We start from the raw sequence: 144,179 nt of genomic DNA on the forward strand, positions 1-144,179 counted from the left end.
ATTCTCAAATACAGGACAGGCTATATGATGATGTAAGGGAAGGAAAAGGTTGTATTTGCCTATATTAATTATTGTAGCAATGATCATTTATAAATTCTTAGACACTGGATTAAATATTTGAAAACTAAAGCTTCTTTCTCGTCCCCTCTGAATGCTCGATGTGGTCTTTTGACACGTGCCACAAGACTAAATTTTAAATCACTGAACTCTGCTGTCATAAATGTGCAAAAACTCGATCATTTAAACTCCAAGACCCAATCTACACCTTTCCAAGTTAAGATATTTAATAAAAGAATGTGTGTAGATTTTATAAACTTGACTGAAATAATTTTGACTTGCACTTTCATATACTATTTGCATCTTAATTAATCACTCCTCCCAAATGTCCATTTGTGGCTAAAATAACTTTAAAATAATAAATTGTTTTTATTAATATTTATCTCAAGGCTTTAACATCACTAACCATCAAATAATCCATATGAGGGGTAGAGACAGAAGATGGTTTCTTGTGTTTGTGTAATATTTAAGCATTTTTAACATCCTTCTTTCTGGAAAATGAGCAGATATTCCATGGGTAGGGATAAAATAGAATCCCATTAGAACACAGTATGTATGCCAATAAAAACCTTTGGATGCATGAGCATTTAAGTATATTGGCTTTTTTTTCTCCCTGTGGATGTTCAAGGAACTCTTTCATCTAAAGGAATACTTTCCTTCAGTTTTCTCTGCACAAAAGCAAAAGTATTTATACAATCTAAAAATTAAATACTAGAAACTGTTTTCTGCAACTAACAAATGTACCAAGGAGGCCTCTGGGAAAAGCTGACCACACAGATCCTATAAATGCCCCAGCATATTTAAATTGTACTCATGGTACAGAGGCCAACATTAAATTGGCTTCTAAAAAAAAAAAATTAATTAACCAGCACAAAGGATACAATGTTTTTTTAAAACATTCTAAAACATTATTTAAAATGATACTTTCTAATTCTTTGTAGAGCCTCAAAAAGGAACCCAAATTTATCAGCATTGTCTATCTTAATATTTGCTGTGTAAGAGGAAAAATACGTTATTAACACGATCTTTGAACATCTATTTTGCAATTTTCAGCTGCATATAATTGTTATTTTAAAAGGCTCTTTCAGGGCAAATTTAATCTATTGGCTTTAAGGCTGTAGAATTTTTTTAAGTCTAGTGAAAGCTCCAATGCCATTTTCAGTGATCAAAGTAAAAATTGTAAATAGTCCCCCCCCCCACACACACTTTCAGAACGTGTTCATATATAGTTTTTCTAATAATATAGAATATACTGATTTTATTGCCACAATGAAGAGAGCCTACATCTATGTAATCATGCCTTTTAATGATTATACTTCAATGTATTTCAATGGCTTCCTTGTTAAAGATACACATGTATGATCTACGAACAAATACTTCATCCTGTGCCTCCTTCAAAGGGAGTTGAAATAAATGTACCTATAGGAGAAAAATTCAGTTTTTCTAGTATCAGAAAACATTATGGTGAAAGTTTTGGTGTGAGCTGGAAATGGACCCATCACTTAGGCCTAACACAGAAATACATATAGGCAGAAGAGGACAAATGCCTTGTAAAAAAGAAAGGGCTTACATAGATACAAGAGAGTAACGTGACAGTTATTACAGAAACAATTCTTGTGAATTTCCTAATTTTTATGCTCAGAAACTCACATTTAATTGTATTTACTTTCCTCTTTTAAAATAGTATTTAAAAAAAATCTATGCTCAGCATTACTGCCTTCTTTTTTGACATCAAATTATGATTACAGTTATCAACTCAAATTCTTTTAGAGTATTAACAATCAATGTTATGCAAGGTTATAAAGTATATGTGTAACAAACATAATGAGCTTGGGTGTTGTTAATACTGTTTAACTTTTACCCAACTCTGCCCTGTAAAATATTCCTTATGCAAATCATTTACATATCTTGACATTTTTCAACTGATGTTTTACTACTGATGAGAAACAGGGAGTTTAGAAAGAAAAGAGAGATGGGAAGGAAAGATGAACATGATTAATAGGTGTTTGTTTCATAAAGACTCAAGGGAGACTTTTAAATTCTTCACTGTTCCTATAGGCTGACCAAAGTGGAAAGCTAGTTCACATGCCTTTCAATGCTTTCAAAGGAGAACTGAGTAGTTACTCAATCTTTACTGATGCTAAATTATTCTATTTGCGTTCTGTTCTGAAATCAGGTGCTTTTTATCCATTGGTGCAAGGTTAAATGTCGACTGTATTCATTAGGAACTTGTTTTTCAAATAAGCACCTAAATTATGCCTTTAAAAGTGTTTCATCCTAAGTCTGTTTCAAATTATGCCTCCTGTAGACTAAAACATCTTCCTCCTTCCTTATCCCTCCTCTCCACCCAAAAGAATTTTAAATTCTTTTTATCAAAAAAACTCATAACCTACTTTGTTGTGTGTGTGTGTGTGTGTGTGTGTGTGTGTGTGTTTAAAGAATCATTCTTGTTCTTCAACTTCGTGTAACTATTAAGGGGGAAGTTATTTTATACAATATTTGAAGTTTCAAAATTATGGGCATTCACTTCTAATAAAGATTTTGCCATTCTTAACTGTATTGTAGTAAGATAACTATCTGATATAAATATTTGAGGACTGCTTGACTAATTAAAACAGGACCCATAAATGTTGTGAGCACAGTAGCACAAAATTTGTATCAGTTTCTTTTGGAAAGGTGTTTATTTGCAGCTGCATCTTACTATTTTTTATCATTTTGTCCAATGTGTTCGTAAATAAGGTACTATTCTCTCAGTTGTCGAAATACAGAACTTAAACGCGCGCACTATATGAATGTATACGTGTGTTTACACCCCCCCACGCAGAAAAGAATCAATTGCCGTATTCCAGAAATGACAATGAAAAAGGAGAAATAAGCAAGAATTATAATTAGACGTCTACAGTCTCATTCACATAAGGGCAGTGCTAGGGGGTTAAGCAGTTGAGTTAAAAAACAAAAAAGCTCAAAACCAAAAACCAACCAGTTGCCTTAGATTGGAGCTTCCCGCAGCTTTCGCGCTGAGCGGGGCGCGGGGAAGGAGTAGTTCTCGGGGCCGGTGGGGACCGGGATACCGACACCGTCACCACCACCCGCGGGGTCTTTCGGGAGCGCTCCCGCGGGCCCCGCAGGAGCCGGTGACAGTCCTAGGTGAGCGCCGAGCGCGTCCACAAAGCTCCCGGGCCGACCCTCGCGCTGAGGCGCGGCGGTGGCGGGAGCAGAAGGAAGGACTAGACGGAAGCGGCGGCTGCTGGCGGGCGGCCGGGGACGCGGGCCGGGACACGGGCGGGGAGGCCGCCGGGGAGGCCCCGGGCGGGGAGGCCCGCAGCCCGCGCCGCCGCCGCCGCCGCCGCCGCCCTAGCCGCGTGCGCGCGCGGCCGCATCAGCTGAGCGCGCGGCGCGTGTCACGTGGTGCGCGTGTCGAAGGTCACAGCGCGCTCACAATGGAGCTTTCGGAGTATGTGCAGAAAGGCTTCCAGATGCTGGCCGATCCCGGCTCCTTCGACTCCAACACCTTCACGCTTCTCCTCCGGGCGGCTTTCCAGAGTCTGCTGGACGCCCAGGCGGACGAGGCCGTGTTAGGTAAGCCGCTCGGCTCTGAGCTGGATCGGCCTGGGTGGAGGGGCGCTCAGAGAAGAGGAGCTAGACCGAGCGAGAAGGGGAAAGCCCCGGGAAGAGGAAGTCTTCGGGCTTTGCCCTTCGCTCCGGACGGAGTGTGGGATGTGGTTCTGCCAGAACCCACAGCGGACCCAGATCATTGTTCTCTCCCCACTTGGCACCTGCACACCGCCAGCTACACTTTCCTGGTCTGATTTTCCCTCTCAGGCTCTTTGTTCTTTTGTAAAGCCGGTATTCAAGTCTTGTTTGTGGCCTAAACATCTAAGGTTTTCACCCTGGTCTGGGGCAGAGACTGTTTGACACTTGGACTTCATCAGGGCAGCTCCCTGCGATTCAAGCTTTCAGTACTAGGCTGGCGAAGGTTTTAAAGGGTCTGCTTCCAGAGTAATTACTCGGTCAAATAGTGTTGACATTTTCCATCTTAGAGAATACCTCAAGTTCCTCTCATCATTCCAACACTCTAGTTCAACATGTTTTGCACAGGTTCCACGCCCAGACTCTTAAAATGTGGTGTATAATATTTTGTTCCGCATCAGTTATTAGGAAGCAAGTCTGTTTTAAATGGTCCGGTCACTGCGGAGTGCGGTGTCAGTATGGATGGAGGCATATTTAAAGATAGATCGCTTTTAAATGATTTTCTTAATTATAAATATCTCAACAATTCAAATTTTTGTGTTTTTTTCCCCTATAGTTTCACGAGCTAAACATGTGTACCAAAAGTATGAAAGTGGAAGTTCTTTAAACGAAAATAGTAACCACCACCTGGGTTAATCTCCAAAAAAAAAAAAAAAGACTGTCGAAACTTGAAAATATTTTGAACCCTTTTCTTCTCCTCCACCTCCATGTATTAAAGTCCGTGGAGCCAGTTACCTACCCTAAAATTAATCTTTAGAAGGAAAGTTTATTCATTCTTAAATTTACACCATGTAAAATATTTATCTTATTTTCCTCTCAACTTACTCCATCCAGCTCTAGAATGACCACTGTATATTTTACAATAGGACATTTTTTTTAGGTATTAAGGTAAAATAAAATGAAGGTAATTTGACCAGGTAACAGCAGGATTATTGATGTGTGCTCTTCATTGTTTTGCCATTGACCATATTGCTCATCTCATTTACCTAAAATTTCTAGTCCTTATAATTGAATTCTTCTTATCTTGTTAGAGTTCTTCACCAAATGAAAATACCTTTTTAGAAACAGGACTATAAAGAATTTATTATCACAGGCATCATTGGCAATTACTTTTATTATAGATCACCCAGACTTGAAACATATCGACCCAGTGGTTTTAAAACATTGTCATGCAGCAGCTGCAACTTACATACTGGAGGCTGGAAAGCAAAGAGCTGACAAATCAACTCTAAGGTACAGGATTTATTTAAATATCCATTTGTTTTAAAATAGTGCCTTTATGATTCAAATTTCAGTTTTTAAAATGGAGACTAAACTTTGGCTTTTTTTTTTTTTTTTTTTTTAGCACTTATCTAGAAGACTGTAAATTTGACAGCGAGAGAATAGAATTGTTTTGGACGGAATATCAGGTTACTTAAATTTTTAAAACTTAACAATTACTATTTTTCTTCTACTCTGTTTGCAAAGACATGTTTTCTTTTTCTTTTTTTCCTACCAGAATAATAGGAATTCCCTAGAAATCCTACTGGGAAGGTAGGTACTGTATAAGGTGTCAAGCTGAGCCACTTTTCACTTGCAGGTATGAATGGAGAGTGCTGGTGTGAAACAAAACAGGACAAAAAACGGGGATCTAGACCAAAAGAAACGGGGCCAAAGGGCAAGTGAAACAATTGAAGTTAAGCTAATGTTTTTAAAGATAAAGTTTATTGAGAAATTTTTTAAATGCTCTTTTACTATTCAGGACATGAAATAAAGTTTAACAGTGTTTTAATTTCAGAATGGATTAAAATTGTGTGTGTGTGGTGTAGGAGGTGGTAAAGAACAAATACTGAAAGTTTTTCTGTAGCTATTATGTACAAAATTATCATTATATCTTTCAGTATAGGCAGATCTCTCCCACATATAACTGATGTTTCTTGGCGTTTGGAATATCAGATAAAGGTAAAGTTTAACAAATGTTCTGTAGGGCAATTTAGGGAACTTTTTAAAAAAAAAAAAGCTAAAGAATGAAATCTCTGTGTTGTGTTGTTTTAGACCAATCAACTTGATAAGATGTACAGGCCTGCATATTTGGTGACCTTAAATGTAGAGGTATTTATACAGAAGCCCTGTCTAAAAATTTATGTATAATGAAATTTTCAATTTCCTTGATTTAAATAAACAGCACTTTTTTCTTCCCTAGAACACTGACTCCCGATCCCACCCAGAGATTAGTTTTAGTTGCAACATGGAACAATTACAGGTACAGTATTAGGATCTGTGAATGTGCCTATCTTCTTACAGATTTTTAATTGCGAATTATGCCCATGGAAAGTTCAAAAGAAAATTAACCATCTGTCAGTAGATAATGAAGGTTGGTTAAGGAATTATTGGGAAGGGGGCTTCAAAAGCAATATTTTAAAATAGGCTTTTGAAATTAAGATGTTAATAGAGAACTGGTCTGGTTTGCTGTTCCCTTCAATTAAAATAAACTTGTAGTGTTGAGTGTAAATTCTATTTGTGATGTGTTTGAGCCAGTAAGACAAAGGAAAAGAAAGCTTGGCTTTGAAAAATGTTCTCTTTGCTTTCAGAAATTTAGTTAAACTTTCAAAACATGATTTTTAAACAGTGGTTTTAAATGACTTTTTATAAAGGAGCAAGTTACAAAAATTCTGAAACTGTTTATATTGCCTGTGTAAGTCACTGGGGAAATTCAAAATTACATTGATTAATGGAGATGACAACGAATTTATTTCTTAGCACTTAAAAAAAATGAAGAACATCTCTTGAAATTTTGATGAAATTGATTTTTTCCAAAGGAATCTCCAGCAGAGTCGTTGTAATGTAACCATTAATTGAACTTTAAACTTTCAAAAGATGTGAATATAGCATTATCCTTGTTAGATAACTTGAGAAATTTAATTTTGGTAAAACCTGCATGTTCAAAAGATTTAGTTAGAAACTGTATTTCACATCTGAGGGCAAGCATTTTGAAGATGAGATATTTTAGAGGAAGACTTTACTTTGATAGTGGTTTGTCAAAGGTTTAAAATCTTGAATTTTAAATTGTTTAGAAAGTGTCTCCCGACTTTTTTCTTGCATCTTTCTCAAGCTTGGATACTTCTTTCTTGCGTTTTATCCTAAAAACGAGCTATGATATACATCTTTCAGGACTTAGTAGGAAAACTTAAAGATGCTTCGAAAAGCCTGGAAAGAGCAACTCAGTTGTAACTTGGGAAAGTTAACGATCTGCCCGGATCTAGAGGAAGACCAGGAACGTCTTGCCGTCCGCTGAACCATCATTTCTGCGAGCTGGGTGTCTTCCTTTTCAGAGCAGATTTTTTTCTTTTGGATTTCTGTCACTCATAAGTTTTGACACTTTTTTACACCTGTGGAAGGGTTAAGAGGGAATTTCTGCCTAAATATTTAAATCTTTAGTATTATCCGTACATTTGATCCCATTTGATCTTTTCCACGTCTTCCAAAAGGAAGCAGACAGTATTACATTCTGAATAAATAAGTTGTTCCCACAAAAAGAGTGGTGAGAGTTTGTCTGGATTTGAGTTTGTTAATTATTACTTTGAAGACATAGACAGGATTGGCGTTAACTTTTAACGATCTCCTCCTCTCAAGATTAAAGTTAAACACACTGGAAAGGATGCGATCTCCGGGGTTGCTTGAAGACCCCAGCTTCGGGACGTGGGGAGCGGGCGCGGTCGCCCAGCGGCGGGAGCCCGTCCGTTCCGTTAACTGCGCCCGAGGGCTCGCCCGCTGCCCGACCCTCGCCCGCGGGGCTGCAGAGGCCCGGCAGGGCCGGCCCCGCGCGGAGCCCCTGCCCGGAGCGAGCGGCTGCCCGCGCGCGCCCCGCCTCGGCCACTGGCGGGCGGGAAAGGGGGCCGGCGCGGCCGCGGGAAGACTGGGGCGGGCGCTGTTGTTTCCGCGAGCCCAACTCGGGCGCAGGTTCCGCGACGCGGCGCCGGAGTCTGGGCCGCAGCCCGTGGGGCCGAGCGGGGGCTGTCGGCCGGCGGTCTCCTCGCGGACATGTGTGCCGCGGGCGGAGACGGACCGCGGAAAGAAAGAAATAACGGGGGTTGGGGTGGGCTGAGCTGCGTGCGGGGCCGGAGCGATGCCCGCGCCGAGAGCAGGGTGGCGCATGTGGCGCTGTGGAGAAATGTCTCCGCAGCCGCGCCAGCGCCGCCGCCGCGCCGAGCGAGGAGGAGGAGGGGGCCGGGTCGCGCTGCTCTGAGGGGAGGGGGCGGCCGCGGGCCCGACTACACCGACACTAATTCCCAGGCCGCCCTTAAGGAATGAGGGGAGCACGTGACCCGGTGGGGGGGCTGTGGGGGGAGGGGGCGGGCGGACTCTGAGCCATTTTGGAGCCGGTGTCAGTTTCCACTCTGCCTTCAGCGGTGCATTTTTTTTTCCACCCTCCCCTCCCCCGTCCTCAGCCTTCCTCCCCTCCCCCCGCCTCTCCGCACGCACACACACGGCGCCCCCCACCCACCCTCCTCCCCCCCAACGGCAACTATGAAATAATAATCGTAGTATTAAAGGCAGAGATCGGGGCGAGACAATGGGGATGTTGGCGAGGGAGCCCCGATCCGGATTAGAAACACCTCCCAGCCCCGCAGAATAATACTGATCGCGCCCCCTCCGCGCGCTCCCTCCCCCGAGTGCGGAGCGGGAGGAGGCGGCGGCGGCGGCCGAGGAGGAGGAGGAGGCCCAGGAGGAGGAGGCGTTGGAGGCCAAGGAGGAGGAGGAGGAGGCCGCGGAGGAGGAGGAGGCCGAGGCGGAGGAGGAGGAGGAGGAGGCCGGGCTCGGGAGGCAGCATGAGCCGAGCGCGGCGGCCGCCGCTCCTCTCGGCTGCGCTCGTTGCCCATTGACAGCGGCGTCTGCAGCTCGCTTCAAGATGGCCGCTTGGCTCACATTCATTTTCTGCTGAACGACTTTTAACTTTCATTGTCTTTTCCGCCCGCTTCGATCGCCTCTCGCCGGCTGCTTTTTCCGGGTACGTAGGAGGCGAGGCGCCTCCGGGACGGGGCCTGGGGGCGGCGAGGGCCGCGCGGGACTCAGGCCGGCCGCGGGTGGACGGGGAACGGCCCCCCCCCACCGCGCCTCGCCCGCGCCGGCCGGGAGGGCGCTGACAGCGTGGGCGCCGAGCCCCGCGCCGCCGCCCGCCGCCGCCCGCCGGCCCCGCGCGCCGCCCGGCCCCGCGCGCCGCCCGCGCCCGCGAGCGCGCGCCCGCCGCCGCCCGCCGACTCCCGCGGCGCCGGGACCGACCCGCAGCCCGCGCCGCGCCGCCGCCGCCAGCCGGCCTCGGCGCCGCTCCAGCCGCCGCCCGCTCCAGCCCGGACGCGCCGCGCGCGGCCCCACGTTTTAGTTCCTTTCTCCCCCGAGCGCCCCTCTACACCCTCGCGACGCACATGGCCCCCGAGAAGAATACTTCTATTTGCAGCCTCTGCGGCTCTCCCGGCCACGGCGCCCTTTGTTGAGAGGTAGATTTTGATGAAACGGGGACGGGTGCCTGAAATCGGGAGCTGCTTGGGTCAAGTGGCTTCCCTCCTCTCCCGAAGAAAGGGCTTTGGAGGGGTTTAAACAGCCAGAGAACGCCCCCATTTTATAGGGACGGGTTGCTTGGGGGGCCGCGATCCCGCCAAGGTGGATGTTAGGCTGAAAGGAGCCCGAACAAAATTGTTATTAACTTAAGTTGGAGGGACACTTGGGTGAATTTAGATGGCTTGTAAGATGGCGGTTCCCAGTTGTTTCCAAGGTCTCCTGCGTTTGTGTTTAAAATGGTTAAGTTTTCAAGGTGTTATTTGTTGAGAGTCTCGGATAAGTTCTTCAAATATTACTTGGGAGGTGCTCAATGGGAAGTGGGCATTTCAAATTTGGAGCTTTTTTTGGAGTGATGATGGTGAGTGGACGTTAGTCTTGCAAGAGGTTTCCTCTCTTTTTCCTTTTCCTTTTTTCCCCGTCTCAGAGACTACAGTTTTGTGTTGTTGTTGTTGTTTTTTTCTTCTTCTTTTTTCCACCTCTAGTATGGGATGCACTTAGAACCATGACTTAAGTCTACAACGTTTTATAGGTTTTACTAAATGTCAGCATAGGTCATGTGAAGAGATGCTTTGGAGAAAGGAGCACTAAAAAGTTGATGGCATATGTTTATGCAGTCTTTTGGGTTTGACAGCCATGTAGCACGATCTTTTTCCCAGAGATTTACAGTTAATAATTGGAAGTAAACAAGTATAGAGACTTTGATCATTCCCAATTGCAATAAAAGGATTTAGTGGGCTTAGTGGTCACGGTTCAGTATCTGAAATAGAAGCATGTATTAACCCCTTCCCAGAAAGTAGGCAAAATCCTGGGCATATTTATTCAAATCCAAATGTAGGTTGGTGATGCCTAGAATGTTATGTGTAGTTCAACTTATGTTTTATAGGAACCTTAACCCCCATGTTCTGGAAACATAAGCCACACTAAAGTCTAGAAACTTAAGGATGCCAATTATTAACAGCATATGCTAACTTAAGACTATATTAACATTTGAGTTTTATTTTAAGTAGAATTTCTTTGAGGTTGATTTTATGAGCAAATTTATAAATTTTTAAATAATTAAGTTCATTTCCATACATCTGCACCAAAGTGCAAGGGTGTTTGAAATAACCTACCTGTATAAACTTACGCCTAGTAACAGTATCTTTAAAGCCATTAAGCCACTGTGTATGCATGTATGTGTTTGTATACACACACACACACACACACACACGCTTCTGTAAGAAAATTGAGCATTTAGTTGTACTTAAGTCCATTAGTACTCTACCATTAAGTTCTTGGATGTGCATTCAGTGCCCCTAAAAGGTGAAATTCTCCCTAGGAGTCAAGTTAACCCCAACTTTACCCATACTTGTATTGGGCTGGGAGCCCCAACTGGGGTTATGGAGTTCATTTGCATTTCTTAGACTGCAGTAGTCAAGCTGATTGTTAACATAAGAACTTGCTTCTGTTTTCCTTCATTTTGACATGACTGGTGTTAGGCCTCCAACTAAACTGACTGCCCCAACTAAGTATGTTATAATGACAAGTTTTAACTATTGAGTATTTTTCCATAGTATGTTTGGTGCCTTTTTGCTTGCTTAACTGGCAGTTTCTGTGGTGGAACCTAGAAGGTTTTCCTTTCTAAGGTGCAAGAGATTGTTTCTGAAACTCTTATCAAACATGTCAGATGTTTTGGAAGTCTTTATTAGGCTGACAGTGCTTTCAAGTAGTATAAAAAGATAAAGAACTGATTCTTACACAAGTAACAAAGTGATACTTACTAGCACTATAAATGGTTATAGGGTTGTGGCCAAAGTCTTCTGAATTGAAGTAAAGGAGTTGTGTGAATTAAGATGAATTTGAAAGGGTTTTGGTCAAGTACATGAGATTTCAATCTGATTGTTTTCTCTCTCAATATTTGTGTTTGTCTGGTGTTGGTTTTATATAGAGGAGAAATTAAGGCAGCTGTTTTTATTAATGCCCCTTCCTGAACTTCAGGATCCCGTGACATTAGCATGATGTGCTTTCACATGGAGACAGAAGTATCACCTTGCTAACTATCTATCTAGGAAAGGTCCTGCTGTTTCACAAGGAGGGTTTTCTTTCAGAACCAAGAAGGCTTGTCTTTAATCACCAAGTACAATAGAATTAAATATTGCTACTCTTTAGGGAAACTGCTCCACCCACAACTCTTCTGTAACCCCACTTAGATTTATAGTAACAATATGTTGACAATATTCCTCTAAACAAATCTTCCAAAGATAACTGAGGAGTCATACATGACGTTTTCTGGTTGAAGTCACTGGTTGCCACTGTGGTCACTTTTCATAAAAGAGGCTTTGTTTTATTTTTACCATTCTCCCCGCCCCCCGCCCCCCCCCCCGCGCCCCTTAGTACTCCAAAGCTTTTAGTTTCAGCCATTGAGCTGTGTTGATTAGTATTTCCCTCTTCTGCATTGAAATTCCCTGAGAATTAAAACCTCAGATGCATCTTCAAGTTTCACCAGTTCCTAGATTTCTATTCAAGGCAGCTTTGAGAATGTGCTTCAGAGAAATCTGGAAGCTTGGTCTTATTTCAGATTCTGAAATGAATGAAGTAGGAGTCAGAAATGCATTTTTCGAGCATGCTGCACGAAGTAATTGACTTCCCTTATTGTCCACTGGTGTATTGTTGCTGACAGTTCCCCCTGCCGCCCCCTCCCCCGTGACTTTTCTGTAATATATGATATCTGTTGGGAATGTCATTTCATTGTGTGGAGGTTTGCTTGGAGGTTAGGCTGAGAAAATGACATTTGTTTTTCTCCTATGGATGCTCAGGGCTGACAAGGTGTTGATTTAGCGTTGGGAATGGGCTGGTCACATGGTTCTTTAACTTATTGTCACTATCGCCGATTCAAGTAGTTTTTCTTGTCTCCATCCAGCACAGTTCAGGTAAAACACAAGGCTTTGTACTCGCCTCCTCTGCGGTAAAACAGATTTCAGTTTTCAGCCTTTCCAAAACTTTGTATCGCTCATCTAATCTGCAGAGCTTCCTACTAGAGAAAAAAGCATTAAAGAGGTTCATTTCAATAAACATCTTTGCAATTTGAGCCCTGATAGTTTCGGGCTAAGTGCACAGTTGGCAATTCTCAAAAGATCCCTTCGTGAAAATTTTGACCTAGTGATTGCTAACTGAGAGACCGAGTCAAGATCTGAAAGAAGCTCTTCGCGCCGAGTCCACATGGAAACAGGCCCCCAAGAGTGTCCGAAATGGCCGAGAGTGCGGTTTGCATTTTCCTTTACCACTTCACGCTCCAGGGTCCCCCGGGCTGCCTACCGGGTCGCCCTGCTCGGGATCCTGCTCCCCAGCGTCAAGGGGCCTCGTGGGGCCGCCCCACCCCCGCGCCGCGCGCCCGCACCCCACCCCGCCCCCGCGCCGGCCCCGCCCCCGCGCCGTGCCGGCCCCTCCCCCGTGCCCGCCGCCGCCGCCGCCGCCCGGCAGCCCCGCACGCCCGCCGAAGCTCCGGGCTCGGCCCGGCTCCGCGCGCGGAGTTGCAGCGGTGGCCGGATGCCAAGTGTAAGTGTAAGTTGCTATGGAAACCCCGACAGAGGCAAGTTCCGAATCCGGAGCGAGACGGAGCCCCAGGCGCCGCCGGATCCGCCCCTCGCATCCCGGCCCCCGGGCGTCCGCGCGCTCAGGCCCCAGCCCGAGGCCGACTCGAGGTGCTTCTCCTGCGGCCCGAGCACCCAGCTCCGGAAATGCCAGGGATGCAGATAGAGCAGAATTTGCTTTCCCTTTGTATCACGTCAAAACGTGCCAGGTTCTGGTGGCTGGAACCGCCTAAAACAACCGGAACCCCTGGGAAGCGGGGGCATGCTCCTGGATTTTCGATCGAAGAGCCATAAGGAAGTTTTACGATAAATTTGGAATCCTGGAACAACCCTTCGCGGTTGGTAAATATCTGCGGGGAGTGTGTGGCGTCTGCAGCAGCCGTGGGGCTGCTGGGCTGGAGGACAAATGGAAGAAAGCGGCCCGAATACTCTCAGCTCCCAGCCCCCACCTCAGACCTTTTCTTCTCCCTCCTGGAATGACCTGAGGGACCAGATATTACTGTTTTTGGGTCCTTTTTCACTTTTTCAGTAGAATTGATCGAGGTCCGATCGGTGAATTCCTTATGTAGAAGATGTTGGGACAATCCTGCTGCAGTGTTAAAAATGCATTTTATGAACTCCTCCAACATTTCAGAGCGTATGGTTCCTGGGAGTTGGAGATAATCTCGATTCTCTTTCTGTGAATTATAGCCAGTATTACTTTGTCTTGCAGGATCTTTTATCAAGCAGAAATGCATCGAACAACCAGAATCAAGATCACTGAGCTAAATCCCCACCTAATGTGTGTTCTTTGTGGAGGGTACTTCATTGATGCCACAACCATAATAGAATGTCTACATTCCTGTGAGTACCAAGTTTTAGACCTTTTTATGTCGTGCATATTTAACATCTTGTCCTGAAATTTGAAAACTAACAATTTTGGCTATCCTTAAGAATGTTGGTGCAAAGTGAAGAAGTTGTTTTCTTCTCTTGTATTTAATGACTTTTTTGTTAATGCGTATAATAAAATACTATTGTGTAAGTATTCTCAGGCTATCAACTGAGTTTAATTATAAATACCTTTTGGCAATTACCATTTTGTTACTAGTTCCCTGTTTCTGACACTGATTTTATGGTTTAGCATCTAATTCCTGAACTGTAAAAAATTTATGTTTTTACTTCTAGTCTGTAAAACGTGTATTGTGCGTTACCTGGAGACCAGCAAGTATTGTCCTATCTGTGATGTCCAAGTTCACAAAACCAGACCACTACTGAATATAAGGTAAGAAAATGTTTAAAAATCATTGTTTGTAATCTTTATTGGAATTGTAGTACTTAATAAATTATAAATCTATACATAAATATCCAATAAATTGTTGAATTTATTGTTTATTTCTTCACACAAAATTTACCCTTCAGTCTCCATCTGATATGAATGTTTTGTAGAGGGTAGCCCCCTTCATTTCTTGGCCATTTTAATGATGGCTAAATAGATTTTGAGTTTTTTTAACCATCTTTTAGAAATTGAATTAGTTTTCCATTTTTGCGTTGCTTTTTTGACCTTGTGACAGACCAAGAGTGAATGTGTTTAAACTGCTTCCATTCTCTCTTCTTTGTTCTCTTTCATATTAGCTAGTTTGGTCATTTGAAAAGCACACTTCTCTTAGTGAAATGTGAAGAATTTATTAGTGAATAAAATGAAATATTCTTCTACTAATTTAAGACAGTGCTACCACATAAAGAACTTTGATCCCCATAATTATGTTGATGTAGTTATAGACAGTGTCACAATCAAGTTAAATACTATAACACAATGAAAACAAAGAATGTGTTGCAATGTATGAACATTATAGTTTTTGCTATACTGAAATTTTATTTTCTAATTTATTCTCTCAGGTCAGATAAAACTCTTCAAGATATTGTATACAAATTAGTTCCAGGGCTTTTCAAAAGTGAGTAACTTGCTTAAAAAAACATTTTTAAAGTATTTACCAGTTTTACCTGCTATACCAAATATTTGTCTTTTTATTCTCTTTAGATGAAATGAAGAGAAGAAGGGATTTTTATGCCGCTCATCCTTCAGCTGATGGTAAACTCTTTGGAATGGGAAAGACATTTTATTTGGAGGGAGAACTTATTCAGTAATTTATTAAAACTAAGTTTAAAGTACAGTTCCATGCTTCTATGTATGTAATATTTCATTTAAATGTTTATTAAAAATTGAATTTTAAAATGTCTTTATAGCTGCCAATGGCTCTAATGAAGATAGAGGAGAAGTGGCTGATGAAGATAAGAGAATTATAACTGATGATGAGATAATAAGTTTATCCATTGAATTCTTTGACCAGAACAGGTAAATTCTTTAGGAAATATGTTTTATGCTAATATATTTATTAGATACATTGTTTGCTTAATAAATTATTTTGCTTTTTAGATTGGATCGGAAAATAAACAAAGACAAAGAGAAATCTAAGGAGGAGGTATGTTCAATGGACAAAAACACATTGTTTAGATTCTCGACTTTATGAGAGTGTATGTTCCCCTTTGGAATATCCTAGGATTGGATGATGCTATCAAACAGAAGAAAATCATCATATTTGATGTTTTAGAGTTGATCTATATCTGATAGTTAATAGATGGAATTTATATGGTTATTATTCTTACAAAATATTGATATACTAAAGAAATCTGTTCATCTAGTATTTATAATAATAGCACAATTCAAAAGTAGTTGAGAACAGTCGAATCTCAGCTTTGGTGTTAGTACCTTTTATCATACTCAGACATCTATCTAATTGACTTAAAAAAAAAACCTTAAAGTTAGGAATTTAAAAAAATTAACTTTTCTTAAATATGCTTTTAGGTGAATGATAAAAGATATTTACGATGCCCAGCAGCAATGACTGTAATGCACCTAAGAAAGTTTCTCAGAAGTAAAATGGACATACCTAATACTTTCCAGGTATCTACTTTATGGTTTTCATGCATTTGATGTAAATGCTTTTTAAAAAAATTCAGTGACCTTTTTCTTTTTGCATTCTAAACCCAAAAAAGCAACATTTTTTTTTAAACTTGGTACTTTATTTGAAAATAGCTCTTTAAATGTTTGGTATGGATCCTGTTTTATGCTATGAAAGCAAATCCCTTAATGATTTCAAGAAGTTTTTCCTCATTTGAAGTTCCAAGAGGGATTCTTGCTTTGCCCAAATGTTTGGAGAAAGTGTTTTTTAAAAGCGTTTTTGTTTTTTTTAAAATCATTTTTGGATTATATTTAGATGATCAGAAAATCTATATTCACCGTAATTCTTCGTGATGCTTAATAATTGAAGTGTTGTTTATCAACAGATTGATGTCATGTATGAAGAGGAACCTTTAAAAGATTACTATACACTAATGGATATTGCCTACATTTATACCTGGAGAAGGGTAAGTAAGCATACCTGATGCTCATAGATTATTTTGGTAAGCTGTACTTAAAGATCTAAGACTGATTTGTTTCCCCCCCTCTTAACTTTGTAGAATGGCCCACTTCCTTTGAAATACAGAGTTCGACCTACTTGTAAAAGAATGAAGATCAGTCATCAGAGAGATGGACTGACTAACACTGGAGAACTGGAAAGTGACTCTGGGAGTGACAAGGCCAACAGCCCAGCAGGAGGCATCCCCTCCACCTCTTCCTGTTTGCCCAGTCCCAGCACTCCAGTCCAGTCTCCTCATCCTCAGTTTCCTCACATTTCCAGTACTATGAACGGAACCAGCAGCAGCCCCAGCGGTAACCACCAATCTTCCTTTGCCAATAGACCTCGAAAATCATCAGTAAATGGGTCGTCAGCAACTTCATCTGGTTGATACCTGAGACTGTTGAGGGAAAAAAAATTTTAAATCCTTGATTTATATAGATATCTTCATGCCATTACAGCTTTATAGATGCTAATACATGTGACTATCGTCCAATTTGCTTTCTTTTGTAGTGAAGTTAAATTTGACTATAAAAGATGGACTAGATGTGATATTCATATGGACGTTAATGGAAAAGAAAGATCATTTCTCGAAAGAATTAGTTTCAGAGAAAGCAGGCAAGATGTTTTTCTGTGTTAGGACCGATGTGAAATGGTTTCTGTCACCATTGTTTGGATTTGAAAATCTTCTGCAGTGGATATAAACATTGGGCCGTAGTTTGTTAATCTCAACTAACGAAACCTCCATTACATCCTCCTTGATTGTTCTTGTTATTATGCTGTTTTGTGAACCTGTAGAAAACAAGTGCTTTTTATCTTGAAATTCAACAAATGGAAAGAATATGCATAGAATAATGCATTCTATGTAGCCATGTCACTGTGAATAACAATTTCTCGCATATTTAGCCATTTTGATTCCTGTTCGATTTTTTACTTCTCTGTTGCTACGCAAAACCGATCAAAGGAAAGAAACTTCAGTTTTACAATCTGTATGCCTAAAAGCGGGTACTACCGTTTATTTTACTGACTTGTTTAAATGATTCGCTTTTGTAAGAATCAGATGGCATTATGCTTGTTGTACAATGCCATATTGGTATATGACATAACAGGAAACAGTATTGTATGATATATTTATAAATACTATAAAGAAAATATTGTGTTTCATGCATTCAGAGATGGTTGTTAAAATTCTCCCAACTGGTTCGACCTTTGCAGATAACCTATGTTTGAGCCTTATCAGCATAGAATATTTTTAACGTGGATATCTAATTCTAACTTCTGTTCCATTGGAAGCAATTGGCATTCTTGTCATACGGATTTTTCTCTAGTAATACCTTTTACTTTTAAAATTAATACTAAGGGATTTGGAAATGCTGTCGTCATTTCCTGTTGCTTACGATGGTAATTAATGTGTTTTTAAAATGCATATTGATCACTGTAATTCTAAGACCGATTTTGAAATAAGCCAGATTGCTGGAGAAAGAAAATTTTTATCTAAAATTATTTTAATATGTGGCATAGTGGAAATCTCAAATTTAAGAATTGCTTTTACAATTATAAACAGTGGAATATACCCTCTCTGTAAAGTCTGGAAATAGAAGCAATTTAATTGTGAGCTTCTACAGGTATTAGTTTTTAAATAGAGTGAGCATGTTGAATTTAAAATATGAATATGCCCCCCCAAATTTTCAGATTGTGTTTTGCTTTGGTCGGACTTGGTGTGTGTTCATCACCCATCAGTTATTTGTGAGGGTGTTTATTCTCTATGAATATTGTTTCATGTTTGTATGGGAAAATTGTAGCTAAACATTTCATTGTCCCCTGTCTGCAAAAGAAGCACAATTCTATTGCTCTGTCTTGCTTATAGTCATTAAATCATTACTTTTACATATATTGCTGTTACTTCTGCTTTCTTTAAAGATACAGTAAAGTTTTATGAAACCACAAAATACATATATTTTTATTTTGACCTAAATTTGTACAGTCCCATTGTAAGTGTTGTTTCTAATTATAGATGTAAATTTAAATTTCATTTGTAATTGGAAAAAATCCAATAAAAAGGATATTCATTTAGAAAATAGCTAAGGCTTTAATAAAAATTTGATATGAAAAGCACAATGTGCAGAAGTTTTGGAAACCCTGTTGTGGATTACACCAGGTAAAGGCTAAAGAACATCCATTGCTGTCTTAGTGATGTTGCTGAGAGTACATGCTTTGTTGTATAATTGCTTGAAAGCCCAATGGAAAGATGTATCTGTTTGTTTACTTTATAATCTTTGAAGTAAAAGTTACTCATGTTTGCCAATTTTGGTGAAGTTAACTTATTTTTCTAGGCTTTTCTTCTCAAGTGTTTCATGATGTTATCTAAGACCAAAAAAATTAATGAAAGTTTCAAGTGATGTTTTTACTTTGGATATGACCATGTATATAAAAAATGAAAAAATATTTTCAGAGTCTAAAAACTTCAAGTGCTAGTGGACTGTCATTTGACTTAACACAAAACCAAGTCGTAGGACCAAAACAGAACTCAAAGACTTTACGTCTCAACTTTTTATGGATTTATTTTTGAATTTACTTAGTAAAATATCAGATACTGCATTTATAGCTCACCTAACACTATTTTCCCATCCTTGAAACCATGTCCATTTATTTTGTTTGAAAGAGGAATTTTCCCCCAATCAATGTGAAAATTGCTTAAGCTTTAAAGGCTATTTCAGCTAAAATTTGTCTTTAAATAAAACAGAAGAAAGATTACAATGTTTTTTATTCTCTGTAACCAGCCATAACACTTGACAATTAGGCTTTAAAACTTTTGCTAAACTACCACTTAAAATTTCAACCTTACAAAAACCCATAGCTGCTAACTTTGTAACTCTTAGTAGTCAATGCAGGAAACAAGAAAAGTCGGCTGTAAATTTGGGTGTTGCTTCTGAAAAGTATTCTGGGATTCTATACCACAAAGTTAGAGCTAAAAATATTCCACAGAAAACACCTAAATTGATTTCACAGATTTTAGCTTAAATGCAAAAAAAAAGAATGAGGCTGGTTCCTGTTGTGTAAATAGTGATCTATCTTGCTTTACACGTGCATACCCCTTTACAAGTACTTTTTTGCCTTTAAAATTGCCGGCCGTTAATTGCTTTGAGTTGAAAAAAAAGTTGCCCTTCAGTTGACTTCACCTACCAACCCATAGTGCTTCGTTTCCATATTCTATGTGCAAATGTTAGGATCTCTGGAGGTACAATGCAACCGGCAGAGTAAACTATTAGGGCTTTTCCTTCATCCTTTCCTCTTATTCTTTTCCCGGGATTAGAGTTGCATTTCAACTTGTGGTCTTTTGGTACACTCACGGTATAGGCCTATGAAAAAGTTTTCGTATGAAAAATTAATAGGAACGTAAAAAGAACCCATGTGAAATCCTACTTGCACTGGCCAAGGAGAAATGAAAATGTTTGGTTTTTAAAAAGTAGCTTATGTTAACTAACCTTTAGAGGAGATAGGATTTTAATTTTAGAAACAATCTGCACATTGAATCTAGTCTCCCTTAGAATCCTGAGGTAAAGGAAGTGTTATTTTTGTCCATTTCTCTTTATACTATAAAAGTTTTAAAAATACACGTTTTTCTTCTGGGTATTCCATTGCCCTGAAATGACAGTTGGAAATTCTGATTTAGTTTAGTGCTCCATGTTATTTTGAAATACAATGATTGTTTCCTCCATACAATTTTACTCGCGTGTTATCCAAAACAAAAGGTCTTGATGAAATGACATTTTAAAGGGCCATTAAGAGAAAGAAAAAAAAAAGGTACATACCTTTAAGACTTGTAAGGTGTAAAGAGCACAGAACGCGGCTCCAAGGTAAGGCTCTTGGGTTAGATGAAGTCATTTCTTGAGGATGTTTCTTCAAGTATAAAATGAACAGTACAACAGGTGATTATTTCTAAGGTTGCTTTAAAAAAAAATCCTTATTCATCCATAATAAATTAAACTGGGACCACAGAATTCAGATAGATGGGTCCTTTACAATGAAGAGAAAGTATCACATAATAGAACCTCCCAGTAGATCAGACGTGGGAAATACCCGGCGAAGCCTTTCCATCGCCTTAAAAATCTCAAGATCGCCCAGTTTTGATTATGAAAGTCTCCGAAAATGTTTACACAGTCGAGTGTTTCCTGTTTCCGCAGTTAATTTTTTTTTAACGTTTTTTTCTTCTTTTGGTTCTTGAAACGGATTTCCTTTATTTGCACCAGTTTCTTTTTCTGAGTGTGCAATTTCTAGAGGTTTCACATGAAGACTTCACCACCAACTTTATGTCTTCATCAAGTCGACGACATCAAAAGTCATTTATCACTGGAAAGGCTATTCCAGGATCGTTGGGAGTTTTCTCAAGAAGTTCCAGAGCATGTGGAAAACTCACGCGAAGTCTCATTTAACCCTCTAGAGGAATAGTAAGCACTCAATTAAACTTCCAATGAACGAGTTAAATTACTTCCATTCTTCTGACTCTTGTCTTAAAATATCCTTTCCAGAGGCTATTAGAAGGGACTTCCCCAAAATAGCAACTGATGTTCCCTCAGACTCACCTACATTTCAATGTTTTAAAAGTTATTTCTTGCTCTGTTAGGTCGTCATAAACTCCAAACTTCAAAGTGAACCTGATTTCAAATTCGGTGCGGATTCTGCGCTCTCCAACCCTGTCCTTCTAAGTTAGCTGGAACCCAACTGACCCTCCGAAGGCTGCGGACCAGGGTACTCCCGAGACGCGTAGGGATGGGCGGAATGAGAAAATTACAGAGACGGATCAAGAGGTGATTGGAGTCGGCGATGTCGATCTAGGGGCTCCAGTCTTAGGTCTAAGTGCCCCCAAGAGTGGAAATATTCAAAGAAAGCCTAAGACAGGAGCGCACGGCGAGGCTTGGAACATAAAGCGGGGGCCAGGGTAATTAGGCTGGAAAGAGCAACTGTTTTAAAAAAGAAAGAAAAGGAAAGAAAAAAGGCTTCTTCTGTTCGGGTATCGGGTGGAAAGGGCACAGGACGCCCGCCTGGAGAAAATGACCTTCCTTTCCCGGTAAATGACCTGCCTTCCCAATTAGGGAGCATTCACCGAAAGGACGGGTTAAAGAGGAAACGACCCTTCTCCCCGCTTTATTTTTTAACTAGCAGCACCCCGAGGACTGCAAAGAGCTGCAGCCCAACCCTCCGCCAGGAATCACGCCGTGGGGTTCGGCCCGGCCCGGCTCGCGAGCCCAGGCCGCGGGGCACCGGGAGGCCATTTTGCGCGTGCGCCGCTCGCCTCACGCCGCCCGCAGCTCGGAGGACTCCGCTCCCGCCAATTTTGAAAGCTAGATTCTCAGGCCCTAGCAGGCTGGGGAGGAGGGGAAACGAAGTCCTTTCTCCAAGTCCGGACCCCGTGGAGAGCTGCGGCGACAGCCGGGTGCGTGCAACCTCACAAGGCGGCCCCCGCCCGCCGAAGCTTTTCCACCGAGAGGGACACCGAGGCGCGGCAACTGCCCCCCTGTCCTATGTCCCCGGGAGGCGGCGGCTTCGCGTGCAAAGCCCTCAGAAGCGCATCCTTACGGGGGTCATTCCAGATCATCGTCTCGCTTTGCCCTTCTCCCTGTGGCTGCTTCAATCCCTATCCTCTTGCCCCTTCAATAACAAGATGTCCTTGGAGTTTAGGGTTTTGTTGGGGAAAAAACTGTAAGCCAAATTATTAATCAATATAAAACTGCCATCCTGGGGGTTCCTAAAGGCTGAGCTTCGTGGACTGGAAAGGCCGAAGGGAGAGAGTCCTTAACCCTCTTAACAGGCTGAACTTGTCTAATAGGTGGAATGGACTCTAATACCCTGGGAAGGAAACTTGACCAGGCGATAGTGTCGAGGAAGTGAGTGGCCGCGCGACAGGAATGTCAAGATCTGGGCGAAGGACCACACTTCGGGACCCAAAGGCGACGCCTAGGTCTCCGGCCAGGGCAAAACTGGAAGGTCCGGCGGCCTGGAAACCCCAGCGGGGTAGAGGATAGGGCGGTCGGAGGTTGGGACGTCGCCTCTGACAGCCACCAGGACGCAGAGGTTTCCTGCAGAGTCCGCGCCTGCCTGATTCCCCGGGGGCAGAAGCGCTTTTCTGGCCCAGGACTCCCACGTGCGCCCAAAAACCGGGAGAGAGAGGGACGGCTTGGGGAGAGGGGTACGGGTAACTGCAGAGAAGTGAAAGCGGCCTAAAATGGGCGACACCCGGCGAGTCCTCTTTATCGGCGCAGACTGCAGGGGCCGCCATTTGGTGGCGGATTTCGGTATTTCTGTAGCACGTTGTGCTGAACTTCACAACTGGCTGGTCTACGTGGCACGGTTGTTTCGGAACCGCGGTTCTTAAAGATGCAAATTTCCCCATCCCACCTCCCGCCCCCCGCCAGTCTCCAGGGATCCGCTTCCCTCCCCTACCCCTGATGGAGGGCGCGGCGGCTCCGCTCTCCCTCGACCCGGGGCGGGGACCTTTCCTCCGGCTCCACTGGCCTCCACGAACGCCCAAGGGCTAGTGTGATGAGGGGTGGCGCCCAGCGTAGGACGAACGAGTGTTTTCCTCCCAGTTTTCCCGGAGATTGCGAACCCGAAGCTTTCTCCCCCGAGGAGAATCTCATTTCCTTGGCGGGGCGGTGATGGGCATTGTCTTTTTTGCAGGGACCGCATCCCAGCCCTGGGCTTTCAGCCTCACACCTCTCGGGAGCAAGGAAGAGAAAGGCGGGCCAGGCCTGGCGGGAAGGGACGCACCCGACGAGAGGCGGCTCCTCCCTAGGTGTCGGGTTAGCCTCCCGGACTCGCGATTCCAGCTCGGCCCGGCGCCCTCCGGAGACCCCGGGGGAGGTAAACACCTCTCGGGAGTCTCAGCACGTCGGCAGGCGTCACCCTGGGTCACCCTTTCTTCGAGGGTCACCATGAAAAGCCCCCGAAGCGCGAGGTGCCTATCGAGTAGAGAACAAAGGGCCGAGGGGAGAGCGCGAGGCGAGTCCGCGCGCGGTTGCCCTTGGCTGGGCCCAGCTCGAAGGCGGGGGGCACGGGCTGTGCGGACTCCGAGCCCGGAAGGGAGGCGGCGATAGCGCCGGGAAGTCCGCGGCCCCCGCCTACCCCGGCGGACTGGAAGAGCCCCCAGTCTTCGAGCCAGAGCTGCCATGTTGCATTCGCGGAGGACACCAGTGATTTGACGCTCCCGAGGCAGCGACACCCCCGACCCGAGAGCCTTTTGGGGGAGCCCTACGAGCGTCACAGCCCGAAGGGTTGGCGGGGCGCGGGAGGGAACCCGATCCCGGCGGGCTGCGGAGCCGGCACGGCCGCGGCGCCGCCGCTTCCCCTCGCTACCTTCCTTCCAGGGGCTGCGGGGCTGCGCGCTCGGCAGAGGCTCGGTTGCCAGTAGCAACCACACGACGGCGATTTGCAGCCAAGGCTGCAGCCGCCGGTACAGCCGCCGCCGCCTCGTACATCTCCGTGTCTAGCATTCAGAACCCTGGGGGTTGCCCTCGCTGACATCTCTCGCCCCCGCCCCGGGGTCCTCATGCTCCAGGACCCTCAGCTCCGCTCGAATGCAAGCTCCCCCGGCTCGGCCCTGCCCCCACGGCAGACAATAGACAAATAGGCTCGGAGCACACTGCAGCGCGGTGCTGAGCCGGCACCTGAGCCCCCGGGGTCCTGGTGCTCGGCTTCGTCCCAGCCCCAGGTGCCCTTGTCTCCAACTTGAGCCGAAATTCTTTGTCAGTGGCCAATCCATTAAGAAGCCTTTCTCGACATTAGCAGTAAGGATAGTGGTAAAGAAGGAAGTCAAGACAAGACGCCCACTCCCTTTTTAGTAACATCGACACAAAGAGCTTAGGGTTGTGTTTGGTCTTGGTAGCGATGGCTTCCCTCTGGGTTAGAGCCACATGCAAACCGTACCGTCTTCCCTCTTCTTTGTCTACCACGAATATTTTGCATGAAATTCATAATATAACTTTACAACATTACCTCCAGATACTTGTCTCTTACAGAAGTGGATGGAGCACTTTTTTTCTCCTTCATTTCATTTGATGAACCACACCAGCCTTGGTAATGAGGTCTGATGCTTAAAGAAAATAATTGACACTAACCCTTAGGAATCTTTCTGCCTTTTCTAATATCTGTGGCTCTGGGACATTGATTTAATTTTTTAGAGAACTCTTGTTAGTGTTTTAAAGACGTTTTTATTGAAGAAAAATCTTCAGAGTATCCAGCACAACCTCTTGATTAAGCTAGTAGGATAACCCAGGAAATAGGTGCGTTGCCAAACTTCATCGCTCTTACCAAATGTCCCAGTTTTAAAAAGCCATTAAGTTAGTGGAGTGTTCTTCCTAGATTGACATTTAATGTAAGTGACAGATGTGCTGAAATTAAGTTTAAAGCTCCTTGAGGACAAGCACCTATCCTGTTTATCTTTGCATGCTCCAGGGTCCTTTTAACATAACTCAACAAATATTTACTGAATTTCCAGAGGATTCCTGAAGTTCAACAACCCTTATGAGAAATAAAACTTATTAACAGCTACTATAAAGCTTGGATATCTTTCATGGACTCAATGAAAAGGTGAACATTTTCCAATGAAAAGGTAAACATTTTCCAAGCTAGTGGTACTAATCAGATATCCTCACTCATGCATATTTTTTACTTAACTATATTTCAAATGTGGTGATTGTATTAAAAAATATCTGACAGATGTTTCCAGAATTCTAAGAGTGACAAGAACTTGTAACTTTGCTATTTTCCCACCAAAGGTGTCTGGAAATTGGTTAAATAGGCATAAGAGGATATTTTAAAGTGACTTTCATGCGGGACAGGCATGGCATTAACTGTCTTCACAGTTCATCAGGAACTCTGAAGAGGCTAGTATTGGATACTGCAAATCTACTAAGACAATGCACAGTGAAATAGCCTGTTTAACTTAATCTTTAAAATGTACTGAAAATAGTTAATATGTCTTAATCATACCTAATGGTAAACTCAAATAAACATGTCTCCTAAAATGCCTCTTAGGTATGTTATCAGAGGTTCACCTTTAAGCTTCAGAAAATGTCAAGTTCATGATATCAGACAGTTTACTTCAAAGAAGAAAGTTAACACTACTTGATTCCTAGAGGCAACATAATGACCTGTAGCTTGCCCAAACACCCCCAACCACCACCTGAAAAATAGGAAAGCAAGGCTTTAGTGAAAAGTTCCTTTCTATGGTCTTTCAGGAAAGAAAAGCTCCAACAACATGCTTTGGACCAAGTTAAAGAGATTATCTCCCTTTTTCATTATGACTGTGTCTTTCAAAGAATTGAAGGATAAGATCAAAGTGCATTCATATTCATGTGAATTATCGCTATTGACTTGAATAATGATGGATTTCATTGTTTTATTTAAACTGAAACCAGAAATGCTGCTGCTTTTGAGTCTACACCCCCTAAGGCTGTAGAATTTCTTCTGAGGACTCAAAAGCCAAGCAATTAGGTCTGACAACCACGTCATTTCCATAATGTACTTCTGTACTGAGGACTTTTTATTGGAATTGGTTACATTTCTATAGAATCCTACCATGCAATTTTTGACTCCTCTTTAGCTTTCTGAACAAAACTCCTAAGTTCAATAAACACTCATTCAAAATACTTAAGTATAAATGGTACTGGGGAAATTGAGTGATGTTTAGAAAACATCTAGCTGTTCCTGAATCAGAAAATTAATGTTATCAGTAATTAACTCAGGAGAGTGCTTTCCCTTTGAACATGATTTATTACAGTTTGTTTTCTAGTGTAACTGAAGAAGTTAGAGTAAGCTTGGGAAAATGTGTTTTCCAGCTGTTTCTTTCCAAATATGCCTCATGACAGTTATCTTAAAATATTTTCATTTGGGTTCTCTTTAAACTATCCCATCATTTTCTAATGAGAAAGAGGCTACCAGATCCAAGGGACCTCACTCCCTTTTACCAAATAATCATTCTCCTTAAGTTAGTCACCAATTAAAATGATCACTTTGGAGAACACTTCTAAGGAAATTCATTAGAATAAAGTAAGTTTACAATAGAATAATACAGGCAACCTTTAAAATAGGCTTAAGGAAATGCTTTTTCATGAACTTTAATACACACAATTTGTATAGGCTCTCTAAACTTAAAGACAGACCTTAGTGCAACCAATTCTATTCTATTATGATGATCTGCAATGGGTTCTGAGAATACCCTTTCCAAGAAAGAAAACTGATATCTTAATTGGTATCACTGTTAAATGTTTGCCATACAGTTAAAGCAAATGCATAAGCACCACTTTTTTAAAAATCAGTGTTTTTTTATCCAGTTGTGATACAAGAAGTCTCCATCTTAATTTGTCTCCATTTGGTGTCCTTAGTATTGCAAAGCATTCTTTAAGGCAAAAGTGTCTTAGTAAATTTGATTCTTTGGAATTTGACCATAAATACACCGACATTACAAACTTTGTAAACTTCCAAGACCTTCACCCTTCACTTAAAATCAAAATGATAAGTAATTATTATTATTTCACGGGGGAGGGGGGATCACTTCTTGAATAAAAAGTGTTTCTTTACAATTCATTTCCTGTCCTACTAAGGGGAAAGGTATTAGCATTTTCTTTATATAGTCATTAATTTTTTCTTATGTTGTCTATATAAGAACCTTTATTCTTCGCTTTAAAAAATAAATAGGAGGTAACACTGAAATAGGAGGTAAAGTAATTTAGCTTTAGCCATATTCAGGTGTTTCCTCTGAAATGTATATCTTTTAAAAAGATGGCAGGAGTTGCATAGCTTGCTTGGACTAAGGACGATGCAAATCATAGCGCAAGTATTTCCACTTAAAGAATGGGAAGCTGTACCACTGACACGTCCAAGTCTAGCCTACATTTTAGCGGAGCTACCTCTCGGCTCTGATAATCTGTGGGGGGAACCGAAGAACAGGATGGATAGACAGCCTGTGCTATTTTTGCGAAAGCAAAAACCTTGAACACCTTCTCTTTGTACTTTTGCACTATTTCCTAGGAATCAGAGCATAGAGTTATTTTTCTGAGTAATCAATGAGCAAGAAATTTTGGCTTGGGATTTGATGTAGCGGAATGACGTCAAAAATTTTTTTAAAGGCTTGCACATGCGCAGTAAGACGCTCCCCCCCCCACCCAAAGTAAGCTTGCCTTCGGGATTCGACCCGCGCCGCGGGGTCTAGGAAGCTGGCCGATCTAAGGCGGTGTAGGATTCCCACACTCCACTCGGGGCAAAGAGAGTTGGATTCCCCCTCTCCAGCCAACCGGGCTCTCTTTTTTAAGTCCCGGCAGGAGAAAGTTAAGGGGAAGCAGGGCCGACCTGAGCGGCCGCCGCGAGCTTTTCTGGCTGCGCAGCGCTGCGGGGCCTCGGGTCCCGGGGTTCCAGCCTCCGCCCGCACCGGACTAGCCCCTGCGAGTTGGCCGAACCACTCCGGGGCCCACGGGTCAGCCGCGCCGTGGGGAGGCTCGAGCCGGGACCCCCTCCGCGAAAGCCCGCGCAGCGCTGCGGTGCTTGCTGGATGCCTGGCCCGGGGAAGCAAAGCGAAAGGACTCGGGCCTTCATCTTGCAACCCGCCCCCAGCAGACTCCGGCGGCGGCATCTACGGCCCTTCTCCCTCCGGATCCCTCCGCAGGCCAACGGCCTGCGGGGCCACGAGTCAGTCGGAACAGGGACCTGCCCGCTAGCTCGCCCCTGTAGGCCCCGCGGAAGGGGCGCCGCCGGTGCGGAGCCTGCGCGGCGTTTCCGCACTCGAGCCCTGGGGCCGCGCGCCCCCGCCCGTTCCACGCAACGGTTCTCCCGGCCCTGCCGCCCCCACACCCCCTTTTCGGCCCATCCCAGCAACCCACGGCAGGGGCCTCGTGGGTTCTGATTCAGACAACGGCCTGACCCCAACCGATTCACGCGCCCCTTCCCCGGTTTAGAATCGCGCGGAGTCCGCGGAGATGCCCGTTGGGGAGTTTGAGAAACTTTGGCCTAAAAGAAAAGCCGAGGACATCTGTGGAGCATCGCCGTCATCTCTTCCCCTGGGGCCCCGACACCCCACTGTCCACACTGAACGCAGTCGCCTGCCAGGGCCAGCGCCGTCGAGCCGGGCACCCCGCGCCCATTGCGCGCGGACACCCGCCAGCGCCCAGCCGTGCGGCGTCGGTGCAGAACCTTCCCCGTGCGGCGGGCCTGACAGGACCGCACCTGAGGGATGCATGAGCTGCGTCTCCCGGGTCTTGGCCCAGACGCGGGCTTGGTGAGGCTCCAGGGTGTTTTTTTTTTTTTTTCCTTTGTGGCATCTTCCATCTTTTGTCTCTGGCGTCCTGTACTAATAAAAAGATGGAAAAGGAATAGTACCGACCTTGCTTGAGTGAGTCCAACACGACCAAGATTTTAAAGGGGTGGGGGGTCTGGGGAATGCTGAGAAGGAGTGGCCGACAGACATATAAGGAAAGGCGCCTGGAGGGTATCTGGTGGTGCCCGGCTTGGGTACAGTCTTAAAGGAAAACCCACATAAGTCTTTTAAAAAAAGATATTCACATAACACACACGCACATCAAGCAGCAATGATTTGTCTTTTGTGCAGTGTCTCATTGTCTTTGAAAGTGTTATGCTGATTTCAGATATTAGAGTCATCAATTACATCACTTTGTGCTATATGGTGATTTTGGAGGTGAACTTATTCGTGTGTGGAATTTCCCCCTAATGATGGTTTACTTTGGTAGTGGAAAAGCTTGAGTTCCATCTCAGCATCCACTGAATTACTGAAAAAGGAAGCCATTACAGGCATATCTTTAGAACTTTGGGGCCAGCAAAATCTGTCAAAACATTTAAACATTTTATTGGCCTTAATACAAAGAAACGTGAAAACTTTAAAATATAAGGAGTTGCCTTTAAAAGGCTTGGAAAGCAAATGATAGGAAACAAGACACAAGCACAACACCTGCATAGAAATGTTAATCTTCCCATCTTGGATGGAAGTGTCCGAGCCTCTTTTGCTTTTGCTGACCAACTTGATGGCACAACTGATTGGTCTGCTGAAATCCAAACGTAAACTCCTAAGGTTTTTTTCTCAAAAGAGGAGCAGAGCAACATTTAAGATGTCATATGTTTGCTTTCATCATTACAGATAATAAGAAAACTAACTTGGTTATGGGGTATGTAATACCTTTATTTTTCATTCAAGTATGTATATATGGAGTTATTAATTTTAGATTTTATGTGGCAAAATGATTATTGTATTCTTATAACCTGGAAAATTACATGCAGTTGCCAAATGAATGCATATTAAGTACTGCCATTGTGTTTTTAATTTCTGGTGTGTAGGGAAGGAGGAAAGGAGATTTCATATCTAAAAGCTAATTTTTATTCAAAACAAGACACCTTTTATTAAAGTGATATTTTAGATATTCTCACCTCTTCCCCTATGTCACCCTAAATCCCTCTTCTTTGTTTCCAAAGCACTTACAGCACTGAGTGCAATTATAGTCCTTAAAACGGAGCAGGCTGCAGTATATGCTTGTTTAATGAATTAAACTTTCTTCAGACGTCTTTATCCCCCACTAGATTTCATGTCCTAGAAGACAGGTACATTCTGTTATCTGTAGTGTGTAGCACACACTGATATTTAATGTTTTTGGCTTGGGAGAGAAATATATATATACACTTGATTTATCTAGAAGCAGTTTACAAAATGTGGATATTATATCAAATTAACATCTAATTAGTATATATAAAGTTTAACTTTTAAAATTCATCTAGAAACTGAAAAAAGAAAATGTCTGTTAAAATTAGTAAAATTTCTTCTAGGCATGTGTAGAATATATTCCCATGATAATGGGTTTTTCTGAATTCTCAAAGCAGATTTTTAAAGAGAAACAACAGGATTTTTAAACTGGCTTTAGAATGTTGTCTTTTTTGAATCTCATTTTCATAAAAAGAGAAACTACATGCAAAAATGATTTTGAAATTACATGTGATTAGCTTTATACAAAAGGGGTCAAAGTTTTCCACACAAATCTTTCATGGAAACATTTTTGCAAGTTAATTCAGATAATATGTTTCATTCTCAATCAAACATATAGTTTACTGTGTCAAGTACATTGTAGATCTGTATTTAAAGTCACCTGGTACTTTTAGAAGAATAATCTTAATAGCACCTTTTCTTTTTTAAAAATCGAAATATCCGTTTGAATAGTTTTCTTTCTCACTACTTAACTATTAGAGGTGTGTATGTCATCTTGGGGCATACAATTAACATTGTAAAACATGATATTTTAAAGTTAGTAAGTTCAAAAGTGGGTCAGAAATTATACTTCTGGCAGTAAAAGTAATCTTCCACTTTTGCCATATTTTACATTTGAATTACTAACAATTCTTTTCTGTTTTATGATTAATCTATGTTACATTTCTCCATTTAATTTTAAAGACTTCTAAAAAGAAAGCTAGAATAAAGAGCAGTTCTAGCTTCTTTAGTTTGTCCAATTTCAGATATAAAGTAAGAATTCTATATTGTGTTTATCAGGAACAATACAGTTTTATCAGGAACAACACAGACACTGTTAATGACAAATACTCAGAATCTATAGTTAAAAATAATTTATATTCCATTTAACTTAAGCTTTCAAATTTTGAGGTGTTCCATAAGTAGACTGTCATGTTTACAGGTTTAGACTTTTTTTTTTTCCACTATTGGGCTCGTATCTCAATGCTTTTAAAGTGGAAAATACACAGTAAAAGCAATTACTAAAAATGGCAGCTGTAGTCGCTTAGGAGTTCGAATTGTTAAAGGACTGAAACCAAACATAGAACCTTTTAGTAAGGGGATTTTTTTTTCATAATGCAACAAGGAACTGAAAATAAAATTACAATGAAGGTTTATTTGCCATTTTAATTATTTGTCCAATCTGTCCCCCTCCCATCTCTAAATTAGTACACACCAAAACTTTAATTTTAAAAGACCTGTTTCCTTAGGGAAACATGAGAATCACTGTTAGACTTGATATCTCAGGGTTAAGTAAAGGGATTGTGGGTATTACTGGCTTCTGAACTTCGAAGCAAAAGACATGCACCTGTTCTGGGGGTAGCAGGGATCCCACTGAACATAGTTATTCTTCTGATTGCTGGTCCATCCCACAACTATTTGGGGCTTCAGAAAACACCAAGACTTCATCAGAGAGCTCAAGTCAGAGTGAGATTTCAAAGATTATTATATAGGACTTATCCCAAATATGAGAACCAGCTAAATTTGCATGTTTCCTTCTATTAAAGAAGAGACATCAAGAGGTTTCCTGTCTTGGCACTACTCAGCAGCAGCTGTGGCTATCCCCTTGACATCTGGCGAAATTGTAGTTTCTGATGGAGGAACATTTAAAGTTGACACCTGTCATTGAAACATTTGGTATACAGTTTTCAGACCAGCTAGAAACCGGTGATAGACTACCTAACTTTTGTTAAACTGGGTAAGAAAGTTATGTCAGCTAAGAGAAGTCTGATTATGATAGTTTGAATCAAGACTTTTCAGGTAAAGATTCTCTCTCTTTTTCTTTTGGAAACGTCCTTCAGCAACAAATGAAGTCTACATTTAAAAGACAAAAAACGTTTTTTAAAAATCTCATAAAAATAAAGAAGCAGCAAAGTTGATTGTAATTTGGAAAAGTCATGGAAGATAGGACGTTTATGATAGTTTCCTTGTCTGCTTTTCTCATTGAATCTTTAGGACTGCTAATTAAATGCTTTCAATACATTATAATTAGGTGTATGAACCGAGGTATCCTGACCCTCTAAGAATCCTCAAACCTGAAATGCCCAGTATATAAAAGCTGGACTAAAGGGGAAAATATTTGACTTGAAGGCAGCACTGACAGTAATGTATTTATCAGATAATACAGTGTTATATGTGAGATTTCTCTCGACTGTCGAATCCCAGGAGACTCCATCGCGGCAGTTTGCTTGTCTCGCCGCACTAGGATCGAGTTTCCTTGGCGCGTGAGGCTCCTTCCCGCCCCGCTGCAGTCAAGTCTGGGTTCGGTTTGTGAAGTTCTCTGACCTCCTGGCGGACGCCTCTGCCCAGAAGGTGTGACCCTCGACGGCGCACGGCTCCCGCGGCGGCCGGCAGAGCTCCGCGAGTCCGGGGAGCCGCGCAGGCGGAGTTCCCCACCTGAGGCCGCCGACCGCGACGGGCGCCCAGGCACCGCGCCGTGACGTCACGCTGGGGACTGCGGTTGCCGCGAGACGGCCGCGTTCCGGTTCCGGTCGGTTGCCCGGGAGACGCGGGTACACAGAGAGAGCCTCTGCCGTCGGAGGCCGAGCTGTAGCCGCGGTTCCCCGCTCCATAGACTCGCAGGTCCGGCTCTGTCGAGTCAGGCACTGAGGAGACGGTGACGCGCGCAGAGACGCGGGCGCCATGAGTCAGAGGCAGGTGCTGCAAGGTAGGCCCGGGCGCCCCGACGGGGGAGGGAGGACGGCGGAGCCCGCGGGCCGCGCGAGGCGCTCTGCAGCCTGTGTCTCTCCCTACAGTGTTCGAGCAGTACCAGAAAGCCCGGACCCAGTTCGTCCAGATGGTGGCGGAGCTGGCGACCAGACCCCAGAACATCGAGACGCTGCAGAACGCGGGTGAGCCCTCAGCCTGCACCCGCGTCGCTCCGCACCCCTGGCCTCGCCTCGCCCGTCGCGCGTCAACCGGGTCCTGTCTCTCTTGCAGCCCTGTCCTCTCCCCAAATCTTCATTCCTGGTTGCTCCCAGGTCCTCCTCTCAGCCTTGCCCCTCACCGCATATCCCCAGGCCCTTCGCCCAGTGTCCCCTGGCTTCGCCTCAAGTCCCCGTCTCCCCGCTCCCCTGCTGGCTGGGCTGTCAGGGAGCTGCGGGGTGGGGACGGAGGATGGCGTCCCTAAGTTCCCTCAATCCACCGCGGAGGCGGTAGAAGTGTTCGGTCTCTTTCGCGGCTCTTCGCGGGTCAAGTTTCCGGATGGATATGCGAGGGGCCAGGCATTCCTATTTCCATCTTTGTCGCAACTAGGAAAGTGTCAGATTGAAAGTCAAGACCGTACGAATTGCCTGGAAGTCATTTTATGTGAACGTGAACCTACCCTAATCAGCCCCATTCTTCCGGATGCCCTGCGTTTGATCACCTTAGACTTGACTTTCTCACACCAAAGGAATTCCAGAGCGGTTGATAACGTTATTTCTCGCTTTATGTTGGTGAAAGAGCAAAGATATGCTTGAATATTTTTCCAAGAGATTCCAAGTAGGCAGAGACCTAGCTTTGAGAAATCTCTAGTGGTGCTCTTATTCCACGTCTTGATCCGAACTTATGTAGATTCTATAGGCAGAGGAAGAATGCGTGTTATGTGTGTGTGATTTTCTCCTTCCCTTTTCACATAATGGTGGTCCCTTCTCTCTCTCTCTCAATCCTCTGTGTCTGATTAAGGATGATTCCACCACCACCTGAAGGTAGCATTTTATTGCTGCTGTATCATGAGAAACCTTCAATTTATGGATTATGATCTTTAAAACTCATTTAAATTAACATGGAATTAGAAGAGAATTAACATATTTCCAGGGCAAGAATTTTAGACACACTGTTTACTCTGGGTTTCTTTGAGGGGAATTAGTACTATGCTAGGTGGAAATTTCTCTTGCCACTGGGAGGGATTCTGTGCTTACTCATTGCATGCTTTTTTGGGGGGGTGGGAAGGAGTGTAGTTAGAATACGGAAAGTGTATTTTATAACCACTTTAAAAAGCTATTAATTTTGAGGTAAGTGTACATTCACATGCAGTGGTAAGAAATAATACAGAGAACTCAGGTGCCTCAAAACTATAGTGTGATCCAGGATATTGACATTGATAACAATCCATCAGGGTTTTTTTTTAAATTTTCCCTAGTTTTCCTTGTACTAGTGTGTGTATGTGTGTGTCTAGGTCTATATAATTTTAAACTGTGTGTATCCGTCACCATTATAGTCAGAGATTATCACCACAGGATCTCTTGTCATGCCTCTTTATAATCACACCTATCTCCCTCTTTTCCCTAACTTTGGGTAACCAACTCATCCCTTCTCCATTTGAAATTTTCAAAGCTGATAAGCTTTTGTTCTACAGTTGTTTCACATGGATTCATTTCCTTCCTTCTGCATGTGTATGTGTGTGCTTGTGTGCATGCACATATATTCTCAAAGTATCCAGCACAGTGCTGGACATACAGTGTTTCATCTACACTGACTATGTTAACTTTATTAGAGCATGTTACATTTTTTGAACGCACTTTTTTGAGGGATTTTTTCCTTCCAGTCCTACTCTTGCTATTTATGAATATTTGATTTTTTGGACAGTATGTATACAGCTAAACAAAAATGTGATTTCTTAAAAAGGGAAAATGATTGACATTATTTTAGAAATTTGATAGCTGAAATATAGATTGTATAGATAACTACTGAATATCATGTTTAATGTAAGAGTGACAGATTATCTCTTCCCATGAGTATACACTATAGACTATATAATGGAATTTAATCAATACAAACAGGCTAAGTCATCATCAAAGTATAAGTGACTTAGATATGACATTCTTTTTTTTTTTTTTTTCTTTTTGGCTGCACCCAGCAGTATGTGGGAACTTCATTCCCCAGCTAGGGATTGAACCCAGGCCCTTTGCAGTGGGAACATAGAGGCTTAACCACTAGGCTACGGGGGAAGTCCCAGATATGACATTCTTAAATAGCCACCTATTTCACTTACAGTCTGACTTAGAAAAGAATGGAATACAAAAGTAATATAGCTTAACAGTTTGAAATTATCTCCACTTGGTGAGAGCCTGAGATGGTTAATTTTATGTCAACTTGACTGGACCTTGAGATCTCCAGACAGTTGGCTAAACAGTATTTCTAGGAGTGGATGGAATGGTAAGATTTTTCTTTCCCTTGAGGAACTTATTCTAACATACTTCATGTTATCTAAATTCAACTTAAGCACACCTTTAATAACTTAAAATAGAGACAGATATTGGATATTCCAATAGATTTATCCTTTGAATATTAAAAAACCCTGTAAGCTTTGTTATGAAAACTGCTTTTATTAGTCAATTAAACATTTAAGTGGTTTCCTTTTCAAAAATCACTATGGATTTAAGATGCATCTGAATGAGCCACAGTATGTGTACATAAATTACATATTTTGATCAATTTTTTTCCAGTCAAGTGAATTCATTTTGGTAACATAAGATACTAGTACATTTTGTTCCTGACTTTGATATACTGTCTTTATACCTGGGAGAGTTTTGTTTTCTCACTTTTCTCCTTTAATAAACTGTTTAAATAAACATGTATCATGGGTCCAAAATAATGGGAAAAAAAGTTTCCATATAGACATCATGATAAATTAGTAGTTCACTTGTTAAGAATTTTTAAATCCATTGACTATGAAAGGAACCTTAAAGGCGAAAATTATTGATGAAGTTTTATTTCATTTAAAAAACTCTGATCTTTTTCATTGTGTTTTTGATGTGTCAATGAATTTGCTCTATTAATTATGTCCAAAGTAATTTTAAAACAGTGTTGCAAGATATCTTCTTCAGAGTATTTAGACAAAAATAGGTTTGACTTACTAGAAAAACTGTGTACAGTGTGTCTATAACCTGGATTTTTTTCCTCATTGATATTTTGTTCTTTCTAAATCAAAAGAACATACATGAAAACATGAAAAAGTTTGTTATAAAATCTCATTTTGCACCTTCAAACCCTATATGTCTGAGCCATTAAATCTTGCAGGTATTTAAAATGAATTTGAATACTTTCTGTCTTTGAATAATTAGTAACACTTGACTGCAGTGCTAGAGATAATACATAGTAACTTGTACCAATTGTAGAATTTCAGCATTTGGAAGTGGTTGTTTAATTATAAAATATAAGAAAGATGTTTTACGGTATACTGGAGTGCCAGGCCACTCTTTGGTTGTTTAGAAGGTCTTTTAGAATAAGCTAATAAAAGCCCCAAGAACTTGATTTTTAAACTGCTTAGCTACATTAAATAAACTTTTTCTGAAGCAGCTATTTATATAAGAAAAGTAGGGGTAAAGTTTAAAATAATACTTTGTAATATTTTGCTTATAACCTATACCCAGAAGGTAAACATGGCAAATCAAAAGTTATGCATATTTTCAAAAGAGTAGGAATAGAGAAGTTTGCCTAACACTTTAAATATGCACCTGTATGAAGCGAATTTACAAATTGAGGCAATTTATTTGGTTCATAATTCAAGAAAATAAGTAATGCATGTTGACATAAAATGCTTTTAAATTAAATGTGTCTGGCACAGGGTGAAAATCTTCAGATTAATGATCTAGCACTTCGGTTTCTATGAGAAGGAAAAGCCTGTAGCAAGCATTTATGATGTATTGAAAACACATCCTGGGAGGTACATGAAGCATGATTCTCCTACAAAAACTACTTTTCTAAAGGATTTTAGAACCAAAAAAATAATTAGTAAAGCAACTTCAAAAAACTTAATGAGTTATGCTCTTTAAATTTGATGTTTTTCCAATATAAAAGGAGTCTTATAGTTCTGAATGTATGATAATTACAGCACTTTTTTTTAGTGACGGGGAGTGTTTTTCTTTTTTTAAGGATAGAGATAGAGGTGTTTTTTTTTTAAGGATAGTGATAGAGGTGTTTTCTTTTTTCTTTTTACATATACGTAAGTGGAAAATATTCCAGGGAACTATAAAAATTCTGAACTTGTATGCACCTAGTATGTCCTATAAACAAGATTTTTCAGAGTTTTATTGTGTGTCCCAAATCATTGTTCCTGTGTGGACATTTCCTGTTTTGATATCTAAGCATTGGTACATAAGTAGAAAATACTACAACCAGGACTAGGATTTCACTGTTTTCCTAAGAAAAGCTGGATGATTAAAAAAAAAAAAATCCAAGCGGTACATGAACCTGAAAGAGTAGGTTCTTGAAATGGCAAATTGTGTGGGTTAAATTTTAATGTCACAGATTAAATGGCTTTGAAAAGTTATTTCAGTGTTTTCTAAAAACACTTTGCATTTGAATGTTTTTTCAAGGCCTTTGCTCCTCAGCCTAGCACCTTTTCCTACACTTTTTTGCCCAGTTAATTCCTACTCATTCTTTATAGCTGTATTTAGATGTTGATTCCTCAGGGAGATCTTCCTCGAGCCCTTCCAGTGAGTTGTCTCTTATGTTTCCCTGATTGTAACATTTCTCTTTCATAGTCCTTATCACAATTGTAATAGTTTAATTTCTCCTTTCTCTACTAACTGTAAGTTCTGTGCTTAACATAATGCTTAGCATAGAGCAGATATTCAACATGTTTAAAGAGGATGAAGGAAGGAGTAATTATTTTTCTAAGTGTTTTCATATCTCTTAGATTAGATTCTTATAACAGCTCAGGTAAATAGAGTAGGTATCGTCTTCAGTGTGGTTAAATCTCAAAGAAGGCTGGATAATTGCCATCATCTCTAAGTGAGTTAGTTGCTGAACTGGGACTAGGACCTGTTTCCGTATTGCTAGCTGACTTTGTGCTCTTCCTGTGTTACCTGAGGTATCAGGAAACCATTCATAGATGTTCTAGGAGTTTCAAATAAACCTCAGTGTTAACTTTTTTTTTTGGCTGAGCCACGTGGCTTGTGGGATCTTAATTCCCAGACCAGGGACTGAATCCCGGTCGTCAGCAGTGACTGTGTGGAGGCCTAACCACTGAGCCGCCGGGGAATTTCCACTCAGGGTTAACTTTTAAAATACGTCATCTGTTCAGGCCTTTGGGTACCAGTGACTGTTCAGTAATTGTGTGTAATGGCTTTTGAGGTCTCCTCGAAGACCACTGTGGGACCTTGAGTGGAGGCCCACATGCCAAAGACTAACTTTAATTGATAAATACCTGGAGATTTGAGGAAATGGAAGTTGTATTTAGCACTTAAACTGGCCTCAGAGTTCTAGAAGACCTTTTGGCTTCCTCTTAACTTCTAAGTAAAGCTTTATCAAACCAGAGGCTCTTTCAAATTACCCAGAGAAAGTGTCTAATCCCCTGGAAGTTGAGAACCAAGAGAGAGTACTTGAGAGAGTCGTTGGACTGACACCCGCTATCGTCAGGAAGAGCAGCCGGGAGACCTCGCCCAGAGAGGCCAGCTGCCCTCTGACTGACCGCCTGCCCTCCTGGGCTTTTTGAGAACATGGGAAGTAAAGCTCGGTGAAGAAGGAGGCCCTTGATATTTGTTGGTTGACTGATGTGAGCGAATACTTAGCACTTTCTTTTGTTCTTTATTTAATCATACTTTGTGTGAAGGACTTTTCTTCCACATTCACGGGAAGCAAAACTTTGGGATTTCTGTTAAGTAGATGTACTGGTCCTAGGAGAAATCCAGGGCCGTACCTTGAGAAAAAAATTGTCCTTGCTTTGTAGTTGGCCTATCTGAACACAAGTCAGACTTACCTAATTTTCAAAGTGAAGTATTGGTTTTGCCAGACACCCCAGGCTAATAAGGGAGGCTCAACTTAGAATTTATTTTTTAATCAAGTTCTGTTAAAAATCTAGGTGAAAACTAGTGATATTTATGCTTGAGTATGTGTGCCTATGTCTCCAAAGGAAATGATCTCTGTTCACTTTTCTATATAGTCTAAGTTCTATCTCACTGTTGATTTAGAATCACTATTTAATTGTGTACAAATGCTAGATTATATTAGCTTTCCATGGAACTGTCTTTGTAGATTTAGTCTAATAATATTCCCTCTTTTTTTTTGAGGGCTTGTTTAAAAATAGCTACTTAGACTTTCCCATGACTTTTAAAATCTATCATTGAAGACATTGTGCATTTTGCTGTTATTTTTAAAATATAAAATTATATTATTTTAAAAGATTTTTTTGATATGGGCCATTTTTAAAGTGTTTATTGAATTTATTACAATGTTGTTTCTGTTTTATGTTTTTTGGCCCCAAGGCGGGTGGGATCTTAGCTTCCAAGCCAGGGATCGAACCTCCATGACCTGCAGTGGACGGTGAAATCTTGACAGACTAGACCACCAAGGAAGTCCCCAAGTTATACTCTTTTATTCGATCAGTCTTTTACTATTTATCTAAATATTATGTTTCAATCTAGGCCTATGATTTCAGGAAAAAAATTGTTCCTGCTTCCTTTTATTTCACAGAATGGTTCTCTTTTTACTTTTGCTGCCACAAAACTCAAGTTTTATGCCCAGAGTTCAGTTGTAGAAAGTATTACCTAAACTATATTTCTGATTAAAAAAAAACAAAACATCCAGCCCCCCTCTCCACTCCATCGCTGTTAATTATTACCTTTGTATCCATATCTTTTAGAGTGAACTATCTCAAAACAATGTAGGCAGAGTATGAGTTAAAACCAAAAATTTCATCTGAAGATAGATTTTAAAAAATTAATTTATTTATTTTAATTACTTTACAATATTGTGGTGTTTTTTGCCATACATTGACAAGAATCAGCCATAGGTATACATGTGAAGATAGATTTTTGAACTGATTGCCTTTCAAAAGTTTCCTTTTCAGATATTACCAATGAAACCTCTGGGAGCAGGCAGTCCTTTTAGCAGTGTCTTCTCTTTTCTCTGTACTAGCCTCATTTCAACATTCCAGTCTTCTCCAGGCAGATGGGTGTAGTAGGTATATATGTAAAAGAGAAAACAACAGACTCATTATTTGCTCAGAAGAATTGAAAGCAGGGACTCAAATGGATACCTGAACATCAATGTTTACAGCAGCATTATTCACAAACCTGAAAGTGGAAACAACCCAAGTGTTCATTAACACATGAATAGACAAACAAAATGCATGTACACACAATGAATATTGTTGTTGTTTAGTCACTAAGTTGTTTCCTACTCTTGTACAACCCCATGGACTGTAGCCCACCAGGCTCCTTCTATCCATGGGATTTCCAGGGCAATAATACTGAAGTGGGTTACCATTTCCTTCTCCAGGGGATCTTCCTGATCCAGAGATCGAACCTGTGTTGATAGGGAGACAGGCAGATTTTTTTTTCTCCTGTTTTTTTGTTTTTTGGCAGGCAGATTTCTTTACCACTATTATTCAGTCTAAAAAGTAATGAAATTGTGATATGTGCTACAATATGGACAAACCTTAAAAACATTTTGCTAAGTGAAAGAAGCCAGACAAAAAAGGACAATATTGTATGATTCCATTTATATAAAGTATCTATAATAGGCAAAATCATGGATACAGAAAATAGAGTAGAAACTACCAGAGGCTGAGTGGCGGATATGGGGAGTTGTGGTTTAATTGGTATACAGTGTCTGTTAGGAATGATGAACAGGTTCTGGAAATGATAGTGGTGGTTGTGGCACAACATTACAACTGTACTTAATGCCACTGAATTGTGCACTTAAAGTGGTTAAAATTTAGGTATATTTTACTACAATTTAAAAAAGAAAAAACAAAGAAGATAAGTCACCAGGGCAGCCAGAAATCTTAACTGTGACTTCAGTGAACCCAAAGGCCTGGTTTGCAGAGACTTGCTTTCAATGAAACAAAGTTGAGCTGTTAAATATCTTTATAAAGCACCTCAAATTGAAGTGATATGTATAGAAATTATACACATGTAATATGAGACTGAGTTATTTCTTTTGTCTCTAAAAACATTTGACCTTTTCCCCCCCTGGCTTATATATCCAATTGGCCTGCAAAATTCAAGTGATAGGCCTATGTTGTATTAAAAGGAATTAAGGGAAAGCTTGGTTGATGCTATTCTATAATTTCTTCCAATACTTTTTTGAGAGCATGAGCTGCCTTTACTCATCTGTGAGGTCCCTATTTCTTGCCACTTGGTAAGCCTTGATCTATTTTTTGAATGAATAATTGTGGGCAGGATTCATGGGGTTTTTATTTTTGTAAAACTAGATAACAATGTAAGTATTATTAATAGAAGCAGTGTCTCCAGTATGGCACTGGAACAAGAAACACAGAAAAGACACTCAAAGCTATAAAGTTGGGGATGGGGAAGATTGTAAGATTTAGCCTATGGGTTAAATTTCATAAACATTGTCACACCATTTAATGAATTTATATAGGGAAGACAAAATTGTCTTACAGATATCAGAGTATAATATATGAATGACTTTTACTATTAGATATAACATTAGGTAGTACTTGCTGGTTCCTTCAGTGGAGACCCCGGTGAGTTCATTAGCTGCTCACTGAGGACCTTTTCTTATTAGATATTATAGCAGTTATTCAGACTGCTATAACCTATGGACTCTATATTTTCATGCATTCGCTCACCATGGATTCCTAATGGACAGACAGGTAAGGAAATTTCTTTTTTATGTTATATATGCTCCTCTCTTTCTTCCTCCCCTCACTCCCTCCCTCCCTTCCTTCTTTCCTCAATTCCTCTTGCAGCATTATCTGTATTTTTAGGACAAACCTGAAGTTAGAATAACAAAGTATGCTTAGCTTGTGTAGGAGATAAAAACATGTTCCTGGGGATTGAAGACTATGCAGCACTAAGAGGCAGTTCAAGGACTAGAAATTTGCACAATATTTTCTCTAGTAAAAATGACCTCATTCAGATATTTTAAATGGAAACTTTAGCTTTTACAAATTTTTCAAAAATCTCATTGTCTGAACAAGGGCATATGACAGAGCAGCTTCATGAAAGCCTTTGATATTGAATATAGGAATAGAAACGAAAGGAATCGTGTCATTTTATTGACCTGATTTTTGCTGGGCCAAATGAAGTAGAAAAAGGGAGGAGAAAATATATAAAGCAGTAAAATTCCTTTGAGTATGTGGACAAGTGAAATACATTTTTTGGGGTAGAACATCTTATTGCTAAAACGGCAAACTGAAGATACCCAACACTGGGAGACTTGTGGTATACTAGCTAAATATAGTAACTAATAATAAATAATAATGTAATTGTGCTTATTGTGCTTAGTCGCTCAGTGATGTACAACTCTTTGTGATCCCCATGGACTGTAGCCCGCCAGGCTTCTCTGTCCATGGGGATTTTCCAGGCAAGAATATGGGAGAGGGTTGCCATGCCCTCCTCCAGGGGATCTTCCCAATCCGGGGGTTGAACCAGGGTCTCATGCAATTGCAGATGGATACTTTCCCAGCTGAGCTACCTGGGAAGCATAAGAAGTATAAACTCAGATAGATAAATTCTGGTTCAACCCCCGGATTGGGAAGATACTACTTCATACCTACTAGGATGGGTCATTCTAAAAAAAATAAAATGCAAGCATTGGTGAGGATGGGGAGAAATTTAAACCCTTGTATTTTGTTGGTGGGAGTTTAAAATGATGTAGTGTCAGTGTAGTGGAAAGTGGTTTAACGGTTCCTAGATACTGGTGATGATTACACACCATTATAAATGTGTTTCATGCCACTGAATTATACACCAGAAAATGCTTAAAATGTTATGTATATTTTACCACTGTTAAAAACTTGAATCAAGTAATAAGCAACCACAAAGAAGAGATCAACAAATGGTTGGTTTTAGATCCAGCTTTCTAGAAGGAACCATGTTCACATTTGGTAGTCATTCTAATACCTTATTTTGCACATTGAACTGTTTGTTGTGAGATACTTCAGAAATTATCTCCATAAAAAGTGTAGAGAATAATATAAGCAACACTTATGCACATGGACATGCTGAATTGTTTAACATGAGCTGTGGCCTAGGCCTGAGAAGGCGGGCTGTGTGCCTGCAAAGTTAACCAGCCCGATCAGGATGCAAACTTGCAGCAGTGGCCTTCTGTAAAACGATCTAACCAAGTCAAATTAGACAGAAAAAGGATCACTGAAGAAAACTGGGAACCGAGAAAAGCCAGAGGTCACATCATTAAATGTTTCTGTGATAAGCATCCTTATTCTCTGTTTATGTTATTTGATAGTACTGTTTATCTTATTTTGGTCTAATTCTAAACGTTGTTGTGTTTTCCTTTTATTTCTATTTCACGTGTTTCTGGATATAACATTACAGAAGAATATTGGTAATATGTATCTGCTTTTATAGGTCAGAGTAGTATTTTTTAACAAAAGATGTAATAACGTGCAAGTTGAACAGCCCACTGTAAATTAAGTTTAAAAGTCAAGGGGCCCTTTGTTCTAGTTTGAACTCCGTTGTCACCTTTTTTCGTAGTATTAGACTAAAACACCTTTATTAAGGGGTTGCCTGCAAGGTGGCACAGTGGTAAAGAATTTGCCTGCCCATTCTAAAGAAGATCACCTGGAGTAGGAAATGGCAACCCACTCTGGTATTCTTGGCTGGAAAATTCCATGGACCGAGGAACCTGGAGGTCTACAGTCCATGGGGTCACAAAGAGTTGGACACAACTGAGCACACAGCACAGCAGAGTTAATATAGAGTTGGAATATTGAATAAAATGATCCAAATGAAATAATTTACCCCACCTCCTCAATTTTCCATATTATTTCCATCCAGTTTTACGTATTATTTATTAAGTATGAATAAAGAAGGTCTGAATTTCTAACCTTGCTTCTGCATTTTAGCTGTGTGCTTTCCCTAATTTTTCTCAGCCTTCATTTCCACATCTGTAAAATAGACATGATAATAGGACCTACTTCATAGGTTTGTTATGAGAATTCAGTGAATTGATATAGAAAAGTTCTTAACACAAAATAATATATAAGCTACTTTTATTATTGTGCTGTGATGATGGTATTCCTACTATGTATTCAACCCTAGAATGAATATTAATGAGAGCTAGTAATGTGACATACTTCCTTATCTTAAAGAATTTATTTATTCAGAGACGATGTCAGAAATCTGAATTTACAGCCCTTTATAAATGGGAAGCCCTAGTCGAATGGCCCTTCTAGCTCACCTGGCCCTGAAATAGATCCTCATAAAATTTCTGTAATAGACTCTAAGTTGGTTGGAATCAGAGAAAAAAAACACCAGATGACTTGAGAGGAAAGAACTGAACTGAGCCCTGAAAGAGATAGGGTTTGCAAAGGCTGTTTTTTTTTTTGGGGGGGGAGGCGCGTGGGGTTGAGGGGGGAGGAACACAGCTCCTTCCCCTCCACTCCCCACCCCCATAACCCTGCTAGGAAGGCTTTCAACTGTGTGCTTTATAGCCTCTCTCTGCATTCCTCATGACGTCACACAGCTAGAGTTTGCCAAATCAGGGATTTAAACTCTGGTTCTCCAAAGCCGTTCTTAGTTCCATGCTAGGCTGCTGCTTTGATAATTGCAGGTTATATTATTCTATACCTTGTCCAGTTGGCTGCTGCTTAATGTAGTATTAGGTTTTAGTGGATGGTTTTTGTTTGCTTGTTTTTAATGATATTTCCCTTTGCATTTTCCTATCTGCATATATGCTGAATGGTATGTTTGCTTTTTAATTTAAAATTTGCTGATTTCTTATTTCTTGTAACTTAGGTGTAATGGCTTTGCTGAGGCCTCTTCTTCTGGATGTGGTCCCAACAATTCAACAGACTGCTGCTTTGGCTCTGGGGAGACTGGCTAATTATAATGATGACCTGGCAGAAGCAGTCGTGAAGGGTGATATTCTTCCACAGCTTGTTTATTCACTGGCAGAACAGAATGTAAGAATTTTTTAAAACCAAAGTTACATGATTTTTGTTTTGGATTTTAAAAAAATTGATAGTTTGGGTACAATTGCAAGTGTGTAGGCATAGAATTATTAGGATATTAATACAACCTTCGATTCTTTGAACTACACATAATAATACCTTGAGGGTGTTTTACTTTGGGGCTAATAGACAGCTTTTCTGCATTACTGTTAGTATAGGAGAAAACATATTAAAGTTTTTAATGGCATTATACACACAGCAGTCCTTCTATATACGGTCTTATTCAAGTTACAGGATCAGTCTTCGAAAGATGTATGGCACCCTGGGCAAATGAGTTACATATAGTAGTGTTGTGATATTCGCTCAGTCCGACTCTTTGCGACCTTATGGACTGTAGCCCGCCAGGCTTCTCTGTCCATGGGATTCTCCAGGCAAGAATACTGGAGTGGGTTGCCATTTCCTCCTCTAGGGGATCTTCCCCACCCAGGGATCGAAACCAGGTGTCCTGGGTTGCAGGCAGATTCTTTACTGTCTCAATCTAGTTAATGGGCAGTGGAAGAGAGAGCTTTGAAGCAAGGAGGAAGAGAAGCATTTGAAAGCAAGGAGACTGCATGTAAGGGAAGGTTTGACAAAGCATTTTTGCCAAGCATGCAAGCATGTCAAGCCTTTTAAAGGTCATCTAAGAGTGCTTCCATTTTTTCCCCCATCCTGTCTGATTCCCTTTCTGTTCCTAACAATAGTTAAGGATCTTCCTCTAGGTAGGGTCTTTGCCTGTTTGTTCCATCCTGCTGATTTATCATAACCTAGGGATGTATCTTTCTTGACATGTCTTTAAGATTAAATTATCTTTCTTACATATGTATAACCAGAGGACAAACAATTCAATTAAAAAATGGGCAAAAGACTCACACAGACATTTATCCAAAGAAAATGTGCTAAGAGCCAAGATGAAAAAATAATGGCATTAGTCATTAGGAGATGAAAATCAAAACTGTGAAGAGCCAGCCATTCTACCTACCAGGATGGCCTTAACAAATGAAAGAGAAAAAAGGAAAATAGCAAGTGTTATTGAAGATGTGGAGAAGTTGTGTACAGTGGCACAGCTGCTATGGAAAACAATTTGGCAGTTCCTCAGTAAGTTAAACATAATTACTATATGACCCAGGAGTTCTCCTCCTGGTTATATTTCCAAAGGAATTGAAAACAGGTGTTCAAGCAAAACTTGAACACAAACGTTCATAGCAGCATTATTTGCAATAGCCAAAAGAATGACTAGATAAAGTAAATGTTATATATCCATACAATGGAGTATTATCAGTTATAAAAAGGGATGAAGTACTGGTACATTCTACAACATGGATGAACCTTGAAAAAGTTATATTAAGAGGAAGAAGCCAGACAAGGCTACATATTGTATGATTCCATTTATATGAAGTATCCAGAAAATGCATATCCACAGAGATGGACACAGATTAATGATTGCCAGGAGCTGGGGGAAGAGGGGAGAGAGAAGTGGCTACTTAATGTAGGGGATTTCTTGTTGGAGGAATGAAAATATTCTGGAACTGGATAGGTGTGGTTGCACAACATTGTGAATGCACTAAATGTCACTGAATTGTACACTTTAAAATGGCCAAAAGTTTTTTTTTAATGAAATAAAATTCTAATTGCTTTAAAATGTGCTTTTTTTTTTTTTTTTTTTAAAGATTGGAGAGTCATTTGCTAATGACTTTTATCTCTAGGAGGAGTTAAAGAAATTGTATTTTTCTTGTAGGCATTCTTTCTATCATCAAATGCTTGGACTCTTAGCTGCTTCTCTGAGGGCAAGGTCTGTGTTTGATATCTCACATAGAAGGTTCTCTAAGGTTTTCTAAGTGTGAATGAGTGCCCATTAGTTAAAGCAGCAGGGCACACGTGAGGAGAAAGTGAGACTGCGAAGCATCTTCACAGGCTTCTGTCTCCTTCCCCTTCCAGGCCTTTAACCCATTTCTCACGTGAGATGTAATCTCTTCTCTATGCGTACAAAGTCCTCTGGTTTGGTTTTTCCTCCCTTTTCCCTCCAGGTTTTCTTTCGTTCCTTCCTTCCATCCTTTCTTCTTTCTCTTCTCTTTTCTTTTCTGGCAGTTCTTTTGGTGAGGCATTCCAGGAGAGAAGAGAGTTACGGATTTGGAGAAGCAGAAGTTAAGAGGAAGGGGGAGTGAGACAGGAGAGTATGAATTCTAGGCACTGCAGTTAATGCTAAATGGTGCTCAGTAAAGTGTGAATTTGAAAATTCTGCAATATACATTCAAATCAGCTTATGGTAATGACAAGAAATGTATCACTATTATTTTTCCACAATCATGAGAAAATAATCTATGGAAAGCTACTTTAAAACTCTTCTAATTTTTGTAATGATTTAGTAGATATTTGGTTATGGACTTGTAAAATTAGACTTTGTAACAAATATTTTAATGTCTATGTTGACATTTAAGAAACTAAAGAAATATTTCAAATCAAAACATTGTTACTAACAGTAGATTCCTTATCTTTTCAACATATCCTAATTTTTAAAATATAATCTGTTAAAATATACCTTTTGTATTTTCTCTCACATAATTTTTTATTGATTTTTAATATTTTAGCCTATGTAAATAGAATGCTTTCAAAACAGTTGCTGTAGTCACCTAGTTGCTTTTTTTGTATACACTGTGAAGAAATAGAAACTTTATCTGATGATTGCTAAGTGCACCTCAGAGCATAGTTGTTATTTCAGGATAACATGGGACACCAGAAAGGTTAGTTGAGGTCATGCTTAGAGACTGAGGGCAAGTAAAGGAAATGAGTTTGTCAGGTGACAGTTTAGTTGCACGTGCTAACAATCTAGGAGTTCCCACAGGACAAACAGTACCTTTCACTGTAATGCACAAACATAAACTCCCATTATTTTATGAATCTGTAGGAAATACAATGCTTACATTTTATTTTATGCAGTTTCCAAATGCATGTTTCAGAGTAAAACATTTGAAATGAAATTAAAGATGTACACCATTTCAGTTCAGTTAATGAACAAAAGCAATGGGGAAGCCTCAAAAAATCAAAATGATTTTGCAGGATGTTTTTCATCTCTTGTATTTAAAAACTGCTGAGCTTTTTTTTTTTTTTTAAATATCAGTGTCATTTTTTTATGTTTGTTTTGGTCTATTTTAACTTTTAGCTTGATTCACATTGAGTTTTGTCTCTTTATCCTTGTAGCGTTTTTACAAGAAAGCAGCTGCCTTTGTGTTACGAGCGGTTGGTAAACATTCTCCCCAGCTAGCTCAGGCAATAGTTGATTGTGGAGCGCTGGACACACTGGTGATTTGCTTGGAAGATTTTGACCCTGGAGTCAAAGAGGCTGCAGCCTGGGCACTTGGCTATATTGCAAGACATAATGCAGGTAATGGTCCTTATTATAAAATAGGATTATTAAAGTTTACGTTAATTAGGTAAACCTAGTTTTGCTTACTAGTAAACCATAGATATGAGGTCTTAATGTTGTATTTATACATCATGGGACATAAGTTTTGAATGAAGGCCAAATTGTTTGGATCACAAATTCATAAAAACAAAACAAAACAAAACCCTATACATGTCAGTCTTTATCTTAGTTAGCAAAAGAGACATTTGAAGACAGAGTGTGAAGAAGGAGGACATGGGGAGAATGAGATATTGATTGATTCAAAGACCTTAGTAAATTGGTTCTGTTACAAAATTATTAGAGTTTGTTACTCCCCAGGGGACATTGGGTCTTAACTCTCACTTATGGTAGGGTGTTCCAAGGTAGCCAAGAGCCATGTTGTATGAGTGAATAATGTTGAAAAGATGTGGGCATGGTAGCTTTCTAGAATATATTTGTATTCAGCCCAAGATTGGCAGGAAGAAGGAGAAAGAGAAGGAGCACCTTTTCTTACAAACTGAGCTCAGTGAGGCCATCAAGAAGGGACCTGGGCTTCTTGTGTGAAGGTTGTGCCGATACACTTGATTGGTAAAAAGTACACAGTGAACAAAATTGCCCCCATCACTTTACAGAAGTTGCTAAATAATATGCAAATAACACAATAAGAGAATAACAGTTTTAAACATGTAAAAATGAAAACTTTGCTAGTAGTCAAAGAACTGCATAATAAAACATCAGTGAAAGTAAAGCAGAAAAAAAACTAAGTGGTTAAGAGCACTGTGGCCTTAGCTAGAATCTGAGTTTGAGTCCAAGTTCCAGTCTTTAGTTGCTGTGTGACCTTGGACATGGCTTTTAAACTGTCTGAAACTTAACTTCCTCATCTGTAAGAAAGGTTGTACTACTTCCACATTTGTTGTGAGATTGATGAGATAGGCCAGTACATGGTAAATATTCAATACATTTAATATTATTAAAACTGAAGATTTGAGAGGGCACAATGATGTTTCTATTGACAAAGGCACTAGAAATTGTATGAATTTGTAAATGCAAATTCATATCATGCAAGTCTAAGCCATAAAAGAGTTTATGGTTACTGTAGAAAGCCTACTTTGAGAATTCATCCTAAGGATAGAATCCCACAGAATGAAGAAGCTGCATTTATGCAAATGTTATTGTAGTGTTATGTGTAACATCAAAACCCCTCAAATATTTGGTAGAAATTTAGGGGTTAAATTATAGAAGTTTACTTAATGGAATCTCATTCAACAGTTATGAATCCTGCATGATAACATGAAAAAGTTATTATAATGTGAAAAATTAGAAAATTATATATTACAATTATGTGTACGTATGAAAGTCACTCAGTTGTGTCTGTACAGTCCATGGAATTCTCCAGGCCAGGATACTGGAGTGGCTAGCCTTTCCCTTCTCCAGAGGATCTTCCCACCCCAGGAATCAAAGCCAGGTCTCCTGCCTTGCAGACAGATTCTTTACCAGCTGAGCCATAATGATATAAAAATAAAATCTTATGTGGATATAATTTACAACTGAGTACATGTTTGTGTTACTAGGGTTATAGAATGAAGAATATTTTAAATTCATTTTCTAGATTTTTCAATGTGCATGCATGTATAAAATAATGACTACTGTTTATTGAGTAATTACTATGTGCCTGGCTCTGTGCAGTATGCATCAGGATATTATCTCATTTTGGCTGCAGATACACTTAGGGCAGGTATTACTCTCCCTGTTAAACAGAGGAAGAGAGTGGAATGTAGACGATGCCTGAAGTTACGTTAATGGTTGAGCCAAAATTGAATCTAAATCTGTCTGACTCCAAAGCCGTATGTAAACCCCGTACCATACAGTTTGACTGCGTACTTCTTGAAAGAGTATTGAAGAAGAAATTCAAAACAGAAACAGGAAGTGGCTGTCCCATAGTTATGTTTAATTTGGTTTTTAAATGATGACACTACTGGAGACAATAAAATGATGTAAAAATAAATCAAGAGAGAAAACTATTTGTCGTGCTTAGAATGATTCAGAATTGGTACAATAAAATTATTTCCTTAATATCTGAATTTTGGTTTTCCAAGTAGGTTCACCTTAGGACTACTGCTTAATACATGTTGATTGAGAAAACTAAGGCAGTGTTTTAAATTAGAAGCTGGTTATCATGGGGAAACTACATGAGTATATTTAGTCTTTTTTTTTTTTTTTTTAATGTCAGAGGACTTTACAGATCATAACATGAGTATTTTAAAGGGTGATGCAAAAGAACTTTGAGGACAACTGTGCAGATACTCTGTCAGGCGGGTGCCCATAGATAACCTTTCCATATCTCCCTTTTGTTGAATCTGAGGGTAAATGATTATAGTTTATAAATAGGCTCTGTCTAAGGGATTCCATTCCAATTTCTTGCTATAATCTGGCTCCCACATGGAATTCCCAGTGTAATTTCAATATTTCACAGTCATTAGGGGCTTGGGACCCAGAAGCTCCCAGAAGGGATTACCGAATAGATTTCTCAGAAGGAAAGGGAATTGTTATCTAGTAAATTGTAAGTCATAATTCACATCCTGAATATCAGTGAAAAGAGAAGATTTACCTTCAAATGACCTGATTTCTTTCTTGATGATCTCCTAAAAATGGAATATATTGAGATGGAAGGGATTCATTCAGCGTTTTCTTCTGGGAATTAGTGGTAAATTGTTTGATTAGGTAGTTTAAGAAATATAAACCTTAGAGGAGATACAAAAGAAATGACCTTTATGGGCAATAGAAGGAAAACGTTTGCGTGTAGGAAACAAAAATAAACACACAATTACTAGAAGAGGAAAGTCAGTGGGTATCATCCGATGTTTCCTTATTTGAAAAATACAATTTCTAGAAGCTACTTGTACATATAGATTTTAAGGCATTGTACAGATAACCAGAGGAAATTGGAGGCTAACCATCAGAAATGGTGGTCGTAGACTCTATCATGGAAATTTAATGAGACGATTTGCAACTCTGAGCAAACTGTCTCAGTAAATTTCCATGATAGAGTCACCAGTTACTGAACACACTTGATAATACACACCTCTTTGAAGATAAATAAACTACCTCTTTCTGTTTTGGGTTCCTTAAGAAAGGCTCAGACTGATTGTCTCTCCTCCTCTATGTGCTACAGTCTCCCCCTCAGCAGAATTATTCTGGCTGCATATTGACCTAACTAGTGTCCAGTCTCTCATTATTTTCAAGCACTAGTCTTGTTTTTGGAACTACAAGGGGTGAGGCCAGAGGAACGGTGGGCTCTGCTGCCTTAGTGCTCCCACCAGGAGGGCCCAGGCCTTCCCTCCCTCCCCACTCTGCCTGGCAGCCTGGCTCTAGCCTTGCACCTGTGACACAGAAGCTCCGTGGAGAAGTGCTGCTAGTGACCTGGGTGGAGTGTGTGGCAGCCGTCACAGCACTAAGGGACTGAGGTGGGAGCAGTGGCCTGGCGGCAGCCTGAGAAACAAAAAACCATGTAGGTGTTTTGGAGGAATGCTCTTCCATGTTTGGCCTAAAAAGAAATAAATTTTAAGTGTTTGTTTAGGAGCTTTAGCTAAAAACACTGTCTCTTGTAAACTTTGTTTCCTATAAACCTTTGCTGTCTCTCAGTAAACCTTGGCAAGTTCTCAGTCCTGGCAAAGTGGAATAGGTTGGATTAAGTGTCCTAAAACATTTTAATTATTAACACAATCACCCTATTACAGATGAGGAAACTGAAATAGAGAGGTTAAAGGATTTCTTCTGGTCAGACGGCAGTTTATGGCAGAGCTGTTTGGCCATTACTCAGAAGCCTTCAGAGATTCTTCCTTTTTATAATGTGAGAAAGGCAAGTGTATGAAAGCTCATCACTCTTCTTCTTAAGCTCCTTGCAGTATCTGCAAGTCTCGCCAGATACTTCTGTTCTTAATTCCCGATGACTGGTTCCACATGTGTGACTATGCTGTCTCCCAGGGACCTGATTTATCTCCTTAGGACCTAAATCAAAAGAGAGATGTCCCTCCCTGCTTGGTAGTGGTCAGGAGAGGGGATGGCTGCAGCCCCAGATGAGCAGTGCTTAGCGGGCTCAGCTGATTAGGATTCCACAGAAACAGAGAGTAGACTGTGTCTTGTTCACCAAGTAGATAACGTAAGGGAGGAATCCAGACAGAGCTGGCTGGCCTGATTCTTTTCTGTGTCATTTAGGACGATGAAATGATAAAAAGAAAAAATAATTCTAAAAATCAGAATTTTTGCATATATTCTTCTTGTGCCACTCAAGCCACCCATATATAAATACCAGTAGTCTACATTGTGTGGAACAGGCTTAGGTTGCAGTAATTAATTTTTTAAAAAATCTACATGTTAGTGACAAATATCTGAGATAATTAGGAATTCTGTACTGTAGGTCTTAGAGTAAGGAAGGAGGGGGAGCAGGGGACAAAAGGATGGTAATTCTGTGTTAAAAGCCTTAAAGACTTCAGTGATACCTGTAGATAATAAGTTGGTTTCTGTGCCATCTTTTTATAACTTATTTTATCTTGGAGGGGTTGAGGAACACATAAGCATAGAGGAAAATGATGTATATGAGATTATATGTATTATATATTATACCAATTTTGATCCTAACATTTATTTCTACCAATACTTTTCTCCCTATTTAGGTGTTGGTAAAAAAAGATGAAAGTGAAAATAAATGTCTCTTCTATGTTCTTTGGACATAGGCACCAAATGTGTTAATGTAAAATTTTTAAAAATAAATTTATTTATTTATTATTTACTTTATTTTTGGCTATGCTGGGTCTTTATTGTAGCACGGCTTTCCCCTAGTTGTGGAGAGAGAAGCTGTTCTCTAGCTGCAGTGTGTAGGTGTCTCATTGTGGTGGTTTCTCTTGTTGTGGAGCACAAGCTTCAGCAGTTGCAGGTCCTAGACTCCAGAGCACAGGCTCAGTAGTTGTGATGCACAAGCTTAGTTGCTTGGCAGCATATGGGATCTTCCTGTACCAGTGATTGAACCTGTGTCTCCTGCTTTGGCAAGTGGATTCTTCACCATTGAGCCAACAGGGAAGCCCTAAAATAACATTTTTAATTGTAACTTTTACTCAGTGGTTATCTAATTTGTTAGTCTTTTTTAGGGTTAGTTTGTATGCTGGTAAAAAATTATATGTGTGTATTTTTATTTCTTGTGATTTTTAAAGTACAGACTTTTGATTAATAAAATCTTCTAAGCTTTCTTTGCATTTTTTTGGAATTCAGAATTTGGAACAATAAAATATAATTCTGTAATCTCAGATCCCCAAGTCACTGAAAACTACAACTTTATATATAAAGCTAGCAAGCAATTTCTTTATCTCCACCATCATCATCATTGTAATTATCAAAAAGTGTTTGAGGCATTTATGTGTATGTTACCATGTCTTTTGTTACTGTACAAGATAAAATAAGTTGGCTAACATCTCACCTCTAAGACTTTATAATCTAAGATGGAAGAATTGATACAGTGAGCATAGAGGTCATCCAGAGAGCTGACCAAATATCGAACAAAAAGGTACAATATTATCTTAATATGAATAATATATTGGGTGATTTTACTTTGGCTCAAGTGAAAGACAAATTGTGAGTTATGTTTTTGTACTGTGGTAGAAAGGGGAATCTTTACTTTGTTTTTAAAAACTTTGTTATATCCAGATAACCTCTGAACTCTGTTGGGCATAGATATAAAAGGAAAAAGTGACATTGATAGTGATAAACACACACACCTACAATCAATTAATCTTTGACAAAGGAGGCAAGAATATACAATGAGAAAAAGTCTCTTCAGCAAGTGGTGTTAGGAAAGTTGGACAGCCGCATGTAAATCAGTGAAGTTAGAATATACCCTCTCAGCATACACAAAAATAAACTCAAAACGGCTTAAAGACAAACATTAAGACATGACACCATGAAACTCCTAGAAGAGATCATAGGCCAACATGCTCTGATAAAAATTGCGCCAATGTTTTCTTCACTCAGTCTCCCGAGGCAATAGAAATAAAAGCAAAAACAAACAAATGGGATCTAATCAAACTCACAAGCTTTCGCACAGCAAAGGAAACCACAGACCAAATGAAAAGACAACTTATAGAATGGAAGAAAATATTTGCAAACAGTGTGACTCACAAGGGCTTAATTTCCAAAACAAACAGCTCATATACAACTATAACTCAACAACAACAAAAACAACCAATCAAAACATGGGCAGAAGACCTCAATGTCTTATTTCTCTGTAGAAGAAATACAAATGTCTAATAGGCACATAAAAAAAGATGCTCAATATCACTAATTTTTAGAGAAATGCAAGTCAAAATGACAATGAGGTACTACTTCACATGAGTCACAATGGCGATTATCAAAAAGTCACAAATAACAAAATGCTTGAGAGGGTATGGAGAAGAGGGAACCCTCCTATACTGCTGGTGTGAATGTAAGTTGGTACAGCCACTATGGGAAACAGTATGGAGGTTCCTCAGAAAGCTAAAAATAGAGTTGCTGAATGATCCCGCAGTTCCCTTCCTGGACGTATATCCAGACAGAACTCTAATTCAAATGATACATGTACCCCTACATTCATAGCAGCATTATTCACAATAGCCAAGACATTGAAACAAATGTCCATTGACAGATGAATTGATAAAGCAGATGTAGTACATGTATATAATGGAATACTACTCCGCCATCAAAATGAATGAAATGCCATTTGCAATAACATGGATGGACCTAGAGATTATTAAGTGAAGTAAGTTAGAAAAAGAAAGACAAATACCATAGGATATCACTTAAATGTGGAATCTAAAATATGACACAAATGAAACTCTTAGATCATAGGCAAAACACCTGTCTATGAAATAGATAAATTCACCTATCTATGGAATAGAAATAGATTCAGGGACAAGGAGAACAGACTTATGGTTGCTAAGAGGGAGAAGGTTGGGAAAGGGATGGAGTGGGAATTTGGGGTTAGCAGATGTAAGCTAATGTATATGGAATGGATAAACAACAAGTTCCTGGTAATTAGGAAAACTTTAGGCATGACTGGAACAACGTTCATATGTGAATCTACTTTTTCAACTGTAAACTTTTTGGAATCTAAATACTGTAGATCAAGAATTTCCAATAAAAATTTAGCAGCTAAATCGAGACACGCTGTAAGTGCAGAATATACACTGGATGATATCCAAGACTTGATGTGAAGAAAAGAGTGTAAAGTATCTCATTAAAACTTTTAACTATTGATTACATGTTGAAATTATAGTATTTTAGATATATTGTGTTAAACAATTTGATTATTTGAAACTTATTTTACATTTATTTTTAAATTAGAGGATAACTGCTTTACATGGAGAAGGCAATGGCACCTCACTCCAGTAGTCTTGCCTGGAAAATCCCATGGACGGAGGAGCCTGGTAGGCTGCAGTCCATGGGGTCGCTAGGAGTCGGACACGACTGAGCGACTTCACTTTCACTTTTCACTTTCATGCATTGGAGAAGGAAATGGCAACCCACTCCAGTGTTCTTGCCTGGAGAATCCCAGGGATGGCAGAGCCTGGTGGGCTGCCATCTATGGGGTCGCACAGAGTCGGACACGACTGAAGTGACTTAGCAGCAGCAGCTTTACAATGTTTTATTAGTTTCTGCTGTACAACAACGTGAATCAGCGATAAGTATACTTATATGCAGGCTTCCCAGGTGTCTCAGTGGTAAAGAATCCGCCTGCCAATGCAGGAGATGCAGATTTGATCCCTGGGTCAGGAAGATCCACTGGAAAAGGAAATATCAACCCACTCCAGTGTTCTTGCCTGGGAAATCCCATGGACAGAGAAGCCTGGTCAGCTACACTCCATGGGGTCACAAAGAGCTGGATAGGACTTAGCAACTATACAACAAAAACAATGCATATATCCCTACCTCTTGAGTCTCCCTCCCATCACCCCCCATCCCACCTCTCTAGGTCATCACAGACACCAAGCTGAGCTTCCTGTGCTACACAGCAGCTTCGTACTAGCTATCTGTTTCACACATGATGGTGTATATATTGTCATTGCTACACTCTCGATTAGTCCCATGCTCTCCTTCCCCCCACCCCCGCCCATGTCCACAAATCTGTTCTCTACATCTGTGTCTCTATCCCATGATTAAAATTAATCCCACCTATTTCTTTTTACTTTTGAAGTGTGGCTACTAGAAAATTTTAAATATGTGGCTCATGTTCCCATCTGACAGTACTGACTTAGAATTCCTGTGCTGTGCTCTGTGTTTTTTCATTAAAAGGCAATGAAGTAGTGATGCTGTGGCCTCAAAAAGTCACTTAATATGCTTAAATTAATCAGTATAGCTGAATGGTGATATGTAGTAAGTTAAGGAATATGGAACTAAATGTACTATTTGGGGAGAAATAAATGATGAGTCAACTTCAAGCAACCACTTACTAATGTAAGGGCTGAAATATACTTTATAAGTGGCCAAACTATCAGACTTGCACATTGTCAGTGGGGCCCCGTATTGATAATCCCCTTTGGAAAACAGTATTGCAGTGCTTATTACCTTGACCTATATGAGATTACCTATATTTGATTAGTCTTGACTTCACAAAAACAGCAGTTTCTTGTGGCTTAATCCAAAAATATCAAGAACCTCTGAAGCAGGGCAGCTAAAGCCTGTGCTCTGGGACAACCTAGAGGGATAGGGTGGGAAGGGAGGTGGGAGGGGGCATTCAGAATTGGGGGAACACATGTATACCTATGGCCTGCTCACATAGGTACACATGTATACCTATACCTATTTGCCTGTTATGTATGGCAAAAACCATCACAATATTGTATAATAATTATCTTCCAATTAAATAAATTAATTTTAAAAAGCCACCATTCTTCTTCTCAGGACCACCACCTCAGAGCCTCTGTCTTAAGTAAATACACACATGCATGCACACACATATGAATGTGTATGTTTGTCTAACATGTGGAATATGTATGTATGAATATAGGACCCATGGTAGCTAGACTCCAAGAATCCCCTCAAATATCCCACATCCTGGCATTCTCACCCTGGTACAGTCCCTCCCATATCACACCAGGATTTATCTGTGTTACCACTAGACTGAAGCAGAAACAATGGTATGCCATTTCTGAGCATGGGTGACCAGCTTTACAAGCCTTTACGATGATTCTGTTTTGGGGGTCTCTCATCACTTGCTTGGAGGGAAGCCACTGCTATGACATGAGGACCCTCAGGTAGCCCATGGAAAGGCCTGTGTTGTGAGGTCTTTGACAGCCAGCAAGAAATGGAGCTTTCTAGAATGATGTGAGTGAGCTTGGAAGCAGATCCTACCCCAGTTGTGCCTTCAGAGATGACTGCAGCCCCCCACAGACAGTGTAGTAGCAATTTCACGAGAAATTCCAAGCCTGAACCACCCAGCTAGACTGCTCATGGATTTCTGACCCACAGAAAGTGTGAGAGAGAAAATGATGCTTTAAGTCGCTGAGTTTGGATCATTTGGTATGTAGCAATGGTTAAATGGGCTTCCCTGGTGGCTCAGAGGTTAAAGCATCTGCCTCCAATGTGGGAGACCCAGGCTTGATCCCTGGGTCGGGAAGATCCCCTGGAGAAGGAAATGGTAATCCGCTCCAGTATTCTTGCCTGGAGAATCCCATGGACAGAGGAGCCTGGCAGGCTACATAATCTTAAAGCACTGTACTTAATAATGCAAAACCCCAAACCCACAAAACAATTAAGTGTCCCGAGTTGGGGGGATGGTTAAGTAAACTATAGCATATTTGCTCAGTGGCATATTATGCAATTATTAACACTGTTGGGGCAGCTCATCCTCAGGAATAAAAGTGGACAGTGGAGGCCCAAGGGTAACTTCAAGGAACCACTCAGAAGGAGTCACACCAAGAACTGCTGACCAGGGAGCCCTTGTATGAAAATGTCCTGTACACTTTCTAACCATCCAGTATTTTGTTTCTGTCTCCTCTCTCCTTTGTGTGTTCTCATAGAGAATTCCACTAGGGCACAGCTGATCCTTTACTGTTTAGCCTCCTCTGTTAGCCTGAGCTCCGAGGGGCCTGAAGCAAATAACAAATGCCAATGAAGTTTGAAGGTTCAAAGTTTAATAAAACCTTTTTAAACGTCTTAAAATCCACTTAAGATTGTTTTGTTTTTGCAGATTGTAGGTAGAGTGAAACTACAATTGTGGTTGCAATATTATATAAAGCAAGTGGAAATGTATTTTTTGTTTGGGTGTTTTTTGGGGGCGGGGGGGCTGTGCCACATGGCATGTGGAATTTTAGTTCCCTGATCAGGGATTGAATCCACATCCCCTATGTTGGAAACAAGGAGTCTTAAACTTAACCTGGATTGCCAGGGAAGTCCCTAAAGCAAGTGGAAATGAATGGGAACATTTCTAGATACAAAAAGCATATTTTGTAAAAAGCTGATTCCAAGTAATTTATTGTTTCATCCCAAGAGCCCTCCAGACCCTCTCTGTAGGTCTGCCTTCTTCCATTCAGCCTAGTCTCAGCTGTTGAGTAGTTATAACTATGAAACTGAAAGTCACTAAAATTGGGGTTTTAAAAATTGCTTTATATCTTATGCTACTTATTATCTTCCAAGGCCATACCAGTCTTTGTTTTTTCCCACCTTCTTTTTTCTCTCATCTCCACTTCTTGACTTTTCCTTTCTGTATTTTGAAGCTGTTTTTTTATGCTTGAGCCTTGTATAAGTGTGCCATCTTTCCAGCTGATTGTAATTTCTTACTAAGGCCCCATTAACTCCAGATCAATGGCTTATTTGACTCACTTGACTTTTTAAAGGAGCTAGAATTATTTAACCTTCAAAGCATATGTATGTATTTATGTATGGATGGATGTACGTTAACCTTTAATCTCTCAAACACTCAACCCATGTGTAAGGGTTAGATGGGTGGTTCTGAAGATTGGGTGGAGAGAAATGGTATGGAAATGATGAGTAGGAAAAATGGCATTTGTTAGGGTGGGGGATAAATAAAAATCATAGATTAGATTTTTTTTCATAATACTATGCAAATTCCTTCCAGTTTTTCACACTCCCACCTGCAGTTGGAGATGTCAACTTCTCAACTCAATTATAGCTCTAGTTAACTGTTAACTACACTCAACTACAGGGGAATGTTGCCTCTCTCAGATGTATTGGTGTAGAATAAAGGTGGTCCACTGGAGAAGGGAATGGCAAACCACTTCAGTATTCTTGCCTTGAGAACCCCATGAACAGTATGAAAAGGCAAAATGATAGGATACCAAAGGAGGAACTCCCCAGGTCAGTAGGTGCCCAAAATACTACTGGAGATCAGTGGAGAAATAACTCCAGAAAGAATGAAGGGATGGAGCCAAAGCAAAAAGAATACCCAGCTGTGGATGTGACTGGTGATAGAAGCAAGGTCCGATGCTGTAAAGAGCAATATTGCATAGGAACCTGGAATGTCAGGTCCACGAATCAAGGCAAATTGGAAGTGGTCAAACAAGAGATGGCAAGAGTGAATGTCGACATTCTAGGAATCAGCGAACTGAAATGGACTGGAATGGATGAATTTAACTCAGATGACCATTGTATCTACTACTGTGGGCAGGAATCCCTCAGAAGAAATGGAGTGGCCATCATGGTCAACAAAAGAGTCCGAAATGCAGTACTTGGATGCAATCTCAAAAATGACAGAATGATCTCTGTTCGTTTCCAAGGCAAACCATTCAATATCATAGTAATCCAAGTCTATGCCCCAACCAGTAATGCTGAAGAAGCTGAAGTTGAACGGTTCTATGAAGACCTACAAGACCTTTTAGAACTAACACCCCAAAAAGATGTCCTTTTCATTATAGGGGACTGGAATGCAAAAGTAGGAAGTCAAGAAACACCTGGAGTAACAGGCAAATTTGGCCTTGGAATACGGAATGAAGCAGGGCAAAGACTAATAGAGTTTTGCCAAGAAAATGCACTGGTCATAACAAACACCCTCTTCCAACAACACAAGAGAGGACTCTATACATGGACATCACCAGATGGTCAACACCGAAATCAGATTGATTATATTCTTTGCAGCCAAAGATGGAGAAGCTCTATACAGTCAGCAAAAACAAGACCAGGAGCTGACTTTGGCTCAGACCATGAACTCCTTATTGCCAGATTCAGACTTAAATTGAAGATAGTAGGGAAGACCACTAGACCATTCAGGTATGACCTAAATCAAATCCCTTATGATTATACAGTGGAAGTGAGAAATAGATTTAAGGGCCTAGATCTGATAGATTGCCTGATGAACTATAGAATGAGGTTCGTGACGTTGTACAGGAGAAAGGGATCAAAACCATCCCCATGGAAAAGAAATGCAAAAAAGCAAAAGGGCTGTCTGGGGAGGCCTTACAAATAGCTGTGAAAAGAAGAGAAGCGAAAAGCAAAGGAGAAAAGGAAAGATATAAACATCTGAATGCAGAGTTCCAAAGAATAGCAAGAAGAGATAAGAAAGCCTTCTTCAGTGATCAATGCAAAGAAATAGAGGAAAACAACAGAATGGGAAAGACTAGGGATCTCTTCAAGAAAATCAGAGATACCAAAGGAACATTTCATACAAAGATGGGCTTGATAAAGGACAGAAATTGTATGGACCTAACAGAAGCAGAAGATGTTAAGAAGAGATGGTAAGAATACACAGAAGAACTGTACAAAAAAGATCTTCACAACCCAGATAATCACGATGGTGTGATCACTCACCTAGAGCCAGACATCCTGGAATGTGAAGTCAAGTGGGCCTTAGAAAGCATCACTACAAACAAAGCTAGTGGAGGTGATGGAATTCCAATTGAGCTATTTCAATCCTGAAAGATGATGCTGTGAAAGTGCTGCACTCAATATGCCAGCAAATTTGGAAAACTCAGCAGTGGCCACAGGACTGGAAAAGGCCAGTTTTCATTCCAATCCCAAAGTAAGGCAATGCCAAAGAATGCCCAAACTACTGCACAATCGCACTCATCTCACACGCTAGTAAAGTAATGCTTAAAATTCTCCAAGCCAGGCTTCAGCAATATGTGAACCATGAACTTCCATATGTTCAAGCTGGTTTTAGAAAAGGCAGAGGAACCACAGATCAAATTGCCAACATCGCTGGATCATGGAAAAAGCAAGAGAGTTCCAGAAAAACATCTATTTCTGCTTTCTTGACTATGCCAAAGCCTTTGACTGTGTGGATCACAATCAACTGTGGAAAATTCTGAAAGAGATGGGAATACCAGAACACCTGATCTGCTTCTTGAGAAATTTGTATGCAGGTCAGGAAGCAACAGTTAGAACTGGACACAGAACAACAGACTGGTTCCAAATAGGAAAAGGAGTTCATCAAGGCTGTATATTGTCACCCTGCTTATTTAACTTATATGCAGAGTACATCAGGAGAAACGCTGGACTGGAAGAAACACAAGCTGGAATCAAGATTGCCGGGAGAAATATCAATAACCTCAGATATGCAGATGACACCACCCTTATGGCAGAAAGTGAAGAGGAACTAAAAAGCCTCTTGATGAAAGTGAAAGAGGAGAGTGATAAAGCTGGCTTAAAGCTCAACACTCAGAAAACGAAGATCATGGCATCCGGTCCCACCACTTCATGGGAAATAGATGGGGAAACAGTGTCAGACTTTATTTTTCTGGGCTCCAAAATCACTGCAGATGGTGACTGCAGCCATGAAATTAAAAGACGCTTACTCCTTGGAAGTAAAGTTATGACCAACCTAGATAGCATATTCAAAAGCAGCGACATTACTTTGCCGACAAAGGTTCGTCTAGTCAAGGCTATGGTTTTTCCTGTGGTCATGTATGGATGTGAGAGTTGGACTGTGAAGAAGCTGAGCGCTGAAGAATTGATACTTTTGAACTGTGGTGTTGGAGAAGACTCTTGAGAGTCCCTTGGACTGCAAGGAGATCCAACCAGTCCATTCTGAAGGAGATCAGCCCTGGAATTTCTTGGGAAGGAATGATGCTAAAGCTGAAACTCCAGTACTTTGGCCACCTCATGCGAAGAGTTGACTCATTGGAAAAGACTCAGCTGCTGGGAGGGATTGGGGGCAGGAGAAGAAGGGGACGACAGAGGATGAGATGGCTGGATGGCATCACTGACTCGATGGACATGAGTCTGAGTGAACTCTGGGAGTTGGTGATGGACAGGGAGGCCTGGCGTGCTGGGATTCATGGGGTCGCAAAGAGTCCGACACGACTGAGTGACTGATCTGATCTCTGATCTGAAAGGTTTCTTGCTAGCTGGCTTCCATGTCTGCCTCCTCCTATTCACATCCCTGTGTAATGTGCTTCCATGTTGCACCAAAGATATATAGCAGAAGTGATGGTATGTGCCTTCTGAGGTTTGATTATGCAAGACTACAGCTTTTGTCTTGGGTTCTCTCCTGTGGATCTCTCACTCTGGGGGAAGCCTCATCATGAGCAGCCTATGGAAAGACCCAGAAACCGGTAGGAACTGATGCCTTCTTCCAACATTCCCATGGCTGTGCTGGAAAAAGATGCTGTAGACCCAGTCAAGCCTGCGATACCTGCAGCCTTAGCTAATGGCTTAATTGCAACCTCGTGAGAGGTCACCTCCGGAACCTCCAGCTGAGCCACTCCCAGATTCCTGACCTATAGAAACAATAAGACTATACATGTTTCCTGTTTTAAGCAGCTGAGTTTGGTGTGATGTTACTTAGCAGTAGGTAACAACTCCTTGTAAACAGTGGGTTAGACCAAAAACTAGACAAATTCTTCTACTTTGGACGTGACATTTCTAATGTCAAACTGGAGTATGCTGTGCTGTGTTTAGCTGCTCAGTCATGTCTGACTCTTTGTGACGCCGTGGATTATAGGCCATCAGGTTCCCCTATTGGAGTGGGTTGCCATGCCCTCCTCCAGTGGATCTTCCCAACCCAGGGATTGAACCCAGGGCTCCTACACTGCAGTCATTCTTTACAGTCTGAGCCACCAATGGTCAGCATATAACTAACTTTGGTGATTGCAGCTCCATATTTGTTTTGACTGTGATTTCACCAAATCATGAAAAACTTGGTTGAATGGCTTGATAATGTAAGATTAACATCATAAGTTGTAGCCAAATCTTAAATCTTTTTTTAACCTGCTTTATTTCAAAAAGGTTTTGAAGTAATACAGTTATGTATTTTACAGCCAGATGCAAAACCAGCCTATCTTTAAACCGATAAATAGGGCAAACTAAATGCAAAGAAATAATGATTCATAATTTTATTTTTAATGAAGCAAATACCGTAAAACATAACTTTTTGTTGGGTTTAAAAACAATGAGTTACAAGCAGTGTTTGGAAAAATATATAAAGTTAAAAGAAATTAGAGTCCCTGAGGTATTTGAGTTGCCTAATTACTTTCGAATTAGTGTGCTAAATATATATACATATTTTTTCCTTTCTTTTTTCTTTTTGGAGAACCTCTTCATTTTGAGTCCTTTTTGTGAGTTCTCATGATGGATCACTTAATTTTGCTCAAATTCTTCCCTCCTACATTGCCATTGTGAGCAGGAAAATTAGCTGAGTATCATAGATTAATCCTTTTTTTACAGGCCAGTTTTTAGGTTTTTGTCAGTCTCTTGGAATTCACCTCTGAATTTTCTTGTATAACCACAATAGTGGTTCTTCCTTTATGACTCCACAACATGTCTTCAAGAATCAAAAGTAGAGAGAACTACACCTTTTTCACATCCAGAAAGTCCCAACAGCTCATTTCAGAAGGTTTAAGATTTAAGCCTAAGATTGTAAAATGATGAACACATTTTATTTGGCCTGCACTGTGTTGTTTTAGGGGGCTTCCCGGGTGGCACTAGTGGTAAAGAACCCATCTGCCAATGCAGGAGACATAAGAGAAGTGGGTTCGATCCCTGGGTCAGGAAGATCTCCTGGGGCAGGGCGCGACAACCCACTCCAGTATTCTTGCCTGGAGAATCCCATGGATAGAGGAGCCTGGCGGGGTACAGTCCATGGAGGTCACAAAAGAGTCAGACACAACTGAAGTGACTTAGCACGCACGCCTGCATGTTGTCTTACACAGTGTTTTTTGTTTTGTTTTTTAAAGTTTCCAAAACTTAAAAACAATGCAATCAGATGTCTGGCATCTCTGGAAAAATCCAAGGATCTGACAGCGGTTAGGTCTGCATTCCCACGCGGCAGCGCTGGGCTGAAGAAACTGAGTAGTTGCTGCTCCTTGTATCTGGTGCATATGTTTTTCCAGTTTACTGTGCTCCCCACTCGGTTATTGTTCCTCTGGCTTCACTTATTTTAGTTACTTGCCTGGGCCCTGTCTTTACCACTGCTGATCTAACCAAACCATGAGCTGTAACAATTAAGAGGGGTTAAGGCCATGGTGGTTGTTTAGTTGTGTCCAGCTCTTTTGTGACCCCATGGACTGTAGCCTACCAGACTCCTGCTGTCCATTGGCTTTCTCAGGTAAGAATACTGGAGTGGGTTGCCATTTCCTTCTCCAGGGGATCTTCCCAACCCAAGGATTGAACCTGCAGCTCCTGCTTTGGCAGGCGAATTCTTTACCATTGAGCCACCAGAGAAGCCCTAAGACCATGATGAGCGCTATTAAAGCAAAATCACTTTTGCCTGATGCACCCGGTTTTACCTGTACCTATTATACACTGATGGACTTTCCTGTTTGTATTGTTCCTGTCTAGTCCGCATAAAGTCATTTATAATAGTTGATTCATCCAGCTTTAGATACTAGTAATTTTATGAATGTTGTTGATCTCAAATGTCCCCCCTTTTATCTGTGTCTCTTTTTGTTTAAAAAATTAAGTCTAAAGTCATACTGAGCTTGTCACAGTTCCATAGAGATGGCTGCCTCATTTCCTTCACTCAGCAATGAGGTGTTGAGGAGGCCGAAGAGAACTAGTTATTCCTTGGCTGGAAATAGCTGACCATCAGATTTGAGGACTGTATATCAGTTGTCTACATGCATGCAATCAATGGCTTTAATTATTATTTTTGAATAAGGAAGGTGCTATTGGATAGCTTTATTTCCACTGACAATTTGAAGCCTAAAAAATTGTTTAAAATGGATAACACTTAGCATTTAAAAAATGTAGTATTTTAACTGTAACAAAGGCATAAATTAAGACAAGAAGGAAAGTGTGAAAAAGTGAATAGTATTTCTAGAATATATTTATAATTTTTCAAAGAAAAATTATGCATTCTTTCCTAATTTGTTTAAAGGAGATATATATTCCCACCATTTTTAAAAATAAGAAACTTTCTTCCATATTGAGAAGTAAGCTTAAGTATTTATATTTATTTTTCCTTTATAATAATAATGTTAGTATAGTTAGCCCCAGCAGTAGCTATGTGTATAGTCAAAGACATGTTCATATTTCTTTTATTTTTAAAAAATAATTACATTGAAGAAAATTTGGCAAATAGAGAAGAAAATATATCACCAATAGTGCCATATGCCATGCTATGCTATGCTATGTCACTTCAGTCGTGTCCGACTCTGTGTGACCCCAGAGATGGCAGCACACCAGGCTCCCCCGTCCCTGGGATTCTCCAGGCAAGAACGCTAGAGTGGGTTGCCATTTCCTTCTCCAATGCATGAAAGTGAAAAGAGAAAGTGAAGTCGCTCAGTCGTGTCCGACTCCTAGTGACCCCATGGACTGCAGCCCACCAGGCTCCTCCATCCATGGGATTTTCCAGGCAAGTGTACTGGAGTGGGGAATAGTGCCATAAACCCCACTTAAATCCTATTAACGTGTTGGTATAACAGAAAACCTTTTTTTCTCTGATTTTTTTTTTTTTTTTTTGGCGTAACTACTTCTAATCTTGCTGGTTACCTAACAGTATATGATTATGTCACATGTTCTTGCATAAAAGAAGATACAGTTGTTAAAAATTCACTTTTTGAAGATTCATTTAAAATGTACAAGGAGGTTAAGATATTTTCCCACAGTGAAGATAAATTTCTTGGCTTGTTTTTTCCCCTGGTTAAAACTTTTATGAACGTTTGTACATATCAATCTTTGATTTCCAAAGTGTAATAATTAAACAACCCAAACTCATTTCCAAATTAGAGTTAAAATGAATTCTGTGAGATTTCTCCTACGGGGAGTAACTATAAAAAATGTATTTATTTATGTGGTTGTGTTGAGTCTTAGTTGCCGCAAGCAGGATCTTTTAGTTGCAGCTTGTGGGATTGAGTTCCCTGACCAGGGACTGAACCCGGTCCCCTGGGTTGGGAGCACAGAGTCTTAGCCACCGGACCACCAGGGAAGTCCTCTATGGATATTAACTTTTAAGTATACCAGATTTTTTTAAGGGTTTTGGTTATTCCTGCCTTTTTTTTTTTAAAGAGTAGAAAAGTATAGGGAAGAAGAAAAGGGGAGATGGAAGGAAAATGGGAAGCACTGCCTGAAATTGCACCCTGTGTATATTTCCCCAAACACTCCACGTACTTGACTCCCAGCCCCACTCTGCACTGCGGTCTGTTCACACATTCACCTTTAGCAAAGTCCACCAGGACAGAACAATGTTTTACTCTATTTGGCTTCCCCAAGATCTAACTAACCCAGTTTCTGGCACACAGGAAGCATGTAATGAACATGAAATGACCAGAAAATAGAGCAAAATATGTGCATACACCAAGCCTGAGAGGGCAGAATCATATCAGTATGGCTGGGGCTGTAAGTCAGATTATCAACCACACGTGGCTTAAGCCTGAGGATGTTTTTCATTTCACATGACACAAAATTCAGAGTCAGGGCCATTCCAAGGTTGGTAATCCAGCTGAACAGTGTCACAGGGGACCCAGATGTTTCTTATTTTTGTACTCAGCCATCCTCAGCATATTGGCGATTTCTCCTATTACAGTTGCAAGATGGATGTAGGAGTTCCCAGATGTCATTTGCAGGCAGATGTGCCCGTGTCCAGCACAGATGAGGTGGTATTTCCTCCTGTGTATCTCTGTTTATTACAGAGGAAAATCTCTCACAGATGCTTCCAGCTGACTTCTACCCAGGTCCCATTTGCCAGGATTGGTTCACAAGCCCATGCCCTGACTGACAAGAAGCCAACTGCGACTGGTACAGAAATACCAGAGGAAGCAATGGTATGGAAGAGAAGAAAGATATACCACAGGAAAAAAGAGCGGTAGAGGCAGGATGAAATAGTTAGCCTGTGGTTTGTATAATATATTGGATTGGCCAAAAGGTTCATTTGGGTTTTTCCATAACATCCATAATATCCATAATATCTTATGGAAAAACCTGAATGAACCTTTTGGCCAACCCAGTAGTATGGCTTGCGTTATTTAGGCCTATTATAATGTAATGTGTGTATGTACTCTTACCTGTATATACATCTTGTACCCAGTATATGTATGAAGGTGGTTGAACAATATTGTTTATTAATAACAATGTGTGCCATCTAAGAGCAGAGCCAGGTTTTGAAGGACCATGTAAACTGGAGAGGTAAAGTATATGAAACTCAAGTACAGCATTGATTGCTAGGCCCCATGCAGGTCCCTAGAAGCTTCATTCCCTTCAGGCAAGCCTTTCTTTGGTGCCCTCCCCATCCTTCCCCTCATTTAGCATCACTATTTCAGAAAGAATGGAAAGCAGCTTTAGATGGAAATGGGTAACAAGCCAGAAAAACTGAGGTTTCTTTCATAACAGAGTTCAGGGAGAGGAGGATAACAGAACTCAATTATTCAAGGAAAGAATAAAATGTATGGGAGTTACAACAATAATATTTGTTTTCAAGAACTTTGTTTTCATTAATAATACTTTTAATTGTTCACTGCATATTCTTTACTCTTAGAAACAGTATGTAAAAGTGAAAATACATACATAGATGAAGTAATCCTTATGCTTTCTCAAAATAAAATATTTAGCCTAGTACAGTTGACCTTGAACAATGTGGGAGATAGAGGTGCTGACCCTCCCTGGAGTGGAAATCTGAGTATAATTTATAGTCAGCCCTCATATTATCACTTCCTGCATGTCTGAGATTCTGAATCCAGTCAACCACTGATGATGCAGTACCGCAGAGTTTATCATTGAAAAAGCACACCTACAAGTGGACCCGCATGGATCAAATCCAGCGTTGTTCAAGGGTCACCTGGATATATAGATTCCAGGCACCCTTGAATGTGACTATATAAAGTTGATGTTACCATACAACAGGGAGGTCTGGCGTGCTGCAGTCCATGAGGTCACATAGAGTCAGACACAGTGGGGTGACTGAACAACAGCAACAACCATACCACACCTGTATAATTTGAATTGAATTAATTAACATGCTAATTATTAAAGTAGAATATAAAAATTATATCTGGAAATTGCATGATATCACACCCTTATGTTTTCTTCCTTTTTCCCTTGGGAAGAAAGAGTGATCACCTGCTTTACCTGCTATATTGTTGGTGTTCAGGGAATGGCAGTAGAATCTCAGAGCGGTTTCTGAGGAATGTCTTCTATTGATTTGAGGTGGATATTCCAGTCAGTTGCTACTGTTGTCTTTTTTTTTTTTAATTAAAAAATTATTTTTTATTTTTACTTTTTGGGCACACTGTGCAGCATGTGGGATCATATTTCCCTGAACAGGGATTGAACTCATGCTCCTTGTAGTAAAAGCAGAGTCTTAACCACTGGACCACCAAGACAGTCCCCTTCCCACCTTTTTTGAAAAAACATATTCCTCTTATCTGCTTCTGGTTCTTGAGATTACATATTAACTTCCCATTGTATTTCATATTTCACACTGGATTTTTTAATTGAAACATATTTGCTAATCAGTGTAATGTTAATTTTAGAAGCGTGTCATTTGCACCAGCATTGAATGAGTCTGGCACATAATAACCTTCCATTAATACTTGTTTAATGAAAGAATGAAGGAATCATTTATACAATATGGTACTTCTCAGATAATTATAATAATTGAAGGAAAACAAGTGTTGGACACTAACCTTCATTTTCTAACATTATTTCCTTTTAGAAAATGTGATATTACCAGTTGTTTGAAAAATTAAAGGCTCTTCTTTAAAGACTAAGTGATATGCTGAATTGATAATTTGGCTAGTGACATAAATTGTCCAGGAGTGGAATTGCTGGGTCATATGATAGTTCTGTTTTTAGTTTTTTGAGTCCTCTCCATACTGTTCTCCATAGTGGTTGTACCAATTTACATTCTGCTGTGTGGTGACCTAAATGGGAAAGAAATCTAAAAAAGATTATGATATCATATACCTATAGTCATATATGTATATGATTCACTTTGCTGTACAGCAGAAACTAATGCAATGTTCTAAAGCAACTATACTCCAATAAAAATTTTTTTAAATAACCAAAAAGATATAAATTGTCAAGCTGCTACACATCTGAGAAAATGAGAACATAATTTGAAAGGAAGAGATTGTGGAAATGGGTGTATGTGATTCAGTAAGAGAGGCCATGAACACGAGAGTAGGATCTGTAACTATGTAGTGTATTTTATGCTTCTGAAAAGACATTTTTTACACATATATGGGTCTGCCTGTTTACCTCACATTCTCTGTAATTTAAAAACTGTGTTTTTTTTTTATAGCTGTTATTCTTGGACACACAAATGAACATGTATATTCGAAAGATATTGTTTCTGACATATCAAATGCTTATGATTAATTTCTTTAATGTTAAAATTTATATATTAAATCCTGTTGTTTGGTTGTAGTTCTCATTTTTTTAAATGTTTTTGTATGTACAACAAAAATGCACCTTTTGTGTACAAAGTTTTAAAAAATCTTTTAAAATATGATAAGATGAAAGGAATTAAAAAATCGACATTATTGGCACGAGATTCATGTTAATGTTTACTCATGTAAATAGAACAAAATACTGCCTAATTAGTGTGGTTGGTAAATTTTTGGTACTTTAATTTTCTCTGTTATTGTAAACCATGCATAAAATGCTTGCCTATTGAGAAGTGCAGAATTGTCAGAGCTTAAACAGCTGACATCTGCTTACTCTCTTAAAAAAAAAAAAAAAAAGAATAACAAGCCATTTCAGCCTAATCTACCTCAAATGTGTTCATGTAAATGGAGGTCCATCTATTGACCTGTATTCTTTTCAGCTCGTGATTGGCCCACATGGTTCATGAAACCAGGAAGGCTGATTTGAAATGCAGATGTCGAGACAGTGAAGTACACCCTCCCCTTTTCGCTTTGCTGTATCTGTCAGGGTGAAAAGTGGCTTGCACAAGGGTCAGTCACCCATACTCACTTAATTACTTTTCTTGGACCCACAGAGCTGTCACAAGCTGTGGTGGATGCGGGAGCTGTTCCTCTCTTAGTGCTCTGTATCCAGGAGCCAGAAATTGCTTTGAAAAGGATTGCTGTTTCAGCCCTCAGTGATATTGCAAAGCATTCTCCAGAGTTAGCACAGACAGTGGTGGATGCAGGAGTGATTGCTCACTTAGCCCAGATGATCCTGAACCCTGACGCTAAACTGAAGGTATTTAAAAATAAAGTTGAGAAACAAACAAACCAGGATTCCGATAATCTAAGAAAATGGAAACGATATGTGTGCAGATGGATAGTATATATTTTTAGATATTAGTAAATTATCAGGCAAAACAGGTCTGGGTATATTATGTATTTGGGTCCTTTCATATGTGGAAACTATGCTGTAAGGATTAGACAATCAAGATGTGACTGGGGAAAAGTACATGCAATGCTGAAAACTAGAAGTAACATCAGAATCAATAATTAAAGTAAGGAATCATGTCACGATTAAACCTCAGGGTTAGAAGGGACCTAAAGGTTTTCTAGCCCACTATTATATTTATGTTTCCTATGAAAATGGCCATATTAGTCTTTCGAACTTTCTAAAATTTAATTTTCAGTTAATAGTCACCAATTATACTTTTACATTATAATAGTTATGTTCATAAGATTTTAAGATTGTCAATGTTAATTAGACAATGTAAAATTCTTTAAGCCTGTAACAGCCACATGCCCAAAGTTCTGCTTGATCATGTTTGTATTACATTACAGTACTTATCATAAACTAATGATTTAAGTAGTGCATAATTAAGAAATAATGTTCACCCAAAGGTCATATTCTTTGACCAGCCTCAATAAGTAAATATTTAAATAGTCAATAGTGTGAACTAAGATGTTCAACTTGGAAATTAGAAAATTTAAGAAATTGAGTATTTAGGTATAAGAGTAGGAGGTGAATACTTCAAGACTCTTAGGTTATGTTGAATTTGTGATTATTTCTTCCTCTTTATAAAGGAATTTGAATGTGATACAAAGCTGTTTAAATTACATCTGAACTCCACAGTGGACCCTGTGTAATGTTTGGGTTTGGTTTTTGTTGAACAGCGTCAGGTCCTTTCAGCTCTCAGTCAGATTGCGAAACATTCTGTGGATCTGGCAGAAATGGTGGTCGAAGCAGAGATTTTTCCAGTGGTACTTACCTGTCTGAAGGACAAAGATGAATACGTGAAGAAAAACGCTTCTACTTTAATTAGAGAGATTGCAAAACATACACCCGAGGTAAAACAAGGGGAAAAGAAATCAGCTTCGAAATACAACCACGTGCCGTTAGTTTAAGTTATTAAGCAGAACATCAATTTGTTGACAGGGCCCTGGGTGGTGTCACGTGTTGTGAGGGTTTCTCACCCTCAGCACAGTGGACGTTTTGGCCGAGATGATCCTTGTTGTGGGGGGGCTGTCTGTATACTGTAGGCTGAATGTTCAGCAGCATCTCCGGCCTCTGCCCACTAGATGCTAGCAGCACCCCTCCCATAAGTTGTGACAATCAAAAATGTCCCCATGTATTACCAACTGTCTCCAAGGGGACAAAAGTGCCCCTACTTGAGAACCACTGGGTTGTAGCAATGGAATTTGAGTCTGAAATCTCAGTTTTTAATTATTAATCATTGTCTGCTTTCCACTTCTAAGTTGTAGGGACCATGGACCTTTGTTGTCCTGTCACTCTAGGTCATCTGGGCGTAGTGAGAGACAGTGCCCCTCCAGGTTGGGAGAGATCACCAACTCCCTGCTCAGCTACTCATACATGGTGGTTCCTGCTCTGGGTTCTTAGATGGGAAAAGAATAGAGATGAAGTGAACTTGGGTAGATGAATCTGCTTCATACTCACGCATTGTGTGGAGGGGGCAGGGAGCGGTTTCAGCAGTTAGCTAGTTATGAACTAGCCCTAGGTTTAGTGTTTATGTGAGGCACTTTGACATCTATTATGATAAGGATAAAAGTCATGTAAGAAAAATTGAACAGCAGAGAGGCTCACAGTGAGCATATTCTGTAATTAGAAATAGCAGGATTGTTATCCTTGTATATTTCTTTGATAAATATAATACTTTCGAATAATATTTCAGATTTTGTTGTTTAGTCCCTAAGTTGTGTCCGACTCTTTTGTGACCCCATGGACTGTAGCCTGCCAGGATCCTCTGTCCATGGGATTTCCCAGGCAAAAATACTGGAGTGGGTTGCCATTTCCTTTTTCAGGGTATTTTCCTGACCCAGGGATTGAACCTGAGTCCCCTGCCTTGGCAGGTGCATTCTTTACCACTGAACCACCATTTTTTAGGTCTGAAATTTTAAAATTTGGCAATGCTAACGTAATATTATCAGACATCCTGGAATGTGAAGGCAGGTGGGCCTTAGGAAGCATCACTACAAACAAAGCTAGTGGAGGTGATGGAATTCCAGTTGAGCTATTTCAAATCCTGAAAGATGATGCTGTGAAAGTGCTGCACTCAATATGCCAGCAAATTGGGAAAACTCAGCAGTGGCCACAGGACTGGAAAAGGTCAGTTTTCATTCTGATCCCAAAGAAAGGCAATGCCAAAGAATGTTCAAACTACAGCACAATTGCACTCATTTCACATGCTAGTAAAGTAATGCTTAAAATTCTCCAAGCCAGGCTTCAGCAATATGTGAACTGTGAACTTCCAGATGTTCAAGCTGGTTTTAGAAAAGGTAGAGGAATCAGAGATCAAATTGCCAACATCTGCTGGATCATGGAAAAAGCAAGAGAGTTCCAGAAAAACATCTATTTCTGCTTTATTGACTATACCAAAGCCTTTGAATGTGTGGATCACGATCAACTGTGGAAAATTCTGAAACAGATGGGAATACCAGACCACCTGACCTGCCTCTTGAGAAACCTGTATGCAAGTCAAGAAGCAACAGTTAGAACTGGACATGGAACAACAGACTGGTTCCAAATAGGAAAATGAGTACGTCAAGGCTGTATATTGTCACCCTAGTTATTTAACTTATATGCAGAGTTCATCATGAGAAACGCTGGGCTGGAGGAAGCACAAGCTGGAAACAAGATTGCCAGGAGAAATATCAATAACCTCAGATATGCTGATGACACCACCCTTATGGCAGAAAGTGAAGAAGAACTCAAAAGCCTCTTGATGAAAGTGAAAGAGGAGAGTGAAAAAGTTGGCTTAAAGCTCAACATTCAATAAACTAAGGTCATGGCATCTGGTCCCATCACTTCATGGTAAATAGATGGGGAAACAGTGGAAACATTGGCTGATTTTATTTTTCTGGTTTCCAAAATCACTTCAGATGGTGATTGCAGCCATGAAATTAAAAGACGCTTACTCCTTGGAAGGAAAGTTATGACCAACCTAGATAGCATATTGAAAAGCAGAGACATCACCTTGTCAACAAAGGTCTGTCTAGTCAAAGCTATGGTTTTTCCAGTGGTCATGTATGGATATGAGAGTTGGACTATAAAGAAAGCTGAGCACCGAAGAATTGATGCTTTTGAACTGTGGTGTTGGAGAAGACTCTTGAGAGTCCCTTGGACTGCAAAGAGATCCAACCAGTCCATCCTAAAGGAGATCAGTCCTGGGTGTTCATTGGAAGAACTAACACCAGTACTTTGGCCACCTCATGCAAAGAGCTGACTCATTGGAAAAGACTCTGATGCTGGGAAAGATTGAGGGCAGGAGGAGAAGGGGACGACAGAGGATGAGATGGTTGGATGGCATCACCGACTCAATGGACATGGGTTTGGGTGAACTCCAGGAGTTGGTGATAGACAGGGAGGCCTGGCGTACTGTGGTTCATGGGTCGCAAAGAGTTGGACATGACTGAGCGACTGAACTGAACTGAACATAATATTCAAAGGTCATCTTATACTGGACTTCCCTCGTGGTCCAGTGATTGAGAATCCCCCTTGCAATACAGGGGATACAGGTTCGTTCCCTGGTGGGGAAACCGAGATCCCACATGCTGTGGGGCCTGCATGCTGCAATGAAGACCGAGCACAGTCAAATAATACTGCTAATAATAAAACCAAAATATCCTCTACAAAATATTTTTAAAAAATAATAATAAAGATCATCTCATACTTTAGGGCCGTGATAATGTAACTCTCCCTCTTTTCTCTTAGCTTTCTCAGCTGATAGTGAACACTGGGGGAGTTGCTGCCGTGATCGACTGCATCGGGTCCTGCAAAGGGAACATAAGGCTGCCAGGCATCATGCTGCTCGGCTATGTGGCAGCTCATTCTGAGAACCTGGCAATGGCGGTCATCATTTCCAAGGTTTGCCCTTGTTTCCTTTCCCCCTGATTTTTGCAGCGAGATCCTCTAAGACAGTCCACAGATTAATATTCTCCCACAGAATGTACAATATAACTGATCAGAGACAAAGAATTACCGGCTTTTTTCCAGGCTTACTAGTAAGTTTGCCAGAGCAATGCTTAAAGTAAGGTTGACTTGGCAGGAAGTTTGAAGTTTTACCCAGTGTTTAATATGAATAAAATGTCAGCACCTCTGAGTGTTAGTATTATCTGTATCTAAGTGATGTGTATTTTGTATCTTGAAGGATTGGCTTTACAAATATGTAAAGCATACTTTGATTAAAGACAGCTAACATACCCAATGGTCGTTTGTATCATCTTGTACGGATGGCTCTCTCTCCTTTAGCTTCCAGGAGCTAATTTCTCTTCTTAGACGTGGGCAATTCAGAGTGCATGGGCACATGTCGGATAGCAGTGTTTCTGTTTGCTTGCTCGAGGGATTTGGCCTTATCTCAGTTTACAACTCTGTATTAACCTACCAGATTGAGTAACCCTGGCTCGTAGTAGGTGCTCAAAAAATATTTGTTGAATGAGTAAATATTGATCTCCTGAAGCACGCTTCAAAGGCTGTGTGCTCCCAGTGTCTCTGGCAGCCCTCTAGGGTGCAGGTTTCTTATCAGCATGGAAAACCCGCTGCTGTATGTTAAACAGAATTGTGGATTTTTTTTTTATCCTTTGCTAATCCTCAGAATAAAAAGGAGCCTCAGATCTTTATTTTCTACCTATTCCTTGATAATACTTTACTTCACTCCCTCTTTATCCTGAGCTTTTCCTTTTGTTCTTCTATTACCAAAGACTCTGATAGTGACTAGGGCAGTAGTGCTGCTTCCTGAAGGGTCACGGTGGGGATATTATTGGAATTCTTGATTCTTGGTTCTTGTGTGGATTGTCAGAAAGTCCACACATAGGAAGGAGGAGGAAAGAAGCCGCGATTGCTTTTGCTTCCTGTGTTTCTTCCCCAGACTATCCAGGAGGTGCTCCCCCTCTTTGGTCTGGGGCTGCTGGCCTCTCACACCGGGTTATCTTTCATTTAATTGAAGATCAAGGTGGGGGCAGCAGCAGTTTGAGGCCGATCACACAGCACTGCATTATTCTTTCTGGTTCTGTGTAGTACTGTCAGGACTGACAATACCTCCCATCTAAATAATACTTTCTAACGTTCAAAGCACTGTAATGCTTCTTGTCTCATTTGCTGTTCATAACAGCCATGGCTATTAAGTCATCATTTTGGGGACTGTCTTCTTTTCCTCCTGCTTCTTCATTCTTGGTATGTCTCAGATGTATGGACTTTCTGGAAAGTTGCCTCATTCTGAAGATAGAAAAGATTCTGACCTTTTTTTTTTTAATATATATGGGCTGACACACATTTTTAGTTGTAAGAAAGAAGTCAAAGAAGTAATATGGCAGATCTCTTCTGGAAATTGGTCTTAAAAGCCAAATTTAGGGACTTCCATGGTGGTCCAGTGTTTAACACTCCTTGTTTGCAATGCATGGGGATTTGGATTTGATCCCTGGTTGAGGAACTAGGATCCCACAAGCTGAGTGGTGTGGCCAAAAAATTAAAAAAAAAAAAAAAAGAAATTTAAAAGTGGAGGGGAAAAAACTATAGATGATCATTTGGCCTTTGTTTGTGGGAGGATGACCATGTGATAGTGGCTTTTGTGGTACTGAATTTAAGGTGATAATTTAGTATCAGCATTAGATAATTTAGTTTAGTCTCAAGTTAGAAAGTTATACCCATACAGAATGAATTATAATTTGATTTGGTTATTTGACTCTTCTTTGGATATATAAGCTGTGATGCATTTGAGGCCCTTTAGTTAATTCTGTTTTATTTAGCTACAATTGAAGCTTGAAGTACAAAATACAAGCACATGCCATCAGTGTAGTAAAAGTACTCATCCCTTCTTTGACATTCAGTCAGATTAAATTGGGCAAAACTATTGTGTAAATATTGACCAAAAGTAATGGAAATTTACTATTTCAGGAAAGATTTTAGTGAATATATTTCACCTAAAATTTACTTAAATAGGATTCTTGCTCATATTATTCATTTGATTTTGGGTCCATAGTAGGTATTTTGTTTTTGGATCTCTTGGTGAAAAGTTAATTTTTAAAAAGATTCTAAATTAACTTTTTTAGTTTAGAAGGAAAGCAAATGATTTTAAACTCCTATGCATTTTTAATTTGTCACAGTGGTATCTGGCTTTGCCTAAATACTAGCCTGTGGCATCTGTTTTTTGGTTAAATGCCTCTGTTTGGGGAGCAAACGCTAGTAGAGATACTTAGTTTAGTTGGATTGTTACAGATAATTAAGGTAAATTAGTTCTAGTCGTTTTATTGACTTGAAAAATGACGGCCCCTGTGAAGTGCTCATTTATTGAACAGTTTAAAGGAAAAAAAGGATCAAGACCGAAATGATTCTTCTAATGTCTGAGAGACATGGAAGACCCTTTAATCCTGCTCTGGGTTCGTAACTCTCGCTCTTTTGATCCACACTGCAGGGTGTGCCCCAGTTGTCCCTCTGCTTGTCAGAAGAACCAGAAGACCATATTAAGGCTGCTGCCGCCTGGGCCTTGGGGCACATTGGGAGACACACTCCTGAGCACGCACGGGCCGTCGCTGTCACAAACACTCTGCCTGTCCTGCTCTCTTTGTACATGTCAACCGAGAGTTCTGAGGATCTTCAAGTGAAAGTAAGTGCTTAATTCTTCATCGTTTTAATGAAGATTTGTTAGATTTTTAACTCATTCTTATAATATGTAATGTAAAATGTTTTAATTTTTATTGTGGACAACATCTTTTTTTTTTTTTTTTTTTGGTACACTTGATTGATTGATTTTTGTCTGTGCTGGTCTTTGCTGCTGCTCTCAGACTTTGTTTAGTTGCTGCGAGCGGAGGCTAGCCTAGTTGTGGTGTGTGGGCTTTAGGGCACTTGGGCTTCAGTAATTGAAGCTGATGGGCTCACTAGTTGTGCATGGGCTTAGTTGTTCCAAGATATATGTTATCTTCCTGGACCAGGGATGGAACCTGTGTTTCCTGCACTGCAGGGCAGTTTCTTAACCACTGACTGGACCACCAGGGAAGTCCAACAATATCATTTTTCTGAGTCAAGAAATAAGTTTATCAGAAGCATTGAGGTGACTCTTTGAAAACGAATTACCCTTGTCTCTAAAAATCAATGATAAATTTTAAAGGAAGTTCTCTATGGGTACAAAGTTTTTTGTAAAATGAATGTCTGATTGTTGCCACCTACATTTCTATTGACTTTTCTTATGGAATAGGAGTTAAATAATAGGACTTTGGAGGTGAAATTGGCCAGAGAGAACTTTAGTCCATTTTAAATTAAAAATTGAGCCTAAAAAAATTTAAAAGGAATGCCTTTCCAAAGGCATTCCTGAAGCATGAGTGACGAGTGACCTCTCCTAACTCCAAGTCTGTCTCATCTTTTAGTTATGTCTTATATTTGTTCCTTGAAAGGAAAATGACCATAAGATTCCCAAAATTAAACATTTAAAAATCTCGTATTAAAAAAATGAAGATTTCTGAAAAAAATATTACTAACTACTAAAATGGTTCATTAAACACTAATATAAAGCAGGATGGGTTTAAAAAATAATTTTAGAATTTCAAAGGAATAAAAATGTTTCCCAACATACTCCCTATTAGGAAAACATCTAACTTCTTGAAAGCAGCTCTCAGAATTAACTTGGGTTGAGGGAAATACATAGAAAAGACAATAATTCAAGATAAAATGAACAGTAAGTTAAATTGCTCTTAAATTTGAAGGAAAACAATAAAGTAACAAATAGGAAAACACATTTTACAACAACTTTGGACAGTATAATGGGACAGGAAATGTATTTGAACTGCAGTTTGAGGGACTCTGAAAGCTATCAAGTGAGTCATTTATTTATAAATTTTATAAAAGTGAATTTATGTTGATTTGATTATGTTTACATGTTTTTTCTCTACAAACTCATTGAGGGAAGTTGATTTCTAAGATTAATATTAAGATTTCTAAGATTTCCATTTTTATAAGACTTTCTAGATTAAAGCAATGATTTAATAGATTTCTATTACTTGTCTCCAATATTGAGTCTATTCCTTGGCAAAGCATGGTAGATGGTAAAATTGATAATGTGCTAAGGTCTTTTCCTGTGTAACAATTCTGTGGTTCTTTGACTTTCTGGTGAGAAAACACAAATCCATTTCCAGTTTTGAGTTGTCTAAATACAGATGATTTACATACGTGTAATTTTAACCTATGTATGTCCTTCTCTTTTTACCTCAAAATTCTTTAACCCATTATCATCATTGTCTTTCTTCCTCCCTCCCTCTCCCCCTTCCCTACTTCCTCCTCTTTCCTTCTCCCTCCTCCTCACTTCTCATCCTCCCCACCCTTACCTCTAGTGATCCAGGGAAATAAAAGAATACATCAGCTACAGCATGAATAATTAGTAGCAGAGTAGATAGTAATTATAGTTTGAGAAACCCTTGCAAATAGTCTCTTAGGGAGCGCTATATACTATTTACATGCTACCAAGTTTATATAACTTGATTTTTGATGAATGTTATGATGCTATAGTGTATAAATATCATCAGAGTAAAAATGGTTGATTACTTTTTGAAGTCAGATAATTTTTATTGTGTATTAGTTTAACAAAGGTGGTTTTGTTAAAACATTAAGGTTTACTAATAGAAGTTTCCTTCTACCTTTATTTGATACCATATTTATTTTCAGGAAATACAGTGGGTATTAAATTAAAAGTGATTTATCAATCATTATCCTGTCATCAATCTTTCCAAGGCTTTAAATCCATACAAATGTTTTCTTATTGTAGGGATTTAATCATTCTGTTTTTTTTTTTCTTCTCCAAGGTCTCTTGGATTCTATCAGTTGTTTTAAAGGCTTTAGAGTACAAGTCCAAACCCTTTGATTTGACACTATCTCAAAAGGGAAAAGTATCCAAGCACTTTAGGAACTGTCTAATGGTGTTTCTCATTTGTTATTCTGTAGCAGCTTTCAAATTACAAGGCCATGTTGAAGTTACTTTTGTTCCAAAGACATGTAAGCTTTTTGTAAGCATTCTCTAATTGGTTCTGATCCAGGAGAGCCCAGGAGCAGCCCATTGGAATTTCTTACACATTTTCACATGGTCTTACTATCTGCCTGTACCTATGTAGTTTCAAATGCCTTATGAAAACTGAAAAAAATATGTATCTTTTATATAATCATCTTACCCACATATATTTTGAAAATATTCAGGCAGTTGCATTTTCATTTGTTTTGATTCAGAGGTATTAGATGGAATTAGTTTAGTATTTGAATGGTTACAAAGCTATTCAAATAGTTATAAGACTATTTCTAACATAATTATTTAAATATTACATTCTTATTGTCTTGGTTGTTCCCCTTTGTTTTTAGCAGCTTTATTGAAATATAACTCATATTCCATATAATTTACCCATTTTAAACTATATAATTCAGTGGTTTAGTGAAGATTCACAGGTGCTACCATCGCCACAGTCTAATTTTAGAACTTTTTATTTTCCCATTAGCTGTCACTCCATGTCTTCCCTGTCTAGCCCCAGGCAACCGTTATTTTATATCTGTCTTTGAGGATTTGCCTCTTCTGGACATTTTATTTAAACAGAACCATACAATATATGTGGCCTTTTGTGCCTGGCTTCTTTCACTAAGTGTAAGTTTCAAGGTTGTAACATATATCAATATTTTGTTCCTTTTAATTACCAAATAATATTCCATTGTATTGATATACCACATTTTGCTTTTCTATTCACTGCTTGGACCTTCGGTTGTTTCTACTCCTTGACCATCATGAACAATGCCACTATGAACATAACTGTACACGTTTTTGTGTGGATGTATGTTTTCATTTCTCTTGGGTATATACCTAGGAATGGACTTGCGAGGTCATATGATAACTTTTTTTAGCATTTTGAAGAACTGTCAAACTGTTTTCCAATGTAGTTATACCATTTTGATTCCCACCAGCAATGTATGAGGGTTCTAATTTTCAACATCATTGCCATCTCTCTTTACTGTCTTTATTTTTAATTGTAGCCATCCTAGTGGGTATGAATTCATATCTCATTGTGGTTTTGATTTGCATTTCCCTGATGGATAAAGATGCTGAAATTTGTTGTCTTGTGCTTATTGGCCACTTGTATATCTTCTTTGGAGAAATATCTAATCAGACCTTTGGCCCATTTTTAAATTGGGCTATTTATGTTTTTATTATTGAGAATTTAAGGATTCTTTACATCTTATGGATACAAGTCCTTATCAGATGTATGACTTACAAATATTTTTTCCTATTCGGTGGGTTGTCTTATCATTTTATTGATAGTATTGTTTATAACAAGTCTGTAAAAAATTTTAATGAGATTCAGTTTATCTTTTTTTTTTTTCACTCCTGTGCTTTTGGAGCTATATGTGAGAAGACTTTTCCTAGCAGAGTCAAGAAGATTTACTCCTGTGTAACCCCCTCATTTAAATAACTATAGCTCTTTGGTCAGAATACTTTCAGAATAAAATTAACTTTTGAATAAAGAAGCATTTTTCATTTTAAGCAGTTTTCAAGAAAGTTCATTCATTTTCAACAATGAAACAACAACGAATAATTTTTTGTTACTCCTTTCATTTTCTGTGAAAAACAAAGTGGCATCAAGTGTTTGTCTTGAATTGACAATTTTGTTTTGCTCATTACTATTCTTATGTGTATTGTTAATAGGAAAAAAGGGTAGTATTGCTAATCACTTATTGTGGTTTCTATAAGAGCTTTGATCAGTGTGGCTAGAGTCAGCTTTTAGAAATGACAGAAAAATTAATGAATGTAGAATTGTAGATGCTACACTAGTTTGTAGGAAAACCAGGCTCAAACCCAAGTTGTCCTACACAGATAGTCCATGATTCCTTCCCTCACATCATCATGTAATATTATATATGTCTAAAGATAAACACTAACTACTAAATGCTGTGACATTTAGCAAAGTTCATAATCTCTTATTCATTATTTTGAAGTAACACATACTTGATTTTCTGACCCAGGTAAAGAAAAGGATTTGTTGACCCCACATAATTTCTGTACAATTCACAGAATAAAATTATAGGAACAATTTTATTTCACTCACAGCCACAAGTCACCAAATACAAGTCATATTTTCTAAAGGCTTATACATTTTAAACCCAACATATAACATGATCCTGTATGTAGAAAATCCTAAGGAATACACACAAACACATTCACTAATACTAGAACTAGTAAGAGTTCAACAGAATCACTGGGTAGAAGACAAATATGTAAAAACCAACTGTATTTCTGTATTTTAGTAGTGAGTAATTCAAATATGAAATTAAGAAAATAGTTTCATTTATAATAGCATAACAAGAATAAAATATTTAGGAATAAATTTAACAAAAGAAGTATAAGACTTGTACACTGAAAACTATAAAACATTGCCGAAAAAATTAAAGAAGATCTGAATAAATGAAGAGACATTCCATGTTCACAGATCGGAAGGTTTGATATTGTTAAAATGGCAATTCAATACTGTTAAAAATGATCTATATTTTCAATACAATCCCTTTCAAAATCCCAGGTGTCTTTTTTCCTCAAAAAACTTGAGAAGCTGATCCTGAGATTCATATAGAAATGCAAAGGACTTGATCTTGCCAAAACAATCTTGAAAAAAGAAAGACTTAACACTGCCCAATTTCAAAACTTACTATAAAGCTACACAAACAAGGTGCTTACAGAAAGACTATATAGATATCAATGTAGTAATCAAATAAAAAATCTGAAATGGACCCTTTTATCGTCAACTGACTTTTCCCAAAGGTGCCAAGGCAATTTAATGTTAAAAGATAGCCTTTTCAGCAAATGGTACTAGGACAATTATTATATCTTCAGACAAAAATATTAATTTGGATCCTTATCTCATACCATACGCTAGAATTAACTAAAAATGAATAATACTGATAGATCTAAATGTAAGAATTAAGATTATAAAACTCTTAGAAGAAAACATAGGAGTAAGTCTTTTTAGCCTTGGAATAGGCATTGATTTCTTAAAAATGACCCTTAAAGCACAAGTAATAAAAGAAAACACTTCAATTGGATTTCATCAAAATGAAAAACTTGTATGCCTCAGAAGACATTACTGAAAAAATGAAAAGACAAGCCACAGACTGAAAAATTACTCGCAAATCATATATTCAAGCAAGGACTTGTATTCAAAGTATATAAAGAGCTCTTACAACTCAATAATAAGAAGATACATAACCTCACTAAGCAATGGGCAAAAATGAATAGACATTTCACTGACAAATGACCAATCAGCACATAGAAAGATTCTCAACATCATTAGTCACTAGAGAAACACACATCAAAACCATAATGAGATATTACTTCACACCCACAAGAATGGCTATAATTAATGAGACAGAAAATAACAAGTGTTGATCATTCTATGGAGAATTGAACCTTCCTACACCACTGGTGACCCACTCCAGTTCTTGCCTGGAGAATCCCAGGGACAGAGGAGCCTAGTGGGCTGCTGTCTTTGGGGTTGCACAGAGTCGGACACGACTGAAGCAACTTAGCAGCAGCAGCAGCACACTACTGGTGAGAATGTAAAATGTTGCAGTCATGTTGAAAAAGAGTTTGGTAGTTTCTCAAAATATTAAACATAAATTTACCATTATCACCCAATAACTCGACTCTTCAGTATTTTCCCAAGTGAAAAAATTTGCATGTGAATCTTCATAGCAGCATTATTCATATTAGCCCAAAGTGGAATTAACCCAAATGTCCATCAACTGGTGAATGGATAAACAAAATGTGATAAATCCCTGTAATGGAATACTATTTGACAATGAAAGGAGTGAAGCACTAATATGTGCTATAACATGGATGAACCTCAGAAACATTATACTTAGCAAATGAGGCCAGAACCAAAAGTTAACATATTATGATTTCATTTATATGGATGGTCCAGAAAAGTACAATTTATAGAGACAGGAAGTAAATTAGTAATTGTCTGGGGTTGGTAGGATAAGTGGAGGAGGAAATATGGAATAACTATAAATGGGCGTGGGGTTTTTTGGGATGATGAAAATGTTCTAAAATTAGATTGTGGTGATGGTTGCCCAACTCTGTAAATTTACTAAAAATCCATTGAACCGTGCACTTAAAATGAGTGAATTTATGGTATGTAAATTATATCTCAATAGTGTTGTTAAATAATCTTAAGCCCAGATATTGACAAGTAAACAAAATCTTAACTAATAGACTAATATTTGTTTCATGCTGGATGATTCAACTGATTATTATTAATGATATACATCCTGATATAGAAGTTTATAGTCAAAAATCAAGTATATTTCTTGATGAAGGATAGTAAAGCTCAGTGGATTCCTACTGTCATTAGAGTTCTTGATTAATAACTTGACAGTCTGTCACCAACTTGGAACTGTTAGGATTGGGGTAAGGCTGTCTGGTACAGTGAATGTGGTCTCCACTGGCACATTAGTAGACTTTGTCACCAACAGCTGTTAAGTTCATCATAAAGCTCTTCATTTTGTTTTCAAACTCCAGATCACAAGACGTGACTTTTTGTCACGCTTTCATTGATTACTTACTTTGGTATGTATTTTGCTTTGTATTTCAATAGAGTAAAAAAGCCATAAAGAATATCTTACAAAAATGCACCTATTTGCCAGCTCTTGAACCATTTCTGTATGATGCTCCTCCCAATATTCTGAAGCATGTGGTTGGACAATTCAGTAAGGTAAGACATGATCTCTTAGCCTGGAAGAGGGGAAAGAGAATTAAAACGAGGTATTAGCTTGCACTGTTTTGTTGGGTCAGTGTTTTCTTCTGTAAGATGAGGGCAGGGTTTTACTATTTGATTTTACTGATCATATCGACAGGAGGGTAATATAGGTTAATAAAATTCACGTAAGTTAATAAAAGTCACACATAACTAATTCACACTTTTTTCTTTGTCATGCTTCCTCACAGCCTCTGTACTGTCTTTTTTATGTTCTTGGAGAATAGAAGAGTCAACGTGTGAAAACCTCATAACCCTTTGGTAGTTTTTCTGGTGACTCTTAGTCTCACTCAGCTGGAAACAACTGCAAAGATCCCCACAGTATTTTTTGTGAAATCCATGTATTTAACCGGAGATGCTTCCAGACAGTCATTTGGAATGTATTGGCTTATTTGGTAACCACTTTTTAACCAGCATGGCTGTCATGTTTCTTAGCTCACTGCAGACTCAAGATAGTAAGGTGGAAAGGTCAAGCTGCTGGATGGGGTTCAGCCAGAGGAACTGACTCCTGACAGCTGAGGCCAAGAGAGAGTGTGTGTGTTCCCACAGCCGTGGATGGCCCGGAGGGGAACCCTAAGTCATCAAGAAGTGGTCAGGTTGTGTTCAGGTTGGATTTAGGAAAATAGGGTCTTTGAAATTAGTATCTCGGTGTGACTGTGAGCTCAGGCTCTGGAGCTGGGTTGCCTGGGTTTCTACTAGCAGCAATACCTTTGACGACGTCTTGACCTCTCTAAATCTTAGTGTAATTACCCATAGACTGGGACTAATAAGAGAACCTATTTTATAGGGTCATGTAAAGATTAATGAGTTGTTATATGTATAGAGTTTAGCCTAATCCCAGGCACTCAAAAAAAAAAAAAACAAAAAACCCCACAAAACCCCAAAAAGTTGTTTTTGAGAAATAAAACATAAAAGTGCTAAAGGCTGATTTTAAAAAATTAATAAAAATGGATGGGGGCCAAATTCACCTGAAGCATCAGTTATAAGGCTGTATAAAGGAGGTACTACTGTTGTGTACTATGTTTCTACAAATAATAAACAAAAACTGTATGTTGTTAAAATGTTTAAGCTAGGCCCTACAGCTGAATAGGTCTAGTTTTAGGTATTCCTCTGAAAGATCATACTGTCTTTGACTCATTTCTGTGATCTGCAACATCTTGCTGCCCCTTAAGCACCATAGTCACTGTATGGTAGAAGGTTTTACATTGCTGAAGCCCCCTCAGGATATAGCTCTGTGTATCAAACACCTGTGCTCTGTCTTCTTCCTTCTAAGAAAATAATGAGACTTCCCTGTGGTCCAGTGGCTAAGACTCTGTGCTCCCAGTGCAGGGGGCCCAGGTTTAATACGTGGTTGGGGAATTAGATCCCGTATGACGCATCGAAGATCCCACGTGTTGCCGCTAAGACCTGGCGCAGTCAAATAAATACATTAAAAAAAAAGAAAAAAAAATGAAAATAATCAACCTTTGTTTTCTGGATGCTAAGTAAGAAAGCAACCAGTTAATTTGATCAGCTAAGAGGGAGGAAGGTGTAAGGGGACGAGTAGATCATCTACAGACAGTCATCACCTCTTGTGAGTAGCTGACATTATTTCTGAAAGTTTCATTTCATACTCTAATCTTTTAGGCTACCAGGAGTGAGATATTCTAGTTTTATTGAACTTGCTGTGAAAACGAACACTACCCTGAACTGAGTTCAAAATAAGTCACTTTTAAAGTAAGTCAGTGGGATTTGTGGAAGTTAGCTAAGATAAAATAAACACAATACCGCATACCACATACTCTTATGAATGTACCTTTAGGAATATTTGCTTCAGGTAGAATTTTACCTTTTCTTAATCTAAGGATCCAGAGCACTAGAAAAGAGAGAGGAAAGCAAGGCAGAAGATAAAAAGATATTAATTTAAAAGATAAGAGGTAATAAAAACTCTCCAGGCCAAACAAAATATTTAAAGCCTATAGGCATTTCTGTTTTTTAGAAACATGCGCACTTAGTGTCATCTTTTATTGTCCAGTTGATGTGTATTATCATTATAATAGCAAAATCCCTTTGTAGTTTTAGTTTTGTTAAATGCCTACATGATAAGCATTAAGGGATAGACAAAAAATAGTTAAGACCAAGTTCTTTTTCAAGGAACTTGATAATTGAGCTGGGGGACTGGATGAAACAATCATAAAACACTTCAATGTGCTAGACTTCATGATAAACTTTTAAAATTTTTATCTTTTAATAGCTTATGGGATCTTAGTTTCCTGATCAGGGATCGAACCTGTGCCCTCTGCAGTGGAAGTGCGGAGTCTTAGTAACTCCTGGACCACCAGGGAAGTCCCTGATAGTTAAACTATTATGTGGCAAGTGCACTGAAAGGGGTCTAACAGAATGCTTTGAGGGAGGAAATGTACCCAGCTCAGCCTGGGAAAGAGAGTAGGAGTGTCCCAGAGAAAGTTTCTTAAAGGCAGTTACCCCCAAGTAATGGGAGAAGTGTGTGGAGGGCAGAAGGGATTTTGAAGAGGAGGAAGCAGCATAGGCAAAGCAAAAAATGCTTCAGATGCACCCTTTGAGGTCATTGAAACACAATTTAGTGTAGAGGTTGGTATGGAAGGACTTCGGAGAGGTATTTAGGACCTGAGTCACAAAAGGGCCCCTGAGCTTGCCTGTAACTTTGGAGAGACCTTGAATGGCTGTAAGCGAAGGACGGCCCCTGTAGTATATCATACCTATATGGTTGGATCTCTATTACCTTTGGCTTTATTCCATCCCCACAGCATACCAAGTTGATACATTTCCAAAAAGGCTGCATTTTTCTTGCAATCATTTGCAAATTTAGGCTCATTATGTTCCAGTTATATTAGACATAAATTCTCTTTTTCATTTCTTCATATATTATTGCTTTTCAAGAGTAAAAATCCAGCTTGGGAAAGAAAAGCTGACACTTTTATGTGCTTCACTTTTCAAGGTGCTGCCACATGATAGCAAAGCTCGACGACTTTTTGTAACAAGTGGTGGACTTAAAAAGGTGCAAGAGATAAAAGCAGAACCTGGATCTCTCCTTCAAGAATATATCAACAGCATTAACAACTGTTACCCAGAAGAAATAGTAAGGTAGGAAAAATGGACTTTGGGAAGGTCAATGTTATTCTGTTTTTCTCTTCTCAAATTGAGATTTTTATATCCACTATGTGAAAACGTGGACTTTGAAATAGCACAGAAGACCAAAATATACTTCTCCCTCAATCTTTTTTATCCTTCAAATTAAATGATGTTCTGATTGACACATACTTTTCCAAATGAAACTGAAATGTCATTTGAGACATTTCTGTACTAATTTAGTATGTGCTTTACTAAAGTGTACCTCAAAACAGAGTTCAAAGTAAATTATCAACTGTTAATAGAAACTGTTTGATTTTCATAGTTCCCTGCATATTGTTTCTCTGCCTTAAGCTCACATTCATATCAATGAGACTATTATTACAAATTACAAATTACTGCTATTACAGACAGAAAGGAGATGTTGATGGAATACTCAGTTCAGTTCAGTCGCTCAGTCATGTCCTACTCTTTGCGACCCCATGGACTACAGGATGCCAGGCTTCTCTGTCCGTCACCAATTTCCAGAGCTTGCTCAAACTCATGTCCATTGAGTTGGTGATGCCATCCAACCATCCTCTGTCGTCCCCTTCTCCTCCTTCCTTCAATCTTTCCCAGCATCAGGGTCTTTTCCAATGAGTCAGTTCTTTGCATCATGTGGCCAAAGTATTGGAGTTTCAGCTTTAACATCAGTCCTTCCAATGAATATTCAGGATTGATTTCCTTAGGATTGACTGGTTTTGTCTCCTTGCAGTCCAAGGGACTCTCAAGAGTCTTCTCTAACATCACAGTTCAAAAGCATCAATTCTTCAGCGTTCAGTTTTCTTTATGGTCCAACTCTCACATCCATACATGACTACTGGAAAAACCATAGCTTTGACTAGATGGACCTTTGTCGGCAAAGTGATGTCTCTGCTTTTTATATGCTATCTAGGTTGGTCATAGCTTTTCTTCCAAGGAGCAAGCACCTTTTTAATTTCATGGCTGCAGTCACCATCTGCAGTGATTTTTGAGCCCAAGAAAATAAAGTCTGTCACTGTTTCCACTGTTTCCCCATCTATTTCCCATGAAGTGATGGGACCAGATGCCATGATCTTCATTTTTTGAATGTTGAGTTTTAAGCCAGCTTTATCACTCTCCTCTTTCACTTTCATCAAGAGGCTCTTTAGTTCCTCTTTGCCTTCTGCTATAAGGGTGGTGTCATCTGCATGTCTAAAGTTATTGATATTTCTCTCAGCAGTCTTGATTCCAGCTTGTGCTTCATCCAACCTGGCATTTCACATGATGTACTCTGCATATAAGTTAAATAAGCAAGGTGACAGTATACAGCCTTGACGTACTCCTTTCCCAATTTGGAACCAGTCCATTGTTCTATGTCTGGTTCTAACTGTTGCTTCTTGACCTGCATAAAGATTTCTCAGGAGGCAAGTAAGGTGGTTTGGTATTCCCATCTGTTGAATTTTCCACAGTTTGTTGTGATCCACACAATCAAAGGCTTTGGTGTAGCCAATAAAGCAGAAATAGATGTTTTTCTACTCAGCCATAAAAAAAGAATGAAATATTGCTGTTTGCAGCAACATGGATGCAACTAGAGATTATCATAATAAGTGAAGTAAATCAGAAAGACAAATACTATATGATATCACTTATATGTGGAATCTAAAATATGTCACAAATGAACCTATCTATAAAACAGGAATAGACTCACATACATAGAGTACAGACTTGGGTTGCCAAGGGTGAGGAAAGACTGTGAGGTGGAATTAGCAGACATAAACTATTATATAGGATGTTTAAACAACAAGGTCCTACTGTATAGCACAGGGAAGTATATTCAATGTCCTTTGACAAACCATAATGGAAAAGAATATAAAGAGAAGAATGTCTATATGTGTATAACTGAGTCACTGTGCTGTATAGCAGAGATTTGCACAACATTATAAATCAACTACATCAATAAAAGAATAGAAAGTGATGTTGAATGGCAAAAAGAAAGTTACTATCTGTATCTGAAAAAAATAATATTTATGAAATGCAGGTTCTTCATTGTAATGTAGCTACTGCTAAGTCACTTCAGTTGTGTCCGACTCTGTGCGACCCCATAGATGGCAGCCCACCAGGCTCCCCCGTCCCTGGGATTCTCCAAGCAAGAACACTGGAGTGGGTTGCCATCTCCTTCTCCATTGCGTGAAAGTGAAAAGTGAAAGTGAAGTCGCTCAGTTGTATCTGACTCTTAGTGACCCCATGGACTGCAGCCTACCAGGCTCCTCCGCCCATGGGATTTTCCAGGCAAGAGTACTGGAGTGGGGTGTCATTGCCTTCTTTGAGTAATGTAGCAGGAAGCTATTTTCAAGATTAATTTTTAATTTATTTTTAAAATTGGTGTATAGTTGCTTTACAATATTGTGTTAGTTTTTGCTATACAACAAAGTGAATCAGCTATATGTATACACATAGCCCCTCCCTCTTGAGCCTCCCTCTCACCGCCCTAGGTCATAACAAAGCACCGAGTTGAGCTCCCTGTGCTGTACAGCAACTTCCAACTGGCTATCTGTTGTGCATACGGTAGTGTGTAGACAGTAGTCAGTGCTACTCTCTCAATTCATCCCACCCTTGTCTTCTCCCATGGTGTCTCTATGTCTGCATATCCATTCCTGCCCTGCAAATAGGTTCATCAGTGCCATTTTTCTAGATTCCATATATATGTGTTAATATTTGTTTTTCTCCCTCTGACTTACTTCACTCCATGTGACAGACTCTAGGTTCATCCACATGATGACAGATGACCCAATTTCATTCCTTTTTATGGCTGAGTAATATTCCATTACTTATGTGTACCACATCTTCTTTATCCATTCATCTGTTGATGGACATCTAGGTTGCTTCCATGTCCTGGCTATTGTAAATAGTGCTGCAGTGAACCCTGGGATGCATGTGTCTTTTGAATTATGGTATTCTCGGGGTATACTCAGGAGTGGGATTGCTAGGTCATAAGGTGGTTCTATTTTTAGTTTTTTAAGGAACCTCTATACAGTTTTCCATAGTGACTGTACCAATTACATTCCCACCAACAGTGTAGGAGTATTCCATTTTCTCTACATAATCGCCAGCATTTAGTAATCAATATAAAAATCATTAATGAGCTATTTGACATTTTTTATACTAAGTTCTGGAAATCTGGTGGGCATTTTGTCACTTCCAGTACATCTCAATTTAGATATTAAATTTCATTGGAAATACATGATGTGTATTTAGATTACATAAAGTTTACAGTTGAAAAAGTAGATATGCAAGTTGTTCCAAACACACTTAAATTTTTTCCAACAACTGAGTTGAATATCAGTTATTAACATTTTTAAAATTTAATATAAAAGTCAGTTCCTCAGTCATATTCCTAGGGCTCAAGAGCCACCCTAGCTAGTGGCTACCATGTGAAACATTACGATTTTTAAAGTTTTGGTTTTTCTAAATCCACTCTTTACCATTTCTATAAAAAGTATTTACCTTGCATCTAATGCATTTATCAGACCTAGGAAGGTGAGGCCTGCTTTAAAATTTATGACTAACGCATAGAGAAACAGCTGTAACTTCCTTGGTCTAGGAATACTTGGAAGAGACTCACTGTTTAGGGGCAATTTTTCTTAAGGGTAGGAGGCCTTTTGGGACTTCTTAAGTGCTCAGTGGGAAAGAATCTGCCTGCCAATGCAGGAAACACAAGAGATGTGGATTCAGTTCCTGGATTGGGAAGATCCCATGGAGAAGGAAATGGCAACCCACTCCCATATTCCTGCTGAGATGATCCCATGGACAGAGAAGCCTGGCAGGCTACAGTCCATGGGGTTGCAAAGAGTCAGACACAAGTGAGCAACTGAGCACTCACACAAACCTTTGGTGGAGAAATATTCTTTAATGTAGCTCTTTATGTATGCATGTATGTACATGTTTATCTGTGACTGCTTATAAGCGCGCTATTAAGAAAACACAGCTCTTCTATCCACAGTAACTTGACAAAATGTTGGAGAAATTAATGTAACATAAATTATGAGTTTTTAAGTCAAGCACATGAGGAGAGATAAAGATAATTAACAAAGGATAAAGTAAGTTTTGAACGTTAGGTTTTATCTGGAGAAAACACCTTAGGAGGTTTAATTATTCCAAATGTTTTAGAAAATTTTAAATTACACTTGCTAGTTTTTTTAATCCATTTATTGTATCATATATTTATTGTTGTGATCCACACAGTCAAAGACTTTGGTGTAGTCAATAAAGCAGAAGTAGATGCTTTTCTGGAATTCCAGAAAATTGTGGATATCTACAATATCCACAACTGGATATTGTTTTCTCTTTTTCAATGATCCAATGGATGTTGGCAATTTGATCTCTTGTCCCTCTGCTTCTTCTAAATCCAGCTTGAACATCTGGAAGTTCTCAGTTCATGTACTGTTGAAGCCTGTCTTGGAGAATTTTGAGCATTACTTTGCTGGCATGTGAGATGAGTGCAATTGTGCGGTAGTTTGAACATTCTTTGGCATTTCCTTTCTTTGGGATTGGAATGAAAACTGACCTTTTCCAGTCCTGTGGCCACTGCTGAGTCTTCCAAATTTGCTGGCATTTTGAGTGCAGCACTTTCATAGCATCATCTTTTAGGATTTGAAGTAGCTCAACTGGAATTCCATCACCTTCACTAGTTTTGTTCGTAGTGATGCTTCCTAAGGCCCTCACTTGACTTCTTATTCCAGGATGTCTGGCTCCAGGTGAGTGATCACACCATTGTGGTTATCTGGGTCATTAAGATCTTTTTTGTATAGTTCTTTTGTGTATTCTTGCCACCTCTTCTTAATTATCTTCTGCTTCTATTAGGTCCATACTGTTTCTGTCCTTTATTAGGCCCATCTTTGCATGAAATGTTCCCTTGGTATCTCTAGTTTTTTTGAAGAGATCTCTAGTCTTTCCCATTCTATTGTTTCCCTCTATTTCTTTGCATAGATCACTTAGGAAGGCTTTCATGGCTTTCCTTGCTATTCTTTGGAACTCTGCATTCAGATGGTTATATCTTTCCTTTTCTCTTTGCCTTTAGCTTCTCTTCTTTTCTCAGCTATTTGTAAGCCCTCCTCAGACAACCATTTTGCATTTTGCCTTTTTGCATTTCTTTTTCTTGGGGATGCTTTTGATCACTGCCTCCTGTACAGTGTCACGAACCTCTGTACATAGTTCTTCAGGCACTCTGTCTATCAGATCTAATCCCTTGAATCTATTTGTCACTTCCACTGTATAGTCATAGGAGTTGATTTAGGTCATACCTGAATGGTCTAGTGGTTTTCCCTACTTTCTTCAATTTAAGTCTGAATTTGGCAATAAGGAGTTTATGATCTGAGCCACAGTCAGCTCCTGGTCTTGTTTTTGTTGACTGTATAGAGCTTCTTCATCTTTGGCTGCAAAAAATATAATCAATCTGATTTCGGTATTGACCATCTGGTTGTTCATGGGTAGAGTCATCTCTTGTGTTGTTAGAAGAGGGTGTTTTGTATGACCAGTGTGTTCTCATGGCAAAACTCCATTAGCCTTTGCCCTGCTTCATTTTGTACTCCAAGGCCAAACTTGCCTGTTACTCCAAGTATTTCTTGACCTACTACTTTTGTATTCCAGTTTCCTATGATGAAAAGGACATTTTTTTTGGTGTTAGTTCTAGAAGGTCTTGTAGGTCATCATAGAACTGTTCAACCTCAGCTTCTTGGCATTAGTGGTTGGAGCATAGACTTGGATTACTGTTGCCTTGGAAAGGAACAGAGATCATTCTGTCATTATGGAGATTGCACTCAAGTACTGCATTTTGGACTCTTTTGTTGACTATGAGCGCTACTCCATTTCATCTAAGGATTTCTTGCCCACAGTAGTAGACATAAGGGTCATCTGAATTAAATTCACCCATTCTGGTCCATTTTAGTTCACTGTTGCCTAAAACAGCCATCTCCTATTTGACCACTTCCAATTTACCTTGATTCATGGACCTAACTTTCCAGTTCCTATGCAGTATTGTTCCTTACAGCATTGAACTTTACTTCTACCACCAGTCACATCCACAACTGGATATTGTTTTTGCTTTGGCTCCATCTCTTCTTCTTTCTGGAATTATTTCACCACTCTTCTCCAGTAGCATATTGAGTACCTACTGACCTGGGGAGTTTATCTTTTTCAATGTCATATCTTTTTGCCTTTTCATACTGTTCATGGGGTTCTCAAGACAAGAATAGTGAAGTGCTTTGCCATTCACTTCTCTAGTAGACTGCATTTTGTCAGAACTTTCCACCATGACCCGTCTGTCTTGGGTGACCCTACATGGCATGGCTCATAGTTTCATTGAGTTAGACAAGGCTGTGATCCATGTGCCTCCTGAGAAATCTGTGTGCAGGTCAAGGAGCAACAGTTAGAGCTGTACATAGAACAACCGACTGATTTCAAATTGGGAAAGGAGTACATCAAGGGTGTACATTGTCACCCTACTTATTAACTTATATATAGAGTACATCATGTGAAATGCTGGGCTGTATGAAGCACAAGTTGGAATCAAGACTGCTGAGAGAAATATCAATAACCTCAGACATGCAGATGACACCACCCTTATAGCAGAAGGCAAAGAGGAACTAAAGAGCCTCTTGATGAAAGTGAAAGAGAAGAGTGATAAAGCTGGCTTAAAACTCAACATTCAAAAAATGAAAACCATGGCATCTGGTCCTATCACTTCATGGGAAATACATGGAGAGACAATGGAAGCAGTGACAGACTTTATTTTTTTGGGCTCCAAAATCACTGCAGATGGTGACTGCAGCCATGAAATTAAAAGGGGTTTTCTCCTTAGAAGAAAAGCTATGACCAACCTAGACAGCATATTAAAAAGCAGAGACATCACTTTGCTGACAAAGGTCCATCTAGTCAAAGCTATGGTTTTTCCAGTAGTCATGTATGGATGTGAGAGTTGGACCATAAAGAAAACTGAACGCTGAAGAATTGATGCTTTTGAACTGTGGTGTTGGAGAAGATTCTTGCGAGTCCCTTGGACTGCAAGGAGATGAAACCAGTCAGCCATAAGGAAATCAATCTGAATATTCTTTGAAAAGACTGATGCTGAAGCTCCAATACTTTGGCTACTTTGAAAATACCCTTTCTTTGCCATTGCACTGATACTCCTTAAATGTTTTGCTGTGTTTCTGGTACAGTCTCGTGAGCTGGTGTTCTCTTCCTTGATTGTTTCTAACCTCATACACAAAGCATTCCTGCAGTATAATTGGTTGGTGTAGTAGAGATTTCATTCAGAGAATTATTTCAGATAAATATCTTCATTGAATCTTTTGTGCCTACTGTGCTAAATCTTTTCACAAAGATCTAATAAAAAATTTTCTTTTTCAGGTATTATTCCCCTGGATATTCAGAAACACTTCTGCAGAGAGTGGACAGCTATCAACCACTTACTAACTGAGCAAAGTTACATTTTTATGCTCGAATTGATAGCAAAGTATTTGTGAATGATATTTGTTAAAGCTCTTTCTAAGTATTTGAGCTAAATACATACTAATTTAGTCAATGTGAAATACTTTTGGATAATATTTTCTAAATTTATGTAACACTTTAAAAAACTAGTGGTTTGAATGTATGAGGAACTAGTCACGATCCTTTGCATAGGATCTGATGGAAAGGCAAATTTAAAAAACACAATAAAGGGTCTTCACAAATTTGTTATTGTTCCATTAAAGACCACACATGCACACACTTCTAACTAGATATAGACAAAAGATAGTGTTCAGAAACGCTTAATTAATTTGCCAGTTCCTCATGGGCACAGTCAAGGAAGACTGGCCTTGGGAAGTCTAGTGATATCCAAAGGAAGTAGTTGCAAGAGGACACAGATGACAAAGTGCAAGGCATTTGAAAGATGCTGATGCTGGTTACACAAATGCATTATCTGAACACATGAACTCTATGGGTAACCTGGCAGGTTTCCCTAAGAATTTAGGAAGTTTCCTCTTCCTCCTAAGTTTTCTACCTCTCATCTTACTCTTCCCTAAACTGTTCCTTACCTTTCCTGGGGCTGGACAGGGTAGAAGTCAATATTAAGCACTATACTATTGCAGACATCCCTCTCCTGCTCATTGAAAGGTTTCATCTTAGTCTAGGCCTACTATTGAAGCAATCAAGTCAAGGGGGTCCTCAGTGTTCCCTTGTCCTAGTTTCACAGTCCCAAGTTTCAAAAGTCAGATTTTCAGGGATTTAAGGAAAAACTTGAAAAGGATACCATTCGACTCAGACTTTACATGCATTTTCACAAATGGAGCTGAAAGGAAGATAAGAGGGAGCTGTGATAACATTTTAAATAAAAAAAGCATTAGTATTAAATGCTGGGCTGGAAGAAGCATAAGCTGGAATCAAGATTGCTGGGAGAAATATAATAACCTCAGATATGCAGATGACACCACCCTTATGGCTGAAAGTGAAGAAGACTTAATGGCCTCTTGATGAAAGTGAAAGAGGAGAGTGAAAAAGTTGGCTTAAAGCTCAACATTCAGAAAACGAAGATCATGGCATCTGGTCCCATCACTTCATGGGAAATAGATGGGGAAACAGTGGAAACAGTGTCAGACTTTATTTTGGGGGGCTCCAAAATCACTGCAGATGGTGATTGGAGCCATGAAATTAAAAGATGCTTACTCCTTAGAAGGTAAGTTATGACCAACCTAGATAGCATATTCAAAAGCAGAGACATTACTTTGCCAACAAAGGTCTGTCTAGTCAAGGCTATGGTTTTTCTAGTAGTCATGTATGGATGTGAGAGTTGGACTGTGAAGAAAGCTGAGCATCGAAGAATTGATGCTTTTGAACTGTGGTGTTGGAGTAGACTCTTGAGAGTCCCTTGGACTGCAAGGAGATCCAACCAGTCCATTCTAAAGGAGACCAGTCCTGGGTGTTCATTGGAAGGACTGATGCTGAGGCTGAAACCCTAATACTTTGGCCACCTCATGCAAAGAGTTGACTCATTGGAAAAGACCCTGATGCTGGGAGGGATTGGGGGCAGGAGGAGAAGGGGACAACAGAGGATGAGATGACTGGATGGCATCACTGACTTGATGGACATGAGTCTGAGTGAACTCTGGGAGTTGGTGATGGACAGGGAGGCCTGGCGTGCTGCGATTCATGGGGTCGCAAAGAGTCGGACACGACTGAGCGACTGAACTGAACTGATTGTACTTTTTATTTTTCCTGTGTGGTGTTTCTAACCTTGGGGAATATATGATTGGATTCAGGAGTCTTGGTTAGTTGGCATGTGTGTGTGTCTTTTTTTTTTTTTTTTTTTAAAGGGACGTTCCTGATAGTGATCTACCCTGGAGGCCTGAAGAGGAAGTAAGTGATAACCAGAGAGCCCCTTGAACATAGTTTCCAATCAGGTTAGCCTTCAGGTTTCCTAATTGGACTCTTTTTTTTTCCCCCTCTCAAAAGAAACCTATCCATTTATTCTTGATATTTTCTAGATTAATCTTTATCATCATTTTCTAATAATATATAGCTTTGTTGTATCTTTTAAAATTTCATCAAACCCAAGATAATCCCATTTCTTTTTGCCTTGTATCAGTCTAGCAAATGTTATGGGAATGGTGAATTTCTCATTATGTATTTCTTGCTATTATATTTTATGTTTGAAAAATTTCACTTCTTACATCATTTCATACTTACCAAATAGTTTTAAACTAAGGAAAATAAAACATTTAATGGAGTTTGAATGGGTGCTTCAAGGTAATCATATGCAATTTGGAAAATGTATGCTATGAAATGTTTCTTGGCTTAAAGTAAAATGAAGCTTTCTTTATTCTTTGAAAAGTCTATTAAGAGATTAAAAAATTTTTTTTGTCTATTTATACTAGAGGAAAAATAGCACTTGTTCTCTATTCTTTGTTATTTTCACCCCTGGTTTGAATTTTGTCAATTCCAATCCTCTGGCCTTAGCAAACCCTGTCTTACTATTTCCCCTCCCTGGCCCTTGAAGTTTATTTGAAATTTGACTGTCCTTAGGATATCTCATTTAACTTAGATGAACAGCAATTTATTTTTAGGACTTCGGGAACAGAGTGGTTGAATCTTACTATTGTTTGAACTTTATTCATTCAGTCACCTGTTGCGGAAATAGGTGCATACGCATCAGTGATGCCTGGAAGGAGATTAACATTTGGGTTCTAGTCATGTCTGTCAATTAGTAAGACTGATAATACTTGTTCAGCTGACTCATAAGATGCTTATGAAGATAGCTTGCATTGATGCATAAAACAATTTTGTCAACTATTCTATTCTGTACAAACCAATATGTGATTTATGGACAATCTGATAGTCGTCCATGAGTATACTTTTTGCCAGCAATTGGGCACACCAGGCCCCACACTCTTAGATAAGTGGAGTTTATACCAGATGATTTATGATAAAGAAAAGCTAAATTTCCTGCCCTCATGGAGTTTTCTAATATAAACACATTTGCCCAGACACAGGGAGTAAAATAGATAGAAGACACTGAACACCAAACAGGCATATTTCATGCAGCATGTAAAAACAAATGACAACCTCATATTTACAACAGGAGGCTGATCTGTTTTTCTAACCTTTCCTCTCAAACTATCCCCTTAAATACAGGATTAAAGATTTGCTTGTTTCTAAACTTGATTTGAGGTCCTGCTTAACATAAACTCTGAACTTAAATTCCTGGGTAAGGCCATCTCCAATTCAAGATGTCAAGTTTAGAAACTAACCTTGAAAGAATGAAGGATTTTTCTGTTGTGTTTTCAGATCTCCAACCCTTTCCTTAAATTCATAAACCCTGACCTTAAATTCCTGGGTAAGGCCAACTCCAGTCTAAGATGTTAAATTTAGAAACTGACCTTGAAAGCATGAAAGATTTGTTGTGTTTTCCAGTCATCTAACTTTGATTAAGTTAGGTGCTAGCAAATGGTGAGGTTTGTGTATACTGTGTTTTATTTTGCTACAAAATTCACTGTTTAGACAAAACAGATTTGTAGCTCTTCTGTTTCAGAGAATAAAAGGATTAAATGACCGTCTTAATTATAACTATTGCATTTACCCATTGGTTAAGGCACTTTTTACTTTTTTTAGGATCAAACTGGCTTTTAGTTTAATTATTTTTTTAATTGTATAGTTGATTTGCAATGTTATAATAGCTTCAGGTGTACAACACAGTGATTCAATAATTCTATAGTTTATACTGCATTTAAAGTTATTATAAAATACTAGCTGTATTCCCTGTGCTGTTTAATGTATCCTTTTATACGTAGTAATTTGTGCCTCTTAATTCCCTACCCCTAACTTGCCCTTCCCCCTTTCCCTCTTCCCACTGGTAACCACTGTATCTGTGTCTGTTTCTGTTTTATTATATTCATTTCTGTATTTTTTATATTCCACATACAAGTGAGATCATGCAGTATTTGTCTTTGTCTGACTTAGTTCATGTAGCATAATTCCCTCCCAAATCCATCCATGTTGTTACATCAACTATTAGTTTCTTTTACCTTGTTTTGTCACTGACAACTGTAAGGAGAGAAGAGGAGGAATTTGGACCATTAATTTGCAGCATGTCTTACTGACAGTTAAATACAGTGGTTTGTTCTGTTTTCTGAAGGTTATTTAATTAAATTCATGACCTAGGAAGCTAACTAGCCCCACATCTAAAATAATTGCTTCTCTGTTGGTGAGATGTAAAGCCGGGATTGATTTTCTCCTGGCTGAGAGCTCTCCTTTCTGAGTCATGAATGTCATCTCCACTCTCCTCCCCACATAATTTGATCTCTGTATTTGATCACTATTTAGTATACACTTCACTAAACAGATGTCTGAGTAATTAAAATCCCACATGGGCGCACTCATCAGTGAGCTACATCTATTTAACAGTCAGCCTAGAAACTTCTCACCCTCAGCTCTTCTCTCACCCTGGTGTCATCTGTCACTGGCCTTTAGCAGGCTTTAAATATTAGAGTTCAAACCTGGCTATGTTTGTTTTCCTATATTCATAGAATATGAATATATTCATATTTCATTCTCAGCTTGCGTTTTCGCCACAAGTCCCTGATCTCTTTCTCCTTCAACTCACCTGGAATTTATGTCCAGTTTTCTACCAGCATTCAAATTCTCATTGGATGAATCATCCTATATTTCGTTCATGCCAGCACCAGAAAAAAAAAAAAAAAATCAGAACCATGGATTAAGAGTGCTTTTTTCCCCCTGTGGCATAGCCAAATATTTCAGTCTGAACAATCCCCCCATTTTTTTTTTTTTTTACACTGTTTGAGATCAAATCCTGGAAACCTGTTTGGTGGCTACAGGTCACTGAAGGATTTTGATGGCCAAGAATTATAGAAGGAAAGAATGTGGGTTTGGAGCGGAAAAGGGAAGCTAGGAAGGACTTACTACATGAAATTTACTCACTTTTGAGAGAGGATTTAGATAGAACTTTATTGATGAAAATGTTTATACTTAGGCTGTATTCTTATGATAAGGCTTACAATACTGATATAACACTGCATACAACTTGAGGTCAATGCTGTAATTTACAGAGGTAAAGGAATTCTCTTTGCAGTTGATGATGCACATTGATTTTAGGAAAATTTTGAAATGAGTATAGAATATATATTTTCTGATACCTATCATTTGAGACTTGAACAAAATCAGATAAATGAGTGGGCAACAGTCATAAGGCAAAATAATTCTTTATTTTCCTACTTTAAAATAGAATTCCAGTGCATTTAACATGGATCATTTTTATAGACATAAGTTTATTAGAACATGGGTGACTTGTGAGGTTCCCTTGTATTCACGACACTGGGGAATTTTTAAGGTGATCAAAAAACAAGCAACAGGTTCAGAGGTTAATTAATACAATTTTAGTTCTATGAGAGCAAATTCTGAAAGTACTTGTATAAACCTTATTACCATGATTGTATTTTAAAACTACGTGAAAATCCCTATTTTGCTTGGAGCTTCTTGTTGGTTGTTTGGACTTAACTCCTAGCCTTGCTGTCTAAACTAACAAAGGCCAGGTAAATAAACAGAGACATAAATTAATAACAGGATTCTTGGACAAATAGTGACATGGACCAGGAGCTAGTATTTCAGAAAGGTGAACGAGTTCAACATGATGAGAATGCTTGTGGGTGTGATTTCTTTCACCATTTATCATCCAGCATCACTATAGGCCTGATGGCTCCTGAACGAGAACAATTTTCATTCTTCCAGTGCTCAGGGTAATCTCCCCTTGCCTGTTCCCCAGCTCCCTTCCCCTCCATGCAGTGTGTGTTTCATCTATTTAAAGTTCAGGGCACTTTTTTTCTTATCCAAGCTTTGTAAGTCTTGTTTCCCCTCCAGTCATTCCTTACCACATGTCCATCCATGCTCTGCTGTCAGCTTTTTTCAGATCATTAAAAAAAAAAAAGGAAAAGATGACTTAACTCCAGTAACCCATTTCTGGCTTCCCACTGCCTTAGTGTAAATCAGGGAGAATCTTTCCTGACCTTCTTACCATGTTGTGAGGATCAGATGTGCTCTGTGGATACAAGGGCTTTATACATGGTTACTTGTGGCCAAGGGGCTTGGGCTCCAGCCCCACCTGCCTGACTGAGATGCAGTTTCAACCACTCCCTTGCTGTGTGAGCTTTAACAAGCTGCTTACCTTTTCTGTGCCTCAGTTTCCTAAGTGGAAAATGGAAATCATAGAAGTACATAAGTCCTGGGGTTGTTAGCTGATGGTTACATGAGACAATTCATGCGTATTATGAAGTCAGTACACCCCACCAGGTGTTAGCACAAGTGCAGACATCTGTGAACTTCCTCCCAGCCTCCCCTCTTCAGTGGGGCCTCTGGGACCTGTCCTTGTTCAGGCACTGCCGAAAGCTGGGCTGTATCCCTTGGGTGTGGTCTGTGAGCTAAAGATGGGGCAGGATGTAAGAATCCTGGCTAAGCACACACCTTTGTGGATCGACAGGCCTCTCTTTCTCTAAATTGTGTTCACTGGGCAGAGCTTCTCCTCTAATGACATGTTTATGTTGATACTTTAGTTTGCTGCCTTTACGTACTTAAAGCCACAAAGATACATCTTTCCTAACCTGGAAAATGGCGATAGTAAGAATATCTACCCCTGGGTTTGCAATGAGAGATGTCAAGTGAACCCCTTAGGAGGAGACAGGGAAGCACACTATTCTAGGGTTTGCTTTTGAAAAAGAACTGGAAAAAAAAATCATCATGTAATCCAAATATCATCACTTTGTACACATGAAGTAAGGTGGAAACAAATCAGAACATATCAAAAATAAAACCTTGCATTCTAAAAATGGGACAAATGATTCTTCCAAATGAACTCTCTTCTTCAAAGTGGTTTCCTCTGAATTCATAAGACATAACCCATAATACAAGGACACTGTTTTTGCCCCAGATGTGTTGGGATTTCTTCTTTGAAAAGGCTTTTAAGAACCCTGGTGCAAATACTAACTTACATTTTACATTTATGACAAATATCTTTCTACTTCTCAACTTTTTATTTATTATTTTTGACATGTTGTTGTTCAGTCACTAAGTCATGCCTGACTCTTTGTGACCCCATGGACCCCATGGGCTGCAACACACCAGGCTCCTTTGTCCTCCACTGTCTCTGAGTTTGCTCAAATTCATGTCCATTTAGTGATACTATCTAACCATCTCATCCAAAAATGTCCCTCTCATTTTTGACATACAGATGTTCTAAATGTTTATGCAGATACATCTATGTATCTTCCATTATTTTGCATTTTTTCCCACTCAAAATTCCTTATTTAAGGGATTTATTTATATTTTCTTTTAATATTTCATGTTTGCCTCTTTAATCCACTTGGGATGTATTTCAGTAAATTGTATGAAGTGCGCATCCAATGGACTAAACTATTGGCCAGTTTTGAATAATCTGTGTCCTCCTCATTGGTGATGCTTCATTTATGGACATACTAAATTTTCTTTCAGGACTTTTTCTGAAACATTCATCTATTTGTCAAGCTTTTCTCAGTCGTTCAAAATCACTGTAATTACTTTGGCTTTATAATTTGCATTAACATCTGGTACAGTGAATCTCCTATTATTATTCTGTCTTTTCAAAAGTATTCTGGCTATGATTCTGTTTTTTCTTCCAAACAGCAATTTTTTTTTTCATTAAAAAATAATCTTACTGGAATTTGGTTAAAGTCACAAATAAAGGAATAGATATATTTACCTAGAAGCATATCAGATTTCTCAATCTATTTACATCCTTTGTTTTCATGCTTGTTTCTTTCTTTCTTTGCATCAATCCCTTCCAGGTGTTGCCAACATATTTACATGTTAATAGAATCTTTTAAAAATATATATTTCCCAACAGGTTATTACTGGATCTGGAAAGGTTACTGGTCTTTAATAGTCATTTAAAATAGCTTTTTAATCATGTCTCTTGAGTTTTCTAGGCAAAACATCTGCAAATAAAGGTAAATTTTCATCTGCCTTCAATATTTTACCTGTTATTTGTTTCTTGTCAGAATTATTTCAGCATAATTTTAAAGGATAGAGTTGATAGTGAGCATCTTTATACCTGATTTTAAGGAGAATGCCTCTCCTGTCATATCACTGGGTATGGAAATGTAAAAAAACACCCCAAAGAAGATTGAATAGTAAAAAGAACTCTCATTGCCCATTACCTAGCTTCAACAATTATCAATATTTTGGCAAACATTTAAGATTATAAATTAATCCAGACTTTTTAGATGCTAATTTGGAAATATCTATTCAGCAATGGATCCAGCAATTACATTGCTAGGCATTAATCCTAGTACAGCAGTACCAATAGGCAAAGATACACAAGGATGCTAATGTAACTGTATGGAATTGCAGAAAACTAGAAAGTATTTCCCAATAGGTGAATGAAAAATAATGGCACATGCATATATTTAAACTGTTCTATTATTCATGTATATTCAAATAATAAACTATGAAAAATTTTGCACATCTATGTGCTGATATGGGAGGATTTCCAAGATACCGTATACAATGAAAAAATCAAGTGCTGAATAATCTGCATAGTATTCTATTAATATTTTTTTTGAAAAGGCAGTAGTCACATGCTTAAAAAACTTTTTTGTTTTGGCTATCTTGTGCAGCATGTGGGATCTTAGTTCCCTAACCAGGGATCAAACTCGCTTCCCTTGTATTGAAAGCTCAGAGGCTTAACCACTGGACCAGCAGGGAAGTCTTAGTCATATATGTGCATGGGAAATTTCTGTGAAGATATGTAAGAAACAGTTAATGGAGGTTATGTCTGAGAAGGAGAACAAGGAGTGATGATGGGAGGCTGAGGAATTACTATACAGTTTCTCCTCTTCCTTACAGTTTGACTGTGACTGTCCCACCATTAGCATTATTATTTTTATGTTTAGTCACTAAGTTGCGGCTGACTCTTTTGCTACCCCATGGACTAGCCTGCCAGGTTCCTCTTCCATGAAATATTCCAGGCAAGAATACTGGAGTTGGTTGCGATTTCCTTCTTCAGGGGATCTTCCAAACCCAGGGATTGAACCTGCGTCTCCTGCATTGGCAGGCGGGTTCTTTACCAGTGAGCCCCCTGAGAAGCCCCATTATTTTTATAAAACCTTATTAAAGATATGATGTTGGCTATTGGTTTAATATTTACTGAGATTTTTAAAAATTTAGCTGTTTTAATGAGGTGTAGGTGTTAGATTTTTATCATCTATTGAGATAAGGTTTTGTCTTGTATGGCCTAAATGTATGATTTGTTATTTCAAATATTTTCCTATTATTAAAATATCCTGGCATTTCTAGGACAAAATTTTCCTGATCTTATTAAAAATTACTTGTCTCATTGAAAATAACTTGCTGATATTTCTGGGGGGAATTCTGGCATTTGATTTCTTATGTGAGTTTATATTTTTGACTATTCTTTTTGTACTCTTGATAGGTTTTATAGTTATATTTGCTTCATAAAATTAATTACATTTTTATATATTTATATATTCAGAAAGGGAATTATATGTCTTTCAAAATTTGCAAGAATTTGCTTATAAAATCTCTAAGATGAGCCTTTTTTGACTTCTCTGGTTTTGATCTACTTAGTTTTTTTCTAACTTATTGATAAAATTTGGGTGACATATTTTTTCTGAAAAAAAAAAAAGTATTGGAATATAGCTAACTATATACATAGCATTCTCAGATAATTTAAAAAAAAAACCCTCAAACTTCTCTGTATCTATTGTCTCCTTTCCCCTTTATAATTTTATTTATATTTTATTTAATTAGAGTTGCCAGATATTTCTCTACTTTTTCCTATTTTTTCCAAATATTTACTTTTGGAATTGATCAATAATTGTGGCTTGTTTTCTCATTCATTAATTTCTGCTTCAATCTTTCCTTAATTCTTTTCTCAGAGTTTAATTTTTTAAAAAGTATTACTTCATTTATTTTTATTATTTCACATTCATTGTTCTCCTGCTAATCAATGTTCCTAAACTTGGTCTGGTTTCAAATGACTGTGGGGTATTTCTAAAAATTAAATACACTCTCAAAAGAGAAAGATTTGCTATTCCTGATGATGTCGTTTAAAAGAATGTGACTCAGTGTCTTATACAACTCTAAAGAATTCTAAAAATGTTTAGTGACAAGTGCAGCAAGCTTATGACCTATTCTGAGAGGGCCAAGATCTATAAAACCTATACATTTGCTAGAATGTTATCTGCCTTCATGTATTTGAAAAGAATCAAGGGCTAGGAGTTAAAGGAAAGTCTCACATTTGCCTAATGGGATATCCTCTAATATCACATGTCTATAAGTCAAGATATTTCAAAATGCTTTTTCTTTACGTGAAAATGCATTTAAATACATTTTGAACACAGCCTGGCTTCATGACTGCTTGTGATTGAAATTCACCCTAGATAAAACATTGTTCAAAGGCAAAGATGAAAAATTGTTCATTTGATAGGATGACAAAGTTTTCCCTGCAAAAATCAATGATGTAGATAAGAGAGAACATGTTTTTAAAAATAATTTTTACATATTATGAAACACCAGATTATACACAATGTCTTTAGTAAAAAAAAAAAAAAATTTGCTGATAGTAAGGTAGATTTGCAGGTGTGACCTTTGCCAACATATGTAGATCTTCATCAGATCCACATGTTTGTAGAATTATGTAACAGTGTTTAAGTGGCCAGGAAAGGGAGGATTTTGTGGTCAAGAAAGTGGAAATGTCCTATTTAACATATGACCCTGGCCAGTCTCATCTCAAATTACTGTTGCTCAAGTTACAGATGGTTAGCAAGCCAAGTGGGAGGGAAGAGAAAGGGCTGACAAACCTACAGTTAACAGGAGGCCACAAAGCCAGTGGCTGTTATCATTAAAAATACAAACGTACTCAAGTCTTCCATATTTAAAGTAGTGCAAAGAAAAAAACTGTCTTGCACTGCATTCTGGACCAGAAGACGTTGCTAAAATGGGTTTAACATATCCTTCCCTAATAATTAGGTTTTAGGAAAGATAGAACATAGTTTTATGAATGAACTGAAAAAATATAATTAGACCACCCTTCCCAGCTGACAGCTTTATGATCATGATTGAAAAGCAGTTTTTTCCTTTTGCACTTATTTGCATCTCAGGTTTTTTAAGCTTCCAAATGTTTAAAACATACAAGTGCCTGTGCTCTAGGAATTTACTCTTGAGAGAAAACACCATTAAGTGGAAAAAAATTTTTTTTATCTCTACTAACACAAAAGCAAGTATACATAAATTTATGTATTTAGTATTGGTTTCAACCGATTACCTTGTAAAGCAGTTCAGGGCTAACAGGAGAGTACGTCAGAGTCAAAAATAATCCTAATGTTGTTTGCTATTATGGCTGTGAAAATTTTAGTCAAGTACAGGCTGAAAGCCCAAAGGATGCTAAAGGATTATCTAGAAAGCAGAGCCTCAAGCCAAGTTTAAGTGCTAAGATTTTATTAGGAGGTACGACCCCCTGGGCAGCAAGGGTGAGGTGAAAGGCAATGAAAAGCAATGCTTCGCTAAGCTGAAAACAACTTGAGGAGAAAGTACAGCTTCCAGACAGCCACACTGGGACCTGCTGCCTATGGAGAAAACAGGAGAGGTACTTATTTCTTGCTCTCTGCCCTCTGTTGTAAGTTTGTCTCACAGGGCTCCAACGCCGCACTTTTCTGGGTATGTCCCTGACCCTCCAGGCTACTGGCAGAGACAAGAATAGGCTGAACCTCTATGTTTTTCACCCGAGTCTGGGACTGGTGGGAGGAGCCAGGGCCCCTCTGCACTAAGCTAGAGGCTAAGATGAGAGAGGGGGTGCAACTGAGCAGACCGGGGAGGTGCACAAGCTGGGTCTGGCACAGCGCATCCTTCTAGGACCTGAGCTATTCCTAGTGCTGGTGTTCACTGATTCTTAGGGGAGGAGGAGCCACTCAATTCAGAGATCGCACAGATAGCGCTCAGATTGTGTAAATGTAATTATCTTCCATCAAACTGTCTCATGTTCCTCACTACGCTTACCCACTGCTTTAACTCTTCCCCTCCCAAGAGTTTTTGAGGTGTAATTTGAATCGGATTCTTTACCGTCTGAGCCACTAGGGAAGCCCAAGAATACTGGAGTGGGTGGCCTATCCCTCCTCCAGGACATCTTCCCGACCCCAAAATCGAACGGGGGTCTCCTAAATCGCAGGCGGATTCTTTACCAGCTGAGCTACCAGGGAAGCCCAATTTGAATATTAAAAAATTCACCTATTTGAAGACTACAAAGCCTTAGATTTTGGCAAGTGCACACATCCTGTAACATCCATTCTATCAAGGCGTGGAATCGTGCCATCGCCCCCAAAGTTCCCTCCTGCTCCCCTGCCTCCCATCCTCTCGCCTCTTTCATCCCTCCCCAGGCAACGGCTTTCCCCACCAGTTTTGCTTCTTCTAGAATTTCAGATAAACGCAATCGGACAGACTAAGGTCTTTTGGGTTTACCCCCCTACCCCCACCTGTACCAAGCAATTATTATTTTTTTTTTTTAAATCTATCCTTGATGCTGCCCGTATTGATAATTGGGTGCATTTTTACGCTTCGCTGTTTTGGAGAACTTCCTCTCTGTGCTAAACGTCCGGCACTTTACCTGCATTCGCCGTTTGGAACCCTCACAACTACCCTGCTTTACAGCAGAGTAACCCGAGGCTAGGGGCGCCCGGCTGGGGAGCCCGGGGAGGAGGAGCGGGGTCGACACCGGCTAGTCAGATTATTACGTTTGCCCCGGTCGGGAGCCCGATCTGCGGCACCTGCGGCTGGAGAGGGGAACGGTGGGTCTGGCCGTATACAGCCGCGGGCCAGACAAACGCCCCGGGACGGAGGCCTTGCCGGGCCGCCCTCGAGGCCGGAGCCATGGAGAGTACTCCATCCTACCGTACCCAGGCCGCCGGCCTCCAGAGCTGCCTGGTCTGGCTACGAGTAGGGGCGGGGCCGCGGACTGGGGGCGCGCAAGGGCGCGGAGGAGCCGCGTTTCCGCGGACGCGTCACGTTGCCGGACGCTTCACCACGCGCCGTTTCCCTCCGCGCAGACGGCGCTACTTCCCGCGGGGCCCGAGGACCCCAGTCGTCGGTGAGGGGAGAGTGCAATTGGCTGCGGCGGCGTTGTCGCTGCAGAGGAACTAGCGAGAAGAGTGGTGTCAAGTCGCTTTCACCTCCTCCGCGGCCGCCTCTTTACGGTAGTCCGCGGAAGCCTGATTTGATGGACCCGGTGGAAACAAAGATGCCGGTGCTGTGCCCTCCGGCTAGGCTCGGCCTGGTCGCAGCTATTGTCTGGCTGCCTGACGGGAAGCAGGGGCTCTATTTTTCTTCTGCCGAACTTGGTGCTTCGCGGCTGCGGAGGGACTGACGAGGAGCCTTTGTCTGCGGGAGAATAGCTGTGGCGAAGTGGCTCTTCCTGAATGGCCACCGGTCCGCTCTCCGCCGGCTTTGCTGGCGATTTTTTCCGTGTCATTTAAACCCGGGAAAAATCTGCTTTTCCTCTCCTGACATTTTCATTCTATTTGGAGTCTTGGCGTCTGAGTCGTAGACGGCTCCCTCTATCTGCTTTAGCGAATCCGAAATTTGAGGGGCCGAGTTCTCTTCGGACCCTTAGCACATCTTTTCCTCCCTCTGAAAGAGTTGAATTGGAAAACCGTGGAGGTGGGCGACGCTCAGACTCTGCCCTGAGATTTGTTTTGCTGAGTCCACGCTGATGCCTCAGACGTAGGCATGAGGAGGGGGTTTAAAGTTATTTGGGGACCCCATTATTCTATGACTTCTTAGTGGATATCCAGAGAAACTGCCCGATCAGAGAAGGTGGAGGCTGTCAAACCTCAGAAAGGGGTTTCCAGTCCGCTGCAAAGGCGTCTGTTGTTTGGTTACACGACCGCCTCGGTGACAAAAGAGGGGAGGAGGGTGTTTTCTGAGAGCATTGCTGATCTCCTGTTCCCTTAGTAGCGTTTCTTACTACCTGCTAGATGTTGCATATTTTATATATTTATTGTTTGACTTCTCTTCCCCCACTTGATCTAATCCTGGGTGAGCAGGGGGTTTTTTCACTGTGGTTGCCTGGAGCCTAGCACAGTGCCTGGTGAAGTACTGGGGGCTTCGTAAATATTTACTGACTCAGTGAATGAAAAACACATGGCAAATTCTTTAAAGGAATCGTGAGAGAAGCACAAAACTGAAAGCCATGTGACACCGGGAAAGGGATCTCAAACCCGCTCTTTTGATTTCAGAGCAGTGATTGGTAAGGAATGGCCAAGAGACAGTGATACTCCACATTTTGCAAAGGAAAATAGTGAAAAGAATGAGCTTTACGTATAGGGTGCTCTCCACTAATCACTCTAGGGATTAATTCTCTGAGGTGAACCCACTAAAAATCTTGGAAGAAAATTGAAACCCTTTTTCAATAGCCCTATGTGCCTCTCAGACACGTGCTCAACCCCATCTGAGGGTTTAGGCGGCTTGTCTGATGAGCAAGACAAGGGTCTTTGGGACATTCAGAACACAAGACGGACACCAATGCGTCACAGAAATACTTTTCTGTGCTGGACCCTCTGTATCATGTATCATGTTGGAGACACATCTAGGGAGTGTTTCACATGAAAATTAGTTTGCTAAATTCTACCTGAAAGCCCTTTCATAAAGGACCCCAGGGGATGCTGGTTCATAAATGATGGATTAATTTTGAAGGAAGTGAAAGTGGGGTGCTTTGAAAGTGGGGTGCTTTGAGAGTGAACAGCCAGCTTCTCTAAAGAATTACCCTTGTAACACCTCCATTTCTTTGAAACTTGGTTAGGAAACAGCCACACTTTGGCCAGGAAAGTTTATAATACCTGTCAAAGGTTGAAAAGTCTTTCACAAAAAATAAGTTTAAGATTTCATATATTAATTTCTCAACCAATCATCTCATTCTGGTATGCAGAACTGGAGGTATCATGTAAGATCATGCAACAAATATACTGTATTTATTGACATTATTCCTTGTTCTAGGTGTTGCAGATAAAGCAGTGAAAAAAAAATTCCTCTCCTATTTTATATTGTTCTACTTCCAGACCCCTTCCATCTTTTCACTACCAATTTTTTTTTATTTTCACCGTTCATCTGCCATCTACTTTACCACATTTCTTTGTTCTGCCCCTCACTTCATCCAAAATATGAACATACAAAAATACATGATGAAATCCATTTTAAAAATCAAGTCCTTTTAAAAACATAGCTTTTTACCAAAAAGAATCCATTTCTAAAATGTTCGTTTATGGCTATAATTTTTTCAAGTTTAAAAATGATTTTGCTGTTTCCTTCATTTCGCTATAAGTGAAGATAATTACTGTTCGGTCAGCTTTCACCCTTCCATGAGAATGTTTCCTTCACCCAGATTTTGCCTAACGATACCAATCTTACAAGAAAACACAATGAAATATTTTGTGGAGAATAGGATGTGTGTGTGCTCAGTCATGTCTGACTCTTTGGACTGTAGCCCTCCGGGCTCCTCTGTCCATGGGATTCTCCAGGCAAGAATACTTCAGTGAGTTGCTGTTCTAGGAGTTGCTGTTCAAACCTGTATCTCCTGCCTCTTGCATTGGCAGGCATATTCTTTACCACTGTGCCACTGTACCAATATTAAATTTTTTAAAGTAAAGGTGCTCCTTTTCCAGATTTTTTAAAAAGGAATAAACTGAATGTTGGCTTAGAGATTCGGAAGAGAAATGTACAACAAGATTCTAGTGCACAAAACAGTAGCAGAAGGAATTTTCTTAGTTGTACTACCTAGTCTTTCACCATTTTCCTCTAAATTTTTTCCCTTTCATTCAGTCCAAAATTGCTCACTGGCCCAAATGTTCCCTGAAGATTATGGCTTAATTACAGTACTCCCCTTTCCCCATTTAAATATGTTACATTTCAAACTTGCTTACACATTCTTCTGAACAATCCCTATATTCCTGCTAATTCCCTTCAGCTTGAACTGAGGAAGCAGACAGCTTCTTTGTCTGCCCTCCCCTCCCCTCCTCCAGCCCTACTCCCAACCCCTAATTGCTCAAACCTAGGGGTTAGAACTGAATTACCCAACATGCTAGTGATTCTCAACCTTGGTTGGCATATTAGAATCACCCGGGAGACTTTTAAAAAAAATACTGATTTCATGGGCCTACCCCTGACCAATGAATGACCTTAGAATTTGTGGATTTAGAGTTCCAGCATTGGTATTTTTGTAAAGCTCTCAGGAGATTCTAATGAAAGGTAGTTTGAGAAACAGTGCAGTGGGCAGCTCAAGTATCTGTTTAGGGCAATGATTCTCAAACTTCAGTGCTTCAGAATCACCTGAAAGGGCTTGTTAAAACACAGATTGCTAGGTTCTAGCAATCAGAGGTTCTGATTCAGTAAATTAGGGGTGGGGCCAGAGAATTAGTATTTCTGACAAGTTCTCAGAGGATGGTGCTGCTGCTGGTTTAGGATTACACTTTGGAAACCACTGTCTTAGGACACCCAGATAAATGGACACCAAGAAAAAAATGAGAGGGGTGGGGGTGGGTGGGGAACCCAGAAAGATTCATATTTCAAACAAAGCTTCTAAGTAACTCTCATGGTGCAAATCAGAAATTTTTTGAGCTTCCTTACCTTTGCCAACAAAGGTCTGTCTAGTCAAGGCTATAGTTTTTCCAGTAGTCATGTATGGATGTGAGAGGTGGACTATAAAGGAAGCTGAGCACCAAAGAATTGATGCTTTTGAACTGTGGCGTTGGAGAAGACTTGAGAGTCCCTTGGACTACAAGGAGATCAGTCCTGGGTGTTCATTGGAAGGACTGATGTTGAAGCTGAAACTCCAATACTTTGGCCACCTCATGCGAAGAGCTGACTCACTTGAAAAGACCCTGATACTGGGAAAGATAGAAGGCAGAAAGAGAAGGGGACAACAGAGGATGAGATGGTTGGATGTCATCACCGACTCAATGGACATGAGTTTGGGCAGGCTCCGGGAGTTGGTGATGGACAGGGAGGCCTGGAGTGCTGCAGTCCTTGGGGTCGCAAAGAGTCGGACATGACTGAGCAACTGAACTGAACCTTTATTTTATGGCTAGTTTGATTCTTGATTTAGACTTGTGTTTAGGGAGATTGGACTCCCATAATTCTTTTACTGCTAAAGGTGACTTTTAAAAGTCTTAAGCCCTATGGTTAAGTATCCAAGCCAATGCATCTCTTCATGTAAACTGCAGCTTTCACCTTTCTGTGAGAATGTTCCCTTCACTAGATTTTCCCTAACCATAACGGGTCTAGTAGCCCACCATAGAATATTTATGGAGAGTAGCAAAGTAAAATATTAATACACACATATTGCTCACATCTCCCAACAAAAAGCTCTAAGGCAGAAATAGTGTTTATCTTGTCTTCTAGGTGATGGGTGAATGTATCTTGCATGTTGAACCCTGTGACAGAGAACTTGACCCATGGAGGGCATACAAATAAGATTGCAAGAAGACCTGTCAGAGTTATGGAAATGAAAGGTACTTTTGCTCTTGAATAACTTTTCCATATGTTTTTGCAGTTTATCTTTTCCCTAGCAGCACATGAGATTTTCTACTTTATATGTAGAAAATCAGGTGCAGGAAGCTTTCAAACTTGCCCAGAGCCATACAGCTCATTAGGTCTGAAGTGAGAGCTGTTGGCTCCCAAACTCTGCCTCCTTTTCTGTAGAATATGCTATAATTCAAATGCCAGACCACTGGATCTGGAGGGAAAGAGGGAAAGAATTTGAACTTTTTTTAATCCTGTAGAAGTGAAATCTAAGAAAAACACCCTACATTTTTTAAGTCCATGTAAGTAACAGGGTTAATGTGTGCTTAGATGCAATTTATGATACCTTAGGGAAGAACAATCTGAAAAGGGAGTAAGACTACAACATGGATGGACCTTGAGGGCAATATATTAAGTGAAATAAGTTAGAAAGACAAATACCATATGATTTCACTTATAATTTGGAATTTTTTTAAAAAACAAAGAAATAAACAAAAACCAAGCTCATGGAGAGAACAAACTGATGGTTGCGATAGGTGAAGGATGGGGTTTGTAAGAAATGAGTTAAGGGGATCAAAGGTACTAACTTCCAGTTATAAAATAATTTGTCAGGGGATGTAATGTACAGCATGGTGACTGTAGTTAATAGTACTATATTGTGTATTTATTAGATGCTGAAGAGTAAGTCTTAGAAATTCTCATCAAAAGAAAAAAATTCTGTAACTGTGTGGTGATGGATGTCAACTAGATTTACTGTGGCAATCATTCTACAATATATAGATATAGAATCTACAGTATATAGATTCTATACAATATATAGAATCATTCTACAATATATACAAATATAGGATCATTTTAATTAACACTCGAAACTAATGTTGCATGCCAAATATACCACAGTTAAAAAGAAAAAAAAAAAGAAAAGGGAATAAGAGAGTAGAAGAGATTTAAGGTAAAACACTTATATAGTTAGCTAATAGTCTTGGCCTGAAGGAAATCCCGTTGGACTTTAAAAGAAAACAGGCAGAAGACTCACCTTTTCATTTAACTACTGCTGTGTTATAAGCCACCTCCAAATTTTGTAGCTTAAACAGACTGTTTTATTTTCTCATGATTCTTTGGGTTAGGAATTCAGACAGGGCTCACTGAGGATGCCGCTTCTCTGTTCCATGTCGTCTTGACGGGGGTGCCTCAGATGGACGACCCAAAGTGACCTCATCCACTTCCGGGCCTTGGTGCTGTCAGCTGGGTGAGGCACCTTTGTTCCCCTCCAAGTGTTTGCTCTTTCCATGTGGTCACACATCATTCAGTTATCTAGCATTTTTAGATGGTGGCTGTCTTCCAAGGAGTAAAAGGGATTACGTACCATCAGTTTCACTGTATTCTGCTGGTCAAAGCAAGTCCAAGGGCCAGCACGGAGTCAAAGGATTGGAAAATAGATTTCACTCTTTTTGTAAAAATAATTTTATTTATTTTTGGCTGTGCTAGGTGTTCGTCACTGCGCCAGTGTTTCTCTAGTTATGGAAAGCGGAGGTTGCTCTCTAATTGCAGTGCTCGGGCTTTTCATTGCGGTGACTTCTCTTGTTGCAGAGCACAGGCTCTAGGGCATTCAGGCTTCTGTAGTTGCGGCTTGTAGGCTCTAGAGCACAGGCTTGGTAGTTGCGACCCTCAGGCTTACTTGCCCTCGGCATGTGGATCCTCCCAGACCAAGGATTGAGCTCATGTCTCCTGCATTGGCAGGTGGATTCCTTACCACTGAACCAACAGGTAAGCACTAGATTTCACTCTTGATGGGAGAATGGTACAAGCACATTGCAAAGGGGATATGGTTCTGCTTTTTGAAAGAAGCCAGATACAAAAGAGTATATTATGTGTGATTCTATTTATGTGAATTTCTGGAAAAGGTAAACTCATCTAGGGGGTGGAAAAAAGCATATAATTGGCAAAAAGTATGAGCAAACTTTGGGGGATAATAGAAATATTCTGTACCTTGATTGTGGTGGTATATGGGCTTCCCAGGTGGCTCAGTGTTAAAGAATCCTCCTGCCAATGCAGGAGACATGGGTTCGAGCCCTGGGTAAGGAAGATTCCCTGGAAGAGGAAATGGCATCCCACTCCAGTATTCTTGCCTGGAGAATTCCACGGACAGAGGAGCCTGGTGGGCTACAGTCCATGGGGTCCCAAAAGAGTTGGACATGACTTAGTGACTAGAACAACAGTATACACAGGGAACATTTGTCAAAATGTATGCATTTTATTATAACTATGAGATATATCCCAAAAAAGTAGGATATAGGAGGAACTGTGGAACCATCTTCAGAAATAATGTGCTGTACATAAAGGCTTCGATCTGAACCTTTGAAGATCATCTGGTCCGGTGTCTTTACAGACAAAGAAAGTGAGGCCCAGAAAAAGGAACTTTCTGTATCTTTTCTGCCAAAGGATACTCTGTTAGTGATAAAACTGGGATTGCAATCCAGGCTTCTGACCACAGTCTTCCTCTGAGAAGATTGGGGAAAAGGATGCCCCAAGCCTGGGTTTCACTGACTCACTTAGATGTAAGCATGTCTGGGAGTGAAGGAAGGTCTATGAGAGCTGTCAGTGTCCCTTTGCATTCTAGAATTTTCCAGGGATCTCCAGTGCTCAGATTTCTGTGCTCTGTTTCTAGTTCTGAGGGACTGTAGACAAGTTCCTGTAACTCCTCTGTTAAGTCAGTGCCTGTAATAAAGGTTAATGGGGCAATATTTATACCTAGATTCGAACACCGTATGTAAAAAAATAAGAGAAGAGCCGCTATGCCACGTCACTTTTGTCTACAGTGCTGTCTCTGAGTTTCCTACAAGGGTGCTGGTGGGAAAGAGTAAAGAGGGGTGTGGAACTAGAGAAGCAGCATTATTCACTTAGGTTTTACTAAAATTAATAAATCTACCTTTCAGGCTCATAAGAGTTATTGCTAGCTTTCATGAAGTGCTCCATAGAGTAAGATAAGGTTGAAATAGTGAAAAATAGTGTTTCTACTCATAGTAACATGCAAATGTTAGGACATATGTAGGGAATTTGAAAAAATGAGTACAGCTCATTCTCTATCTTTAATATACTATCCTCAGAAAAAAATGATTTCAAACCTCATCCAAAGTGTCTCAGACATTTGTCAGATGTATCCAACTCCTCTGGATGCCAAAGAACCTTTTAAAAATTATCTACAAGAGACGACAGAACACTTTGGGCTGAAATTATTTGTAGCCGATACATCAGAGAGTAACACCATGCTGATCTTGAGCAATTACCTAGAGAATTACAGACTTGAACTGTGGAGGGTATCTGAACTTTTTGCTAACACTAAGTCTCTTTTGAAATCAGTTACCATAGCATTAAACATGAGTAATTCAGCAAGGAAACCTTTTTAAAGAGAGAACATCACTCTGATAGATTCCTGAAGCTTGGAGTTTTCTTCATTTTAGTTTTAGGTTGTTGTCATTTCCCCATTTTTCTATTACTGTATAATAAGAATTATTATATAGTAAGCATCTTATTAAGTGAGGGGATGCCAATTTGCATCTTGAACTTGTGGTTTCTGTCTCAAAGCTGCTGTTTGGGAGGAGCCTGTTATTTCACAAACTTGAAGGCCAGTTTCAGTATAACTCCACTGGTCTAACACTAATGCCAGGTGGGAAGTGATGCATTTATGGAAATAATTCAAGCCAAAGAAATCTACTCTTGTTTGGATTACCCCAGCTGGGCAGTGCTCTGCTCCTGAATGGATTCCTCTTGGGTTAATTTGGGTTAAAGAGGGCAGAGCAGTATGGGATATAAGGAAATCAGCCCGGAGCTCTCTTGGATTCTAACTTTGCAATCTCACAAAACTTAGCTTGGTCTAAGCCAGACAGACATTCCCAGCTAAAGACCTTTTTAAAAGTTATACTCTCACTCCATGGCTGCCATGTTTTGAAATATCTGGGTTACCCAACATGTAGTGTTATTCATAAACTTTTACCCTGGTCCACACACATTTTTCCCTAGGTAGTGCTAGTAGTAAAGAACCTGCCTGCCAATGCAGGAGACGTAAGAGATGTGGGTTCAGTCCCTGGGTCGGGAAGATCTCCTGGTGGAGGGCATGGCAACTAACTCCAGTATCCTTGCCTGGAGAATCCCATGGACAGAGGAGCCTGGTGGACTACAGTCCAGGTTGCGAAGAGTTGGACAATTGAGTGACTAACACTACTACTACTACTATGCGCATTTTGGTAAGGACTTTTTCTATAGCACTGGGAATGGTGTACAGATCATCAGTACTACCTTAAGAGCTCAGGAACCCAGCATGATAGGAAACTCATGAGGAAGGTGAACCAAGACTTCTGGGTTTTCTACATCCCTGCCAACCTGGCTTCTACTTCCCTCCATCACCGCTGTTCCTCTGGAATCAATGGTTGTTTTAATCGCCTCCTAGTCAGTGCCATTGGTGAGAGAGATTCTCACCCTAGAGTTACGGGGATGGCCAGACACACAACCCCTGACTCTGGGCAGATGAGATTGACAGCAGTTTATTGGTCATCTACACTCACAGCCATGGGGAGGAGGACACCACACACAGGGCCTCATAAAGGTTGCACCTGAGGATGGATAAACAACCAGGAGCTGTGCATAGGGTGGGGAGCAGGCTTTTTTGTAGTATCAAGAGGGCAAAGTGCCCTCTGATTTCCATGAGAGGATGTGACTAGTTTATTTGAATTCTGAGGGCTGGGAGTTAGGGAACTGAAATCCACTGTTTAGGGATTAGCACCTGGTCCAGTTAATGAGGTATGTTGGACTGGGGGACCTTGTCTTTTGGAGCAGAGTAGGGAAGGGAACTTGTGGTTAGCCATTAGAGGTCTCCCAATTTTTCCCTAGATGTCAAGACATAGCTGATACTGGGCCTTAGTTTCAGGGCTCAATGCCACAATAGCCATATAGGATATTATATCTAGACCACCATCTACAGTGCCCTCTTATAACTGGGCCGGGGGGGGGGGGGTGGTGGTGGGTGGGGAAAGGTGGAGTGACACAAAGGATGCAGACCAAGCTTTTCCAGTTAATCCTTTCAGGTAGTCACATTGTAAATACTCACTGAATATCTTTATGTGCCAGCATTCCAGGCCCTAAGGCTTAAAAGTGAATGGAACACAGTCCTATTTTGGAAAAGTCAAATGGAGGAGAAACAGAGGACTTCAACAGATGGTCATAACAGAGTGACAGAAGTAGGAGCCAAGATGTGTACATGTGCTGTGAGAGCACAATGATGAGGGCATGTCATCCAGGGATGAGGGCCAGTGAACTGGCCTTGAAGAATGAGTAGGAGTTTGCCAGTTGAAGAAGGGAGAGATGGGAGCATCGTAGCAGAGGGACCAGCATGACCAAAGGAGTAAATAATCATGGCATGTTAAAAATAAGTGATAAATAGTCCAGCAGTCGGGGGTGAAGGGGATGTTGTTAGTGATTAGAGTGGTATTGACACAGTCTCAGAGGGGCAGCCTGAGAGAAACCAGGAGCATTGTACCTAGAGGGCTGCCCTAGCTTTCTGCTTCTCTCATATTCCTTCCCCCACATTTCCTTCCAGTCCCCTTTCTCCTGCAGGCATCTTCTCATATTGCAGAATCAGATTCTGCCCTTATTGCGAGCCAGGGCAGATAGGAGCAAGATGAGAGGAGATGAGAGGAATGTGCCGAGGGGACCAGAATTAACTGTACTTCCTGACCATTTCACCAAAGGCTGCCTCTGAATACACATGTAAAATATTGTGCCAGTTTCAGCATGTCAAAGGTCCCAGGCACAGGCCAGGCCAGCTGGGTACTGCCCAAGCTTTGTCACGAGTGCTCAGATCTCCTGAGCTTTCTCTCCTTCTGCTGCTTTTGGAATCTTTTCCATGTTCTGCTCCTGCTCTCCCTGGCTGCGATGACCAATTCTGTAAAAGACTCCTCTAGAGACTAATTTTCCCAGAGCAGAAATAGGGGAGAGATAGTTCAAGGTATTTTTTTTTTTTTAATTTTATTTTATTTTTAAACTTAACATAACTGTATTAGATTTGCCAAATATCAAAATGAATCCGCCACAGGTATACATGCGTTCCCCATCCTGAACCCTCCTCCCTCCTCCCTCCCCATTCCATCCCTCTGGGCCGTCCCAGTGCACCAGCCCCAAGCATCCAGTATCGTGCATCAAACCTGGACTGGCAACTCATTTCATACATGATATTTTACATGTTTCAATGCCATTCTCCCAAATCTTCCCACCCTCTCCCTCTCTCACAGAGTCCATAAGACTGTTCTATACATCAGTGTCTCTTTTGCTGTCTCGTACACAGGGTTATTGTTACCATCTTTCTAAATTCCATATATATGCGTTAGTATACTGTATTGGTGTTTTTCTTTCTGGCTTACTTCACTCTGTATAATAGGCTCCAGTTTCATCCACCTCATTAGAACTGATTCAAATGTATTCTTTTTAATGGCTGAATAATACTCCATTGTGTATATGTACCACAGCTTTCTTATCCATTCATCTGCTGATGGACATCTAGGTTGCTTCCATGTCCTGGCTATTATAAACAGTGCTGCGATGAACATTGGGGTACTCGTGTCTCTTTCCCTTCTGGTTTTCTCAGTGTGTATGCCCAGCAGTGGGATTGCTGGATCATAAGGCATGTCTATTTCCAGTTTTTTAAGGAATCTCCACACTGTTCTCCATAGTGGCTGTACTAGTTTGCATTCCCACCAACAGTGTAAGAGGGTTCCCTTTTCTCCACACCCTCTCCAGCATTTATTACTTGTAGACTTTTGGATCGCAGCCATTCTGACTGGTGTGAAATGGTACCTCATAGTGGTTTTGATTTGCATTTCTCTGATAATGAGTGATGTTGAGCATCTTTTCATGTGTTTGTTAGCCATCTGTATGTCTTCTTTGGAGAAATGTCTATTTAGTTCTTTGGCCCATTTTTTGATTGGGTCATTTATTTTTCTGGAGTTGAGCTGTAGGAGTTGCTTGTATATCCTCGAGATTAGTTGTTTGTCAGTTGCTTCATTTGCTATTATCTTCTCCCATTCTGAAGGCTGTCTTTTCACCTTGCTAATAGTTTCCTTTGATGTGCAGAAGCTTTTAAGGTTAATTAGGTCCCATTTGTTTATTTTTGCTTTTATTTCCAATATTCTGGGAGGTGGGTCATAGAGGATCCTGCTGTGATGTATGTCAGAGAGTGTTTTGCCTATGTTCTCCTCTAGGAGTTTTATAGTTTCTGGTCTTACGTTTAGATCTTTAATCCATTTTGAGTTTATTTTTGTGTATGGTGTTAGAAAGTGTTCTAGTTTCATTCTTTTACAAGTGGTTGACCAGAGTTCCCAGCACCACTTGTTAAAGAGATTGTCTTTAATCCATTGTATATTCTTGCCTCCTTTGTCGAAGATAAGGTGTCCATATGTGCGTGGATTTATCTCTGGGCTTTCTATTTTGTTCCATTGATCTATATTTCTGTCTTTGTGCCAGTACCATACTGTCTTGATAACTGTGGCTTTGTAGTAGAGCCTGAAGTCAGGTAGGTTGATTCCTCCAGTTCCATTCTTCTTTCTCAAGATCGCTTTGGCTATTCGAGGTTTTTCGTTTTTCCATACAAATTGTGAAATTATTTGTTCTAGCTCTGTGAAGAATGCTGTTGGTAGCTTGATAAGGATTGCATTGAATCTATAGATTGCTTTGGGTAGTATACTCATTTTCACTACATTGATTCTTCCAATCCATGAACATGGTATATTTCTCCATCTGTTAGTGTCCTCTTTGATTTCTTTCACCAGTGTTTTGTAGTTTTCTATATATAGGTCTTTAGATTCTTTAGGTAGATATATTCCTAAGTATTTTATTCTTTCCGTTGCAATGGTGAATGGAATTGTTTCCTTAATTTCTCTTTCTGTTTTCTCATTATTAGTGTATAGGAATGCAAGGGATTTCTGTGTGTTGATTTTATATCCTGCAACTTTACTATAGTCATTGATTAGTTCTAGTAATTTTCTGGTGGAGTCTTTAGGGTTTTCTATGTAGAGGATCATGTCATCTGCAAACAGTGAGAGCTTTACTTCTTCTTTTCCAATTTGGATTCCTTTTATTTCTTTTTCTGCTCTGATTGCTGTGGCCAAAACTTCCAAAACTATGTTGAATAGTAATGGTGAAAGTGGGCACCCTTGTCTTGTTCCTGACTTTAGAGGAAATGCTTTCAATTTTTCACCATTGAGGATAATGTTTGCTGTGGGTTTGTCATATATAGCTTTGATTATGTTGAGGTATGTTCCTTCTATTCCTGCTTTCTGGAGAGTTTTGATCATAAATGGATGTTGAATTTTGTCAAAGGCTTTCTCTGCATCTATTGAGATAATCATATGGTTTTTATTTTTCAATTTGTTAATGTGGTGTATTACATTGATTGATTTGCAGATATTGAAGAATCCTTGCATCCCTGGGATAAAGCCCACTTGGTCATGGTGTATGATCTTTTTAATGTGTTGTTGGATTCTGATTGCTAGAATTTTGTTAAGGATTTTTGCGTCTATGTTCATCAGTGATATTGGCCTGTAGTTTTCTTTTTTTGTGGGATCTTTGTCAGGTTTTGGTATTAGGGTGATGGTGGCCTCATAGAATGAGTTTGGAAGTTTACCATCCTCTGCAATTTTCTGGAAGAGTTTGAGCAGGATAGGTGTTAGCTCTTCTCTAAATTTTTGGTAGAATTCAGCTGTGAAGCCGTCTGGACCTGGGCTTTTGTTTGCTGGAAGATTTTTTATTACAGTTTCAATTTCCGTGCTTGTGATGGGTCTGTTAAGATTTTCTATTTCTTCCTGATCGAGTTTTGGAAAGTTGTACTTTTCTAAGAATTTGTCCATTTCTTCCTCGTTGTCCATTTTATTGGCATATAATTGTTGATAGTAGTCTCTTATGATCCTTTGTATTTCTGTGTTGTCTGTTGTGATCTCTCCATTTTCATTTCTAATTTTATTGATTTGATTTTTCTCCCTTTGTTTCTTGATGAGTCTGGCTAATGGTTTGTCAATTTTATTTATCCTTTCAAAGAACCAGCTTTTGGTTTTGTTGATTTTTGCTATGGTCTCTTTTGTTTCTTTTGCATTTATTTCTGCTCTAAGTTTTAAGATTTCTTTCCTTCTACTAACCCTGGGGTTCTTCATTTCTTCCTTTTCTAGTTGCTTTAGGTGTAGAGTTAGGTTATTTATTTGACTTTTTTCTTGTTTCTTGAGGTGTGCCTGTATTGCTATGAACTTTCCCCTTAGGACTGCTTTTACCGTGTCCCACAGGTTTTGGGTTGTTGTGTTTTCATTTTCATTCGTTTCTATGCAAATTTTGATTTCTTTTTTGATTTCTTCTGTGATTTGTTGGTTATTCAGCAGCGTGTTGTTCAGCCTCCATATGTTGGATTTTTTAATAGTTTTTCTCCTGTAATTGAGATCTAATCTTACTGCATTGTGGTCAGAAAAGATGCTTGGAATGATTTCTATTTTTTTGAATTTACCAAGGCTAGCTTTATGGCCCAGGATGTGATCTATCCTGGAGAAGGTTCCATGTGCGCTTGAGAAGAAGGTGAAATTCATTGTTTTGGGATGAAATGTCCTATAGATATCAATTAGGTCTAACTGGTCTATTGTATCATTTAAAGTTTGTGTTTCCTTGTTAATTTTCTGTTTAGTTGATCTATCCATAGGTGTGAGTGGGGTATTAAAGTCTCCCACTATTATTGTGTTATTGTTAATTTCTTCTTTCATACTTGTTAGCATTTGTCTTACATACTGCGGTGCTCCTGTGTTGGGTGCATATATATTTATAATTGTTATATCTTCTTCTTGGATTGATCCTTTGATCATTATGTAGTGACCATCTTTGTCTCTTTTCACAGCCTTTGTTTTAAAGTCTATTTTATCTGATATGAGTATTGCTACTCCTGCTTTCTTTTGGTCCCTATTCGCATGGAAAATCTTTTTCCAGCCCTTCACTTTCAGTCTGTATGTGTCCCCTGTTTTGAGGTGGGTCTCTTGTAGACAACATATGCAGGGGTCTTGTTTTTGTATCCATTCAGCCAGTCTTTGTCTTTTGGTTGGGGCATTCAACCCATTTACGTTTAAGGTAATTACTGATAAGTATGACCCCGTTGCCATTTACTTTATTGTTTTGGGTTCGAATTTATACACAATTTTTGTGTTTCCTGTCTAGAGAATATCCTTTAGTATTTGTTGGAGAGCTGGTTTGGTGGTGCAGAATTCTCTCAGCTTTTGCTTGTCTGAAAAGCTTTTGATTTCTCCTTCATACTTGAATGAGATCCTTGCTGGGTACAATAATCTGGGCTGTAGGTTATTTTCTTTCATCATTTTAAGTATGTCTTGCCATTCCCTCCTGGCTTGAAGAGTTTCTATTGAAAGATCAGCTGTTATCCTTATGGGAATTCCCTTGTGTGTTATTTGTTGTTTTTCCCTTGCTGCTTTTAATATTTGTTCTTTGTGTTTGATCTTTGTTAATTTGATTACTATGTGTCTTGGGGTGTTTCGCCTTGGGTTTATCCTGTTTGGGACTCTCTGGGTTTCTTGGACTTGGGTGATTATTTCCTTCCCCATTTTAGGGAAGTTTTCAACTATTATCTCCTCAAGTATTTTCTCATGGTCTTTCTTTTTGTCTTCTTCTTCTGGGATCCCTATGATTCGAATGTTGTAGCGTTTAATATTGTCCTGGAGGTCTCTGAGATTGTCCTCATTTCTTTTAATTCGTTTTTCTTTTATCCTCTCTGATTCATTTATTTCTACCATTCTATCTTCTAATTCACTAATCCTATCTTCTGCCTCTGTTATTCTACTATTTGTTGCCTCCAGAGTGTTTTTAATTTCACTTATTGCATTATTCATTATGTATTGACTCTTTTTTATTTCTTCTAAGTCCTTGTTAAACCTTTCTTGCATCTTCTCAATCCTTGCCTCCAGGCTATTTATCTGTGATTCCATTTTAATTTCAAGATTTTGGATCAATTTCACTATCATTATTCGGAATTCTTTATCAGGTAGATTCCCTATCTCTTCCTCTTTTGTTTGGTTTGGTGGGCCTTTATCCTGTTCCTTTATCTGCTGGGTATTCCTCTGTCTCTTCATCTTGTTTAAATTGCTGAGTTTGGGGTGTCCTTTCTGTATTCTGGCAGTTTGTGGAGTTCTCTTTATTGTGGCGTTTCCTCGCTGTGTGTGGGTTTGTACAGGTGGCTTGTCAAGGTTTCCTGGTTAGGGAAGCTTGTGTCAATGTTCTGGTGGATGGAGCTGTATTTCTTCTCTCTGGAGTGTAATGAAATGTCCAGTAATGAGTTATGAGATGTCTATGGTTTTGGTGTGACTTTGGGCAGCCTGTATCTTGAAGCTCAGGGCTGTGTTCCTTTGTTGCTGGAGAATTTGCTTGTTATGTCTTTCCCTGGAACTTGTTGGCCCTTGTGTGGTGCTTGGTTTCAGTGTCGGTATGGAGGCGTTTGATGAGCTCCTGTCAATTAATGTTCCTTGGAGTCAGGAGTTCCCCGGAGTCAGGGTTTGGACTTAAGCCTCCTACTTCCAGTTATCGGTCTTAATTTTACAGTAGTTTCAAAACTTCTCCTTCTATATAGCACCACTGATAAAACATCTACGTTAAAGATGAAAAGTTTCTCTACTGTGAGGGTCACTCAGAGAGGTTCACAGCGTTACATGGAGAAGAGAAGAGGGAGGAGGGAGTTAGAGGTGACCCAAATGAGATGAGGTGGAATCAATAGTGGAGAGAGTGGGCTAGCCAGTAGTCACTTCCTTATGTGCACTCCACAACTGGACCGCTCAGAGATGTTCACGGAGTTATACAGGGAAGAGAAGAAGGAGGCAGGAGACAGAGGTGGCCAGAAGGATAAAAGGGGGAAATGAAAAGGAGGGAGACAGATCCAGCCAGTAATCAGTTCCTTAAGTGTTCTCCACCGTCTGGAACACACAGAAATTCACAGAGTTGGGTAGAGTAGAGAGGGGTTAGGGAGGAGATACAGGTGACCTGGTGGAGAAAATGGAGAGTCTAAAGGGAGAGAGAGCAGTCAAGCCAGTAATCTCGTACACTAGTGAAAAATGGGTCCTGAAGATTGGGTTCTTAAAGGTATAAAATTGGTAACAAATACATAAAAACAAAAATTAGAAATCTAGAGTAGAGTTTGGAATTTCAAAAATGCGATGTTAATGAAAAGAAGAAGGAAAAGAAAGAGAGAAAAAATGAACAAAGAAAAACAAACAAGGTCGTGAAAGTAATAAAGAAACTACAGGTACAAAATTGATAACTAATACCAAAAAGCAAAAATTAAAAATCTAGAGTAGAGTTTGGAATTTCAAAAATACAACGTTAAAAAAAAAAAAAAAAGAAGAAGAAGAAAAATAAAGAGAGAAAACAAACAAACCAACAAAAACAATGTCGCAAAAATTATAAAGAAAATACAGGTACAAAATTGATATCAAATACCAAAAAGCATAAATTAAAAATCTTGAGTAGAGTTTGGAATTGCAGATATACGATGTTATATAAAAGAACAAGAGAAAGAAACAGAGGAAAAAAAAAAGTCACAGAAATTACGAAAAAAACTATAGGTACAAAATTGATAACATATATCAAAAGGCTAAAATTAAAAATCTAGAGTAGAGTTTGGAATTTCAAAAATACAATGTTAAAGAAAAGAAGAAAAAGAAAAAAAAAAAACACAAAACCACGGTCAAAAAATTATAAAATATATATATGAAGTTTGCTGAAGAAGAAAAAAAAAAAATAGGGTCTTTTTTTTTTTTTTTTTTTTGCAAAGTAATAGTTATAAAAGTGAAAATTAAAGGACAATAGAGGACTTAAAAAAAATTTTTTTTAATTAAAAAAAAAAAAAGAAAGAAAGATTGATCGTAAAAATAGTAAAAATATATCTAGGTCTTTCTCTGGTTTTGTTGTGAGTATTGTGGGTTCAGTTCATTTTTGGCAGTTCCTTAGTCCGACTTATATTTCTCAAGATCCATAGGCCCCTTCCTATGTAATCCGTAGTAACCACAGGGTTTTAATCTATGGCCTGTAGCTTCCAAGGCGTTTCCCTCTGTTATAGCTTCTTCTGTTTGCTGGTCTCTTCAGTGTCTGGTTCCCGCCCTCCTTTCGAAGAGTTGGGCTGCTTTTCTGGGTGCCTGATGTCCTCTGCTGGCATTCAGAAGTTGTTTTGTGGAATTTACTCGACGTTTAAATGCTCTTTTGATGAATTTGTGGGGGAGAAAGTGTTCTCCCCGTCCTACTCCTCCGCCATCTTGGCTCCTCCTCAGTTCAAGGTATTTTTATCCAGGTCAGGAACTCTGCTGTCAGCAGTCCTACCTTAGCAGATAGATCTCTGAGCTGTGTTTATTTCCTTATACAATTTTCTGCTGTCAGATGTGCTGCTATCTTGGATTGGAAATTGCCTTCCCTTCATTTCTCTCTCTGTTCTCATCTGGAACACTCCTACTCATCTTTCAAAACCTAGTTCAAAAGTCACCACCTTAAGCCTCTCTTGGGCAAGCCAGTTGCTTCCTTCTGACATTCCCTTAGCAGCTCTTTTACATTTTTTTTTTTAAACACTGAACACATTGATTATAATTCTGTTTGCATACATTTTCTTCACTCATCTAAATTCCTGAGGCATCTTTGTTTCCATAGCAACCATCAGTAACAGACACATAGTAGGTATTCAGAAAAACTTAATAAAAGAGGAGGAAAGCCAAAGAAAACTTTTTAAAAATCACACATGTGGCTCAAGCTTCCAACTACTAATTTACAGAAAATAGAGAAGAAATTTTCTTTTCCTGCCACCCCAGGAAATATCAGAAAAATCCTGAGAAAGGAAACCCATTAGGACAAACATCCTAGTTTCTTGGAAAATAAATTACAAGGGGGAAAAAAAGAGTTGGAGGAGGACTGGTAATTTAAGAGAGATTTAGAAGACCCATCAAACAATTGCAAAGCATGGACTTGACTTGGATCTTGATTTTTTTAAAAATTTAGATTATGACATGTATGAGACCTTGGAAATTTGAACATAGGACATTTGATGACTTTAAGGCCTTATTGTTAATCATTTTAGACGTGATAATTGTGTTATGTTTACTTTGAAAAGAAAGTAATCATTATTTTTAAGAGATGAGTCCTGAAATGTTTATAAGTGAAAGTATATGTCTAGAATTTGCTTCAAAATAATATGGGAGGGAGGAAGTGGATGACAGTATAAATGAGGTAGGTTTGGCCATGGGGTTGATGGTTGTTGGGGCTGAGTGATAAGTGGGCACAGAAAGAATCATCCTCTAGATATTTTTATGTATATCTGAAATTGCTACTGCAGTGTTTAAAGGCAACAAAAAGTCTTTTAAAAGCTTGAATGTTTTGCATTTACACTTTGCAGTACAATAATTATTTTAAAAAATATATTTGTTTGGCTGCAAACGGGTCATAGTTGCAGCATGCATGATCCTCAATCTTTGTTGTGGCATGCAGGTTCTTTTAGTTGCAGCATATGGAATCTAGTTCCCTGAGTAGGGATCGAACGTGGGCCCCCTGCATTGGGAGTGTGGAGTCTTAGCCATGGGACCACCAGGGAAGTCCGTACAATAGCTATTTTAAACAACAGAATTGAAATGATTACTCCTCATCTCAATGTGAAAAAAATTTTCTTTAATGTATGCATGTATGTTTTGTTATGTGTTTATGCCAGAATATTTTCCAAAGGAACATCTTTATTAAAAAAAAATAAGTAAAGGCAATTAGAAAATAGGGGGCTTATATTTGGAAATTCACTTTCTTTTTTCTAAAATTTATTTTATTCAAGTATAGTTGATTTACAATCTTATGTTAATTTCTGCTGTACACCAAAGTGATTTACATACATACATATATGTGTATTTACATATGTATGTACTTAATGTACATACATATATACATTCTTTTTCATATTCTTTTTCATTATGGTTTATCACAGAATAATGAATATAGTTCCCTGTGTTATACACAAGACCTTGTTTATCCATTCTGTATATAATGGTTTGCATCTACTGATCCCCAAACTCCCAGTCTATCACTCTTCCACATGCCCTTGTCCTTAGCAACCACAAGTCTCAATGTCTGTGAGTCTGTTTTGTAGATAAGTTCATTTGTGTGGTATATTAGATTCCACATATAAGTGATATTGTATGGTGTTTGTCTCTCTTTCTGAATTTCTTCACTTAGATAATCTCTAGGTGTTGCTGCAAATGGCATTATTCCATTCTTTTTTATGACTGAGTAATATTCCATTATATATGTACCATATCTTCTTTATCCATGCACCTGCTGATGGATGTTTAGGTTGTTTCCTTGTCTTGGCTATTATGTATAGTGCTGCTATGAACAGAGTGCTATATGTATCTTTTTGGATTATAGTTTTCTCTGAACATATGACCAGGAGTAGGATTGCCAGATCATCTGGTAATTCTATTTTTAGTTTTCTGAGGAACCTCCATACTGTTTTCCATAGTGGCTGTACCAATTTACATTCCCACCAACTGTGTAGGAGGATTCCCTTTAAAAATTCACTTTCTTAGTCAATTTTTAGGAACACATCTGTTTTTTCCATATGTATAGTTGAATCTTTTTGCCTTTTCATACTGTTCATGGGGTTCTCAAGGCAAGAATGCTGAAATGATTTGCATTCCCTTCTCCAGTGGACCATGTTTTGTCAGAACTCTCCAGCATGACCATCTATCTTGGGTGGTGCTACATGTCATGGCTCATAGTTTCATTGAGTTAGATAAGGCTGTGATCCATGTGATCAGTTTGTTTAGCTTTCTTTTTATTTATTTATTTATTTATTTGTGTTTAGCTTTCTGTGCTGTGGTTTTCATTCTGTCCACCCTCTGATGGATAAGGATAAGAGGCTTGTGGAAGCTTCCTGATGGGAGGGACTGGCTGTAGGGGAATCTGGGTCTTGCTCTGATGGGTGGGACCATGCTCAGTAATCTTTAATCCAGTTTGCTGTTGATGGGTGGGGCAGTGTTTCCTCCCTATAGTTTGGCCTAAGGCCAAAAGGATTTGTGCCAGCATGCTGTAGCTCCCAGGACTGTTGTATTCAGTGCCCTTGACTGTGCAGCAGGCCGCTGTTGACCCACGCCTCCGTTGGAGACTCCTGGACACTCACAGTCAACTCTGGCTCAGTTGCTTATGGGGTCATTGTTCTTTCTCCTGGGTCCTGGTGGACACAAGGTTTTGTTTGTTGCCTCCAGGAGTCTATTTCCCCAGTCCTGTGGAAGTTCTGTAATCAAATCCCACTGGTCTTCAAAGTCAAATTCCCTGGGGGTTCTCAGTCCCTCTGCCAGATCCCCAGGTTGGGGAATCTGTGGTGGGCCCTAGAACTTTTGCAACAGTGCGAGAACTTCTTTGGTATAATTGTTCTCCAGTTTGTGGGTCGTCTGCTTGGTGACTCTGTGGTGGGGCTTCTCCAAGACGTGACCTTCTCCAAGAGGACTTGTGCCACACACCGAGCCTCCCAAGTCTGCTTCATTGACTACACTAAAGCCTTTGACTGTGTGGATCACAACAAACTGTGGAAAATTCTGAAAGAGATGGGAATACCAGACCACCTTACCTGCCCCTTGAGAAATTTGTATGCAGGTCAAGAAGTTAGACCTGGACAGTTAGAACTGGACATGGAACAACAGACTGGTTCCAAATTGGGAAAGGAGTACGTCAAGGCTGTATATTGTCACCTTGCTTATTTAACTTATATGCAGAGTACGTCATGCAAAATGCCAGACTGGATGATGCACAAGCTGGAATCAAGATTGCAGGGAGAAATATCAATAACCTCAGATATGCAGATGATACCACCCTTATAGCAGAAAGCAAAGAGGAACTAAAGAGCCTCTTGATGAAGGTAAAAGAGGAGAGTGAAAAAGCTGGCTTAAAACTCAACATTCCAAAAATGAAGATCATGGCATCTGGTTCCATTACTTCATGGCAAATAGATGGGGAAACAATGGAAACAGTGACAGATTTTATTTTCTTGGGCTCCAAAATCACTGCAGATGGTGACTGCAGCCATGAAATTAAAAGGCGCTTGCTCCTTGGAAGAAAAGCTATGACCAACCTAGACAGCATATTAAAAAGCAAAGATATCATTTTGCTGACAAAGGTCTGTCTAGTCAAAGCTATGGTTTTTCTAGCAGTCACGTATGGATGTGAGAGTTGGAGTATAAGGAAAGCTGAGCGCCGAAGAACTGATGCTTTTGAACTGTGGTGTTGGAGAAGACTCATGAGAGTCCCTTGGACTGCAAGGAGATCCAACCAGTCCATCCTAAAGGAAATCAGTCCTGAATATTCATTGGAAGGACTGGTAGTGAAGCTGAAACTCCACTACTTTGGCCACCTGATGCAAAGAACTGAGTCATTGGAAAAGACCCTGATGCTGGGAAAGATTGAGGTAGGAGGAGAAGGGAATGGCAGAGGATTAGAAGGTTGGATGGCATCACTGACTTGATGAACATGAGTATGAGCAAGCTCCAGGAGTTGGTGATGGACAGGGAGGCCTGGCGTGCTGCAGTCCATGGGGTTGCAAAGAGTCAGACATGACTGAGCAATTGAACTGATAGTTGAATCTACGACTACTAAACTTTAGTATTTTATTGATAGTATTTATTGCCAGTTGCAGACAGTTCTCAGGTGCAAAGCAAATTTGGAAAAACAGTTTCTAAGCACAATTACCAACAGCATTAGCAATAAGTAGATTTTAAAGTTTGTTCACTTCCACAAAGTCCAAAGTTCTATGAGTTTCCAAGAGTGCTTATCGGTGTGAATAAACAAGGTGTGGTAATACTCACATGGGCAGTTTTTGAAAGAAAGAAAGAAAACTTCATTGAATTAGTTTACATAATATTGGTTACTTAGAACATTCTATTACCTGTATCTTCAACATGATATTGTCTTCAATGTTTTTATATGATAAATATCTTATGAAACTTAAATATTACATATCAAAACTTGGACTTTTGGGGTCAGATTTGCCCCAAGTAATCTGTGAATGTAGGCTATTTTCCTGCCCGGTCTATAACTCTCACCCTGCAAATTACCAACACTTAGTCAGTTGGTCCTTGGAACTAATGATTGCCATTAAGTCTGTGTTTAGTTAACATGGCAATGATACATGCGAAAGTTCAATTTTTAAATTAATTGAAAATATTCTGCAGTTTTAAACATATCTTGAGATTTTTAAGGTGTGTGCAAGTATTGCTCTATGATTGGGAAGTTATATTGAGTGTCTGCTATGCCATCTAACATGCTTGGTTGCTTTTCCAATGTTGTTTCATTTAATCCTCCCAGTGTGCAATAAAGAAGAGTTTTACTGTTTCCACCTTGCACATTGGGAAAGTAAGGCTCAGAGAAGATAAAAGGCTTGTCCAAGGTCACACAGCCTGTAAACAGTAGGGGAAGACAAGTGTTGGTTACCCTGGTTTTACTCTTCTGCCCTTGTATCCTGTTTAATTATTTTCTCCTCATGGTTGTGAGCCCCTCAAGAGCAGTCTTTCAGGTCTTTGGGGCCTTCATGGTTCCTTAATCCAAGTGAATATTAATAAACGAAAGTGAAATTTGCTCAGTCGTGTCCAACTCTTTGTGACCCCACGGACTGCAGTCCACCAGGCTTCTCTATCGAAGGGATTCTCCAAGCAAGAATACTGGAGTGGGTAGCCATACCCTTCTCCAGGGGATCTTCTTAACCCAGGAATGGAACCCAGGTCTCCCACTTTGCAGGTAGATTCTTTACTGACTCAGCCACCAGGGAATCCCCATATTAATAAATATTTGTTAGATAATCTCAGCAGGTCATCCAAGTATCAACATCTAGCTGTAACCACCTTAGGCCAGGAGCTGGGCTTCTTGGCCAGAATTTTCCAAGCTTACCTTTGGGACTATGTAGAATTTTACAATAGGGCTTCCCTGTGGCTTAAATGGTAAAGAATCTGCCTGCAATGCAGGAGACCTGGGTTCGATTCCTGGGTTGAGAAGATCCCCTGGAGAAGGGCATGGCTACCCACTCCAGTATTCTTGCCCAGAGAATCCCTTGGATAGAGGAGCCTGATGGGCTGCAGTCCATGGGGTCGCAAAGAGTTGGACATGACTGAGCAACTAACATTTCACTTCATGATTATACAATAACCACTTAAGAAAAGTGTTTGAGAATACATCTGGAAACTTAAACTATATAGAGAAGAAGTGGGAAAAGTAATGATGTCAAAGAATAGGATCAAGGTTGAGAAAAATTGAGGTTCAAATTTGGAAAATGACAAATCAACCAGAAAGGTTGATGCTGTTTGATCTTTACTCTATAGTCTTACTTTAGAAGAAGAAGAGAAATTAACAAACTATGGAAGAAAATTCCTAGAACACTGGGATCAAGTCAATACACCTGATGGTTCTGGAAGACAGAATTTTCAGAGATAAAAATACAATAGGTCACTCCTTGAACTCCCTTCCTCAGCCCATGGGTCTATCTGCCTGACTTGCCTTGGCCAAGGAGGAGTATTTCCCTGATGTGGCTTTATCTGTGGTACCAGTGCAGCCTCATCAGAGTTGAGACACTTGACTACTGATGTGTGCTTTGACAAGTGTGATGATTAATTTTATGTGTCAACTTTACTTGCCATGGGGTGCCCAGATATTTGGTTAAAGATTATTCTGGGTATGTCTGTGAAGGTGTTTCTGGATGGGATTGGCATTTGAATTAGTAGACTGAGTAAACAGATGGCCTTTCCAGTATGAGGGGGCCTCATCCTCCATTGAAGGCTGAATAGAACACAAAGGTGGAGGGAGTGGAGAGAACTTTCTCTCTCTTTGCTTGTCTTTGAGCTGGGACATTGGTCTTCTGATTTGGACTTGGACTCAGTCTGAAACTATACCATGGTCTCTCCTGGTTGTCCAGCTTGCAGACTGCAAGACATTTTAACCTTCAGACATTTTAACCTCTATAATTGCGTGAGCCAGTTAGTTACAATAAATCTGTCTCTTTCTCTATCTCTCTTTGGATAAATACAGCAAGTGAGATGTTAAATAATAACATCTCACTAATAGCTAATAATAGCTAATAGCTAATAATCGTATCTACCATTTGTTCTTGCCATTATCTAGTGGGGGCCATATAAACATTTTACACAAGTTATCTCATGTAATCCTTACAGAACCAAATGAAGGAACTAAGGTTCAGGGAGTTGTGATTTTGCAGCTAGAAGTTTTGAACTCCAGAGCCAAGCACTGTTCTCAGAGGTGTGATGCAGGATGGCCAGCAGTGTCATGAAAGCGGATCTGCATTTAACGAGCTCTTGTGGCAAAAGTCTGTAAGCATTTAGAGTTCCTGGAGACCTGGGTTCAGTCCCTGGGTTGAGAAGATCCCCTGGAGCTACCCACTCCAGTATTCTGGCCTGGAGAATTCCATGGACTATATAGCCCATGGGGTCGCAAAGAGTTGGACACGACTGAGTGACTTTCACTTTCAAAGTTCCTGGGAAGCTGTGCCCTAGAAAGATGTAAAGAAAACTGTGAAGGTGACTGACAGACCCAGAAATGGGGGCCTGGTCCAAGACCCCCTAGGAGCCCTTAAGCTGAAACTCAGTATTTAACATTCAGAGTACAAAGCTCAAAAGTAAACTAGGTGGAGTCTTCATTTTCAAGAAAGGAGCAAACTGAGTAGATGAAGCTATTAGAAAATTTGCCTCACTGTTTCTAGCACCTGCTCCTCTGTATCTGGACTTCTTGCCTCAGTTCCTCCCTGACCTGTTTGCTGTGCCCAGAGTCATGCTTCCAAAGCATCAAGGTTACTGTGGACTCTTTGAGGGCCGGTTCTGGGGTTTTGATGAGACTGCAATCTGGGAGGTGCTCAGCAAATATCTGTGGATTGTTCCAGGGATCAGAGCATGCTAAGTGAGAATTAAGGCCACCTTCATTGTCTTCTCTTTTTCCCTTCACCATGGAATGTGTGGGGACAGGGTCTGCTGTCATGCTGTGCGGCCCCTTTCTCACCCCTGCTGCAGATGGACAGACCTGGCCTGGTATGAAGGCACGCTTAGCTTTCCTCAATATCATATTTCATAAGGTTCTTTATTTTTTTTCAAAAAATGTCCAATGGGAGAATAGCTAAAATGAAAAAGGTATATGGGCTTCCCCAATGGCTCAGAGAGTAAAGAAACTGCCTGCAGTGCAGGAGACACAGGAGATGTGGGTTCGATCTCTGGGTTGGGAAGATTCCCTGGAGGAGGAAATGGCCACCCACTACAGTGTTCTTGCCTGAAGAATCCCATGGACAAAGGAGCCTGGCAGACTACAGTCCAAAGAGTTGCAAAGAGTTGGACATGACTGAATGACTGAGCATGTGCACACACACACACACATATAATATCAAGGATTGGTGAGGATGTGGGACAACTGGAATGATCATACTCTGCTGGTGAGAGTGTAAACTAGTACAACCACTTTGGAAAACAGAAAGTATCTAGTAAAGCTAAACACACATATACTCTCTACTCTGCTGCTGCTAAGTCACTTCAGTTGTGTCGGACTCTGTGCGACTCCATAGACGGCAGCCCACCAGGCTCCCCCGTCCCTGGGATTCTCCAGGCAAGAACATTGGAGTGGGTTGCCATTTCCTTCTCCAATGCATGAAAGTGAAAAGTGAAAGTGAAGTCACTCAGTCATGTGCGACTCTTAGCGACCCCATGGACTGCAGCCTGCCAGGCTCCTCTGTCCATGGGATTTTACAGGCAAGAGTACTGGAGTGGGGTGCCATTGCCTTCTCCACTCTCTACTCTAAGGCCTGACAATTCAATTCCTAGATGTGTAGCCCAATAGAAGGGTGTATACAAGTACTAGAATCCTCTTGGCAGCACTACTCACAGTAGCCTCAAACTGGAAACAAAGTGTCCATCTCTAGTAGAATGGCTGAGTAAATCATGGTGTATTTATAAAAGGGGATACTACACAGCCATGACAGGAACAAACTACAATTATGTGCGACTGTATGTGTGAATCTCTCATGTTAGATAAAAGCCAGGTGCAAGAGAATCCACACTCTATGATCCCATTTCTAAAACAGTAAGGTGTTTATATTAAAATACAAAAACATTTTCTAAAGATAAACTAGTCTGTGGCCTAATAAATCAGGATCATAGTTATGTGGTGTGTGGGGGAGGGTATTGGGCATGGGGGGCAGGGTTCTTGGGTGCTGGTCACATTCTGCTTCTTGATAAAGTTACTCGTTACACAGGTTTATACACTTGGTGAAAATTCATCAGGCTGTGCACTTATGATTGGTCCACTTTTCTGTATGTAGGTAATATATCAGTTCAGTTCAGTCACTCAGTCCGATTTACCAAAAAAAAAAAAAAATGTATAGTGAATTCTTTGAAACTTCTATACTAAAAGAAGTCTTTTAAATCATGGGTTTACTCTGACATTGTTTCTTCACAAGAAGTGAACTAAATTCTGAACTCTTGTAGCATTTATCATGTACAAATATCATCATGGTTTATGTGTTACTAGAAAAATGTTCTGTAAAATAATAGTTTTCTATTTAGGAAGAAGCACATTTGCTAGTACTTTTATAGGAATCATTTAATGAGAAGCACATGAGTTTCATCTAGCTTGAAACTGCTTTTACATCATCTGCTTCCATAGAATAAAACTGCTGCTGCTCAGTCACTTTAGTCGTGTCCGACTCTGTGCGACCCCATAGACAGCAGCCCACCAGGCTCCGCCATTCCTGGGATTCTCCAGGTAAGAACACTGGAGTGGGTTGCCATTTCCTTCTCCAATGCATGAAAGTGAAAAGTGAAAGTGAAGTTGCTCAGTCATGTCTGACTCTTAGTGACCCCATGGACTGCAGCCTACCAGGCTCCTCCATCCATGGGATTTTCTAGGCAAGAGTACTGGAGTGGGGTGCCATTGCCTTCTCCTGAATAAAACTGACTGCCACTTTATTATGGAGCAGTAAATAAGCCAATTTCCGAGGGTCAATAGCTGATAATTCCTAACTCATCACCTTGCTAACAAAATAAAACACAGGAAATCAAAAAACTCCTTGCATAGAGTGAAATTATAATATAAAACTTCTGAAAATCCCCAGTACACTGATATCAAAAGTACTCCCTGACACTATGGGCCTAGGGAAGCAAATACATATTTTGACATTCATTTCAGTGTAAGATACCTCACAGGGACTCAAAGGAAGCTGTGACTACAATGTGGTATAGATTCAGTAATGCTTTATTTATTTATTATTATTTTTTTAAATATGCCTGTATTTACTTATTTGGCTGCACTGAGTCTTAGTTGTGGCATCTGAGATCTTTAGTTGCAGCACGGGAACTCTTACTTGCAGCACGTGCGATTTAGTTACCTGACCAGGGATCGAACCTGGGCCTTCTACACTAGGTGTGCAGAGTCTTAGCCACTGGACCACCAGGGAAGTCCCTCAGTAATGCTTTCAATTCGTACTCTGACAATATTCTGTTGCATGTGATTAAAATCGACACAATAAGGGTTAAGTGAAAAACAACCAAATGCTGCAGTAATTTAAAACAAAACAAAAACAGAGATAGCTCTCAAATCCAGCTCATCAAAATGCTCTTCCTTTCCTGAAATTTGAAGCCAAATGTGTTTTCAGAAGCTAATTTATTTTTCCCAGATCTTGCACTCACATGCCTCCCCTTGGGTACTTTGTTGAGTAAAGAAGTCCCCCTTAATCTCAAGATCCCAAGCCAATATTTCAGGAGTATCTTTTAAAGCCCCATGTGTTCAGAAGTACCCTAGCATGTCCCTTCTTGTTCAGGACCTCATAGAATAGTAACAGTAGTGGTGGTGGCAGTAATGACAACAACAACAGTAACAGCTAACATTTATACAATGATTTGTGTGTACTGCGAACATGTTTTAGTCAGTTAGGGCTGCTGTAACAGAAGACCATAGTGTGGGTGGCTTAAGCCAGAAGCATTTATTTCTCACAGTTCTGGAGTCTTGGAAGTCCAGTATCAAGGTCTAGGGAGATGCCATTTCCTAGTGTGCAGATGGCTGGCTTCTTGTATCCTCATTCGTAGGGAAGCAGAGAGAGAGAAAGCAAACTCTTTTATAATACCCCCTTCTAATATCATCACATTAGAGGTTAGAACTCCAGCATATGAATTCTAGGGGAGCTGCAAATGTTTAGTCCATAACAGAACTGTTATACGTGTTTTCTATATATTAAACCATTTAATCCTGCCAACAACTCAGTAAGGCAACTATTAAACTATCATCCTTGTCACTCCATTTTGGAGGGAAAAAAATGAGGCACAGAAAGGGGAAGGTTTATTTTTTTTTTTAATTTATTTATTTTGCTGCGCCATGTCTTAGTTGCAGCACATAGAATTGTCAGTCTTCGTTATGGTGTGTGGGTTCTATAGTTGCCGCATGTGGGATCTAGTTCCCTGACCAGGGATCAAATCCAGGCCCCCTGCATTGGGAATGTGAAGTTTTAGCTACTGGACCATCGGGGAAATCCCACTGCAGAGGATCTGCAGGAAAAGGCAACGGCACCCCACTCCAGTACTCTTGCCTATAAAATCCCATGGATAGAGGAGCCTGGTGGGCTGCAGTCCATGGGTCACTAAGAGTCGAACACGACTGAGCGACTTCACTTTCACTTTTCACTTTCATGCATTGGAGAAGGAAATGGCAACCCACTCCAGTGTTCTTGCCTGGAGAATCCCAGGGACTGGGGAGCCTGGTGGGCTGCCGTCTATGGGGTCGCACAGAGTCTGACACAACTGAAGTGACTTAGCAGCAGCAGCAGCATGTAGCTAGTAGGGAAAGGGGTCAGGATTCTGGCTCTGGGCAGTGATTCTCAACCTTGACTGCACAGTGGATTTGCCTAGAGACCTTTTTAAACTCTCATGCCTGGGTCTCAGCTGCAATGCCCATGTGCCATGTCCAGCCCCAATTCCAGATTCTAATTTAATTGGTCAGGGAATTAAATATATGTATATTCTTTGGGCAATTCTAGTGAGTGGCCATGGTTGGGCCTCCAGTCCCTTAGCATCCTTCTATGTAGCCCACAAGAAGCTCTTGAACAGTGTATCTCAGTTCCTGTGGTTTCCCCCATTGGGCACCAACTGGTTAAAGTCGGTGGAAGAACAAGTCTTGTGAATGAAATGATGACAGCACATGGGCATCAGCCAGCCAAAGGTTTTAGGAAAGTGCCTTAGGACTTAGTTTATTCATCTGCAAAGCAAAGGGTTTGACTTGAATAATTTCCTGCTTCCTTCCAGTCCTATGAGTCTATGAATGAAATCAATATATTAAACACTTGATTATCCATGAGTGAATGATCCACAGAAAGTGTTTAATCTGAGGACTAGCTTCCTTCAGTCAGCCTCCTTATCAATTGGTGTACGCCCAGGAATGCACATCAATTTGATTTTTGGCCTAAGCAGAACATAATGAGGAAGGAAAAAATCATGTGTGTTTGCATGTGTGTACATGTGAAAATCATTCAAAAGATAAATTAAATGATTTGGAGGGATTATCTGCTGTTTTGGATTATCCACATCACTGCCCCCTCCAAGAGCGTTGATAATTGAAAGTTGCCTGTAGACTGATTGCTAACAGCTGAAGGATCCATGTTGCCAAGGAAGCTATGGCGGGAAGCCAAGTAGCAACCTGATTAATTATCCTTTTATTTGTGATGTCGCAGTTCTCTGTCCTCTTCCCTCATCAGGGTGGTATCTAGTTTCAGGAGCTTGTAAGAGAACAGTAACCCCCTCCAAATGAAAAGCCCCTCTTTCCTGAGGCAGAAAGCTCTATAGAGAGATTTCTCATCCTTCCTCAGGTCCTTTGCTCACTGCCCTGCTTCTGACTCTACCTAAGAGTCATTAAATCAGGGAGGCTGGGTCCAGTCATACTGGCTTTCCACATGGAAGCTTTCAGCAAAATGCTCTCTGTTCTTCAATCTGATGCATGCGAGGTTGCCCAAAATAGTACAACAGAGGTTTCCAAGATAAGAATAAACTGCCGTGGCTAAGAGGCTAAACCTTATTTCCAGTGGTTCTATGCTGACTGGGCTTAAAGGAGTGATGATCCTCAGTGTTTCAGTTTGGAGTGGCATCTAGAATTCTGACAGTCTTTTCTAAAACCAGTTTTAAATGGCTGACTTTCACAAGGGCATTAAATAGGCATTGATGGCAGGAAGGTGTTGTTTCTGGTCTGTAACACCTGCAGGAATGGCCTGGCAACAGTGAAGAGCCCACATGCATTTCTCCTTGGCTTGGGCTAACATCAGGGCCAATGGATGCTTTGTACCATGGCAATTTGTGGATTCCAAAGACTTTCCCTGACTATGACTCAGTCAGTGGCCTCAGCACAGAGTCCCCACCAGTGAGAGGCCACATTCTGATTTCTACAAGGTGTGCCTGCCAGGAGCCAGTCCTGTGCTTGTCTGCGGGAGTTTTCCAGTGCTAGCCCTCTTGGGCTGGCCTTGGATGGGTCACCTTAACTCTGGGAAACAAGGCCTGGGAAGAGGGAGGTTCTACTCAGCACCAGAGCCTTTCCTGGCTGATGGCTTTCCGTGTGATGGAGTCAGGTATCTGTGCCATCTGAGGCTCAGTGGTGGTGATTATTCCACTGAGGACCAGTCTGATTTTGCAGAGATTTCAAACAAATCTTTTAAGAGTAAGGTCCTATCCTGGGGGCAGCTGGAGGGGGACAGATTTCCTCTTAGAATGTGGGCTTTGAAGTGGACTCTGCCAGCTCTCTTGCTCTGAGCTTTTCATGAACACAGTTGTAAATCGATTTGTGAACTTGTCCTAATGGGCTGGAAAACACAGCTTTCCTGTGTGGGGTGGCTCAGTGAAGCATCTATTTTAAAACCCGTGGAGGCTGACACAAAGCTCCCTTCCAATGAGATCATTTCAGACAATCCTTGAGGTCAATAAAAAAGAGTTGAGTCTGTTTCTGTTAGTAAAATAGACAAGTTCTCAGATACTTGGACACTGATTTAGGCATAGATTTGTGCTTAAACCACATAAACAGATTACTCTGGTATCTAAGCCATATAGATAACTTGATTTCACTATCTATACTTGTCTATGGATGTAATTTATTAGCTTGTCTTAATGCCTTTCTTCCAAAGAATAACTTATTTAGCTTTTAGAAAACACATTGATTTTTTAAATAATAATATAGTTTTATAAAATAACTTTAGCTTAGTCTAAAATTGTTTGCTTCTTTGCACATTCCATAGATTTACTGGGGTAAATTGATATTCTTTTTATCTGTTCACTAAATTACTTTATGACTTTACCTATTGCCCTAAGAATACTTGCTGATAAATACGGAGACCTATTACATTTTTCTAGCCATCAAAGGAATGTAAACTAAAACTTGAAGATAATGATTTTCCCCCATCAAAGAGTCATAGTAGCAAAGGAACTAATATTGCCACATATTGCCAGTGTGACATCTAGGAATGTATGCTGACACAGAATTACTTTTAAATAGGAGGAAAAGTTTTAGGTACAAAACTTAGCACTACTCTACTTTATAATAATAAAAAAAGGTTAAAAATAATCTAACTATTTGAATTAAAGGGGAATAATGGAATGACTGGCTCTAATGGATGGTATCACTGATTCAGTGGACATGGGTTTGAGCAAACTCTGGGAGATGAAGGACAGGGAAGCCTGGTATGCTGCAGTCCATGGGGTCGCACAGAATTGGACAAGACTGAGCAACTGAACAGCAACAAAATTGCAATGAAAAGTGGCTGTAATAAAGAACATTAAAAATGTTTATGGAGACTTCCCTGATGGTCTAGTGGCCAAGACTCCATGCTCCCAATGTGGCGGGGGTGGGAAGGGCAGTGTTCGATCCCTGGTCAGGGAACTGGATTCCACATATTGCAGCTAGGAGTTCGCATGCCACAACTGAAAATCCTACATGCCACAGCTGAAAGATCCCACATGCAACTAAGACCTGGAGCAGCTGCATAATAAATGAAAGTGTAGTTAGTCTCTCAGTTGTGTCCAACTCGTTGCAACCCCATGGACTATAGCCTGCCAGGCTTCTCTATCCATGGGATTTTCCAGACAAGAATACTGGAGTGGGTTGCCATTCCCATCTTCAGGCCATTCCCATCTTGAGGAGATCTTCCCAACCCAGAGATCAAACCCAGGTCTCTACATTACAGATAAATTCTTTTTTTTTTTTAATTTTATTTTATTTTTAAACTTTACATAACTGTATTAGTTTTGCCAAATATCAAAATGAATCCGCCACAGGTTTACATGTGTTCCCCATCCTGGACCCTCCTCCCTCCTCCCTCCCCATTCCATCCCTCTGGGTCGTCCCAGTGCACCAGCCCCAAGCATCCAGTATCGTGCATCGAACCTGGACTGGCAACTCGTTTCATACATGATATTTTACATGTTTCAATGCCATTCTCCCAAATCTTCCCACCCTCTCCCTCTCCAACAGAGTCCATAAGACTGTTCTATACATCAGTGTCTCTTTTGCTGTCTCGTACACAGGGTTATTGTTACCATCTTTCTAAATTCCATATAAATGCGTTAGTATATTGTATTGGTGTTTTTCTTTCTGGCTTACTTCACTCTGTATAATAGGCTCCAGTTTCATCCACCTCATTAGAACTGATTGAAATGTATTCTTTTTAATGGCTGAATAATACTCCATTGTGTATATGTACCACAGCTTTCTTATCCATTCATCTGCTGATGGACATCTAGGTTGCTTCCATGTCCTGGCTATTATAAACAGTGCTGTGATGAACATTGGGGTACACGTGTCTCTTTCCCTTCTGGTTTCCTCAGTGTGTATGCCCAGCAGTGGGATTGCTGGATCATAAGGCAGGTCTATTTCCAGTTTTTTAAGGAATCTACATTACAGATAAATTCTTTACTGTCTGTCTGAGCTACAGGGTTGGCCCCTAGGTAAATCAATAAATAATTATTTTTAACAAAGAAAATATTTATGATATACAGGTAAGTGAAAAAGCAAGCAATAACACAGAGTATAGACAATGGCAATTATGTTTTTTTTTTTTTAAACCCCAAAACTATATATAATATGTATTTCTGGGAACAACTTCCACCTTCTTCTTTCAGTGGTTGCTCAGGGCCTTCAGAAAAGCCCTGAAATTTAGGGCAGTTTCCAACTGAGCCCAGCCTGGCCTCCGCCCCCACATTGCTCTGCTTCCATCATCCCAGTCTGCCTTCTCGTGCATCCTGCCTCCAGGCCTTTGCATGTGCTGTTCTCCTGCCCAGAAAATGCTTCTCTCTTCCCCATGTCAGTGTACCCCCCAGTCCTCCTTGATAAGTGTTTTCTGTGCTATATGTTCATCTTTTAAGGTCTTGCCTTCTGTTCTAATTTCTCCTGTGCTTTTCATGTTTTGCATGTTCATCCAGGTACTTAAGAAGAGGAAAGCTCTTAGGAAGTATATGATTGTTGTATTTACTAAACATGTGTATGTGTTGAAATATATTTCATGAGCAAACCTAAATGTGACAGATAGCCAGATCTTTTTTTTTTTTTTAATTGGAGTATAGTTGATTTTCAATTTTGTGTTAGCTTCAGGTGTACAGCAAAGTGATTCAGCTATACATATGCATCTGTCCATTCTTTTTCAGATTCTTTCCCCTTATAGGTTATTATAGATTATTTAGTAGATTTCCTTGTGCTATATAGTAGGTCTTTGTTGGTTATCTACTTTATATATAGTAATGGGTATATGTTGATCCCTCGGAGAAGGCAATGGCACCCCACTCCAGTACTCTTGCCTGGAAAATCCCATGGACGGAGGAGCCTGGCAGGCTGCAGTCCATGGGGTCGCTAAGAGTCGGACACGACTGAGCGAGTTCACTTTCACTTTTCACTTTCATGCATTGGAGAAGGAAATGGCAACCCACTCCAGTGTTCTTGTCTGGAGAATCCCAGGGACGGGGGAGCCTGGTGGGTTGCCGTCTATGGGGTTGCTAAGAGTCGGACACGACTGAAGCGACTTAGAAGTAGCAGTAACAGTTGATCCCAACTTCTAATTTATCCCTTCTCCCCCACCCTTTCCCCTTTGGTACCCTTCAGTTTGTGTTCTACGTGAGTCTGTTTCTGTTTTGCAAATAAGTTCATTCATATCATTTTTTTTAGATTCCACATATAAATGATAAATGATACTTTTCTTTCTCTGTCTGACTTCACTTAGTATGATAATCTCTAGTTCCACCCATGTTGCTGCAAATGGCTTATTTTATTCTTTTTAATGGCTGACTGGGGCTTCCCTGGTGGCTCAGATCCCATGGAAAAGGGCATGGCAACTCACTCCAGTATTCTTGCCTAGAGAATTCCATGGACAGAGGAGCCTGGTGGACTATGGTCCATGGGGTCACAGTCAGACACGACTGAGCGACTAAACACACAGCACACAGTGGCATGTGGAATCTTCCCGGACAAGGGATTGAACCCATGTCCCCTGTATTGGGAGGCAGATTCCTACCCATTGTACCACCAGGAAAGTCTGCATGTATCCTTCTGAATTATTATTTTCTCTGGTATGTGCTCAGAAGTGGGACTGCAGGATCATGTGGTAGCTGTTTTCAGATAGCCAGATTTCTTGCTTCAGGTCCCAGGGAAACTTGCAGTTAGTGCTTGGTCATCCAGCCAAAAGTGGAATAAAGTTAGGTTTGAAAAGTCTTAACTCATATTGCATGATAAATTCACATTTGTGACTTAGATGCGAGGTCACTGACCTTGATAGTTGCAGAACCAGCGACCATGGGAGAGAAGGGACTGGGAAGTGGTGCAGCTGCCTCTGGAGCCCGCTCTTGGGATCTCACTTGGGTCTCCCAAGCTCTGCCCTGAGCTTGGTACTCAGTGTTTATCCCGAATGGCCCCTGGTTCATGTTGATCAGACAAGTTCAAGGTTGGTGGGAAGCAAAATATAGCAAGTATCTACTGTAATTCAAGGTAACACATAATAAAAATAAAATGCTGTATAAATCTTTTGTGATTAGACA

General features: G+C 39.8%; 3 protein-coding genes across 8 annotated transcripts; all 3 read left to right on the plus strand.

The window, feature by feature from the left end:
- The first annotated feature begins 3,440 nt into the window (after window positions 1-3,440).
- Window positions 3,441-7,322, plus strand: COMMD3 (COMM domain containing 3). The gene is made up of 8 exons (XM_055543787.1): window positions 3,441-3,636; window positions 4,929-5,040; window positions 5,153-5,216; window positions 5,306-5,340; window positions 5,688-5,748; window positions 5,842-5,898; window positions 5,990-6,049; window positions 6,958-7,322. Exons 1-8 carry the CDS (start codon window positions 3,498-3,500, stop codon window positions 7,015-7,017), a joined length of 588 nt encoding a protein of 195 aa, XP_055399762.1. The 5' UTR covers window positions 3,441-3,497; the 3' UTR covers window positions 7,018-7,322.
- Window positions 7,323-8,327: 1,005 nt separating this feature from the next.
- On the plus strand, window positions 8,328-18,241 carry BMI1 (BMI1 proto-oncogene, polycomb ring finger). Of its 5 annotated transcripts, none has more exons than XM_055543781.1 (10): window positions 8,328-8,794; window positions 13,624-13,754; window positions 14,076-14,172; window positions 14,787-14,842; window positions 14,929-14,979; window positions 15,135-15,243; window positions 15,325-15,370; window positions 15,754-15,852; window positions 16,236-16,316; window positions 16,410-18,241. In XM_055543781.1, exons 2-10 carry the CDS (start codon window positions 13,643-13,645, stop codon window positions 16,737-16,739), a joined length of 981 nt encoding a protein of 326 aa, XP_055399756.1. In that variant the 5' UTR covers window positions 8,328-8,794; window positions 13,624-13,642; the 3' UTR covers window positions 16,740-18,241. The 5 variants fall into 5 exon arrangements, with proteins under 5 accessions (XP_055399756.1, XP_055399758.1, XP_055399760.1 ...); XM_055543783.1 differs by lacking the exon at window positions 8,328-8,794 and adding an exon at window positions 9,151-9,281; XM_055543785.1 differs by lacking the exon at window positions 8,328-8,794 and adding an exon at window positions 12,228-12,251.
- Window positions 18,242-32,547: 14,306 nt separating this feature from the next.
- SPAG6 (sperm associated antigen 6) lies at window positions 32,548-95,686 on the plus strand. Of its 2 annotated transcripts, XM_055543788.1 has the most exons (11): window positions 32,571-32,790; window positions 32,879-32,974; window positions 44,777-44,943; window positions 48,166-48,349; window positions 70,701-70,906; window positions 71,782-71,955; window positions 74,837-74,989; window positions 77,532-77,723; window positions 84,727-84,843; window positions 87,842-87,987; window positions 95,377-95,686. In XM_055543788.1, the coding sequence occupies exons 1-11, from the start codon at window positions 32,766-32,768 to the stop codon at window positions 95,444-95,446; spliced, it is 1,530 nt and encodes a 509-aa protein (XP_055399763.1). In that variant the 5' UTR covers window positions 32,571-32,765; the 3' UTR covers window positions 95,447-95,686. The 2 variants fall into 2 exon arrangements, with proteins under 2 accessions (XP_055399764.1, XP_055399763.1); XM_055543789.1 differs by lacking the exon at window positions 84,727-84,843 and having other exon boundaries at window positions 32,548-32,790.
- The last annotated feature ends 48,493 nt before the right edge of the window (window positions 95,687-144,179 follow it).

The sequence above is a fragment of the Bubalus kerabau genome, chromosome 13, assembly GCF_029407905.1.
Source record: "Bubalus kerabau isolate K-KA32 ecotype Philippines breed swamp buffalo chromosome 13, PCC_UOA_SB_1v2, whole genome shotgun sequence".
In the NCBI taxonomy this organism is placed as follows: Eukaryota; Metazoa; Chordata; class Mammalia; order Artiodactyla; family Bovidae; genus Bubalus; species Bubalus kerabau.

What these genes read in the sequence shown, in the direction of transcription:
- COMMD3 (XM_055543787.1), top strand. Translation starts at nt 3,498, where the DNA reads ATGGAGCTTTCGGAGTATGTGCAGAAAGGCTTCCAGATGCTGGCCGAT. An exon ending in TGTTTTGGACGGAATATCAG is followed by an intron (nt 5,217 to 5,305) that starts GTTACTTAAATT and finishes TTTTCCTACCAG; the next exon opens with AATAATAGGAATTCCCTAGA. An exon ending in GTTTGGAATATCAGATAAAG is followed by an intron (nt 5,749 to 5,841) that starts GTAAAGTTTAAC and finishes GTGTTGTTTTAG; the next exon opens with ACCAATCAACTTGATAAGAT.
- BMI1 (XM_055543781.1), top strand. Translation starts at nt 13,643, where the DNA reads ATGCATCGAACAACCAGAATCAAGATCACTGAGCTAAATCCCCACCTA. An exon ending in AATAGAATGTCTACATTCCT is followed by an intron (nt 13,755 to 14,075) that starts GTGAGTACCAAG and finishes TTTTACTTCTAG; the next exon opens with TCTGTAAAACGTGTATTGTG. An exon ending in AAGAGAAATCTAAGGAGGAG is followed by an intron (nt 15,371 to 15,753) that starts GTATGTTCAATG and finishes ATATGCTTTTAG; the next exon opens with GTGAATGATAAAAGATATTT.
- SPAG6 (XM_055543788.1), top strand. Translation starts at nt 32,766, where the DNA reads ATGAGTCAGAGGCAGGTGCTGCAAG. An exon ending in TCAGAGGCAGGTGCTGCAAG is followed by an intron (nt 32,791 to 32,878) that starts GTAGGCCCGGGC and finishes CTCTCCCTACAG; the next exon opens with TGTTCGAGCAGTACCAGAAA. An exon ending in TACCCAGAAGAAATAGTAAG is followed by an intron (nt 87,988 to 95,376) that starts GTAGGAAAAATG and finishes TTTCTTTTTCAG; the next exon opens with GTATTATTCCCCTGGATATT.